Genomic DNA, 144,179 nt, shown 5'->3' with positions numbered 1-144,179 from the left:
TCATTGAGTTCAGCTCTGCGTTTGATTATTTCCAGTCATCTACTCCTCTTAGGTATGTCTGCTTCTTTTTTTTCGAGGGCTTTTAGGTGTGCTGTTAAGTTGCTTGTATGAGATGTCTCAAACTTCTTTCTGGAGGCACTTAGTGCTATGAACTTACCTCTCAGGACTGCTTTCATTGTGTCCCATAAGTTTGAGTAAGTTGTACCTTCATTTTCATTGAATTTTAGGAAGTCTCTAAATTGTTTTTTCATTTCTTCCCTAACCAAGCTGTCATTGAGTAGAGTTCTTTAGTTTCCATGTTTACGTTTATTTTTTTTTTATTCTGTTGTTGTTAAGGTCTAGTTTTAGGCAATGGTGTTCTGATAGGATACAAGGGATTATTTCGATCTTCTTGTATCTGTTGAGGCTCGCGTTATGATCAATTATATGGTCAATTTTTAGAAGGTTCTATGATGTGCTAAAAAGAAGGTATATTCTTTTGTGTTTCAGTGAAAAGTTCTATAGCCATCTATTAGGTCCATTTGATCTAGGACCTCTGTAAGTGCCATTATTTTCCTATTTAGCTTCTGTCTAGATGATCAATCCCTTGGTGAGAGTGTAGTGTTGAATTCTCCCACTATTAAGGTGTTGGTATCAATGTGTGATTTTAGTCTTAATAATGTTTCACTTACAAATGTAGGTGCTCGTGTATTTGGGGCATAGATGATCAGGACTGTGATGTCCTCCTGGGGGATTTTTAAAATTTATTTATTTACATCCAAGTACAGAAATAATATTATTAGATGCATGAGTTTCCCTGATAATAAGGCACTCAATCCATAATCTATTCAGAAACGATAGTATTGATCTTTTAGTCTTATTGTACATTTTGTGTGCACATTCACTAAATTACATTCTGTAAGAACTGTTCAATATCCAGATATCTTTACTATTTTAAAATACTTCTATTTTTAAATAAAAAATATTGCATAATATACAGCAGATGCTTCAAAGTAAGAACTCAGTTTTCCACTAATTATTTTACTCATTTTTGAATTGGTGCTATAGCACAACATCTAAAATGTAGAGTAGAGGTATCCCCTGATCCTGTCCTCTAATAAAAACATCCTAGTGAAAGGAATCCAACAATTAATACTACATGTCAAGAAGAAGTTCCACAGAAGTAGAAAAAAAAATCTAGATCTATGTATGGAGTAGTCCTATTCGTATTTTTTTTTTTAAATCAGTCCAGAACAGTCAATGGTGAGATGTTTTTCAGTAAAATTATTGAACTTTAAAAGTTAAAAACAAAAAAAATCCCTCTGGGTTTCTAGGCAGAATCAAAATGTTGTTTACAGAGAAAAATATCAGGCTGGCATCTGAGTTCTTGTCAGCAGCATCAAAGCAAGAAGCCAGTTCAATGCTTTCCAAAAGAAAAGAAAAAGTGCAGGCATGAGGGAAGGTTTTCTATCCAATAAACTATTCCTCAAATATTAGGACTACTCAGGAGTCTTTATGGAGGGATGTAATAAAGGATCATCACCTTAACTGCAGATTTTAGGACATTGCCAATGGAGCAAATGGACTACCACTGTCATAACCCCCATCCTCTCTTCCTAGGTTATAGTGAGGCTTAGTCCTTACCTACAGTCTAGTCACAATTATAACTGGGTGATGTCTACATATCAAAAGATATAACTGTTGAATGTTTAAAACCACTGGGCAATTCAAAAATCAACGAAAGTGCTAAATGCCAAGATTTCCTGATCACAAAATTGTCCCTTTCTCCTTATGTTTCTGTCTAGATTGAGTTGGATGATCCTCCAGTTCCCTTGTAACACTAAAATGTGATAGCTGTCTGAAAACTAAAACAGGAAAAAAATATTGAATTACTGTTTTGTAAGATTTTGAAGTTACCAAAAAATCAATTCAGGCCATCTCCTTTAATGCACTTTGACATCTGTCATTCAGCATGAAGTTAGTTTCCATGCGAAATAGGATGAATAATTTACGCTGTTTACTTTGAATGAGATTACTCATAGGAGGCTGGAGAAATGAATCAATACTCATTTAGCTTCTATAAAATAAATTGGAGGTAATTGTTAAAGTAATGCACATTAATTTAGGCTGCCAGATTAATTTCCCAACACTCCTTACACTACAAGGGTCTCAATTAAGGAACAACCAAGATTGCCTTTTCTTATTATAGATACTGCTGAGTTACGGATTCTGAACAGTCATTTAACTCTTTTTATGTGTGTGAGTTAAAGAACGGGTGGGGAAGGCCATATATTTGTTATACCTTGCATTTGTAAAAGGACTTTACAGTTTGCAAAGTGATTCCTTTATCTATTCTAAACTATCGTCTGTTCTGCAAAAGGTGTTTGAGGCCTCTTGTTTCAATATTGTATGGGGAATTAAAAAATGTCCAGATCCAAGCTTCATGTTTTAAGAGGCTCACTGATGATGTTTCTCTATGTGTCTGTGTGTCTATGTGTATGTAATTATTGTGATTTTTCTTTGTTTCTTGTAATTCTGGTCTGTTTGTTTTTATTCACCTGTTTGTTTTCAAAAGCAAGGGAAATTTGAAACTGGGTGGGTGTGAAAATGAGGATATAGGAGAAGGTGGTGAATAGGAAACAGTGATCAGGATATATCATATGAAAAATTGTTTTCAGCAGCAACAAATGAAGAAAGAGGATCAGTGATGGAGTGACTTAAATAAAGAAATATAAGTGACAAAATCTGTCAAAATTTCTTTAGATTTTGCTCCATTGTAAACACATTGTAAAACATGGCTCCATGGTGCACACCTCTGATCCCAGCACTCAAGGAGGCAGAGGCAGGCAGATCTCTGTAAGTTCAAGGCCTGCCTGGTCTACACAGCAAGTCCAGGACAGCCAAGGATACACAGAGAAACCCTGTCTCAAAAAACAAACAAACAAACAAAAAGAACTAATAAACTTCTTACAGATAATAAATTAGGAAAACAATCTTAATTATTGGTTAATTTGGAGTTATTTCACAAATATTGTGATCTTTTAATTAATTTAAGTGAGTGGGGACAGGGTGGGGGTAACAAGGTCTTGTTAGAAATTTGTCTCAAATGCCACACAAAAATATAGTGTTTTGAGAGTAACAAGAAACAGAATTATAAGAGCATCAAAATTTAATGTGACAATTTTCCCTGTTCTGAGGAATTCAAACTGTTGTATTTATGTTGAAGTTAACAACAGATACTAATATAAGGCTCATTCTTCACTGATAATACATTAATAGATTAAAAATGTTGGTGATCATCTTGGTACCTTTATTATTCTATTACAGATAATGAAGCCGGGCAGAGATTCTTAGTTGCCCTGTCTAGTTAAGGGACAGGAGAACACTTAGACGTTTTTTTTTTTTTCTTTTTTTTTTAATTTATTTATTTATTATTATTATTTTTGTATTTTATTTTTTTCTTATCAGTTACATTTTATTAACTCTGTACCCCAGCTGTGTCCTGATCCCTCATTCCCTCCCAGTCCCTCCCTCCCTCCCTCTTCTCCACCGCGCCCCTTGCCAAGTCCACTGATAGGGGGGACCTCCTCCCCATTCATCTGATCCTGTTTTATCAGGTATCTTCAGGACTGGCTGCAAAGCTCTCCTCTGTGGCCTAACAGGACTGCTCCTTTAAACACCAGCCCCACAACAGTAAGGCCTTCACTGGACTCATTCCTCCTGTATCAACGATAGGAAAGTTTTTCTTACATTACAATATGATTCTTTTTCCAGGTGCCCCATAAAAATCTATCAGTGAATCGTGATTTCTGTTTTGATATGGCAAAGACAAAGGTCATACAAGGGATTTGAGAAGAGTTCTGCAAATGGTATGGAGGAAGGCTTTGAGCCAGTATTCTAGCCTTTATCCATTTATTCACGTTATTCATTCATACCAAGAAGCTGGTCCCCTCTGTAGCCCATTCCACCTGAAGTTCCAGTTATTTTAGATAAAAAAAAAAAAAAAAAAAAAAAAAAAAAAAAAAAAAACTCATGCTTCACATTCACACATATGCAAAGGACAGTCAAGTGTTTTTCTAAGCAATTTGAATTGCTGAGAATTAAAGGCTTGCTCTAATGAGCAAGGTAAATCTTTGGCATTGGGTGGACTCTCGCTTCACTTTTATACTTTTGGTCTAAATAGTTAGCAATTGTGATTATTTAACAGATTGTAAGTGTTGCTGCTGGAAGGGATTTCATGTCACAGATAACTGCACGCATTTTTTAATTTCACTTAATTTGCTAATTGCCTCATGGTTTGCTGGAGAGCCACTTTGCCCACCCCGGAGATGGATGCAGATAAGCTGGAGCTGAAGTGCTCTAGACGGGAGGAGGGCGTTCATTTCCTAGGAAATGCATGCATTCTTTTGTAAACAAGTTAATGGAGAGTTGCCAGTGTTTTCATCTTACCAAATCACCTTAGCACCATGGATATGAAAACAGCATGAACTTTCCCACAGAGCCACCCTCACTGCACGCTAGAGGATTCAACAATGAAAGGAGATAAGGATGTCTCCATTTAGTTTAATCTTCAAATTAATTTTAGCCAAAAAAAAAAAAATAAGATCTATTTTTAAATAATCACAATTGCTAACTGTTTAGACCAAAAGTATAAAAGTGAAGCTCTTGATCATGGATATTTGATTTGTGTGTGTGTGTGTGTGTGTGTGTGTGTGTGTGTGTGTGTGCATGTGTGCATGAGAGAGAGAGTGTGTCTGTGTGGTACATGTCTGTGTGCAGGAATACATGCATGTGTGTGCATATTCATGTATGTGGAGGTCAAAGTTCAGCCTCAGGTATCATCCTTCAGCAGCCTCGGTTTTAGAGAGACCCTCTCTCTCATTGGCCTGCGGCTCACTGAGTAGGCTAGTTCAGCCAGTGAGCTGGAAAGACCCACCTGTCTCCATCTCACTATTTCTGGGAGTAAAAGTGCATACAGCCATGCCTATCATTTCAAAGTGGGCTCTGGGGATTTAACTCATGTCTTTGTCCTTATAAAGCAAGCACTTTACCAGGTGAACTTACTCACCAGCCCCAAAACTTATGTGTTTGTTTGTTTATATTTTATTTTGGGGATTTTTTTTTCTGGCGTGCATAGACCAAGTTTTGTTTGGTTTGCCGCCTCCCCGTCTTGTCCCTAGAGATGCATGTTTCATTTGCCAGCTCTGTATTTATTCACTGGACAGGCCTGTAGCTGCCACCCACGGTAAAGGTTATACCCACCCTTGTCTGCTTTGTGTCACCATGTGTCTTTATTCATGTTCAGATGATTCTATAAGCACCTGCCATTAGTATGGTCTCATGTTGAAAGACACTGATGAATTTCTTAGTGATTCTGAAGTCCCCATCAACAGCATGTTTCTCACGGTAATGTTAGTGCTGTGTTCCCTGTAACTTCCCAAAGGACACAGTCAGTGGCTGGCCAGACCTTATATAATATCCTGTGTCCTCTTCAACATCTACCTTGATAAGCCACTATTTTCATAGAAACTTTTCCAAAGGACACATTCAATCACTACTCAGGCATTATACAGTACAGTATAATGCATTTTCTCACTAAGTCCTCTCACTAAGCCACTATACTCATAGGAGCCCTTCAATTTTTAACTTAGTAAGAATAATCATATTTTCAGGGTTCAAGCACCCAATGACTATTTAGCATTGAGCTCCAAGTCTCACACATGCTGGGGGAGAGATCTACCCTGCGGTACATTGTAAGTCCACTTCTATATCTCGCTTATTAACACAATGCACTTCATATTCAAACAGATTTCTTCAAATGCCAAATTTTCTTCTTCAAAAGACAAGAAGTTTCCACTGTGTGCATGTGTTGTATCTCTTGTCCATTCATCCACTAATAAACATTTAATTTGCCTCGATGATGTCTCTTGCATATTATCAAGAATGCTGTAATCAACCTAAGATGGTAGTGCTCTCTTTCAGAACCCAATTTCAGTTCCATCGAATACATAACCCAAGGATCATAGAGTAATTCTTTTACTTTATTGTTTTTATGAACTTCAAACTGGTTTCCTTGGTGACTATCATATCTTTGGCTCTTTCCATGCACAAACATTCTTTTTTTTTTTTTTTTTTTAATATCATGAATGCTTTATTTCACTGCTATTTGACATCACATTTTTTTGACTCTTTTTTTTTTAATTACACATTATTCATTTTGTATCCCCCCATAAGCCCCTCCCTCCTCCCCTACCGATCCCACCCTCCCTCCCCTTTCTGCATGCATGCCACTCCCCAAGTCCACTGATAGGGGAGGTTCTCCTCTTCTTTCTGATCTTAGTCTATCAGTTCTCATCAAAAGTGGCTGCCTTGTCCTCTACTGTGGCCTGGTAAGGCTGCTCCCCCCTTAGGGGGAAGTGATCAACGAGCAGGCCAATCAGATTATGTCAGAGGCAGTCCCTCTTCCCATTACTATGTAACCCACTTGGACACTGAACTGCCATGGGCTACACCTGTGCAGGGGTTCCAGGTCATCTCCACGAATAGTCCTTGGTTGGAGTATGAGTCTCTGGGAAGTTCCCTGTGTTCAAATTATCTTGTTCTGTTGCTCTGCTTGTGGAGTTCCCGTTCCCTCCAGCTCTTACTATTTCCCACTTCTTACATAAAATTCCATTCACTCTGCCCATCAGTTGGCCATCAGGCTCAGCATCTGCTTTGACAGTCTATACTGCAGAAGCTTTCAGAGGCCCTCTGTGGCAGGTTTCAAGGTTGTTTCCTGTTTTCTTCTGGCTTTCAGAGGCCATCTGTAGCGGGTTCCGAGGTTGTTTCCTATTTTCGTTTTCTTCTGATGTCCATCCTCTTTGCCTTTCAGGATGGGGATTGAACATTTTAGTTAGGGTCCTCTCTTTTGCTTAGTTTGTTTAGATGTACAGCTTTTAGTGGGTTTATTCTATATTGTATGTTTATATGAGTGAGTATATACCATGAGTGTCTTTTTGCTTCTGGGTCAACTCACTCAGGATGATCCTTTCCAGGTCCCACCATTTACCTGCAAATTTCATGATTTCCTTATTTTTCATTGCTGAGTAATACTCCATTGTATAGATGTACCACAGTTTCTGCATCCATTCTCCAGTTGAGGGGCATCTGGGTTGTTTCCAGCTTCTGGCTATTACAAATAAAGCTGCTACAAACATGGTTGAACAAATGTCCTTTTTGTGTACTTGCGCCTCTTTTGGGTATATGCCTAGGAGTGGTATGGCTAGATCTTGAGGAAGCACTATTCCTAGTTGTCTGAGAAAGCGCCAGATTGATTTCCAAAGTGGTTGTACCAGTTTACATTCCCACCAGCAGTGGAGAAGGGTTCCCCTTTCTCCACAACCTCTCCAGCATGTGTTGTCCCTTGAGATTTTCATCTTGGCCATTCTGATGGGGGTAAGGTGAAATCTCAGGGTTGTTTTGATTTGCATTTCCCTAATGGCTAATGAGGTTGAGCATTTCTGTAAGTGCTTCTCTGCCATTCGATATTCCTCTGCAGAGAATTCTCTCTTTAGCTCTGTTCCCCATTTTTTAAGTGGATTACTTGGTTTGTTGCTTTTCAGCTTGTTTAGTTCTTTATATATATTGGATATGAGTCCTCTGTCAGATAGAGGGTTGGTGATGATTCTTTCCCAATCTGTAGGCAGTCGCTTTGTTTTGATGACGGTGTCCTTTGCTTTACAGAAGCTTTTCAATTTCATGAGGTCCCATTTATTGATTGTTGCTCTTAGAGCCTGTGCTGTTGGTGTTCTGTTCAGGAAGTTTTCTCCTGTACCAATGAGTTCTAGGGTATTCCCCACTTTTTTTTCTAGCCGATTTAATGTGTCTGGTTTTATGTTGAGGTCTTTGATCCACTTGGACTTCAGTTTTGTGCAGGGTGATAAGTATGGATCTATTTTCATTTTTCTACATGTAGACATCCAGTTGGACCAGCACCATTTGTTAAAGATGCTATCTTTTTTCCATTGTATGGTTTTGGCATCTTTGTCAAAAATCAGGTGTCCATAAGTGTGTGGGTTTATTTCTGGGTCTTCTGTTCGATTCCATTGATCCACCATTCTGTTTCTATGCCAGTACCATGCAGTTTTTATAACTGTTGCTCTATAGTACAGCTTGAGATCAGGGATGGAGATACCTCCAGAAGATCTTTTATTGTAGAGGATTGTTTTAGCAATTCTCGGTTTCTTGTTATTCCATATGAAGTTGAGAATTTTTCTTTCCAGGTCTGTAAAGAATTGTGTTGGCAATTTGATGGGAATTGCATTAAATCTGTAGATTGCTTTTGGTAAGATGGCCATTTTTACTATGTTAATCCTGCCAAGCCAGGAGCATGGGAGATCTTTCCATCTTCTCATATCTTCCTCTAATTCTTTCTTCAGAGACTTGAAATTTTTTTCATACAAGTCTTTGACTTGCTTGGTTAGGGTTACACCAAGGTACTTTATGTCATTTGTGGCTATTGTGAAGGGTGTTGTTTCTCTAATTTCTTTCTCAGCCCTTTTGTCTTTTGTATACAGGAGTGCTACTGATTTTTTTGAGTTAATTTTGTATCCGGCCACTTTGCTGAAGGTGTTTATCAGCTGTAGGAGTTCCCTGGTAGAGTTTTTGGGGTCACTCATATATACTATCATATCATCTGCAAATAGTGATAATTTGACTTCTTCCTTTCCCATCTGTATCCCCTTGATCTCCTTCGACTGTCTTATTGCTCTAGCAAGGACTTCCAGCACTATGTTGAAGAGATATGGAGACAGTGGGCAGCCTTGTCTTATCCCTGATTTCAGTGGGATTGCTTTAAGTTTCTCTCCGTTCAGTTTGATGTTGGCTATAGGCTTGCTGTATATCGCCTTTACTATGTTTAGATATGTGCCTTGTATCCCTGATCTCTCCAGTACTTTAAACATGAATGGATGTTGGATTTTGTCAAATGCTTTTTCAGCATCTAGGGAGATTATCATGTGGTTTTTTTCTTTCAGTTTGTTAATATGGTGGATCACATTGATGGATTTCCGTATATTGAACCACCCCTGCATACCTGGGATGAAGCCTACTTGGTCATAGTGGATAATATCTTTGATGTGTTCTTGGATCCGGTTTGCAAGTATTTTGTTAAGTATTTTTGCATCAATGTTCATAAGGGAGATTGGCCTGAAATTCTCTTTCTTTGTTGAGTCTTTGTGAGGTTTAGGTACCAAGGTGATTGTGGCTTCATAGAATGAGTTTGGTAATGTTCCTTCTGTTTCTATTTTGTGGAATAGTTTGAAGAGAATTGGAGTTATCTCTTCTTTGAAGGTCTGGTAGAATTCTGCACTGAAGCCATCTGGTCCTGGGCTTTTTTTGGATGGGAGACTTTTGATGACTGCTTCTATTTCTTTGGGGGATATAGGACTATTTAGTTGATTTACCTGGTCCTGATTCAGCTTTGGTGAGTCAAATTGATCAAGAAAATTGTCCATTTCATTTAGATTTTCAAATTTTGTGGCATATAGACTTTTGAAGTAAGTCCTAATTGTTGTTTGGATTTCCTCAGTGTCTGTAGTTATGTCCCCCCTTTCATTTCTGATTTTGTTGATTTGGGTGGTGTCTCTCTGCCTTTTAGTTAGCTTGGCTAAGGGTTTGTCGATCTTGTTGATTTTCTCAAAGAACCAGCTCTTGGTTTCATTGATTCTTTGAATTGTTTTATTTGTTTCTAATTGATTGATTTCAGCCCTGAGTTTGATTATTTCCAGCCGTCTACTCCTTTTTGGTGTGTCTGCTTATTCTTTTTCTAGGGTTTTTAAGTGGGCCATTAAGTTGCTTGAATGAGCTGTCTCGAATTTCTTCTTGAAGGCCCTTAGTGCTATGAACTTTCCTCTTAGCATTGCTTTCATTGTGTCCCACAAGTTAGGGTATGTTGTGTCTTCATTTTCATTGAGTTCTAGAAAGGCTTTAATTTCTTTCTTTATTTCTTCCCTGACCCAGCTGTCATTTAGTAACAAGTTGTTCAGTTTCCATGAGTGTGTAGGCTTTTTGCTATTTCTGTTGTTGTTGAAGTCCAGCTTTATTCCATGGTGATCAGACAGGATACAAGGGATTATTTCAGTCTTCTTGTATCTGTTGAGGCTTGCTTTGTGAACAACTATATGGTCTATTTTGGAGAAGGTTCCATGAGGTGCTGAGAAGAAGGTAAATTCTTTTGTGTTTGGGTGTAAAGTTCTGTAGATGTCTGTGAGGTCCATTTGATTCATGACCTCTGTGAGAGATATTGTTTCTTTGTTTAATTTCTGTTTAGTTGACCTGTCCTTTGTTGAGAGTGGGGTGTTGAAGTCTCCCACTATTAATGTGTTTGGATCTATATGTGGTTTAAATTTTATCAATGTTTCTTTTACAAATGTGGGTGCTCTTGTATTTGGGGCATAGATGTTGAGGATTGTGATGTCTTCCTGGTGGAATTTTCCCTTGATGAGTATGAAGTGTCCTTCCTCATCTCTTTTTATTAATTTTGGTTGAAAGTCTATTTTATCAGATATTAGAATGGCTACTCCTGCTTGTTTCTTGGGTCCATTTGCTTGGAAAGTCATCTTCCAACCTTTTACCCTCAGGTAATGTCTATCTTTGTGTCTTAGGTGTGTTTCTTGTATGCAACAGATTGCTGGGTTTTGTTTACGTATCCATTCTGTTAATCTGTGTCTTTTTACTGGAGAGTTGAGTCCATTGATGTTGAGAGAGATTAATGACCAGTGGCTGTTAGATTCTTTGATTTTGATGTTGGCTGTGTTCATAAGTTTGTGTGCTTGGTTGCTTTTTGTTTTGCTGTAGTAAGATTAATTATTTCCTGTGTTTTCTTGACAGAAGCTAATTTTCTTGGGTTGTATTTTCCCTTCCAGTGTCTTCTGTAATGCTGGATTTGTGTGTAGGTATTGTTGAAATTTGTTTTTGTCATTGAATATCTTGTTTTCTCCGTCTATGAGGACTGAGAGTTTTGCAGGGTATAGTAGCCTGGGTTGACATCTGTGTTCTCTTAGGGTCTGCATGATATCTGTCCAGGCCCTTCTGGCTTTCATAGTTTCTGTTGAAAAGTCAGGTGTGATTCTAATGGGTTTGCCGTTATATGTTACTTGGCCTTTTTCCCTTGCAGCTTTTAGTATTTTTTCTTTGTTCTGTATACTTACTGTTTTGATTATTATGTGGCGGGAGGATTTTCTTTTCTGGTCAAATTTGTTGGGTGTTCTGTAGGCCTCATGTATCCTTATTGGCTTCTCCTTTAACTTGGGGAAATTTTCTTCAATGATTTTGTCGAAAATATTTTCTGGGCCTTGGAGAAGGGAGTCTTCTTTTTCCTCTATTCCTATTATTCTTAGGTTTTGTCTTTTCATATTGTCTTGGATTTCTTGGACGGTCTGTGTCAGGAATTTTTTGGATTTAACATTTTCTTTGACAGATACATCGATTTCTTCCATTGTATCTTCTACACCTGAGATTCTTTCTTCCATTTCTTGTATTCTGTTGGTTATGCTTACCTCTGTAGTTCCTGTTTTCTTCCCTAAATTTTTCCTCTCCATTATTTCCTCCATTTGTGTTTTCTTTAATTTTTCTAGTTCTATCTTCAGGTCTTGAGTTGTTTTGGTTACTTCCTTCACCTGTCTGCTTGTATTTTCCTCTTTTTCTTTTAGTTCCTTCAACTCTGTCTCTTTGATTTCTTTCAGTGATTTAATTATTTCTTCTCTGAAGGCCACAAGCTGTTTGGCTGCATCTTCCTGTATTTCTTCACGGATGGCCCTAATTTGCTTGTCTTTATCTTCCTCCATTTCTTTACGGATAGCCATGATCTGTTTGGTTTTATCTTCCTCTAATTCTTTACGTATTTTATCTGTTTCCTCTATTATTCTCTTCATCAACATAGATGTAAGGTCATCTTCTTGATTTTCTATTATGCTGCATTTTTCAGGGCTGTTCGCCCCTGGATGGCTGGGTTCTGGAGATGCCATATTGCTCTGTCTTTTGTTGGTTGAGCCTTTACGCTGACCTCTACCCATTGGGCTGATTTAGGTTTTGGCTGTTAGTTTCTGTGCTTCCTGGTGTCCTGAGGTAGGGAGTATCCCCTTGGCCGGAAGATGATTTTTCCTGAAGGAGTCCTTCTCTGCTTTTTGGTTATGGTCACTGTATGGCCAGTGTTTCTCCGGAGTTGCCACTGCTCACCTCAGGTTTATAGCCCTGAGTAGTAGCTGTGGTCTATGTTAGGCAGGGGGGATCTCCCCTTACCCATAAAATTTCTCAAGACAGCTGCCCCACTGCTGGGTTTCTTGTTATAAATTTAGTGTGCTGCTGCTCACTAAATTTCCATGTACAGTCCTCTTGAAGAGACTGCTGATTCCCTAGCTGTGGGGTTTTCTCCCAACAGGGAAACTCAGTCTGTTATCCTGGGGCGCACAGTTCTGTCTGAGAAAGTGGGAGGTGCACTCAGCAAGTCTCTGGGCCAAAGGCTGATTGCTCTGCTCTGGACCTGGAGGATGTGCACCTAGGTTGAGTTGGCGCCTGGGGGCGCTGCTCTGGTTTGGAGGCTGGGTGCCTCACTCTGGACCAGAAGCTGTGTGTCTCTGTCTGGGATGGCGGCTGTAGGCACCACTCTGGTCCAGACGCTGTGGGTACAGCCCCCCTGAAGGATCAGGGATTCCCACAGTTTTGGCAGTCCAGCCAGGGACAACTGGCCGATCCCTGGCACAGTATCTGAGGGTTGCTGTAATGGCTCTTAGGCTCCTGCAGGTCCGAGGATGCAGCTGTGTGTCCCAGTGCCCCAGGGGAACGCAACAATGGCGGCAGAGCACAGAACTTCTGCCTGCACTAGAGTCTGCGTGAGTCCAGGAAGTGTTTTGGTGCTGGGTGTCCTAAGCGTTAGAGCTGCTGACCCCCTCCGCTGGGGGTTTCCTCCTGCCAGAGACACGCAGTCTGGTGCCCTGGTGCCCTGGTGCCCACAGTTCTATCTGAGGCGGCGAATCACGCGCGCAGGCAGGGCTCTGTGCAGGCAGGCGCCTTTGTCCTGGCAATGGGTCCGCGCTGGCTCCTGGGGCACCCGCGGAACCCGAGTCTTTTCCAGGGGATGTCTGGGTAACCTGAGGTTGGTCCCAATCGTTTCCTGCTCCGTGGGGTTATCTCTCGACTGGGAAATCCAGTCTGTGGTGTTGTGGGCCCACAGTTCAGTCTGGGACCGTGACCAGATCGCGCTGGCGGGTAGCTCTGGGCTGGCGACCAAGCGCCTGGCGGAACGGGGATCTCTTCCGCGGTTTAGCCGGGTGAGTTAAAGCTGATCGAATCCCCCACCGTGGGGTATCCTCTCACCTGAGAAACACAACCACTTGTGTTTTATGGCCGCGAGTTCCGATCGCTGGTCACTGTGCCAATCCTGCTGTGCTGCTCCTCAGAATGAGAGTCCTCCCGGCGCCGCCATCTTGCCCCGCCTCCGCACAAACATTCTTATCTCCAAAACCAGTACAGCAATACTGTTATTGTCATTATTATTAACAAAAATTTTAGCAGGGGTCGGGGAGCATGATAATTTACTGTGGCTCTAGTTTTCCTTCCCTTGATTATTTGTAGCAGTACACTTCTTTTAACATCATTACTGCCCTGTCCTATGTTTGCATATTTGGTTTCTTGAGTAACATCTATTTATTGATTTTGTCTATTTCTCTTATTTTTCTGTTATTAAAACAGATTTTTCAGACATTGTATTCTGGTTAGAGTTTCTGCTCCCACAGCTCCCACGTGAACCTCCCTATTCCCCCTCCAATCTAAATCTGTCTCCTTTGCTTTTAATTCTTGCTACTAACTGCTAGAAATATTTTATCTTGAGTATTTGGTGATGCAAACTTTATTAGATCTATGATTTGTATATATTTTATTCTACAAGTCTTGTTTAATATGTTATTTCCTTTGTGCTCTACATTTTTTTTAGATTGATGAAAAACCATTTATTTTGTTTTATTGTTCCTCTTCTTTTGGTGTCAAATCCAAGAAATAATTGCAAAAGTCAAAATCACAAAGAATTATTCTTTATTTTTTTCCTGGGTAATTTTATAGATTTAATATTCATGCCTAACTAATTCATTTGACTGAATTTTTATCCAGTCAGTAAAATATAAATCCCATTTTATATTACTTGTGCCAGTTATATTGTCCCCAAATCATATAGTTAAAAACGAATCTTTCACTCCTCTATATATCCTATATATATAACAGAAGCCAATAGCAAACATACTTGTCTTTTCCAGCATGTTATATATTTTATCCTTATGAATTTATATCAATAAATTTTCTATGTTTCAATTTGTATTCTTTTTTCCTTTGATTCAACATTTTCAATGCCTAGTTTTTCCTACTAACAACTCCTGTAGTCTGTGTTTTCAGGTTCCTACGATTCTCTTTTCCTCATATGTTCATATGAAGGCCTCATATGTTCAAGATGCAACTGTGTTGTCTGATGCTCAGGAGAGAAGATGGAAGAAGACCCTGAGAGTGAAAGTTATGATTCTCTGTAAGATAAAGTTTCTCAATTGCTGTTTAGCAAAGACATCATGTGAGTTCTTTAATTACAAGAATTGAGTCACTTCTATATTAGGAAAGAGTCCGGAAAAGCTGGATGTTTCAAAAGTTTTTTAATGGACTGATTGGATGTCCCCATTTAATTGTCTCAGTTCTTTCTCTTGAGCCCCTAAACTCACCATAAACAACTTGTCAACATATCCTTTACCCTTGAAAATAATTATTCAAACACTCTAGTATTTAACAATAGGAAACCATTCAAAGTAACTTTCCTAGTTTGCATTCAATTTATGATTAATTACCATAAAATTTTAACTATCCTTCTCAGTGCACTGAAGGCCTAAAGTATCTAATTCAGTTTTGTTTTGTTTTGTTTTGTTTTCAGTTGCTATTCTTTTCCCACCTTTTCACTGCCTGGAGTACATCACTTGTCTATTTATTTCCATGTCAGCTGACCGCCCATGACAGCCTTAACAACTGGAGTTTGGGGTTACCCATTTTTTTATGTGAATGAAAGGCTCACTATCCCCAGCTAGCTCTTGATGGATTCAGTCCTCAAATCATCAGAATACCAGACAGACAACCCCAGGCTGGAGAGTTACACCTAGATGCGTCACTGTTGATAGTTTCAGTGTAAAAACAAAACAAAATAACAAACAAAAATCAATTTGAATTAAAAATATAGAAAACTCAGAGGTATGTGATCTATGCCCTTGAGTCAAGTATTTGCTGTGTTGAAACTTTCCATGTGCCCTCACAAGGAACTATTTTATATGTGGCCAGAAACTCTGATTCCTATAATGAGAATTTTGTTGTAGCCATGTCTTTGGCTAATTTATTGGATTCTTTTTCCTACTTCTCTACGCAACCCTATACCTTCCAACTACCCAACAGTAGGCAGGAGAGAAAGAAGGACAGAAGAGAAAAGAGATGTTGATTTTATTAGACTACTTTCTGCTGATTTGTGGTGTTGAGTTTCTTGGTGTGAGTTTGATCTTCCTTGTCAGAATATCTCCAACCATCAACCAGCAATCCAGCAAACAACAAACAGAAACAGTAGCAAACAAACAAACAAACACAACAACAAACAATCAGCAACAGCAGTAGCAGTAGCCATTGCCAGTTCCCTCTGGGCACTAGCATTTAAATACCTTCTGAAGAGTCCCCAGAATCTCAAATGTAAACTAGCCTCAGCTGGCTGAGTCAAACCTCTCCCAGAGCACCACACAAATCATCATTAGCTGCTGTGGACAATCTAAAGCAGCCCCATATCCCACCCCTGGGATTTAAACAAAAACATTTTCTCATATCATTTCTTGTGTTTTTAAGGAAACCAAAAATTCTCACTACATTTTTTTCTCCAGAATTCATTAAAAGCTTAAGGTAAAGTGGGAGTTTGCAGTGGGATTCTTCAACATAAATGAAAATAGTTACGTGTTTAAAGAATAGTTATTAAAGAGGTCTGTGGGATTATGAAATCAGAAGCTTGAGATTTCATTGAAGCTTAAATCGAGAAAGTATTTGGGATGTTTTCATGTAAAGTACTTCTGTTTCTAAACTCTCTATAATGTGTGTTTGTGGGGGTCACAGGAATATCTGTGTGTCCTACCATGGTCTTTCAGTCAGTATTCTATTGCTATGGAGAGACACTAAGACCCCAGAAAACTGTTATAAAATAAGCCATTTTATTGGGGCTTGCATAGAGTTTCAAATATTTGGTCCATCATCATCATGGCAGGAGGTATGGCATCACACAGCAAGACTCTGTGCTGAAGAAGCAGCTGAGAATTCTACATCAGAGTACACAAGCATCAGGAAGAGAGAGACACTAAGCCTAGTTTGGGCTTTTGAACCTCAAAGCCCTGCTCCAGTGATATACTTTCTCCAACAAGACCACACCTCTTAATCCCTCTCAAGAAGCACCTTTTTTTGATGACCAAGCACTCAAATATATGAGCCCACTGGGGCCATTGCTTTCCAAGCCAGTACACATTGTTGGGAGATGGCTAGTAATAAGTCAAGTTTAAAAATTAGGAAAGTGAGAAGCATTTTGCCTGGCATTGGGGCACAAGCCTTTAGCACTCAGGAGACAGATATCTGTAAGTTTCAAGCTAACCTAGGTGCACAATGAGAACCTATCCAAAAACACAAACAAACAAAATAGTCATAGTGCTCTGATTTGATTTACAATTGCTCAGAAAGAAAGGCAAAATATCCAGAAATGAAACCACCAACTCAACTAAGAACCAGAGAGAGAGATAAAGCAGATTTGAGAATAAGAAACTGAATCTGTATTCAATTAGATATACTAGTCAATTTCATCAACTGACATCAAAGACAATATAGGATTAAATGTAGGGTTCTCAGATTATTCATTCTCTAGGGTAGAAATTATATTATCAGTTATTTTTTAATGAAATGAACTTAATTCATTAAATTTGAGCTAAGATGATTACCTAAAAACATTCAGTAGGAAACTAGTTTTCCATACTTGGACTTGTCATGTTGCTGGTTTTCTTACTTAGATATTCATTTATCTAATATTTTTGAATGCTTAAAGATTAACCCAAACCACCAAGGTATTCATTTTATCTCACTTCCCCCCACTCACACTGATTGTATTTCAAAAATTTCCAGTATAAGGAACACAGAACAGCTAAGAAAACATTTCTTTCCTGAAGGAACTCACAATCTAGTAGTGTAAGTAGATAATTTAAGTATGTATAATACAATACACAGAATAACTTAAGGACAGAGTCAGACATGAAATAGATACATTAACAGTCTACCATGTCACAAGTACTAATTAGAATCCAGGTTCTCAGAGGATCATGGGAGTTTGTTTTTAATGTGTGTTGCTTTTTCTAAAAACGGAGGAACAACTCATCCTACTATCAACAGTGGGTGAAGGTATACATTACATGGTCTCATGAACCTGAGAGAGGTAGGAAATCCTAGGTGCTCAAAGTGGGCTAATAAATGTTGACTGTCTCAAACAATAATCAGTCTCCTACGAAAAGGATTTGTCAGTCTCCTGAGAAGAGGATTTGTAGATTTGAGGATTAGGATAGCACAGTGGGAGTAAAGAAACAGAGAAGAGTATGTGCAAGAAGATTATCAATAACAGAGTCACCCAGTTCCTAGATTATGACATTTGCTATACTTGAACACCATGTGCCATAAGGCCAATCAAGGTAAGGAAGACAGCAAAATGACAAATTGCTGATGAACTGAAAGAAATGAAGCAATCACTGAACATAACCTTTGATGAAGATGGTGGTTATAGTAAGATGATGGAGTTAAACACTAGATTGGCAAGACCCTGTGGTTTAAAGGGGAGTTATTAAGGCTTCATATTTCAAAGAAAAGCCTGAAATGTGAAAAACAAGAAAGCTACAATAACCAGTAGACTATGAGGAGGAAATCTGGGGCTATCATTTTACAACTGAAAGTAGACAGAATGGGAAATGTTTGAAATAAAAGAGGAACTCACTAGTGGTTCTCAGAAGAAGGCTGGCCACCCTCCAGGAGGTCATGTCTCAGAACTGCCTCAGAATTGCATTAGTAGACATTTCTCCTGGGGTATAGAGAAAATTAAATGTTAAGGATGCAGTTTACCTTTAAAAGGCCTAGTTCCCTTTTTATCATGCCAGAAAGACCTAAGGTCTCTCAATATGCATCAGGAAGAGATCATTTACCTCTCAATACAAGACTGCTTCAGTGGTGTAACTTGCAAGTTTTTTTTTTTTTTTTTTTTTTTTTTTACTCCATGATGTTAATTAGTCCTTTAAAATAATATTCTGCCTTCATAATGAAAAGAATTGCAGATAACAGAAAAATCACTTTTCTGAGCCTCAAAATCTTTATTGACCCAGTTTTATACCCTAAATTAGTTGTTGTGAAGCTAAGGCATCTAATACCTTTTACCCTCAATCCAAGAAGATACCTGGAAACTAATCTGAGTTAGAAAGGAATATACTATGCTAGAGGGCTTTAAAAGATAAGTACTAGAGCTGGATGGATTAAATGGGAGAAACTCAGAGAGGGTTTAGATGATCAAACAGGTAAAGAAAAGAAAATATTGTTGGCATCAAGATACCTTCCAAGATGGACCTATGCTTGTGTTGTTATAGTTGGTGGTTGTTTTTTTGTTTTGTTTTGTTTTGTTTTGTTTGTTTGCTTGATTGCTTTTTTTCTAGGAAGTAAGATGCTGAGAGTCTCTGTCATGCAGAATCCAAGAAAATGACTACTTTCTGAAAAACTTAGATTTGGTTACACCGCCCACTTAGAAATGACAGCTTGAGGCAAGGATGCATGCACATCTTGGTCAGAGCTGCTTAGAGAAGAGCAAAGCAGGACAGATAAAAAGAAAAAAGCAAGGATGTGGCTCAAGTGAAACCCAATGTTTTGTTTAATCCAAAGGAAAAGGTATTGGGGAAAGAATATGCATCAGCCAACTGCCCCCTTCCTAACTCAAGACAGCCAGTTTTTTATAGCCATACAATATCATTGACAATGAGCATTCTGTGAGACTCTCTGAGTCAAATGTTGGAGATAGTGGCCATTTTTGAGACTTTGGCAGGCCAGAATTAAGTAAATATACCTTGTCAGAAGGTCTAGACAGAAGCTAGCAATATCATCCTGCGCTAACTGATAAAGGAGCAGAACAAAGATGATAGAGTTGTACTGGGTTTTCAAAATCAGGAAGTAGCTAGTACACCTAGAAAGTGGTCCTATTAGATCAACAAGGAAGACTACCTCACAGCACATACTGACCACAGCAGCTAGACCACAAGAGCAGCAATTTCACCCGTGGAAAAATGTTCCAGGGAATTCCATAAAAATTGAAGGAAATGAGGAAGAATGTCATCACCAAATTGCAACAAAACAGGCAACAGCTTCCTGTAACTTAGATGTAATAGAAAGTCAACTGAGTGTCCCCATGCAAGGATTAATTCTACCTGAGAACACAATTCAGATATCCAGACTGTGGGTATCTAGTGACTTCTAGAACATGAGAACAGACAGATGGTTAGAGTGCCATGTCTTCAACATGGCAGTTACCCCAAACAGTCCAAATCCAGAGCTCTGTAGCTAGGTTGCATTCCTAGATGTTACAATGTATGAAGGAGTTGATTTGCTTTACAACTTAAAATAAATAAAGTATAATTAGTTTTATTAATAATGCCCAATTGGTTTCTTGGGAGATACAGATATATCTTACAACAACATATCTTTATATTCTAAAATATATTCATGGTAACAGGAACTCATAATATTCAGTCATCTTTAGAGAAAAGACACTTAACCGTGACATCTGATCTTGAAGAGTGACATAGAAAAGATACCTTTGCCAACAGTATAAATGTATGGGGAATGGTAAATCAAGATACTGGGGAAAATATAATGATGAAAATATGTAGGTTTTACGGAGAAACATAAGTTATATTTTTGTTTTGTTACTCATTTAAAGTGATTTCTTTATTTTAAATCTACTACCGTATATTGTCTTATATCAGTTACATTGAAACTTTCCACAAAACACAAAGTATACATGCATAGTACTGGATATATTACAATATGTAATCTTGTGGGATTTCTGTTCAAGGAAGTCATCAGAATGCAGATAGTGGGTAAGCTGAAGCCACTCAGCCATCCCCTTTCAAAGTTACCTGTGTGAATTCTGATAAAAGTCTCCAGCCCAATCTCATGTTGTATTATTTCATTGATTAATTTGCAAGAGACTTCATTTTTTAATTTATTTTTTTATGGGTAGAATATGTTAGTTTATGGCTTGATAATATGCCATTCTCAAGTCCCTCACTATCCTAGGATTCATGAATCTCGGCTGAATTTAGCACGGTTTGAGTCTCCACGAGTATTTATAAGTAGATTCCCCAGCTAAGGGGGATTAAGTGTTCTAGAAGCAGGAACTTCTGATCCTTCAGAAGGCACTGCTTGTCCCCATGAGGAGCCTTCAAAGATCAAATGGTGTTTTCATGCAAGAACTTGTTGAAGTGCTTGGAGCAACTGTGAAAGCATCTGGTGGCTGAGAGGCCCTTTCTGGGAAATCTTAAATGTTAAGTTGCTAAAAATGTGCGATTAGAGAAGAAGTGAAATGAATTCATGTGCTGGGGTGGCCTGAAGGACAGCAAGATGAATGGAGAGTGCAGAACAATTTGCTGTTGGTTTGTTTAATTTATTTATCTATTTTCACTTTATAAATTCTACTTTTTTATCTGGAGAGCATCATTCTTCTTTCCACCCTAATGTTGCTTGATGAGGGTTAGAGAAAGAATATAAAGAAGAAACTGAAAAGTACAAGACTAGAACAGGGGACAGAGTGTTATCTCTTAGATTAGCTAGAAAAGAAATTGTTCCCTGTCTGTCTTGAAGGATATACACAATGGAGCAGATTAGAATTTGTTTTGAGGTCTATCATATCACAGGAAAGATAAATAACCAAGGTCACACAAAACAAAATTGCTTAAGTCATTATATAATCTATAATAAAATGCTTAACATTTTGCCACAGGGTTATACCAGCTCAAAGTGGATGATCTGTTGTCTTCCAGTTACAGAAACAAGTTTAGTGTGGTGATTTTCTTTATCACTAAGAGATGGACACACAAGAGCTTTCTAAAGGAAACCTTGCTTTTAAACCCCATAGCTTCATCCATTTTTATTGAAGCTGTTTTTCCCTCTGCCTAGACTCCAAGGGTCCTTCAGGTTCATTGGCTATACATACTTAATGGACATAACCCTTATGCAATATGTACTATACTGTTTTATGGAGAACACAAAAGAGAGAAAGCATACTCTGACACCCAGGAGCTAGGAACTCAGTGGATGATCTGTTCCCTCTTCTTCTATCTTTTTAGCCTATAATCATTGAAGATTAAACACAAACACTCCTGTCCTGTGAGTTCTCTAAGCAGAATTACTTTCTGGAATTGAGTAATACCAGTGAGTTGTCAGAAGAGACTGGACTATCTAGAAAATAGTTCTAAAATTAAAAGTCATCCAAGAATGAGCCCCACAGAGCCAACAATGCATGACACATTCACTGGAGAAGGAAGGACCACTTAGTAATTAGATGTATGAAAGAAAGAAGCATACATTCAAAAACTGAGGATGCCCTTGTTAAATTATTGTGCAAAATATGCTGTTTAGGGAAATCGATCCTGATAACAGTGGTTTTCAAACTTTAGATCAATGTGCCCAGTTGGAAAAGAAAGATCAAAGCAAGATAAATGGGTAATTTCAAAGTGTCAAACAAGTACATTGTTAATGTGAAAGGAAGCAACCAGCACTTGTTTAAGTAGTACATTTCATTTAATACAAGCCATGAGCATATTATTTTAACAAATTTAATTGAAAGTATCACTCATGAGATTTTTAAATTTTCATTTTGTATGAGGTCTGGAAATCTAATGTGTGTTTCATATAATTCTACATTTCAGCATAGACTATCCCATATTTCAAGTGCTTAGCAGTTATATATAACTGGTGGCTAGTGTTTGGGCAGCCCAGCTTTGAACTACACCAGAAGTGTTTGCCCTCATATAAAAGAACAAATGATGATAGTTGTTAAGAAAGAAAGAAAGAAAGAAAGAAAGAAAGAAAGAAAGAAAGAAAGAAAGAAAGAAAGAAACATTAGACACATGTTGAAAGGTCAGGGTAAGGTGGGAAGTCAAGAGAAAACTCCCTAGAAATACATTCAAAGTAAGGTGACTCACCTGCACTTGATTGAATTTGTGGAGCCTGAACTTAAGAGGACAATACTTGCCCCTATTTAATCCTCTTTCTTTCCTCTTGCATATAAACTCATTTATTTAGTTTTTACTTCCTTTGGCCGTGTTTGAAATGTTCCCCCAGTCTTCTGGTCCCTTGGAAGTAGGCTTTCATGGCTAGAGTCTGCTATCAGAGGAAAACTGCAAAAATAAGTTGTCCGAGATTCTTGAACTCAGCTACAACTACCAACAAAAGTTAACCACAGTCAGCTATTTGTAGGAAGTAATCCCAGTTTTTAGATGACTGAAAGTAAGGTCTACATGGGTGACTAACACGCCTACGTGCATGACAGACACTTAAGGATTCCAAGGCCTGAAACCACAGCTTTGGTCATATGCCACATACCCTGTGAGAATGGAAGGGGACTGCTGTCAACACCCTAGAGAATATAGACCACAAAAGACTGTGAGAGCCATACAACATGGCGATGTGGGCACTCTTGATGTCATCTTTCTATGGAATTTACCTGCTATGCCCCAGTAATGAATGGACTCAGAGAGGTAGTTATACATGTCAGTGAATCTAAATATGTTGCATTCTGGAGATTGTAACTGATACCCACCCCACCTCACTTTAGGCTGATTGTGTGTGTGTGTGTGTGTGTGTGTGTGTGTGTGTGTGTGTGTGAGAGAGAGAGAGAGAGAGAGAGGGAGAGAGAGAGAGAGAGAGAGAGAGAGAGAGAGATCTGAATGTCTCCAAAACCTATTCAGAGTAACCCTCCTAGGATCCTTGCTGATATTTGGTCTACTCCATCACCTTTCTCACACCCTAGCTTCTTTGGTCCCCATCCGGTATTTTCCTTCTGCTCCTTTGCCATGTTTTCTTCTCCATGTTCTTAAGATGTTCTTACTTAGCGTATTACCATATTGCCAACCTAAGCCAGTGATTATATGACATCCAGGATGCTAAAATTTAAATCTGAAGCGTCCATTTCTTTTTACAACACACCCTTGAAATTGCTTAATTGCTGCCTCAAATCCTGCTTGAGGCCAGTAACTTTTATTTTCCTAAAATAAATTCCTCACTCACCCAGACCTCTGGTCAGCATTCTGCTGCATGCTGTCCACTTCATCTCAAGACTGAACGCTGTCCACTATAACATCTAAACTCATGTTGGTGTTTAGTCACAAACTGAAAATCACTTTTGCCTTGGGAGAGGAATTATTTTTGAAGCCAGGCAACCTGCATTAAGCATTCTGGATCATTCCAGTTTCTCTGGCTTTCATTTGCTCTTTTTTAAGTGGTTTCTCTTTTTCTTTCTTTCCTCCCCCCACTCCCACCCTCCAGGGGATTAACATGAACTTTAATGAGTACCCACAGTTTGTTATCTGAAGCTTGTGGCCTCAGGATTTTGCTTCCTGCTCCATGGGGTCAGATGACGTTGCATGACCAGCTTCCTGGTGCTCTGGAGGCATATTCTGGTATTGTCTCTTCTGTGGGAAGTCCCTGTAGCAGCTTCAAGGCCTTGATTCTATCAAGTGTTTAACCACTTTCAGCTTTGCATTCACTGAGGGGCTGTTCTTGTGGCTCTGAGGGCTGTGTGTCTTCTGTAATCTGAGCATGTTGATCATGTATTTCTCCCAGTATGAATTCCTTTTTGTACTTCTTATTCTCGTAACAGTGTGCAGTTTATGAGAGTTCTAGGTGTCCCCTCCATATTTTTCATGATCTTCAGGTCTAGGCAGAAACACTTTATCTGGGATTCTTGGGCTGGTAAATTTGTGACTAACCCAGTGTGTACTAATGAGAGATCTCACAATTTTTTCGACAAGCCTGTAGTCTGCCTAAAGGCCTATGAAGTACTGAGCACAAAACCCCAGCGATAAGTGTGATGGTTCTTCACTAAAACTGTCTGCTTGTTCACAATACTTGTTGCATGGAATGTGTGGGTCTTTCATCCAACAACCAATTCTCCAGCATTCTGGCCCACCGATCCAGTGTCCTGTAACTTAACCAAATTCTGTCACCAGCCTCATAATGTTTGTGTAGACTTCAGGTATAGTCTTGATCGCCTTGTAACTCAGTTGCCTGTAGCTAGACCCAGGGTTATTTATATATCTATCTGATGGCTACAATGCAAGGATTCACATGACCCCACTTCCTGATTAATAATTTGCTGTAATAGCTCACGAAACTCAGAGAGGTATTTTACTTACATTCATTGGGTTGTTATAAATCAGTCAAACAAATAAATAAACAGTTTTATAGAGTGAGAGAAATTGCTCCTATGCAATTAAAGAGTGATGTTTCTCAGTACAAACCTTGTGGCTTCCTGAGTCCATCTTAGGGCTTGTCTTAGAGGTCTCTTTCTAATGCTTTTACAGAGGCATGGTCATTAAATCATTGACTATAAGTTGTTCATCTTCAGACCTCTCTACTTCCTGGGGGTTGTGGTGCGGGGCTGAAGGCTGTAACTGTCTAACCCATCCTTGGTCATTCCAGTGTTCATCCCACAATCTGAGGATACTTTGGGGACCCTCAGCTGACAGTCTAGCACCCAGAATCTAGCAGATACTTGTCACTCTAGAGAGTCAAAGAATCCTAGAAACTTCTGCATCAAGAACCAAGGACCAAAACCAAATACTATAACAACAGAATAATCTGAGGACCCAGTTCACCCCAAAAAACACAAGGACTTTAGAAGATTTGTGTTAGAACCTGGGGACAAAAGACAAACATGCTTATTATATCACATCCAATTTGGATGGAGATAGGGAATAGTCAGCTGCAAGACTGTAAATTCTAACCTTTCATAGATATTAAATCTCTGCTCAAAACAAGCAAATATTTTTCTGAAACCAGATGGGCTTTGTTGAATTTGTTCAGGGTGCTGTGCTTGTAAGCACAGGAAATGCAATCAGAAATTGAGTTTCTGGAAAAGCATTGCTCACTAGTACATTGAGTAGGCGTTGGAACATTCATTCTGGGTAAACTTCTTTACAATAAAACTTGTCAGAAAATAGCTTCTGCAGATACAATACCCCAACTTGCATTTAATTAGTAATTCTTGAGCCTTCAAAGAGAACACTTGTATGGATCAACAGTCATGAATATTAACCAGAAAGGACCACAATCTTACAAGTAATTGCTGCTCTGTGAGAGCTTTACTTGGTTAAGCAAATCTTTTGTATTCATCAGCTAAGTCTCAACTGGTTCTTAATTGTTTTAAAAATGAACTAGCTTCCTAATTAGATCCCATGCAGATCAGAGCTTGTTGTGAACCTCCTCTGCAGAACTAAACTATACAAATATTAAACCATAGTGCAGGACTTCAGGGGAATTTTAAACTTACACTGTAGTGTAGAATAAAGCCTGGAAGCTTTGATCGAATTACTGGTAAATTTTTACAAAAGGAAAAATGAAAAGAAGAAAAGAAAGAAGGAAGGAAGGAAGGAAGGAAGGAAGGAAGGAAGGAAGGAAGGAAGGAAGGAAGATGGGAGGAAAGAAGTTGGGGAGGGAGGAAAGGGAAGAGATAGAAGGATAAAAGGATAGAAGGGAAGGAAGGATGAGAGAATGGGGGAGGGAAGGATAGAGGAAAGGAGGAAGGGAGAGAGGGAGGAAAGGAAGAAAGGAGAAAAGATTTAATTCAGGGTCTGGAGAACCTTCCTCTCAGGTAAAACCGCACCAGCAGTCCAGCTGTAACACTCCATATTCAGGAATCTAAAAACGAAAGGAAATTGTAAAGAAAATGTTACTTTTCAAATTATTTCTGCATTCCTACATTAAAGAATCTGTTACATTAACTGTTGAGAAAGCATGTCAGCTTACAGTACTGAGGTGGTTTATTCTAAAATGTAAATTTGAATGACAGGAAAATAGATTTAGCTTATCCCATGTTTGTGTTTTCAAATGTGGAAGTAATTTCATGGAGTTTTATACTAAAAAAGAATGATACAAATCAAGACATTTTGAAAAGTACATTGGAAACATTATGTAGGTAGATATTAACAAGATGGGGAAACATCAGCTATGGGCATCATGTGCTATCTGATTGCATTCTTAGCCCTTTGATTGACAGAGAATATGGTTTTGTTAAGTTAATATATTCCAAGTGGTTTTGTCTGCTCATATGGATGTTAAGTCTGACACAGGATTGGAAAAAGAATGGCTCTTTAGGGGGCAAAAGATACTCCAGGGGAAACTGTAACTGGACTCCTGCACCTGCAACATTCCAAACACTCTCTACAGTCATTGAAGTTTTTATTAGTGAGATCTGAAGATGCAGATTCTTTTCAGGAATTCTTTTATATGTTGATTAGTTTATTTCTTGTGTAGTCTTTTTGACACCCACCCTTCATTATAGGGTGCAAGTACATGCTTTCTCTTGGGGAGAATTTGAGTGATTTTCTGACCACAGACTTATCTGCTCTCTAAAATAGTTAAGGAACCCCTGATTTCTCAGTCCCACCCCTTTACCCTCTACATCCTCCTTTCATCGCACTGTGTCTCCAAAGACTCAGCTGAGACTGAAACCTCTCAACATCCCTCAAGTGGCTACTGTTCTCCAAAACCACTTGCCATTTACATATTTACACTCATGTTGCAGATAGCAAGAGCCTTTTCCTTGCTCTTCCTGCTATGCTGTGCACGCTATCTTCCTGCAGGCTTGACAATTCTCCAGGTGAAAGCACCACTCACAGTGAATAAATCCTAGCCTCTCTAAAAATCAAACAACAACAGCAACAAAATTAACTGCAAATTTTGTTCATAAAGCATATCATTGTTAATAGGGTGCAGGCTATGCCATGGCATCTTTTTCATATTCTGGGCTGTTGACATGGCTCAATGGGTAAACACACTTGTCTCCAAAACTGAAGGTGTCCAAAATCTACAATGTGCAATTTGTCCTCTGGCCTTCCTTCCAGGAATCATGGCATGTACATGCCAATACACACACACACACACACACACACACACACACACACACACACACACAGAAAGAGACTGAGATACAGGGAAAGATAGACAGAGACACAGAGAAAGATAGAAACGAAGAAATAGACAATGACAAAGAGATATAAATGTAAAAATATTTTTTAAATTTTATATTCTATTTGGTAATAACCATAGACTGCTAAATTATTTTTAACAAAAAAACCCACAACATATAGTTTTCCTTATTTTCTTGACAAAATAATGTGTTTCATTATCACTATTTTGTGCATGTGTATCACTTAGATTTTGCTCATACTTCCTTCCAACTGTGACTCTCCCACTAGTCCCCAAAAAGTGCTTCTTTTGATTTCATGTCTCATATACATTTTGCATAAGAGAAAAAGTGTATTATTTCCACTTCAGTGGGAGAATCTTTTAGCTTTATCTTTTAATCTGTGTCTTTTAACAACTTCTGCATGAAAGTGCATATCATTAACCTTCACCTTTACCCCTCTTGACTAGTATTCATGGTACTGGAAGGTGCTCTGCACACTAACACAGATATGAACCTGCTACCAGCAACAGTGACCTTCCCTGCATGTTATGCCGGTGCACTAGTGGCACAGTGTTGTAGGAGCATCCAATCACTCTGAATGGATGAAAGACCCACTTCAGGAAATGGATCCCAAGCCTAATACGGCTGGGTATCTAACACCTGAGACTGGGTGAGCCGTGGAGCTGGGGCAAAACCAAATACTACTATTCTGCTAAAGGAGCAGGACAATCAAGTAACCCCTAATAACCTTCTGCTCTACCCGTAGATCAGTGTCTAGCCCAGCTAAGCTTTCTCCTGCAGATGGGGACTAATACAGAACCATAAATGGACAACGTACAGAGGGTGAGAGTTTGTAATAATCAGTCCCGGAAAATGGGATGTCTTCATCAAACTTCTCCCATCGAGCCTCATGGAACTATACAAAACATGAGGCAGAAAGACCATCAGAGCCAAAGAGGATGGATAACATTAAGGAAACAGGACCTCCAAGATGCAACAGGACTGATACACATAAGAACTCACAGAGACTGTGGCCTGTAGAGGTTCAAGTCAGCTGAGATCCCAGTGACGGGGGGAAAGTGGACCTAGGCTCCCATCCTCAACCAAGAAGCCATCTCCAATTGGCATCCACTTGCAAAGGAAAGATTAGTTTCTCCAGTGCAGTCTCACTGGGGATAATAACCCATTTAACTGTAGGCTCCTACCTTTATGCCTAACAATAAAATGGTATTTTTGTAAACATTTTGTCTCACATTGATTTTTTGGGGGCACTTATTTTTTTTTCCATTGGACTTACTAATATTTTGCTTGCACTCAATTTTATATTTTATAGGGTTCAGTGTGTGTGTGTGTATGTGTGCGTATAGTGTGTTTCTCATGCTTTATTTTTGTTCTTTTGGTTTAGTTTTTTCTTTTTGTTTTCCAAAAAAAAAAAAAAAAAAAGAGAGAGAGAAAGTGTGAAGTTAAGTGGGTGGGAAAGTGAAGACTGGAAGGAGATGGATAAGGGGAAACCATGACCAGAATATATTTTTGAATATTCCAGGTTTTTTTTTCTTTTTTCAGGCTAATCTCCCAGTTCATTCCTACTCTATATCCAAGAACATGTTAACAGCTTACAATGTGCTAATCGCCATCTGAAAATCTGCTTCCTCGATACACAGTCTATGACAGATGTTGACTAAATCACAGCACCCCCAGCTTCTCCTCTAGCACATGCTCTCCTGGAAGTCCTAAACAGTGCAAACAATGAGAAAAAGGATGAACAACAGAAGTCCATGAAGAGAAAAATAAAATTGTTATTACTTCTCTGGCTCTACAAGGAAAAATTTAAATAATCTACAGATTATCAATAGCAATTAAATAATTAGCAAGAAGTCTGCAATTTTTAATGCTTTAGATAAAAAAATTATAAATTTTAATTTTAAGAACTGTATCATTTTTCATATCATCAAAAATAAAACACCTAACAATAAATCTAATCAATGGTGTTCAGGTTCAAGAAATCATACAGAACACAAAGTACTTTTGGGAATAATTAAATTAATCCCTGGTAAACAAAAGTAAAGCCGTACTGCGGGACCGGAGAGACTGTTTTACAAAGATGCCAGCTCTCCTTCAGTTGAGTCGCTGATTTGCTGTAATTCCAATCATGCTGAAACTACTAACACAAGATCCCCAGAGGTTAGTTTCCTCATTCCTCATAGTGTTTCTCAAGTTATATTTTCTCACGTGATGGGAGCAATGAACAAATGAAATGCAATTGAGCAAGCTTCTTCTCACGACCAGAGCTAGGTATGTCAAACACACCAACAGCACAGTAAGATAGCCTGTTATAAATGGCTTCTGCCATCAAGGTTGTTGGAGAAATGCGGAAAGTGAATAAAGTTTCCTAAACAACAATTCATCGAAGTCAGGAGCCTGACATGCTTTTCTCTCTGTGCTTTGCTCTACTACTAAGAGCCTTCAAAATAATTTTAGAATGAATCCTTTCGAATTATTATAACCAAAGTAAATTATCTTTCCTGTGCCCGATAATCTCACATTTCAGTTTTTACTGAGTTTGCTTGGACATGGTTATTCTACATTTTTTTGAATCTGCAATAGCAGATTCAAAAATAGCAATGTAGGGCCCATTACTGAATGTGCTATGATCTTGAATAGTTATCTCAAGTTTTGATTTACTGCTTCCCTTGAAGCATGAAGTCCATTGAAATGAATTTTCATATTTATTTAGAAAAATTAAAGCTGTGCTAATAATTAAACTATGCCAGCACTTACTTAGTATATACTAGGTGTCAGACACTGCCGTGGTTTGAATAAGAATGGCCCTGAAAGGTTTCAACCCTTGGTCCCCAGTTTTCATGGTGTTTTTTTAGAGCAACATAAAAGTAACTAAAAAAAATTCAGTACTACTATGTAAGAACTACCCTCTAACGTTATATGACTAAAGCACAACAATAACAGTACCTCAAACAGAAGTATCATGACACCCTTTTATTCTTTGTGTTGGGGTGATGGGATGAGGGGTACATACACAAAGTGCATCCCAAAAGCTGTCAGAACAGGATCCTGTTCATCTTTGCTATAACTCATCTCCTTAGTGCTTTGAGACAGGGTCTTCCACTGAACAGGAAACTCACTGTGTTGCTGGACTAACAGCTACCTCTCAGGATTGCCTGTCTCCTGTCACTCAGTGCTGGGGTTATAAGCACATACAGCCATGAGCAGCTTTTTACTTTTATGATCAAACTCAGGTCCTCATGCATGCAGAGCGCTTGCCTGTGTGTTTTCAACCATCTCCATTTTCATCATTCTTAATGAAAAAGCTTAAAGTACTTGGTTTGTGAATCAAGAAATCACATGGATTTGTTATTTTAAAATTTACTATAGTTCTTACTGAAGCTAAACCCATTTCATAAGCTAGGTACTGTACTTTGAATATAGTGACAGACTATAAATATTGGAGCTGACTCTGGATCAGATTTTGGAAAGGCTCATATTTATTTGTAGCCAAAATGTTCCAGGAAGTTTAAATGCACACACACATTTTTAACCATTATGTTACTTAATCTACATAACGCACATGTTTTGATTGTCTCCACAAAAACCTATCCACTCATAAATATTTTATGACATCCTCATTGCTACCATAGAATTTACTTTTCACACATATTAGATTTCAACTGAAGAAATAGCATTGTAATATTTGTGGTTTATATTTATCAAACCATTATGATGCTTTATCTACCTTTCAGAAATTAACCTAAATATTTGAGATGATAGATGTAACAGAACAATAGATGCAAAAGAACAATTAAAAATCTGTGTTAGCACAAAACACAACATTTTCTTTCTTTCATCTCTGCGTATATACTTGGTATTCCTGAATCTTGCAGGTGAAAAAAACAACAAAAAACCACATTTTCTCCTAGAGATGATTTTGCTGCTTAACGTTTTCATGAAGCACATCTTGGTCACTAAAAACTGCATTCAAATTGCTGCAAGCAATCTGTTAGGACCCCAGGAGGAACGAAATATGTCCCACAGTTGATTATGCAGCCCTGTCTGTCACTGAGGGAATAATGAATTCTGAATAGATGCACACTTGCTCCTGCTTTAACATATTATATGGTTTTAAGCAACCACACAAAACACAAAAGCGAAGACTGGTGTGTGTGGGCAAGTGGATGTAATCCTCTTGACACCGCACCCATGTCTGGTGGCTCACAACCAAGTGCAACTCCAGCTCCAAGGGACCTCTCTCGCCTCCCAGAAACCTCCATACAAACACACATACCCACTCCCACACATGTACACATGACTGAAAATAATCGAAATAAACATTTTAAAAGAGAAATCTCTGATACAGACGCCACACGTATGAAACCTTAACTCCTAATCCATTTGAAGGTGGTCCCTCTCCTATACACAAACAGGATCAGGTCAAAAATGACAGGAATCTCTTTCCTTGACAGTAGGACAAATGATAATTAAGCACGGAACCATGAAGATTTGTTCCTAGTTTTAAATTTATCTGTTTTATGTGCATTGTTGGATTTTCAAGACTGAAATGTCATTTTTCACTTTCCTCTTTTCAATTTCCTCTCTTCATTCTTTATTTCTGTAAACTACTTTATTCCTCTGCCCTTGAATTGGGACTGTTTACAGAACACGTTTTGACAAAAACAAACAAACAAAAAACAAAACAAAACAAAAAAAACAGACAACCAAAACAAACAAACAAAAAGAGGATGTGGTTTTGAGAACTTCTAATCAAGATCTTAGCAGTGCTGGAAACTTTGTTTCTAGACTCTTGAAACATTTCTTAGATCCAAAGTTCTATGCTTAAGAAAGCACATGGTTCCATGTCAGCACCAAGGTCAGAAAACATCCTAAGAACCTCACTCAGTCTGTGGCCAGCAGCAACTCTGCCTGAAAGACCCCATATCACCCTGAGTTGAACAGAGTTAAACATAGCTAATGCCATGCCATTTTGCGGTGTACCACAGTTCTGGGAAAAATAGTAAAGGCCGGATGGGAACTAAAAATTACTCTGAGAAAATCCAGCTAAGTCACCCCCCTCAAGATATCTGCGGTCAAGGCTGCCCCAACTGAGCCAAAAACAACTTTGTCCTGACCACCCTCATGGGATATCTGACAGGTGGTCCAGCTGAGATAGGAGTCCTGGGAAAAGCAACATATGGCGGCACTAGTCAAGGTCGTCATAATTGTTATGACCACCCAGTTCCTGGAATTCTGGTGTCCCTGCCAACCTGATTCATGTTATGGTTTCATGTGAAAGAGCCAATCAGCTCCCTGTAACTATGCTTCTCGCTTCTGTATCAGTGCTTCTGCTCTAACCCTATAAAAACCCAGCTTTCTACCTGGTAAGGCACGTAAAGTCATCTGAGTGGCTTTCCGCCCGGGTACCCGTGTATCCAATAAAGCCTCTTGCTGTTTGCATCCGAACGCCTGGACTCGCTGATCTTTGGGAGGGGGTCTCTCAGACGAAAGATACCCTCAGGGGGGTCTTTCATGCCCATATTACAAGATCTTGCAGATTTGCTAGTCATTCCAGCACCTCACTGATGCTATAAAAAAACTGAATTACAGAATTATAATGCATGGTAAATGGTTACTTTTTTAATAACTTTTATTTTTTATATTAATCACAGGTTATTTACTTTGTATCCCAGCCATAGCCCCCTCCCTCTTTCCCTCTCAATACCACCCTCCCTCCCTCAGCTCCTCCCTGCCCCTTTCCAAGTCCACTGATAGCGGAGGTCCTCCTGCCCTTCCATCTGACTCTAGCTTATCAGGTATCTTCAGGAATGGCTGCAAAGTCCTCCTCTGTGGCCTAGCAAGGCTGCTCCTCCTTCTGGTGGGGAGGGGGGAGGTCAAAGAGCCAGCCATTGAGTTCATGTCAGAAATAGTCCCTGTTCCCCTTACTAGGGTACCCGCTTGGATACTGAGCTACCATGGGCTACATATGAGCAGGGGTTCTAAGTTATATCCATACATGGTCCTTGGTTGGAGTATCAGTCTCAAAAGACCCCTGTGCCCTGATATAGTTAGTCCTTGTGGAGCTCCTGTCCTCTCCAGGCCATACTAACCCCCTTCTTTCATATGATTCCCTGCACTCTGCCCAAGGTTTGGTTATGAGTCTCAGCATCTGCTTTGATACATTGCTAGGTAGAGTCTTTCAGAGACCCTCTGCAGTAGGCTTCTGTTCTGTTTCTTGTTTTCTCCTACTTCCAATGTCCTTTGATCTGCTATATTTTATGTGAATTTCATAAAATCTTAAAAATAAAATTTTATAAATTTCAGAATTTTAAAACAGATTTTCACAGAATCCCCCAAATAGTAAAGAATTAGTTTTTAGCTACTACAGTTTTATTAAGCATGAGGAAATAAAACAGGTATTATATCATTAGTTTAGTTTTTTATTTTTTATGTACATAGATGTTTTGCCTGCACGGATGCCTCTGTGAGGGTGTCAAATTCCTTGGAAGTGGATTTATAGTTTGTTGGCACTAGGAACTGATCCCTTGTCTTTTGAAAGAGTAGCCAGTGCTCTTAAAAGCCCAACATATTGCAATTTTTTTTCACTTTTATTTGTTCCAGACAGGGTTTTTCTGTGTATTCCTGGTTGTTTTAGAACTCTGTAGACCAGGCTCTAGAACTTCCAGAGATCTGCCTGCTTCTGTCTCCTGAGTGCTGGAATTGGACCTCCATAAGGAGAGCAACAGAACCAAAATATCTGGGCACAGGGGTCTTTTCTGAGACTGATATTCCAACCAAGGTCCATTCATGGATGTAACCTAGAACCCCTGCTCAGATGTAGCCCATGAAGGGAGGGGTCTACAGCTGGGATACAAAGCAAATAAAATCTAATTAATTTAAAAAAGAAAACTAAAAATTTAATTAAAAAAAAAGCTTTTGCCACCACTGCCCAGCACTGTATAATTTTGTTTGGGTTTTTTTGTTTGTTTGTTTGGTTGGTTTGAGTCTACAGTGTAGTAATGGCATAGCCCAAAATCAAAGAATAGAAAATATAAAATTGAAAACATTTAAGTGTTATTAAAATAATTGAAAATATTTTTCAATCATACCAGCAAGTGAAAGAGATTATATTGCTTACATCTGAGAGGTTATTTGGTTATCTTTTATAGGAGGCTATTGTACAACATTCTGCTATGAGATGAAACCATATCAATTCTTCTATACTTGCCTTTATAGGCTTTTTAGATTGTCTTTATTATAAACCACAATAACATTATCTGAATAAGTTAGGCTTCCTGTCTCATTGAAAAATTAATAAGAATAAAATTATTAATATATCTAAGCTTTTTGGATATAGATTTTTAAATTGCTCTTCATGGAAGTTTTAACCATTTATATTGTTACCTGCAAAGTGAGGACATCCTATTTTCTCACTTGACATATTTCTATGACAAAAAATTAATATATAAAATGATTACCCATGATTTTAATCTAAAATGAGAGTAAGCTTCATCATTTTTTTTTTTGCCTCCTTGTTCAACTTGACATCCAGGAAATATAACTTGCCTGAGTGTATTCAGATATGAATGGATTGTCTGAAATATATGCCACTCAAATTGCTTCTCAAGGGGTGCACAAATCCCAAGGCTGCATTGTGTGCACAGTCTATCCGAAAGCATTCAGAGAGTGTAGGGCTCTGAACTCCCCTTGCCACATGCTTAGAAATGTCTGCTTCCAGCTGTAACTTACCTTTGTCCTTTGATCTGCAGAATTCCTGAACTGATTTTGGCATTAGGTGTACCTTTATGTACTGGGCCTATCAGAACACTGGCATGGGAATTTTTGAAAAAAAAATTAAAAGAGTATAATATGTACAGTGAGTTCCTAATGTGTATTTCATCATGAAGCTCTGATACATCCTTTGTGGGCAGGGAGAGCCCTAAACAAATAAGGAGAAAGCAAGCATTTAAGTAATTACTTATGCAAAGCATTTACACGTTTTCATTTCCCCTGGGATTCTCTGCTGGTCACCTTAGCAACAATGGAGAGAAGCCTTGAGCATGTTCGTTTGTTTGTTTGATTGATTTTTTTTTTTTTAAAGTAAGATTTCTTTTCAGTTTTTGAAGCTTCTTTTTGAATCTGGGAATCCCCAGTTTCACTATGCTCGTGGGTTTCTGCCATTCAGGTGACAGTTGCAACCTTTCTCTGACACAGAAAGAACAAAGCAGAAACTGAAAATCAACTTTGCAAAGATGTCAGAATGTGACGGTGGAGGAGTAGGCCATGAGAGGAAATTCTAGAGTGACCATGAAATTCCCACATAATCTATGTCAGGTCTTCACAAGCTGCCGTCTTCAAGGTAAGAGAAACACTCGAAAACCATTTAGGACAAACAAATGTAACTGCTTTTTAAGCAGTATGAAACGAACTACTGGTAAGCACAGAGTAAGCTGGTTGGTCCCCTTAACATGTGCAGGATCCTCCTGCCTCTGCCTCCTTCAGCAAATCCTACTGGTGTGGAAAAAACAAACAAACAAACAAACAAACAAACAAAAAACATGTACAGGATCAGGAGACAAACTCAGGATAGACCAGAAGCTTCTAACAATGTCCTGGTGAATCAGCTGTGTTAATATCTTTCCATGAAAGGCTCCCATGGATCTCTTAGGAAATCCCTGTGCACTGTAGAGGTGCAGAAGCTAAAGTGCTCTTAACAAGAGACCACAGTAGGGGGCATGTGACCTGAATCAACCCCAACACCCCATGAAGGCTCAGGGAACATTGATGGTCCCGATGTATGACTGAAGAATCTGTTTTCAATCAAAAAAAAAAAAAAAAAAGCACTAGAATACTAGGTTTGGGACTTCAGCCAGGACATAAGAGAAATGGAAATGCCCAGAGAACTGAGTGTGCCACACTGCCTAAAGCCATACTTGAAACATGTGTAACATGGAACCCATGCAGGTGGGCTGCAACCCAAAGGGCTGACCCTGTCCTATATAAGGCTGTGACTTCTCTAGGACTGTTCATATAACAGGACAGATCGCAAAATTCCCTTTTAATGACTGTAAACCAAAAGCCAGAAGTGTCTAATTTGTTTTAGCTAACACTGAGACAAGGTGCCTAACAAAAACAAAGCAGGAAATACATGCCTGAAATCATGTTCGTGTCCTCCAAATATGTCTCCCCAACGAGATCTCATCGTATTGCTAAGCTAAGGTTTCAGAAAATGTTCTCTCAACCTAGTCATCAGAGTTCCTACAGACAACTTACAAATCTGATCTTTAATGATTTCTACCACATACGGGCAAGGAATTAGAAGTCAATGTTCACATCAGTGAGTTCAGACTTTGAAATCATTACATACTAAATATAAAGTATGTTAGGATTATAAAGCAGAAAAATTTCATGATAGCTTAGGGAAAAGACTGTCAAAATATATAAAGCACACTTTTTTAAAAAGGAAGAATCTTTAGACATAAATACATAAAATAAGGCTCTACCCAGCAGGGTATCAAAACAGGTGCTGAGACTCACAGCCCAACTTTGGGCAGAGTACAGGGGATCTTATGGAAGAAGGGGAATAGAAGGACCTGGAAAGGGGAGGAGCTCTTCAAGGAAACTAACAGAGCCAAAAAAATTTGGGCCCAGGGGACCCTGCAGAGACTGATGAATCAACCAAGGACCATTCATGGAGAGAACAGCTCAGATGTAATCCATGGACAGCTCAGTCTCCATGTGGGTTCCCTAGTAAGGGGAGCAGGGACAATCCCTGGAATGAACTCCGTTGCTGGCTCTTTGATCACCTCCCCTGGCAGGGTGGCCTTACTAAGCCACAGAGAAAGATGATCCCTACAGTCTTGATGAAACCTGATAAGCTAGGGTCAGATAATTGGGGAGGAGGGCCTCCCCTATCAGTGGACTAGGAGAGGGGAATAGGAAGAGTAGAGGGAGGGAGGGTGGAACCAGGAGGAGATGAGGGAGGGAGCTACAGCCAGGATACAAAGTGAATAAATTATAATAAATAAAAATAATAATAAAAGCCAGAGAAATACACATTAAATGAAATAAAATACTTGGGACGTGGAAAGAGTGGATAGTCTTGATTTGTTCTTGATTTTAGTGAAATTGCTCCGAGTTTTTCTCCATTTAATTTGATGTTTGCTATAGGCTTCCTATAAATTGCCTTCACTCTGTTTAGATATATCCTTGGTATCCCCCAAACACTCCAAGACTCCAAGACTTTTATCATAAAGGGGTGTTGAATTTTGTTAAAGGCTTTTTTACAAATCGAATAAGATGATTATGTGATTCATTTCCTTCATTTTGCTTATATGATGGATTACACTGACAGATTTTCATATGTTGATCCATCTCTGCATCTCTGAGATGAAGTCTACCTGATCATGACATGTGATCTTTTTTATATATCCTTGTATTCGGGTAATGGGTATTTTATTGAGTATTTTTGCACCAATATTCATGGAAGAAATTGGTTTGTAATTCTCATTCCTTCCTGGATCTTTGTGTGGTTTGGGAGGCTGTCCGCTCAGTCCACATCTGTTCAATACTATACTTGAAGTTCTGGCAGAGCAATAAGACAACTAAAAAGAACAAGGGGATACAAATAGAAAGGAAGAACTCAAAATATCACTATTTGCAGATGATAGGATGGTACACATAACTGATCCTAAAAATTCTACCAGGGGAACTCCTATAGCTGATAAACACCTTCAGCAAAGTGACTGAATACAAGAATAACTAAAAACAAAACAAAACAAAACAAAAAAACAGTGGCCCTTCTACATGAAAATCACAAACTAACTGAGAAAGAAACTGTAGAAACACCCTTCACAATAGCCATAAATAAGAAAAAATATCTTGCGGTAACTATAACCAAGCAAGTGAAAGGCCTGGATGACAAGAACTTCAAGTCTCTGAAGAAATTGGAAGATGGAAAGATATCCTAGGCTTTGGATTGGTAGGATTAGGATAATATAAATGGCCATCCTGCCAAAAGCAATCTACAGAGTCAATACAGTCCCCATCAAAATTCCAAAACAATTCTTTTTTTTTTTTCCAACAAAAATCTTTATAGGCATAAAATAGCAGTATCCAAAATCCTCCTCAAGCCTTTGAGGATATACACATGGATACATACCAAAAGATGCATGCACATCAGTGAAAATTAAATGTTTGAAAAAAGAAAGAAAAAGGCTTTACCTCCTTTTGCTCTTTCTTAAACTCTTTGAGAAACGGTGGCGTAACAAATGCTGACACAAGCCTAGAAAGAGGAAGTCCTGGCCAGAGCTGTCCTTGACCAGAGATGATTCAACAGAGCATTAGGAGGGGAATCCCAGGGAGGCCCAGAGTGGGCTTCCCAGACTGCAGTGAAAGAAAAGGGCATCCATTGTGACGAGGAACATAGCCTGTGGCTGGAAAAGAAACTAAAAAACCACCAGACACAGCTGCTGTCCTAAGATGGATGACTTTCCGAAAGCTACTAAGGGGTGTGACTGTGGGCAGAAAACACAAAAGAATAAAGCAGAAACAAGAAAGGTTGTGTTGAAAAGTCATCGTGGTTTCACTCGTCTGTCAGGTGAGAACTGGATCCCTACAAACTATAATGATAAAAGAGAGAACCAGGCTGCCCAGAAGTCATCCAGTCATCCCTTCAAGTCGCTCACTTCAAGACTCGATTCTTTTTTTTTTTTTAGTTCTCTTTTTTTTTTGTTTTTTATTTCAATTTAATTTTTCTTCAAATTTTTTTTAATATTACAGTTTGTTAACTTAGTATCCCTACTGTATCCCGCTCCCTCATTCCCTCCCAATCCTACCCTCCCTCCCTCATCTCCTCCCTGCCCCTTTCCAAGTCTACTGCTAAGGGAGGCCCTCCTCCCCTTTCCTCTGATACTGGTTTATCAGGTATCTTCAGGACTGGCTGCAAACTGCAAACTCCTCCTTTGGTCTAGCAGGGCTGCTCCTCCCTCGGGGGGGGGGGGGGAGAAAAGGAGGAGGGTGAGGTCAAAGAGCCTGCCATTGAGTTCATGTCAGAAACAGTCCCTGTTCCCCTTATTAGGGTACCCACTTGGATACTGAGCTACCATGGGCTACATCCGAGCAGAGGTTCTGGGTTATATCCATACATCTGAAAGACTCTACCTAGCAGTGTATCAAAGCAGATATTAAGACCCATAACCAAACCTTCTGCTGAGTGCAGGGAATCATAAAATAAAAGGGGGGGGGGCGGGGTTTAATATGACCTGGAGAGGACAGGAGCTCCACAAGGACCAAATATATCTGGGCACAGGGGTCTTCTATGGGACTGTTTCCCCAAACACACAGACTCATTTAATTCTCATGATTATCTCAAAGCAGTAAAACAATTTATTCATCGTGACAGAGTGGTCACAACTGGCACAGATGTATTTGTTAGCAAAACTGCATCATTCCCACTCTGCTGAGCTGCCTCTTAGGCATGTATGAGCTAATGTCCACTCACTGGTTAGATGAAAACTAGATTTCCAATACCAGCAAATATACTGAGCACTCGGGAGAGCTACCTATCTTTCAAAATATATTTAAATTATTTTTTATATTAATCACAGGTTATTTACTTTGTATCCCAGCCATAGCCCCCTCCCTCCTTCCCTCTCAATCCTACCCCCCCACCCTCATCTCCCTGCCCCTTTCCAAGTCCACTAATAGGGGAGGACCTCCTCCCCTTCCATCTGACCCTAGCTTATCAAGTCTCTTCAGGCCTGGCTGCAATGTCCTCTTCTGTGGCCTAGAAATGCTGCTCCTCCCTTGCGGGGCAGTACCTTTCACTCCAAACACTTGACAGAGGTGAAAATGCACCAGGGTGGCTGATGGTGGAGGTTAAAGTGGGTGTGCCGCTATTTTTCTTAGGCAACTTTAGAGTCAGAGGAATGTCTTCTGAAGTAATAAAGTGAGTTATATATTTAGCTATAAAATTTTCCATTGCCAAACTTAAAAATTTAATGAAGTTAGTTTTTACAATATATTTTAATTAACACAATGAAAATACGAACTTTTTCATATGGAAACATTACCAAAGTATTGAAGAAGATACTTTGCATTCTTTTTAATGATGTCTGGTAACTAACAAATGCTTTTCAGTTGTGGCTCGTTTCCTTCCTACGAGCTGGTGAGATGGCTCATTGTTTAAAAGCATCCTTCACTCTTGCAGAAAACCTGTTTGGTTCTTGATACTAACATGGTGGGTTCACAACAATCTGTGACTCCACTTCCAAAGGATCTGACACTCTGTTCTGACCTCTAGATAGCATGCATGTGACACACATCCATACATGCAGACAAAACTCTCACATTTAAAATAAGTAAGTATAGGAAGTATGATTAAATAAATTCCAAGGGGTTTGTAGGCTATAGATACTCAAATGGATCGGAGAGTTGCAAGATTAGCAAAGTGCCCCATCAAGGTTGTGTGAGTAACAAATAAGGCTGGAGAAGAGGAGATGCTCCAGTGAAGGCGCCTACAAGTCAGAAAACGAGCTCCAGTGGTTCAACGTTTGTGAGGCATAACCACTTCTTCTTTGTCATAGGCCCCAAATTTGAGGCAGACATATCTGTATTTATGTTTCCCTAAGAAAAGTCACAACACACAGCAATTGGTGAGTTCAACCTTAGTGTTTTAAGGATGACAAAATTTAGAGAATTATAGAAAGAATTTTTCCAGTTTTTAAATCATTGTACATCTGTTTACTTCATTTTGAAGGTAAAAGCCTCCCAGTTTCAATCCTTGCCAGGAACTTCTTCACATGTTTTTCATTAGAGGACAGATGGATCATAGAATCATAATGGGTCTGTACTGAGGTACTCAGTATAGTATTTTTCTGCCAGATTTTTTAAATTTAGAGCAACAGTCAAAGAACTGCATTCCTAGCTGTCTTTTCTTTCCATAGGTATTTTCACCCAAATGTCTCTGTAGCTCTCACACTGTATACCCCATACAAAGAGAGATGTTGGCAAGTCTGTAGACTCAAGATACAGACTTTTATTGGGCTATGACCAAGGAAGATAAGAATAATTCTGCTTGTTTGCACAAAGACCATCAATATTTCATTTATGAGTTTGGTGCTAACTGTTGTTACTCTGCTCTGTTTTTTAAGAGAGCATACTTGGTGAGTCATATTTTCTTTTTAAAGATCACAACTTTTTGTTCGTTCATTTATTCACATCTTTTCAGTTCTTTGGTTAGAATGCACAATTTTGTGTTTGTTAGGCAGAGTCTATGACTGCAATGAACACACCCCAAGAACTTTGGATTTCTTTAATCTGAACTCACCATTTGAGTAGCTACACAGTACCTTTGTGCACATGTACACACACAAACACACATATACACACACTCACACAGCACTCTTTCTTCACCCCAAAGAAGTTTTAAATTGTATATAGTTTGATTTTATTCATCAGTATTTCAAGAAAGTAGCAAATGAAAGCTCTAATATTTCATCACAAATTAAAACATACTTAAAGTTATTAAATAACTTCAGTGAGCTTACATGAAATGTGTTTATGCTGTACATCAGTTAAATTCCAAATAAAGAAACAGAAGTATCTAATAAAAGGAAACATGGAATATATTTGTGATTAAAATGTTTTATATGCTTAAATTGACAGATTTCTGTGTTTTTATACCTTATAAATTTCACCAAGACTTTAGAATTCACATGTCTCGGTCTCTATCACTAGTTTTTTGTTTTAAATTGTTGAAAACTCTAATTTAACTCCATCTCTGAAAGTTTTCATCAGAATAATGTACCTCCATTCATTCATAGCTTGGAAAAAATCACTATCACATATTCCAGCCCATTAACACATTTCTGAGACAGGAGAAATTTTTATAGTTGGTTTTTCACTTTAATAAAATGTATGCCTCAAATAAATGAGCTATCTCATTGAGTAAAAGTGTTTTCTGATCCAAAGTACTAAAATTCACACTGACTTATTAATAATTGTGATCTACAAAGGCTTGCTTAATATAATAGTATCATTAGCAAATGCTGTTGGGAAAGCTGGAGACATGAATGTAGGAGAAAAAAAAACATAGTCATTCTCTCTTATGCTGCACACAAGTCAGTGAGACAAAGATCTCAGCATAGACTTTCCTCTGAAACTTTCAGAAGAAAGAGTAAGGAACACATTACAGGCTATAAAGCCAGGTAGAGACTTGTTGGCTGGACTTCAGCTGTCAGAAAACAGGATCAACAACCACAGGTGGACCCCATGAAATCTGAAAGCTTCTGCCCCACAGACAAAACTGATGAAAGAGCACTGTGTAAAAAGCTTCCTTAGAGGTAGAAACATTCCATCTTGCAAGAAGCACCTTAAACAGAAAGGTAAAGGACTCGAAATAGTTCAGGAATGTTCTGAAACTCACCAGATTCAGTAGGTCCTGCCTTGCTGCAGTGAGCAATAAAAGCTTAGAGTCCCCCTCAACTGGAAGAAAGCTGAGATCCAAAAGAAAAGCCAACCGGACCAGAAGCCTAAAAGAAGCTGAAACCAGTCCAGTTGGTCAGACCAACTGAGGTGCCCAGAAAGGACACTCTCCAACCTGTTGAGGTGCCGTAGGCTGAGCAGTGTGCTCCAGGTGCCAGCTGTGGGAGGCGTCACCCATGCTGGATGGGCACTAGTGGCACCACTACTTTTTAATCATTTTTGCTCCTAAAAGTAACACCTCACCCATATTCCTGTAAGTAATACCAATAAAACTCATTGGATCACCAAATTGGACTTTGGAGTATGTCTTTCATGGGTTCCCTATGTGTTGTGCTTCCCCAGGAAACATTTTGTCACACAACAATTTTTTTTTCCAGCTACACATCTAACAGAGAATTGGTGTTTAGTGTCTCGAATATATAAAGAACTCAAAATACTAAACATCAAGAAAACGAACAGTTCAACTAAAAAGCTGGTGGTGGAACTGGACAGAGTTCTCAGAAGTGCCAAGGGAAATGATACTATATTTTATAGCTATTTCCTTCCTGAGAGAAGAAAGGAGAAAGGGGGGAAAAATGAAGGCTCATAATATTTGAAGCAGTCAGAAAATTACAAGATTCTCAAGGTCCCTTCTCAACTTTAAAGAATCAATAATCAAAACCTGAGGTGTAAGGCCTGGCTGGTGGAGCCCACTGCAAATTCTGCAGAGAGCCCCAGGGATGCAGCTTTGGTGAGCTGTGTAGTGCTGGGTGTTCTTTTCAGTTGGCTGATGAATCTGAGTTATGATGCTTCCAAAATTAAACCCTTCATCCATCTCCTGTTGATCATATCAATGGACCAGTTCACCAAGGAAGATTTGTTTGAATCTCTTGTTTGGCCTCTCATCAGTACCTTATCTGAGATGAGCATACATTTGTTCCCTTCTTCCCCTGGAAGTCACACAACTGTTATGTACTCTTTAGTTCATACAGTTATCCAGTGGCTAAAGGATCCCACTGCACAAAACATCCTCTCTGCCTTGATTCACTGTTCTTCTATCTGGAACCTTTTCCAAAGATAATGAACTACTATTCAGGTTTCTATTATTTACATCATTTTATCACTACATTTTTTAAAGACCCATTGTATTTGCTTTTATTCTAGGTCTCTGGGCTACTCAGTCTCTGGTTCTTGGTCACCTAAGCAGACTTGGGTTCCATTTCATGGAACCAGAATGGTAGCCAGATTTCTGCTCCTGGAACCCAATAGCTGAGCAAACAACTTCAGATGATGGCTTAACTGTGGCTCTGCTTATGGTGTCAGAGACTGCAGTCTATAAGTAGCTTCTTCCCGGCCATGAGCCTGAGGTGAGGCAGGACAATATGGCAGAACAGAATTGCTCGACTCATGGTATCCAGGAAGCAGAGAAAGGCAGAGATAGACACAGACCCTGCTCAAGATTTAGTCCGAAGGACATGGCACAGTGAACAGCATCTTCACACTAGACCCTTCCATTAATGCTGTTCAATTATTACTCCATGAGCAGACCAATGAATGGATCAGCTCAGAGTCCTCGTGACCCCATTGCTTTTTACTCAGATGTATTTGCAGGGTTCTTGGTGTGATACGCTTCACATACAAGCCATTCTACAATGCTGGGTAAATAAAATTTCTCACGTACCAACCGAAAACATTTTGTACATGAACCTGAAGAAAGTAGGCTTGTTTTTTTTTGTTGTCGTTGTTTTTTAGATAATCACAACTTAGTATTTCAGGTTAAAACAAATACATTTTGTTGTCAGTTGATTTAGGCTGAAACCTTTGGAAAAATATTCTGCATACACACACTACAAATAGCACCAGAAACCTAGAGAAACTGAGGGAAAAGAAGAGTATTTGAGTAAAACATTTTTTACACTAGCCAATTGAAACAGTTGTTTTCAACTTTTTGGAGCTAGATAGAACACAATACACTTATTAAATCACCTCTTTATTGCCTGTGTGGCTTAAATACAAGTGAGTTTCTACAAGGAAATTCTTTTGTCTGCTTGCAGTCCAGTGTTCTTATGCACGCCCAGAAAAAAAAAAAAAAAAAAGAAGATTGACATGAGTGGAATCCTGTACAACAATCACACAAAGATCAACAACCTTACCACATTTCATATGCAGCCTTGCTTTTACACAGTATTCGGTCTAGAATCTCTGCAAGGCCAACAACCAGTGATTTGCTAAAATTCCCTCATGTATAAATGCCAAAGGCTCCGCGTGAGCAGTGGGCACAGTGGGCTTTGTTCAAAAGCTTAGCTTCCAGGCCTTTTGCCTTTAGCTACTGTTTAATACCAGCTGTTCTTTCTGTTCCTCATACTTCTCTACCTCCTCCAGGTCTGTTTTAAAGTCTACCCCACAGAACCCTATCCAATCCTTCGGAGTTGCCTTGGCAACTCGCAAAGATAGGATGGCTCACAGCTTCCCAGTCTAATTCCATCACATCCTTTAATTAATTAGTTAAGCGAAGCCTTTGATGAGCAGTTAGATATTCCTTAGAACTACAATTCTGAATTGGATTGCCCACGTTTGCTTAGAGAGCCCCACCCTTCCTAGTTGTATTTGCAGACAGTCTTCCACCAAGGTCCTTCGTTCCAAAAGCAGAATGAAGGGTCACATTGTTATCACAATCCGTTTTCATGCTTTTCTCCATTCTCCGTCAGCACTGCCTTGAAGATTTACTTTGGTAAAGTGTCTACTGGCTGCCCTGGCCGTTTGGTACCTTCTGAAGCTTGGCAGCATTCATTGGTTGGCAGCAATGATTGGTGTTGGCACATTTCCTTTTCAGGTCCTCTATGAGAATCAAAATGTTTATGTCTTGAAGCAAAATACTACACTGCAACAGATCCTTCCAAAGCACAGATCCAGGCCAGGCTTGTTTGTGAGTCCACAGGAGAAACTCACCTCTAACCTACTTTTTCCCCCCAGGGTGTGCTACTATAGTACAGAGTGCTAGCAAGGTCAAAGTGAATCCTTCCTCTAACCTGATTCAGGACCAGGCCAGATGAAATTACCTGATTCCTCATATTTGAGAAAATAGATATTACTTTGAAAGATTGGTGCCAAATTTTTGTCAGAAGAATTTGTCAGTTTATTGAGTTCTGGCTATAGAATATACGTACTCTCATAAGATGCAGGGAAGATAAGAATTTTTTTAACTTGCATAAAATTGTCAGTTAATTAAACATTTAGCACTATTGACTTGACTGAATGCAAAAAAACTTGACTGGCTAAACTCTCATCTAGAAGGAAATTGAATTAAACTTATATTCAGTATTATCTCCTGAATCAAGCCAAGGTTTTTCATTCGACATTGACAGTAAATACTAAGGTAAGAAAACAAATATGGAACTAATAGGAATAAATCACACCAACAATTTGCTGAGTGACAAGAGTCTTTGAGTATGAATTCAACTTGAATAGCATTATGGTAATAAATCCAAGATGGCCACTGCCTGACCAAGAGGCTCTGTGAATATACATATCATAAAATAAATTCCACTACCAACCTAATCAATGGGTATATAGGAAAATTGAAGTCACAGTTCATGATAATAGTTCCTAATGCTGGGAACAATTTATATACAAATAAACTAGTCACTCTCTTATAGCTCTCTGCCTTCTAAATCTATGTATATATTCAGAACACAGCTAAGTAAAGGTGATCAAAATGAATTCTCCTGCCTGTATCTAGTGTAGAGAAGATGGCCAAGCCTTGCCTCTTTGGCAGCGACAGTGTCCACTGTGGCAAATCTTACAGTTCTACTCCTTGCCATTTTTTTTTTTTCTGTTTGCTTGTTTGTTAGAGGTAGGTAACGATGCATGCCTGGCATGGCATAAGTGTATAGATCAGAGGACAGTTTTCAGGAGTTGGTTCTTTTCTTCCACTTTGTGGGTCCTGGGGATTGAACTCAGTGGGTCCTCAGGATTGTCAACAAATGCCTTTACCCTCTGAGCCATCTCACAAGGCCTGCATCTTGTCATTTTTAAATTGAGCCCTTCATACTTCAGTTATAAAAATTTTTTGATATATTTTTATGTACTACAATTTATTCAACTTGTATCCTGGCTGTGGCCCCCTCCCTCATCTCCTCCCAATCCCACCCTCCCTCCTTCTTTTCCCCCTATGCCCCTCCTGCAGTCCACTGATAGGGGAGGTCCTCCTCCTGTTCTAGCTGACCCTAGTCTATCAGGTCTCATCAAGACTGGTTGTATTATCTTCCTCTGTGGACTGGCAAGGCTGCACCCCACAGGGGGCAGTAATCAGAGAGCCAGCCATGGAGTTCATGCCAGAGAGTCCCTGCTCCCTTTACTAGGGACCCCACTTGGAGACTGAGTCTATGAGCTGCATCTGAGCCAGGGTTTTAGGTCCCCTCCATGCATTGCTTATGGTTGGAGTATCATTCTCTTTAGGGCCCTCAGGGCTCAGTTTTTTGTTTGTTTGTTTGTTTTGTTTTTGGGGGTTTTGTTTGTTTTGGGGTTTTTTTTTTTGCTTGTTTTTATTTTTTGTTTTTTTGGCTCTGTTGGTCTCCTTTTGGAGCTCCTAACCCCTCCAGGTGTTTCTATCTTCCCCTTCCTTCATAAAATTTCATGCATTCTGCCCAAAGTTTGTCTATGTGTCTCAGCCTCTGCTTTGATACCTTGACCAGCAAAGTCTTTCCAAGGTCATCTGTTGTAGGCTCCTGTCCTGTTCCCTGCTTCCAAAAGACACACATGACATACTCACTCATACGTAGTTATTATACTTTAGGATACTATAGGATAAATATACTAAAATCTACACTCCTAAAGAAGCTACCCAACAAGGATGACCCTAGGGAAGATGGTCAGTACTTACAAAAATTTAAAGACAACTAAACAACGATAGATTTAGTGAGAAGATGTCATCATGCAGAGTTTATTAGCTTATTTTTAAAGCCATAAGCTCATGCAATGAAAGAGTTTGTAGGCAAAAATGGTAATGCCAGCATTCAAGAGGCTGAGGCAGGGAGATCATTGCCTAGGTAGCTAAACCCCATCTTCCACAAAAGCAAAACCAAAACAAATCCATATTCCTGTGAACAATTGTGTTTGGTTTTAATGACTCCTGAGGATCAAACCCAGGGCTTCATGCATGCCAGGTAAAGGCTATACCACTGAACTACAACCCCATTCCCGTGTTATTTTACTGTGTCCTGAAGTGAAAGGTGGTCATATATCCAAAACTGATAAAACAAAAAATAAGTAAACACTAAACTGAAAAAAACATTACAAAAGGATGTGAGGTTCATCTGTCAGCTCAAAACCCACACTTCAGTCTACTGACTTAATAGTTCCAAGCATCACAAAGAAGTGATATTGGAATTTACAAAACAGTCAACTGTCCCTGTAGGACACTAGAGATTATTTCAACAACTGTAGCAGCCATTGTGTCATGAAGCTGCTTCACATTAAGGAAATTTGCTTGTATTTTTAGATACTTATAATTATTCCCCATCCTCCTATTATGTAACAGCCATTACAAGAATAGATTTTTCTGTGGCAATAAAACAATGTTTACTAAGTTTCTTTATCAGTCTGCCATACAGAATTATTTTTAAAGTCCAGTCTCTTGTTAGCTTGTATTTATTCGTAACACCAATTTACTTCCAAATCGGTATTTATCTGTGCCTAACTCGTCACCACTTCATAATTTGATCTTGTTAAGTTTTCTGAGAAGGTAGAGACTAGCAGGCTCTTCCCCCTCGTAAAACATAGCAACATAGCTAGTGTTATTTTTAAGGGCAAGCAAGGGTCCCTCCTCGCTAGTTCAGTTTTCTGCTTGGAGAAAAATAGTTGTTTCCTTTTCTCTTATTTTATAAGTAAAGTCGTTAGTATTTACTGAAAACACTCTCTAATTTAGTCCAGAACAGCTTGGTGAGAAATTATTCAAAAGACTTTGCAATTTTTTTCTGCTGTTAAGAGATATGAATCTGTATCTCAGTATGAACTATTTTTGTCTTTCTCACTTATATTCTCAATATCCTTGTGAAAGGACGCTTCTAACCCAAATAAATTTATTTGCCACAGATTACTCCTGTGAAAGAATTTATGGTATTAGGTATTGAATGACTAGTGTTTTCTTGTATCAAACTTTATAAAAACAACCTTAAGGAGGCTCTAAGTCTGTTAATGAGAGAATCTTTCCTTTCTCATTTGGAATAAGCCTGAGTTTTGTCATCTTTGCATCATTGACCTAGTTACTCAGGCCTAGAGCCAAGGTCCCTGCTTGTTCTTTATGTCTCTGACTCTGCATCAAAGCCCTTAGGAAGACCTTTCAGCTGTGCCTCCAAAGATACTGAATGTGGTCACTTCTCACCTTTGGTTTTATGCCAACACCCTCCCAGGAACGCACACTTCCATATGCTTTCCTCCATGGAGGTCTTTGCTACATACCCCAAATGAGCCTCCAAAACCTAATTCAGACCTTGTCATCTTCTCAGCTTTAGACAGACCAGTGGATTCTTTCAAGCCTAGAAAATACTCCAGGTTTTTGACCATGGTATTTATGATCAGATCCTAGCAGCCTGTCTCAACCGGTTTCACTGAGTCCTCAGCTCAATGCATTTGGCCGCAATGGACACCATAGTCTTCCTCTCCCTCCTCAGAATCGGAAGTCTCAGGGCTCCATGGTTCTGCTTGTCTTCCTGCAGCAAACTGTGATCACCATTCCATTCAGGACACAAATCCCACTCCTGTGAGCAGTAGGCAGATGTTTTAGCCCCTTGCCTCTTACTGTGTCAAACTTTTCACATAGCACTTATTATTATGGGTAATAAAGAGTTTTTTTTGTTGTTGTTGTTTTTCTTTTTGTTTTTCTCACTCAAATAGAAATTCTCTGCACCAATGTGCCTTACTCGTTTCATTTTATCTTCTGGCTTCATACAGATGTGCTACAGAGTAAGCATTCTATGAGCAGCTACTGACTGAATAAATATATGAGAAGCACTGATTGTTCCAAGATGGACTCCACTTTAAGAAGCAAGCTCATTAATCTTTTCTGTTCACTGGTGTCTTCCTTATTTACATAATCTTTCTTGCAGAAAAAAATAAAGTCTTTCCAATTCCCACAGTAATATAGTTTGGCGTGGGTAACAGAAGCAAAATGCTGGCCAGGTTTAGAGTCCCCTGTGTAATCCATGTGTTACAAAATAATATGAAATTATGATTTAACCTGAAAGCAAGTCACATAATTTCATGTATAATAAGTTAAATTTCTTTGCTTAAATAAGTCCACCTCTTTTTTTTTTAATTTTACAACTGGATGATTTATTTCATGTAATTGAACTGAATTGTGAAATAAAAATGGATTATCTTATTGTTTCAATCCATATGCCTTTGGTCCATATGAGCTTTCAATTGGAAACAATTGAAACATAGGATGGATGTCATAAATGTATGCACACACTGTTGACACTTGTTAGAATTTTCCTGCCAAATAATCTAGTGTAACTGAAAGGAAATTGATGGGTTGAAGATCTTAAGAAATCTTTTATCCTGATAGATTTTCTTCAGAATGAGTTCTTTTAGTTTCTAAAAGACTACTGTGATATGCAAAGGCGTTAAGATGTAGCCCACACACTACAGCTTTTACTCTTCTATAATGGTACCTTGAAGCAAAAAACTTTACCATACTTACTACATTCATGGGGTTTCTCTGCAGCATAACTTTTTCTCACGATTTTCCATGAAACACAGCCCCATGAAAAGGATTTACCACATTGCTTATTCATAGTGTTTCACTGCAGTATGTGTTCTTTTATGTATATAGAAGAGTACATACTATAGAGAAACCTTATGAATGTAACCAAAGTGATAAAGCCTTTCGACCTAATAGTAATCTCCTATGACATAAAGAAGACCCACTAGAAAGAAGACTTATGAATGTAATCGATGTGTTAAAACTTGCTCTTCACAATCTTCAAATTCATGAAAGAATTCATATTGGGCAGAAAGACTATGAGTGTATTTAACATGGTGAAGTTATTCCACATTTGTATAGTCTTCATCATCATGAAAGAATTCCTACTCATTAGAAATGTTATAAATGTGTTAAAATGTGAGGCCTTTGCACATATCTATATTCTTCATCATCATAAAAGTTCCATCATGGAGAGGAATTCTGAGAATATAAGCAGTATGTTACGGCTTTTGTGTTCTTCAGTCCACTGAATCCAATACAACTCAAACAATAATTCAATACCAATGACAAAAATTTTTTGTCATCCAGGCACTATTGGTTGATTATAGCCAAATAATGTTCTTGGGAGCTGAACTGTGATACCTACCCACCTAATGAGCCAGAAAGTTACAGAAGTTCTGAACTTGATAAGTCCACCTCTTAATAATACCCAGTTGTAAGTAAAAAACAATCTGAAAACATCTTCCTTTTATTTTGCAATTTATTTTTTGATAGTTTAAAATTCAGTAATTGTGTCATCTGTCCTAACATAGCTACTCCATGCCGATCCAGACACTGATGAATGTCATTCACAACTAATTCAGATAGTATTTTCCTTGTTATAGATGCAGTATCTGTCTATAACTCCTAGAGAAAGTCGCAGACAGACCATGATAGGCCGTATACACCTAAAATTTTAGGAAATACTACTCAAAAATTCTAAGCAGACTGAGGCTTACTTTTCCTTTACTTGAATTGATCAATTTGTCATGTGAACGTAAAGCAATTTAATAAAGTTTTCAACACAATTAAGAGAATTGGGGTAACTTGCTTACTAGCATAAACATGGTTACTTTAACCCCAATCTCTGCTTCACTAAGAGTTTGATTGTACTAATAACAGTGTCAATAAATGAAGAAACAGTAGTTTTCTTTGTGAGATATCTTAGTTGAATGCTTTGGATACTATCAGCAAGCAGACATACTACATTTAGGAGTGGCTCTAGCATTTTCTTCTATCTTAGTCATATTTCTCACCCCAGTACATTAAGGACCATGTATATCCCAGTGACTTGAATATTTTATTTGCACCAGAGCTTTCTGCATTAAAACATAACATAATTTCCCCAAGTGATCTACTGTTGGAATATTAAAATGTACACTGATGATGACAATCATTATAAAATTCTTTAGTCAATAAACTTAAGAAAAACTAAGAAAAGTTTAGCTGTTCTGTCATATTTGCCAGAAAATTGATTATGCTAAAATAAATTATAAAACTCCAAAGCAAATTAACTACCAGCTTCCTAAATGACCTGAAAACTAAGCCATCATCTTAATTTTTTTTTTTTTTTTTTGGACAAGGTTTTTGGGAATCAATACTACCTTTGTAGTTTTTTTTTTTCTTTCCACAGTCAAAGAATACGAGGTGGTAACTTTCAGAACCCAGCAATTTGTAATTTGTAAACTGTTACTCCTCAGAGAAGTATGAAGAAAATTTTCCAGCTCTCTCTGCCCCAGGACATGTCATTCCCTCATGCAGCAAACATGCCATCCTTCAGCAGTTTCAACATTATCTTAGATCAATAGTCACAGTGTCCCAGAGTTGTTCCTCAGGGGCTTACTGGTAGTGATCACTGTTCATTTATAACAAAGAACAAGAGTAGTGTGCTGGAGATTTGTTGTACCACAGTTGTAACTACAAAGATCTAAGCCTTTTAAGTGAAAGGTGAGCATAAAATAAGCTATTTTGAGATAGCCACATATGCTTTATAACATTTTGTTGTACATTTATAATATTGTATTATTTCATTTTGTTAGTTATGTCTAAAACATTTCAATTAATATTATTTATTTATTTATTTATTCTGCTCTCATATATTATATTCCAACCACAGTTTCACCTCTCTTCTCACAGCTACCTACCACTTTCCCTCTGCCCCCAATCCACTAGTCAGTCCTCCATTTCCCTTCAGAAAAGATCAGGCCTCCTACTGATAGCAAGAAAATATGACATAACAATTTTCAACAAGATTAGGGCATACACCCTCATATCAGGGCAACTCAGTAGGAGGAAAGAGGTCCCCAAATCAGGCAAGAGAGCCAGAGACACCTCAATCCCACTATTGGAAATCCCACAAGAACACCAAGCTGCACAACAATAATATATATGCAGAGGTCAGACCCATACAGGCTGTCTGATTATCTGTTCAATCTCTGAAAACTTCTATGAGCCCAGTTTAGCTGATTCTGTGGACTGTGTTTTTATGGTGTTCTCAAATCCTCTGGATCCTATAATCCTTCCTCCTTTTCTTCCACAGGATTCCCCAAACCCTGCCTAATGTTGGGCTGTGGATTTCTGAATCTGCTCCCATCAGTTGTTGGATGGAGCCTCTCAGATGATGATTATGCCAGGCTCTGGTCTATGTGTATAGCAGAATATCAGTTGGAACCATTTCGTTTACGACTTTCTTCTTCTTCTTCTTCTTCTTCTTCTTCTTCTTCTTCTTCTTCTTCTTCTTCTTCTTCTTCTTCTTCTTCTTTGCTAGTCCTGTTTGGTTCTATCTTAGGTCTCTGAGCTATCCAGCCTCTAGTTTCTGGTCATCCAGGCAGTGTCAGACATGGGCTTCTTCTCATGGCATGAGCCTGAAGTTGGACCAGTCATTGGTTGGCTACTCTCACAAGTTCTGTGCCACCTTTACTCCAGAACAACTTCAGGGCTGGATAAATTGTAGATCCAAGGTTTTGTGTATGGGTTGGTGTTTGAGTCCCTCTACTGGAAGCCTTGCTTGGTCACAGAAAGTGACCAGGCTCCATATCACCCATAATTAAAAGTCTTCCCTAGGATCACCGTCATAGATTACAGGAAGTTTCCATTGCTCCGAGTTTCTACATCAACCCTGAAATGCCCCCCAGTTCCAGTTGTCTCTCCCAATACTCTCTCCCTCTGTTTTTCTGACTTAATCCCTCTCCTTCCAATCCCCACCCACCCTCAAGCCACTCACAAAATAGGTTCTATTTTCCCTTCCCAGAAAGATTCATGTGTCCCTCTTGGAACCTTTCTTGGTACTCAGCCTCTCTGGGTCTATGGACTGTAGCATGATTATCCTTTAGTTTACAACTAATATCACTTATAAGTGAGTATATAGCATGTTTGTCTTTCTGGGTCTGGGCTATCTCATTCAGTATGATTTTTTTTATAGTTCCATCTATTTGCCTGAAAATATCATAATGTTATTTTTTTAACAGCTATAATAATTTATTATGTAAATGTACCACATTTTCTTTTATTTTGTTTTCAGAATTTACTCACTTTACATCTCGATTATAGCCCCCTCTCTCATCTCCTCCCCTTCCCACCCTCGCTCCCACGTCCCCCAATATTCCTCCACTCGTCCTCAGATAGGGGGAGCCTCCTCACCTACCATCTGACCACAGCCTATCACATCTCTTTAGGACTGCAGGCATCCACTTCTTCTGTGGCCTGGCAAGGAACCCCACCACTACCAGGGGGAACTGACTGTGTATCCATTCTTTTGTGGGTGAACATCTTTGCTGTATCCAGTTTCACATATTATGAATAAAGCTGCTATGAACACAGTTGAGCAAGGATCCTTGTGGTAAGATGAAGCAAACATGGGGTATATGCCCAGGAGTGGCATAGCTGGATCTCGAGGTAGATTGAGCCCTAATTTTCTGAGAAACAGCCATAATGATATCCACAGTGGCTGTGAAAGTTTGAAATCCCACCAGCAATGGAGGAGTGTTCTCCTTTCTCCACATCCTTGCCATCATAAGCTGTCACTTATGTTTTTGATCTGAGCCATTCTGACAGGTATAAGACAGAATCTCAGAGTAGTTTTGATTTACATTTCTATGATGGCTAAATATACTGAACATTTCCTTAGGTGTTTCTGGGTCTTTTGAGATTCTTCTGCTAAGAATTATTTGTTTAAATCTGTGCCCAATTTTTAATTGTATTATTTGGTTTGTTTATGTTTACTTTTTTCAGTTCTTTATATATTTTGGCTATTAGCCCTCTGTCAGATGTGGAGATGATGAAGATCATTGGTGTGTATGTATATAAATATGTACATAATATGTAAATCCAGCTAACAGTTTTAAGATCCTTCAATTTGAAGCTTTTTGGTACTTAAATCTTGTACTTCTCTGATGACAAGACTCACAACCTTTCCAATAGATTTTGTGAACAATGATTTTTTTAAAAACAACTGTAGGCAATTGAAACTCTTTTATCTTCTGCCTGACGAATGACATTCCACTGCTTAATATTTTCTAGTCTCTGTTTTATGTGTCCTTTACTGTACAGCTCAAGTCTAGAGGCCCACGATTGCCTTAGTGACAAATTCAAGATGTTTTACTACTTACTCCACTGGAATTTGTTGGGGGTACTTGGTGCTATTTATCACTTAATAAGTTTTAAAATTTTAAGTCCTGTTTGCCCTCCTGAGTGAGGTTTCAGCATTTTCCCTAGGGGTCTCCTTGCTGTTTAGCTTCTTTAGGACTACAGATTTTAGTATGTTTATCCTACATTACATGGCTAATATCCACTTATAAGTAAGTTTATGCCATATGTGTCTTTCTGCTTCTGGTTACCTCACTCAGGATGATCTTTTCTAGTTACCACCATTTGCCTGAAAATTTCATGACTTCCTTGTTTTTAATTGCTGAGTAGTACTCCGTTGTGTAAATGTACCTCAATTTCTTTATCCACTCCTCAATTGAGGGACATCTAGGTTGTTTCAAGATTCTGGCTATTACAAATAAAGTTACTATGAACATAGTTGAGCAAATGTCCTTATTGAATGGTGAGGCATCTTTTGGATATATGCCCAGGAGTGGTATAGCTGGATCTTGAGGTAGAACTATTCCTAATTTTCTGACAAAGCACCGTATTGATTTCCAAAGTGGTTGTACAAGCTTTGCAGTCTCATCAGCAATGGAGGAGAGTCAGAAGTAAGAGAAAACAAGGAGTAGGACAGTAGCCTTCCATAGGGGACTTATGAAAGATTCCACCCACTAAGGTATCAAAGGAGACACTGAGATTCATAGCCAAACTTTGGGTTTAGTGCTAGAAACATTATGGAAGAAGAGGGAGATATAAAGACCTGGAGGGGACAGGAACTCTACAAGGAGACCAAAAGTGCCAAAACCCCCCGGTCAAGGGGTCCTGCAGAGATAGATACTCTAACCAAGGAGCATGCATGGAGAGGAGCTAGACCCCTGCTCAGAGGAAGGCCATTGGTGGCTCAGATTCCAAGTGGGTTCCCTAGTAAGAGGGGCAGGGACTATCTCTGACATGAACTCAGTGGCCGACTCTCTAATCACTTCCCCCTGGGGGGGACAGCCTTGCCAGGCCACAAAGGAAGATGATGCATCCAGCCTTGATGAGACTTAATAGCCTAGGGTCTGATAGAAGGGAAGAAGGTCCTCCTCTATCAAGGGACTAGGGAAAGGGCATAGGGGAAGAAGAAGGAGGATGGGTGGGACTAGGAGGAGACAAGGGAGGGAAGAAGGGGGCTACAGCAGGGACACAAAGTGAATAAGTTGTAATAAATAAATTAATTACTTAAAAAAGAAAAAAAAGTAAGTCCTTGGTTTTTGTACCTCTTCATCTTTCTTCAGTAAGTTCTTATACAGTTCTTCCCTTTATTCATTCCCTATATGATATCCTTGGATTCTTTGTTAGTGTTTATTTCTTTCCTAGTCTCTCTCCATTTTACCTTATCTACATTTACTACTTCAAATGTTGTTAGAGACTGATAGATAAATGAATAAATAAGTGGATAAAGTTACAATCATGCAGAAGTCTGTTAACTCACCCTGAGAATATGTCCCCTATTTCTTCTACCGTAAGGGGCCTATCTATTTTCAAAAGAACTGCCTACCTTTCAAAGGATGGATCAGTCAATGTTTTGGATTTTTCTTCAAAGCAAATCAAAGCATATTTGAAAATGATTGAGTAGAAAGTTAATATTTTAACTTTCATGGAGCTTTAACAGAAAAAAAAGCAACGATTTAGAGGAACCATGGCATTTCTCTGCCTTGAAGTTTTCAAATAATTATGTCTTTACTTAGTTCATTAATGTAAAAGAGGAAGTTCAGAATAGAACATTTAAATATTGATGTTTTAATAAGAAAAGGTCAGAAAAATCCCATTATCCACAGCAACATGAAGACCTTTACATTTTTAATTGACCAAATGTCATTACTCATTTTTTTATATATGTTATTATATTATATTCTAACACAAAGTTAAAGAACACATATTGGTTTTCAGGTAAAATCAAAGCAGTTAAGACTGTCACATATGTAACTGATGTTGAATGACAAAAGAAGACACCCTCTTCTGCCAGATGATAACAATCCACAACCCTACAAACTCTGAGATTAGGAGGTTACAAGCAAAACTTGAAATACTATTTCCCAATTAAAACTTTCAACATAGACCAGAGAGATGGTTTATCAGATGAAGGCATTTTCTCTATGCCTGACAATCTGAATTTGATCTCGAGGAGCTGACAAGGCTAAATGGAGGGAACCATCTTCCACAAGTTGCTCTCTGCCTTCCACACATTGACAAATGCCAAAGAAAGAGCTTTACAGAAAGCTCTCCTCATGAGCACTTTTACCAAAAGATATGCTCATCTGTTTATAAACTATTTTAGTTAGCTAAGAACCAATTTCTTCCTAGATGTTATTGAATGACTATACTGTCTCCTGTTCTACAAAAACCAGTAGCAAATATAGTTTATTTTATTTTCATAATAAAATTTACAAAACTTTTGATTAACTTCTGTCAAAATAACACTTAACTACAATGTCCTTTGCTTTACAGAAGCTTTTCAGTTTTATGAGGTCCCATTTATTGTTGCTCTTAGAGCCTGTGCTGTTGGTGTTCTGTTCAGGAAGTTGTCTCCTGTGCCACTTTTTCCTCTAACAGGTTTAGTGTGTCTGGTTTTATATTGAGGTCTTTGATCCACTTGGACTTTAATTTTGTGCAGGGTGATAAGAATGGATCTATTTGCAATTTTGTACATGGAGACATCCAGTTAGACCAGCACCATTTGTTGAAGATGCTATCTTTTTTTCTATTGTATGTTTTCGATATCTTTGTCAAAAATCAGGTGTTCATAAGTATGTGGGTTTATCTCTGGGTCTTCTATCTGATTCCATTGATCCACCATTCTGTTTCTATGCCAGTATCGTGCAGTTTTTATTACTGTTGCTCTATAGTATAGCTTGAGATCAGGGATAGAGATACCTCCAGAAGAACTTTTATTGTAAAGGTACAGGGGTCTTTTCTGAGACTGATATTCCAGCCAAGGACCATTCATGGAGATGGCCTGAAACCCCTGCACAGATGTAGTTCAGTGTCCAAGTGGGTTCCATAGTAATGAGAACAGGGACTGTCTCTGACAGGAACTGATTGGCCTGCTCTTTGATCACCTCCCCCTGAAGGGGTAGCAATCTTACAAGGCCACAGAGGAAGACAATGCATCTACTCCTGATGAAACCTGATAAACTAGGATCAGAGGGAAGGAGAAGAGGATCTCCCTTATCAGCAGACTGGGAGAGGTGCACAGGTGAGAGTAGGAGGGGAGGAGGGAGAGAGCTACAGTAGGAGAGTAGGAGAGGGGAGGAGGGGGAGATACAAAGTGAATAAACTGTAATTAATAAAAATAAAATAATTTTAAAATAACACTTTTAATAGTAACAATACCAAATAAATGCCTAACGTACCTAATTACATCATAATTTGTTTGATCCATATCAAAGCTATAGTGTGAATACTGTTACCATCTTTTAAAGGACTGTTTTTACATTTGTTTATTATTGTGTGTGATAGACAGTGTAAGTGCGTTAGTGAGCGTGAGTGGAATGAATGTGCTGGTCAGAGAAAAGCTTGGGAGTTAATTCTCTCCTTCCCTCGGGAGGGCTCTGGGGATTTATTTGTTTGCTTATTTTTGTGGCTCAAAGGGCATGATAGTTTATTTCAAAAGCTAAAATAACAAAAAAACGACAACAGAAAAATAAAGCAGTACCACAGTGATCATGGTGAACAGAATACACATAATGGCTTTTCTCTTGGGCAGGAACAGTACAATATTTAAAAAAAAATAATTTATTCAACTTTTTTTTAATTTTATGGGCATTAGTGTGAAGGTGTCAGAGTCCTTGGAATTGGCAGTACAGACAGTTATGCGCTGCCATATGGGTGCTGGGAATATGAACCTGGGTCCTCTGGAAGAGCAGACCATGCTCTTACCCACTGAGCCACTTCTCTAGCCCCACACTCCAGTATTTTTACCTACTGAAATGTTTCAATAAGACCAAGAACATTAGAGAATAAGGATCTTGGATGAAAATGGACTAGTAAGTCTGGTGCTTTAATCCACAGGATTCATTTAAAGTCCCATGAATTAATGGCATTATGTTATGTGGTTAGGAAGAACAAAAGTTCTCTTAGAAGGAGGCATGAAGTTTTACTTCCTTATATTTTAATCTTTAGTTTTTATAATTTAAGCTGTGTCTACCCTGGCTAAAGTACACTCACACAAGAAACCCCAGGTAATTTCCATGCTACTATTGCACAAGTTTAGTAATTTTACTTAAAAAAATTTAAAAAATCAAACCACCATCACAGCAGAGGCAAATAAATATGACTTTCAAATCATTTGAAAAGCAGACAGCTTGTTTGTTTAATACCAATTCAAACTTAAATTAAGAGCTACAATTATAACCTCTAAACTTCTGCAATAAAATTAATTTTAGCTTAATTTATTTTAATTAATATTTAATTTTTAAATGCATATGAGCTTTCTTTATCTAACTGTACTTTACAATCAACAAGCTGAAGCTGCTTTTTCAGAGAACATGGCTTTTGGCGACAGTCCCATGTGCCTGTGAGGACAATGCCACATGATGACAAGTCAGCCTCTAAGTTCTAAAGTACAAGGATTTGACCAGAGGTCAATTATCATATTCTATTCCTAGAAATTCAACCCAGATGTGGTTACTTCATAGAGAGTAAATACACTGTTGAGTAATTGTCCCACTAGCCTTTCCAATTCTGATCTTTCTGCTATCTGACCCTTTTGAGTCACTGTGGCTCTAGGGAATGAACTCAGATCATCAGCTTTGGTGGCACGCACCTTTCCCCAATGAACCACCTCAATAGCCCAACATCTTTTTACAAAGAAAAAGAAGAAAAAAAGAAAGAAAGAAAGAAAGAAAGAAAGAAAGAAAGAAAGAAAAGACATGAAAAGAAAACAAGTTACTTGAGAGCTAAGCAATTTACTCATTGTCATGACTGGCTCCTAGACTCTTTTTTTTTTCTTCTATATATATATATATATATATATATATATATATATATATATATATATATATAATCACTTTACAGACTGATCCCAGCCCCCTCCTTCCCCTCTCCTTTTAGTCCCACCCTTACATCTCTCTCCCACACTCCTCCTCTCCTTTTCAGAAGGGGAGGCCCCTTCTGAGGGGGAAGACAATGCAGCCAGTCGTGATGAGACCTCACAGGCTAGGGTCCTAAGAAACTGGAGGCGGACTTCCCTTATCAGTGGACTGGGGGAGGGTCATGGGAGGAGAAGAGGGAGAGAAGGTAGACTTGGGAGGGGACGAGGGAGGGGGCTACAGCTGGGATACAAAGTGTATAAATTGTAAGAAATTAAAAAAAAATTAAATAAAAAAATGGAATTCAGAGCTAAACAGAATTCTCAACAGAAGAATCGTTAATGGCTGAGAAGCCCTTAAAGAAATGCTCAGTGTCCTTAGTCATTAGGAAAATGCAAATCAAAATGACTCTGAGATTCCATCTTAAGCCCATCAGAATGACTAAGATAAAAAACCCAAGTGACAGCACATGCTGGCCAGTATATGAAGCAAAGGGACACTCCTCCATTGCTGGTAGAAGTGCAAACTTGTATATCCACTATGGAAATTAATCTGGTGCTTTCTCAGAAAATTGGGACTAGATCTACCTCAAGACCTGGCTATATCACTTCTGCGCATATACTCAAAAGATGCTTTACCATATCACAAAGACAATTTCTCTAGTATGTTCACAGAAGCTTTATTAAAATAGCCAGAAGCTGTAAACAACCCAGATGTCCCTCAACCGAAGAATGGCTAAAGAAAATTTGGTACGTTTACACAATGGATTTTATTCTTAAATACGGCTCTACTTTCATATGATCAAAGCTATAAAAAGGTAAGGATTTTTTTCTAATCAGACACTATAATTTATTCAAGTGATAATTAGCTATCCCATTTCCCCTTTCTTCTATAGGGTTCTAGTGAACCAGGTGCTGCCACCTCTAACCTCTGGAAAAAAATTAAATAGATCTGAACAACATAAGATGAAAGCTCTCTCGGTGAAAATGTCAGGAGCTATTAGCCATAGCAAGAACATCTAGGCCAATAACCACAAAGCAAAATTATTTTTAAACAAAACCTGACATTGTAATACTCATGTGTAATCCTAGCACTTGGGAGGCTGAGGCAGGAAATTCAAGAGTTCAAGGTCATAGAGGTCAGCCTGGTTACATGAAATGCTATCACAAAGAAAAAAAAATAGTCTAGCCAATAGCTAATCATATAACATTTATCTGCATCCTTACTGAAAGAAAACAGCCATCTCAGACTTCTTCCTGTGGTCAACAGGGATATTCTGCCCTGGACAGTCTCCTCCTCCATAAAGACCTTGATCCCCAGCAATGTGACGCTAGCAACACACTCCAGCCTTTAACTTCTTAACCTGTAGTAAGTAATGACAAAGAGCAACTTCCCCCAAAGTCCCTTGCTTAGCAAAATAGCCCACAAGTTCGCCTCCAGACAAACAAAGCCACTCAAACCGTCATTTTAGAATAAAAACTCATACCCTCATTATTTCACATTCAAGATATATACATTCAAAGGTGATATTGTTTATTTCTGGGTTTTCATTGAGATGAATGATTTGAACTAAGATTATAGCATATAACATCCTTCCAAATAAACATAGCTAAATAGCAAATGCCTGTGAAATACTTCAATATGGTTCCTCTGTGTGTATGCTGACATTTTGTTGGAAATGAATTGTTGATACTGTGCCTTCCTGCTTTTATCCTTGTACACTTAGAGCTTAAATAGTCATAAACCATTTACCTTACCACAGATACTCAAGGTTCCTAGTGACCGTGTAGAACTGTCCCCACTAGCATATCTTTGTTTGGCAGCAGCAAAGGCAAAGGTTACCCACTTCCTTTGTACTTTTGTTCTACAGCTTTCCCCAGCTTACCTCACTCTCAGTTATAACCTCTGAGCCCAGGATTATGAAACTGTTCCATTATCTAAAGTTATCATGGAATGGGGGAAGGGGTGGAGAAGATACAAAATGAATGGATGAAGAACTAAGAATTACTATCCAAAGAATAAATAAATAGGGCTAGTAAAAAGTGAAGCACAAATGTTAACTACTGGCTTTTCTTTTAGAAACAGATCAAATGTAATTCAGAGTTTTGAGAAACTTGTAAGAATGTGTCATCAATGACTGCAATTATTCTCTGAATAAGCACCTAAGGTTAAAAGACTTCTAGATTTAATAAAATTAGACTTTTCTCACTTCCTTCTCAAAAAAATCACCCCAATCCCACAGAGGACAAGAAATGAAATTCAAGTTCCACGTTGGATAAATCTAGAAAATAAGTAAAATTCCCAGTCACGATAAGCAGAAAAGCACCAGAATAATGAAGGTCAAACAGGTGTCTCACCCCCTAAAATGAGAAATGGTTCCCACATTCTCCGAAAATGACAGGGGATACATTTCTCTTTTCCTGGTTACTTTTTAAGTGTTTTCAAAACACACAACCACTGTGTCATAAAATAAGAAAAAAGGGACCTGGAGACATTGTGGGGATATCACCATTGTGTGGGTTGGGAGGTTAGCTGGAGTGTGCCCAGAATGGGTAGCGGTAGAGACTTCTCTACCATCTCAGTAGAAAGAGGGGGAGGTGTGGCTGAATCAGCCCCACAAGCTGCTTGCAGGAGGGTGCCATCAGTAAGGCAATGACAGCCTGGACCGTCTGTCCTACTGACTCTCTACAAAGATACCCCCAATTCTTAAACACTGTTGAAAAAGTACCTTCACAGGCTGCCAGGGCAATGTGACCCAAACATGCCGTCCTGAGCCAGAGGCCCTGCAAGTATAAAGGAATTATAAAGTGTGAATGTGCAAGTACTCAGGTGGTCTGTTTCCCTCACTTCATAGTGTTGAAAGACAAATTTCAACCAAGAGATGCTTGCAAACACCAGGACACATTGGCAAGCAATAGCTAACAGTTATTTTTATTAGTAAGAACTTAGACACACACACACACACACACAAAAAAAAAAAAACAACTTGGTGATGATAGTTAATGAAGGTTATTTTGTAGTTGTCTTGTTTGCATTTTGATTTGTTTTTTAAGCAGTAGTTGAAAGTGAAAAGAAAAACATTGAAAGTGTGCTCATTCTCTCAAGTGCAAATAACATTTAAAAATACTATCATGTACCATTACTATCAGTTCAAATGAAATGTCAATTGAATGTCACTAAAAGTCATTAAGATAAAAACAGCATTTACATCTTCTTTATTTGAGTGGCCAAGAAAGATCCAAGTGGTATTTGTGTTCAATTTATATTCAGAGTGTCCTGACAGTCAATGGTCCTCCATAACGTCCAGAGTCTGCCAGAGTCTTCACTACACTGCACACTCACCACGTTTCCTATTTAAGTTGTGTAACTCCCAGAAGCTCTGCAGTCATAGTTTATGTGATTATCTAGATTATATATTTAAAGTATACTCACTCCAAAAATGTCACCCAGAGGAAATAGTTTGGAACTGTTTATTATATTTCTTTACAATTTTTTAAAAATATATTTTTGTACACTACCACTAAAACTACACCACACCCTATAACATACTCAGGCATAAGGCATTTATCTGTCTGTACTGGGTGTATTGAACCTGACAAATGATGCAGTTTCTGGGTCCACCCAGGGGCTATAGTCATCCTTCTTTCACAAAACGGAGTCAAAAGCTGTTTGTAAGAGGAAGTCTCCTGGGGCACAGACTAAAAAATGCTGTTCTGTACAATTCAGAGTAATTTACAGTAGGCTGTAGCCTCATATGAACAGATAATCTTAACATCCATTGATATGGCTTTGACTCCTAAGTAAATACTTTTCATCTTTTGAAATTGCTCTCCAATTAATCATTAACATTTTCTTCCAGTTTCTTAGTTTAATGTTATCAAACTGGCCAGGAGAGGTGATAGTGTACACCTTTAATCCCAGCCTTTGTGAGGTAGAGGCAAGCAGATCACTGTGAGCTTGAGGCCAGTGTGGCCTATGCAGCAAGTTGTAGGCCAGCAAGAGTTACATAGAGACCCTGCCTCAAAACAAAAACAGAAACAAAAACACTATAGACTTTTTCTTTTAGATTTGTTTATGTGTCTGAATGCTTTTCCTGAAGGTATGGATGTGTACCACATGCGTATCTGGTGCCAACAAAAGTCAGAAGAGGTCACTAGATACACCGGAAGTGCAGTTGTGGAAAATTCTAAGATGCCATAGGGATGCTGGGAACTGAACCGGGTCCTCTGCAAGAGTAGCAATTGCTCTTATCTCCTAAATCCTCTCTCCTGCCCTCACAGGGTTTGCTTGTTTGTTTTGTTGTATCTAATTTTTTTAATTCATTTTTTATTTATTCATTTGACATCCTGGTTGTAGCCCCCTCCTTTCTCTCCTCCCATTCCCACCCTCCCATCGTTTCCCCTATCCCCCTCTCCTGCTCCTCAGAGAAGGAAGCTCCCCCACTCCCAGCATCTCAGTTCGCATCAGGCAGGACTGAGCGCAACCTCTTCTCCTGTGTCTTGGAGAGGTAGCCCTGCCAGAGGAAAGTGATCAAAAGCAGGCAACAGAGTCCATGTCAGGTCTGCCCCTATTTCCCTCACTAAGGAACCTATATGAGGACTGAGCTGCCCATTGATTATATCTGTGTAGGGGGCCAAGGTCCAGTCCATGCATGGTCTTTGGTTGGTACTTCAGTCTCCACAGCCCACCCCCCCTCCCCCGCAGGACCCTGGTTAGTTGGCTCTGTTGGTTTTCGTATGGAAATCCTGTCACCTCCAGGTCCTTCTATCCTCCCCTCACTCTTCTGCAAATCTCCCTGTGCACCACTCAGTGTTTGGTTGTGGGTCTCTGAATCTGTTTCCATCAGCTGCTGGGTGGACCCACTCAGAGGACAGCTATGCTAGGCTCCCATCTGCACGCACGGCAGAATACCATTAATCGTGTCAGGGGTTGGCTCTCTCCCATGGGGTAAATTTCAGGTAGGACCAGTTATCGGTTGGACACTCACTCCCTCAATCTATACTCTTTTTGACATTGCCCATCTTGTAGGCAGGGTAAATTTGGGGTTGAAGTTTTTGTGGGTGGGTTAGTGTTTCCTTCAATCCAACTTGGAGTCATGCCTAGTTAGGGGGGTGGGCTCTTCAGTCTCCATGACCCCTGTTATGAGGAGTCTCAGCTAGAGTCACCCTCATATCCTCCCAGGAGCCTACCCTGTTAGAGGTAGGTTTCCAGCTTTTCACAAAGTCCCTGCCCAAAGCTTCTTTTCTCTCTGCAAGCCCTCTGTCTTCCCACCCCTGCTCTTCCCAGGTCTGATACTGGCCTTCATTTCTCTCTGTGCGCCCTCTCTTACCCTGCTCCTTCTCTTCAACCACTTCCATTGGCTATTCTGTTTCCTCTTCTGAGCAGGAATTAAGCATTCTCCCTTAGGTCCTCCTTGTTACTTATCTTCTTTGGGTCTGTGAGTTGTAGCATGGTTATACAGGCCTTATTTTTAATCTCAAATGAATATAGTTATATCATTCCAAGTATTTTGTTTATGTTAATGACACTTGAAATCTAATCTAGATGAAACACTGAAATTATCAAAATCGGTTCAAAAAAATTAGTCAGGCTTCAACAAAATTTCATGTACCCAACCTCAAACAAAACAAAAGCCTGGCAAGGGCCAGTGAAAGCCATATTTCAAGGTTAATCTACTATCAATTTTGCTTAGCTTGTTTTTTCAGTAAAATAAATAGTACATTCCATGATAACACAAATATATTCTAGAAAAACAGGAAATTGGTTGAGTATAATGAGTAGCCTTTCTCATTTGCATGAGAGGAGAGAGAGGCCCTGACTGCTTTGTGAAACATCTGAGAGGCCTTAAATCTCCACTCCTCAGTAAGCTGGAGAATCTTGGTGATAGAAACTTTCCAACTTAAGAGATTTTCCTAGGGATACATATTCCAGTTACCTATTCTTTTGATGTTATATTGGTGACTCAGATAAAAGTTTAAGTTATATGTCTGAACATGCCAAAAACTAAGTAGTATAAAAGGAAAACTCCTTTCTTCTAGTATTAGCATCCAAGGCAGTCATCGCAGAAATCAACAGATGAAGTTGAACACCCACCTTTGTTGTTATATAACAAACCAGCAAAATCCCAGGTTTATAGTAATGGCTGGTTCTGGGGGACTTGGGCTGATTACATTTTTTTTAATTTAATTTTAGTTTAGTTTAGTTTTTTTTTCAATTTTATTTTATTAATTATACTTTATTCACTTTGTATCCCCCATAAGCCCCTCCCTCCTCCCCTCCCAATCCCACCCTCGCTCCCCTTTATTCATGAATGCCCCTCCCCCAGTCCACTGATAGGGGAGGTCCACCTCTCCTTCCTTCTGATCTTAGTCTATCAGATCACATCAGGAGTGTCTGCATTGTCATCTTCTGTGGCCTGGTAAGGCTGCTCCCCACTTAGGGGAGAGGTGGTCAAAGAGCAGGCCAATCAGTTTATGTCAGAGGCAATTCCTCTTCCCATTACTATATAACCCACTTGGACACTAAACTGCCATGGTCTACATCTATGCAGGGGTTCTAGGGTATCTCCATGTCTGGTACTTGGTTGGAGTATGAGTCTCTGGGAAGACCCTTGTGTTCAAATTTTCTGGTTCTGTTGCTCTCCTTGTGGGGTTCCTGTCCTCTTCAGATCTTGCTATTCCCCACTTTTTATATAAGATTCCATGCACTCTGCCCAACAGTTGGCCATAACTCTCAGCGTCTGCTTTGATAGTCTGCAGGAGAGAGCCTTTCAGAGGCCCTCTGTGGCAGGTTCCTAGGTTGTTTCCTATTTTCTTCTTCTTCTGATGTCCATCCTTTTTACCTTTCGGGATGGGGATGGAACATTTTAGTAAGGGTCCTCTCTCTTGATTAGTTTCTTTAGATGTACAGATTTTAGTAGGTTTATCCTATGTTATATGTCTATATGAGTGAGTATATACTGTGTGTGTGTCTTTCTGCTTCTGGGATAGCTCCGTCAGGATGATCCTTTCCAGGTCCCACCATTTACCTGCAAATTTCATGCTTTCCTTATTTTTCATTGCAGAGTAATACTCCATTGTGTAGATGTACCACAATTTCTGCATCCATTCTTCAGTTGAGGGGCATCTGGGCTGTTTCTTTATTTGTGATAGCCAGCTTCTGGCTATCACAAATAAAGCTGCTACAAACATGTTTTTTTTTTTTTATTTTTTTATTTTAATGTGGCATTCCTTCAATAAGGAGAGGAAAAAAATGACAGCTGTCTTGACAGTTCTTCCATATTCATTCTCATGATGCTTTTCTGGGACATGAGGGAACTCTGGTTAGTTTAGCAGCAAAATACTTCCTTTTTATTAAAAATAGATCCCTTTCTCATATAATATATCCCGATTATAGTTCCTTCTCCCTCTACTCTACCACGTTTCTTCCCACCACGCCTTCTTCCAGATCCACTTCTCTTCTGTCTCCTGTTATAAAAGAACAGGCCTTAAGAGATGACAACCCAACATAACAAAGTAAATGTAATGAGATGAAGCAGAAAATTTCATATCAAAATTAGAAACAACAACCCAACAAATGGAAAAGAATCCCAAGAGCATGCAAAAGAGTCAGAGGCACAGTCATTCTCAGTCAAGAGTCCAATAAAAACACTAAGCCAAAAACTAAAAATATTTTAGTACCTGGTGCAGACCTGTGTAGGCTACCGCTTGCTGCTTCAGTCTCTATGAGTTCATATGCGCCTTGCTTTATAGAGGGCCTTGTTCTTCTGATGTCCTCTATCCTCCCTGTCTCTTACAATTTCCTCACCTCCTCTTCAACAGGATTCCCTGATCTCTGAGTGGAGGGATTTGATGGAGACCTCCAATTTAGACTCTTTCTCTCTCCACATTATGTCAGGCTGTGGGACTCAGCATCTCTCCCCATCTGCTGCATGAGGAAGGCTCTCGGATGATGACTAGATGATGCATTGATGCATTGATTTATGAAATCATTTTATTGATTATTTTGGACCAGTCGTGGTTGCTTTTTCCCTAGGTCTATGGACTATCTGTTCTCTGGTTCTTGGTTGCCTAAGCAGTGCTGGATATGGGTTCCTTCTTGTGAAGTCAAATTAGACTTTGGTTGGCTATTGCCACAAGTTCTGTGCCACCATTGTCCTAGTATAATTTGCAGGCAGGACAGATTATAAGTCAAAGGTTTTGTGTCCGGGTTGGTGTTCATGTTTCTTTTCCTGGTAGCCTCTGGAGTACCTTATTGTACCAACGAGACTAAAATATAGGGATGAAGGCTCCATGTAGACACCAGCTGGACTTCTCCATGTTCAACAAGTTTTGTGGATGCTGTCCTCAGCAATGGGGCCCCACTGTCAGTTTGCAGTGACAACCTGATAGTCTTAACAACAATCTGGGTTGTTTGTGGATTTTGTGCGAATCCCTTGACCAGCAATTCAATTGAATGCAACCCAGTCCTCAGACTGGAAACCTTGCCTGGGTACAAGAGATGGCCAGTTGAGACCATATCTCCATTACTAGGAGTCCTCATTAGAACCAACTTTATAGATTCCAGAAACTTTCCCCTGCAGTCAGTGTCCATACCACCACAAAGTACCCCCAATCCCTGCCATTTCCTCTGTAATCTCTTCCTCTATCCCATCTCGACCTGAACCCTCTCAGTCCCACGCCATCTGCTCCCACAAAATCCATTCTAATTCCTGTTCCCAGACAAATCCATGCATTTCCCCCAGACCTTTTCTCTTTACCCAACCTCTGGATCTACTCATTCTAGCTTGGTTATTTATTTAACAATTAATATCCACTTACAAGTGAATACATGCCAGATTTGTCTTTTGGGGTCTGGGTTACCTCACTCAAGATGATTTTTTTTTCTAGTTCCATCCATTTTTCTGAAAATTTCATATCATTTTTTTAAAGTGCTGAGTAATACTCCATTGTGTCAATGTACCACATTTTCTTTCGCCATTTTTCTGTTGAAAGACATCTAGGTTATTTCCAATTTCTGGGTATTATGAACAACAACAACAACAACAACAACAAAAAAAAAAAACAATGAATATGATTGAGCAAGTGTCCTTGTAGTAGGATGGACCATCCTTTGGGTATATGCCAAATAGTAGTATCTAGGTATCGAGGTTGATCATTTCCCAGTTTTCTTAGAAACCACATTGACTCCCAAAGTGGCTGTACAAGCTTGCACTCCCACCAGCAATGGAGGAGATTTCTGCTTGCTTCACATCCTCACTAGCATGAGCTATCACTTATGTTACTTAGCCAATCTGACAGGTTTAAGAGGGAATCTCCCAGACCCAGAAAGACAAATATGATATGTATTTTGTTCACCTATTATCAAGAAGCTTCCTTCTGCAACATATGGGATCAAAGAAGAGGCCTATAGCCAGACATCATGCAGAGGGAGAGAGATTTTGGAACATTTAGGCCTAAATGGGATGATGTCTCTATCAAATTTCTCCCCTTGGGGTTCCAGGAACCCTACAGAGGAGAAGCTGGAAAGGCTGGAAAGAGTGTAAGAGCCAAGCAGATAGAAGGACACACACAAGAAAAGACCCTCTAAATCAATGAGCAAAGCTCATATAAACTTACTGAGACTGAAGCAGCAAACACAGGACCTGCAAGGATCTACATCACATCTTTTTCGTATATATTATAGCTTCTTGCTTAGTGTTTTTATTAGATTCCTAAGTGTCCAAATGAGTGGGTTTCTGATTCTTTTGCCTTTTCTTGGGATATTAGCCTTCTGTTTTGTTTGTTTGTTTTGTCCAATTCCAATATGTTAGTTTTATTTTACTATATTATATCTTATTATTATTACTTAAAAATCTTTCTGGGCCTTTGAGATGGATTCTTTACCTTATTCTATTCCTACTATTCTTTGATTAGATCTTTTTATAGTGTCCCAGATTTCCTGGATGTTTTGTGTCAGGAATTTTTTAGATTTAACATTTTCTTTTATTTATATGTCCATTTCTTCTATAATATCTTCAATGCCTGAAATTTTCTCTTTCATCTCTCATATTCTGTTGGTGAAGCTTATCTCTGTAGCTCTTGTTCAAATTTCTATATTTGTCATTTTTAGAATTCCCTCAGTTGGTGTTTTTGTTTCTTTTTTCTTATATTTTATTATTATTTATAATTTCTTCACTGTGTATCCTAGTCCCACCCTCCTTCCTCCTTCCTTCCCTATCTCCCTAGTCCACTGATAGGGGAGGGCCTTCTTCCCTACTATCTGATCCTAGCCTGTCAGGTCTCATCGGGACTGTTTGGATCGTCTTCCTCTGTGGGTTGGCTAGGCCCTAACACCAGGAAGAGTCTTAACAGTTACTGTTTCTTGGCAGAACCACTTTCAGCTCTTGAACTATTTTACTCATTATTTAAGGGATATATTTCCTCTTTAAGGACATCTATTATGTTCATATAGTTGGGTTTTTGGGTCTTTTTCTTGTGCTTCAGCTGTGTTGGGATATTCAGGGCCTGCTACAGTAGGATAGCTGGACTCTAACGGAGACACATTGTCTTGGGTTTTTATTGTGTTCTTATGTTAGTGTCTACACATCTGGGTTTGGGATGATTATGGTCTAGGTGCTGATTTCTGGGCTTACCTTTGTTGGGTGGGTGTTTTGTTCCTTGGTTTCTGTTCTCTCCCTGGATTTTTGAAGAGTGCAATGGCTGTGTGTTGCCTGTTTTACTGGCCTGGTCATATGGAGTGTTCACAGGGAATGCCTGCTGACATTAGATGCCAGGATACAGGGAAGGTTGAGAGGGGATGGTGTGTGGGATCAACAACAGATATGGACATGGGAGCAAGGACTGCAGTCTAGCTGGTTTTCAGGCATGTTAATGCAGAGTAGTTGGTTGGGAGGATAGGTCAATGGCAGAGTCTATGATTAGTATGCATGAAGCAATGCAGTCTATTCCCTGCATTAAAGAACAAAAAATAAAAGAAGAGGCAAGGGAAGTAACAGTAATATTCAATAACTTGTCAATGACCTTGAATAATTATTCTTTCATGATTGACACTTAATGATGATTTTAGTAGTTATCAGGTTATAACCAGAATTTTAGAAAACCCTAAAAAAGCATAACATTTATAATTATAATTGTATACAAAGATATAAATAGGTTTCGAATTGACAACCAAGAAAAAAAAACAGAATACGGTTTAAAGTTCTTTTATAGTGCAATGCTTGTAACATAATAAACAGGCAATTTGCACAAGACAACTCCATTCATTAGTAAGATCCAGGGCTTTCAAGCACATCAATGAATAATACAAGCATCCTTACTCTTTATCTTTGGAATCTTTCTGCATCTTGACTAAAGTGTTGTTCACATAAATTTACATGTGATTAAAATGGAGTCAAACTACATTTTTTACAGATAGTAGATGAAAACTCATGTAACATGGGTAAGGAATATAGATGCTGCCCTTGTCAGTTTTACTGTGATATTGCAGGACAGTTTTTCCACATGCTATAGCGGTGGAAAACAGCAAGTTGCTGATTTGAAGGCATTTTTTTTTTCTGTATTAACACTGCATCTGAATTACCTTTGCTTGGGTAAACAACCACCTGAAAATGGAAGGGTTTTTTTTTTTGTTTTTGTTTTTGTTTTTAATTCCTTACCTTTGGGTGTTTATCTTCTAATGCCTGAAAGGTAATAAACATGGTAGGTACGTTATATCATTGGTTACAAATTGAATATTATGTAAAAAAAACAAAACAGTCCTAGGCATGAGAAACAGGAATAGCCTACGTTTATTTTCAGCATACATTATACCTAGGTGTGAATTTGTTGAAGAATAAATTTGCCTAATAACAAAAAAGAAAGTAATATTTGAGGTTGCTGACTGCCTGAGGGAAGCGGCCTTTGAAAAGCCTGTAAGGCAAAAATGAGGATGTTTGAGGGAGAATGGGGAGCACCTGGCTGCGGTGGAGGAAGCAGAGGATACTGTGCCTGAATGAAGGTTTGAACTGCAGACCTCCGGAGGAGGCTGGGAGAACAACCCTAATGACAAGCAAGACAAAACGTAGCAGTTTGCTTCTGCGTGCATCCTCTAACAGCACACCAGTGCTTAAGGTAGCAACCCCCAGTTCTACGAACACAATATATTTCCAAAAAAAGAACTGCTCAAAAGCAGATTATAAGATGCATAATTTGCATGAATTGCAGGATGCGCTCTTCATAACAGGAAAATCACAGTGGCCTCATTTGTAAAGTCTAAGTCTTTATGAAATACTTCAGCACTTAATAAAAACCTGCCATATCTGATTCAGAAAGCTACACCTGCCCAGCCTGTCAGAAGGGGGCTTGATGCCTCTCTCTCCTTTCTTTCATGATTGAAGCATCCTGGGTCAGGACCATTGGCAAGGTATCTCTGGCTCCCTCTACTGACTGTGAAACCTAGTTCCTCAGCTCTGAGTAATTAGGGATGGAACGAGCTTTTTTCCACTCTGTGTTAGCAAAACAAATTGACATTCAAAGTACCCACGTTTAAAGCATGTAAAGAAATAAAAGCCTGCATTGCCTATGTAGAAATCGAATGTTCTCAATAATTGAATAATCATTGATCCTGAGCCACTTCTGAACTGCATAGGCTATTGTTCCTTTATCTGTCATTTCATTTGACTTTATTTCTGACTGTTTACATGCATAATAATGCATCTAATACCTTTAAAATGTGTGTGTGTGTGCTAAAATAGAAGATGAAGTTAGGAAATGAATCTCCTTAGTTTAAAAGCAGAATTCCTTTTTTTAAAAAATACATGTTTGACCCTGAAGTTCTGCCATCTGGCAGAAAAGTTTAGTGCAATTAAACATGACTCAGACTGAAGACTATGCACTGTGCCACAGAAGAAGCATACAAGCTCCCTCTTGAGAGTAGCATCAGAGATTCACATGAAAACATCGACACTGCTCCCACTTTCTTCTTGGCAGCACACTGACAATTAATTTATTTACTCTATATTCATATATGAAAAGAAAACAGCCCCAGACCCTTTATTTCTATGATCTTCCACATGTACCATCACACACAGGCTCCTGTTTGCCTTTCCACAAACAGTCTTGCCAGCAAGGGATGCCTCCTATGAGAAAATCCCTCCTTCTAAGGCCTCCAGCAGAACAGAAGGCCAACTAGTGAAAGAAAACAGGGACCTGACCTTTGCTCCAGACCTGCCACAAATCAGTCTGTATCTGCATTAAAATAATAAGTTAAGAAGCCAAATGCCTATTTATAAGCCTTTTAGGGGGTTTACATATTAAAATATTGAATATGTATCATTTATTTAGCTACCAGCCTATTTTGTATTTTTTAAAAATCACTTTAGTGGTTTTGATTTTGTTTTGAGACAGGCTTTGCCATGGAGCCCAGTCTGGCCTTAAACTTGAGGCAATCCTCTTGTTCCAGACCCACTAGAGCTGAAAAAGACCTGTGCCACCATGCTCAGCTTGTAAATTATTTATTAATTTAAAATATTATGGAAATATATCACTGTAAGAGTGATATAGGTTTTTAATGTAGAATACCAACATTTTTTACATTCTTTAAACACACATTTTGTCCATATTTCCAGTTACTCTTCAAATACATTTGGTTACAGTGACTCTAACACCATTATTCATACACTTGTTATTAACAAGGCCCGTTCAGCTCCTTATATTCAGGATAAAATTAGGACATGAAGTTTCTCAATTTTTTAATTATCAACAGCAGAAGAACAACTTTGTTGCTGCTTTTCTCAATTTTATTTCTAATCAGTTCAGGAAACATTTTATTATGTCTTTGTCTAATTAAATATGTGATGATTAAGTGACCTCTACTTTGTTATGTCACTAACAATGCTATTTTTTCTCTACTGTATGTTAATGCCCTTCTTCCTTTTTAGTGACATCATAAGTTAGCCCTTTCCAGGAAAAGGCCCTCAACCCTTCTGACCAGCTCAAACAAAACGATTCCACTGTACAACCCCACTGCTGGTCACATTTTAAACAGACTCATAGTTACGTGACACCCTCTTAGTCCTGAAAGGGAAGCTTTTCATGATGCAATTTCTTTTCCTTTTTTTGATTTTTATTTTTTATATTAATCACAGTTTATTTACCTTGTATCCCAGCTGTAGCTCCTTCCCTCATTCCCTCCCAACCCCACCCCCCTCCCACATCTCCTCCCTGCCCCTCTCTAAGTCCACTGATAAAGGAGGACATCCTCCCCTTCCATCTGACCCTACTTTATCAGGTCTCATCAGAGCTGGCTGTAATGTCCTCCTCTGTGGCCTAGCAAGACTGCTCCTCCCTTGGGGAGGAGTGAAGAAGGCAAAGAGCCAGCCACTGAGTTCATGTCAGAAATAGTCCCTTTTCCCCTTATTAGGGAAACCCCCTTAGATGCTAAGCTGCCATGGGCTACTTCTAAGCAGGGGTTCTAGGTTATATCCATGCATGGTCCTTGGTTGGAGTATCAGTCTCAGAAAAGACCCCTGTGCCCAGATATATTTGGTCCTTGTGGAGCTCCTATCCTCTCCATGTCTTACTAACTCCCCCTTCATTCATATGATTCCTTGCACTCTGCCAAAGGTTTGGTTGTCTCAGTATCTGCTTTGTTACAATGCTAGGTAGAGTCTTTCAGAGGTCCTCTATGGTAGGCTCCTGTCCTGTTTCTTGTTTTCTTCACTTCCAATGTCCGTCCATTTGTCTTTATTTGTCTTTCTAAGTGAGGGTTGATCATCTTACCCTGGGACCTCCTTTTTTTTTTCAACTTATAAAAAGATATATTTAACTTAGGGCTCACAGTTTCAGGTGGGTAAAGTCCATGACCATTGTGGCAAATAGTATTGTGGCTGGTCAGATAGATAAGGTGCTAAAGAACTATCTGAGAGCTTACATCTTGACTCCTAAGCAGGAATAGTATGGGCTTTTGAAATGTGCAAGCTCCCTTCCAACAGGGCCACTCATCTTAATTTTTACTATATTCCACCAACTGTTGACCTGGGGATCATGTATTTAAAGCCTAAGAGACTTTTGAGAAAATTCCAGTAGCATTCTAATGAAAGATTTTTCTTATTTGAAGATTTGAAATTGGTTATATATTCATAAGTTAAATAATAAGTATTGATGCAAATCCATATTAGTGAAATTCTATGTATTATAACATATTTTTATTGTTTATTATTAGTAGTTACATTTTATTAACTCTGTATCCCAGCTGTATTCCACTCCCTCATTCCCTCCCAATCCCACCTTCCCTCCCTCATCTCCTCCTTGCCCCTTTCCAAGTCCATGGGTTGGGGAGGACCTCCTCTCCTTTTGTCTGGCCCTGTTTTATCAGGTATCTTCAGGACTGGCTGCAAAGTCCTCCTCTGTGGCCTAGCAGGACTACTCCTCCCTTGGGGGGTGGGGAGGTCAAAGAGCCTGACTTTGAGTTCCTGTCAGAGATAGTCCCTGTTCCCCTTACTATGGGAAACCAACAAATGAGATGTGCATTGGACATATGACAGGAGTCTACCACAGAAGGCATCTGAAAGACTCTACCAAGCAGCATTTCAAAACAGATACTAAGACTCATAACCAAACCTTCAGCAGAAGGGGAGTTACTATGATGTGGAAAGGATAGGAGCCCTACAAGGACCAAATATATCTGGGCACAGGGTTTTTTTCTGAAACTGTTTCTCCAACCAAGGACCATGTATGGATATAACCTAGAACCTTTGCTCGGACGAAGCGTGTGGGACCTCCTTCTTGTTTAGCTTCTTTAGGTGTACAGATAGTAGGTAAAAGCTGTGCATCACTTTCCACAATTGTGTAACCACTGATTCTTCTCTTTTTAGGAGCCCCTTCTCACTCTCTCCTTATACCTTTGCATATGGTCCCTGAATAGGAAATCTATCCAAACTTGTCCAGTCACTTCTTGTATCTCAAAGTTTAATATCAAGTTTCTCCTTATTGTCACTTTCTTTGGGGAATCCAGAATTGACAATGCAGAGGCTCACATATTTGTCTCCTTGTCTTCGTTTATATTTTAAAATTATTTCACAGACAAATGAAAAATGAGGTAGGTCTGTAGGTGTGGTTTTAGTACAGACACTGTTCCACGTGGCAGAGCCACACTGGGAGGAACTGCTGTTAGCCTGGTATCTTCTAATTCCTCAACACACCATTCTGCACATAGAGCGCTCAGACTGAGAGATGATGCGGCATGCAACTGCCAGCCCTGTCACTTTTACAGCTCTAGAAAATAGAGCTTTTACCACTGACTTTTACAACTCAGTACATATTATTACCTAAAGCTACATTCTTCACACAACCTCTAACACAAACCATACATTCGTCTCTGCACGCACCACTGCACAAATCAGCAAACTTAACAGCACAGTGGGTTCTTCACTTTTCCTACATCCTAGGTTTCAGGTTTTTAGAATGCATTAAAAGCAACAAAACCCTAGACAAAATAATGCAGATGAGGTGCTGCAAGATTCCATACCCCTAAATAACACTAGTCAAAGTTGGAAAAGAGGCAACAATGATGCCTAGAGATGATCTCTGTCTTTGCACAAAATACCTCCAATGAAACATGATTAATGACAAGTTCCAGTAAGTCCACTTATTGTATATTATATTTAATGCAAGTGCCATAAGACAAAGGTGCAATTGGAAAAGAGAAGGATGTGAAAGCTGATTACCAAAAATCTAAGCAGTCTAATTAAACTCCCACTGCTGCTGGGTTACACGCACTCTGTGGGTAACGGAGAACAAGCAAGACCAGAATTCTGCACTACTTTTTTTATCTCTTGCTCCAGAAAGTGTGTCCTATCTCTAGGCAGCCTTTTCCCAAAAAGAAATTATAACAATGAACTTATTTTAGCCAAAGCGGATGCCTTTCACCTTACTTTGTGCAAGAGATTCACATCCTGATGACCCCTTGTGAGCACACAATCCATAGAATATATGTAGAATCTAATCCATAGACTATATTCACATATGTGATTATAGAAATATATATTGCACATATATGAATATCCACATGCTCTGGAGAGGAAGAGAGAGGAGAAAGAGAGATTGATAGCTGCAACTTAAAGACTCATTCTATAATTCTATTGAAAGTTCAAGTATCTAAGAACCAGAAAGGTTATAGTGCAAGTTCCAGTTTGAGTGCCAGACTGAATGCAAAAGATGATCATTCCTTACCTCAAGGACAAGGAGAGAGAAAACTCTCTTCATTTGGGTCGACCTACACTCACAGACTGGGTGAGGTCAACACACAATCCCCAGGAGAATCTCCTTTTCTTCTTTTCATTAACTTTTCAAACATGGTTCTTGACATACTTTTTCCTGTTGAACACTTTGAGGTGCATACATAGTACATGCATATAAAAAGATTAACTTGACATATAAGATGGCATATACTGACTATCAATCAGTTACATGTATTAAACTGTAATTTTTGTGCACACATTCCTCAGACTTACCAATCTGAAGACATCTAAGGACAGCTAAGAACAGAACAAATATGTAATGAAACCATTACCTTTAGTCCTGTGTCATTCTGAGAACCAGGCCATTTCAAAGCTACAGACTTTTAATGCTGTGTGACTCTCAGTATTCTTCACCATGGCTTGCTAGACCAAGGATCCTGAACCGAGACTTCAAACACAGTATTACAGTCTCTTAAGCTCAGGGCTCTGCACAACTATTTGTAGTGTTCTCATGAAGTTCAAGGCTCTGATCACATTTTCACATACCTGTGATGTTAGAAACTAGTTTCCTTAGTTGCTTTTACAATGAGATCTGCAAATACAAAGGCTTTCATTTGGGCATTCTTAATGATATGGGTTTTTATTGGTAGAATGTACAGGTCTTACTGAGGTTTTTTTTTTTTGTTTTTGTTTTTTGTTTCTATTAACAATCAGGTTGAATTAAAAATCTACCTAAGGGTTGTTTTATAAATGTTTTCTCTGAGAATGAAACATTCAGTCTTTCAGGGAACCTCCTTAAACAGGAAGGTAAACAACTCAAAATAACTTCAGAAAGTCCCTGAAACGGCCTAAATTCACGAGACCCCCTCACTGCCAGAATAAGCAATGAAAGCTGAGAGTCCCTCTCAGACTAACTGAACTAAGGGGGCAAGGAAGACTCAAACAAGCCAAATTACAAAGACTGTTGAGGTCACACCAGCTGCCTGGAAGAAGCAGGAACCAACTGAGCCACCTGGAAGAGGTTTGCACCAACTAAGTCACTTAAAAAGGACATTCTCCGACTTATGAAGCTGCCTAGAGGCTGTGTAGTGTATTCCAGGCTCCCAGATTTCATGAGATCTTACCCATGCCAGGGTGGTCTTTGATAATTCAGGTGTCTTTGAGGCTATTCCGATCCTGTAAGAAACTCCTCACCTCATTAAAACTCACTGGTTCACAAAAGTAAACTTTCTTGATGTCTGTATTTTGGTCTATCTTGGGATCACATTCTGAAGTGAGTGATGTGTGTGCCGCATGTTTGCAGGAAAAATTTCGTCACACAAAAGGAGGCTGGGAAAATGGCTCAGAGTTAAGGGTTGCTTTTCTGGAGGGCCTGCATTAATTTCTCAGCTGCCACATAATAGCTGTACCAGAACTTCTGATACCTTTTCTGGACCCTGTAAGTACCAAACACAAAAGTAACACACAGACAAAACAACCATCCACATAGAGTAAATTTTTAATTTTAATTAATTAATTTATTTATTTTTTAGTGTAGTTCTGGCTGCCTTGGAACTCACTCTGTAGACTGGGCTGCCCTTGAACACAGAGATCCTCTTGCCTCTGCCTCCTGAGTGCTGGGATTAAAGGCATGTACCATTACCGCCTGGACTATAATTTTTCAATTCAGTTGCTTATTAAAAAAAAAAAAAATCCACAAAAAATGTGGTTAATAACTGTTATCACTGTAGCTTTCAATATTATAGTCACACAAATCTCAAAATTTGAGAAAAGGAATTATTTATTTTACAGCCGCCTGTGAGCCCCCTGAGACAGCTCTGCCCCACAAACTTCAAGTCCTCCAGTTCCAGGTGGGATGGGAAAGGCCTGTGCTGTAATATGCTAGGTTGTAGAAGAGCCTGCGGGATAAACTAGCCAGGCAGTGGCTGGGGAGATGAATGGCTCAGCGTCACCGCTGCTCTTCTCTCAGAGCAATCTACTTCAGTTGCCTAACACAGGTCAGGCAGCTTACAACTTTCGGCAATGCCAACTCCAGGGGAAATTTTGTTTCCCCCCGCTGTTTCTCTGTCGTTACCTGCACACATGTGACATATACTCCCAGTGATACATAAGTAAACATCAAAAGCAAAATTAAAAAAAGCAAGTCACGGCTAAGCTGAAAGTCAATGGGATGTGAAAGTGCGTCCCCTTTAGGGGGAGAAACTGCAGCCAAAGAAATGGAGGCAGAAAGGACAGAATACTATGCTCAGTAAATCAACCTGCCGCATTTTCTAACTCCATCAGTCAACAAAATGTTTCACAGGAAATAGAAGCAGGTACAATTTAGAGGCTGATGTACGTATTCCACACATCACCTCCTTTCGACTCTGCAGCCATTCTATAGGCAAATTATTACGACAAGTGGCAAACCACAGTTTACAGAGGCTAAGGGACTTGCCTCAGGACACACAGCTAGCAAGTGATTGGGTAAGATGTAATCTCCATCTGCACACCTGTTAGGAAAGAAGCACTGTGAATAATACCAGAGATAAAGGTTGTTTGTTTTTCAAAAGATAAGAGATTTAATTGAAGCCAAGGGCATGCGGTGTGGTGAGCTGCAGTGATTTCTGGCTACATTTCAAAATAAAAAGGAGAAAGGGAGACATTTCACCGTGTGTCTTTTTGTGGATGAGCTCTCTGTGTCCCTCTGTACAACGGCTGCATTCTCTGAACCAGAAGTCCATGGCTTACCCCTTACCTACTTGTGAACAGAAAGTAAACACCTATCTTCAGAGACAGGTGAGCACTCGTCATAGAGCTGCAAGGAGTGAGTGATAGCCCTAGATCATCCTGACTCAGGGACCAGCTGCACCATCACGGCAACCACGTGTGACTTCTGATCAGACCTCACTGCCATCACCCAGGGATGGGAGCAGGTAGCAATGCTCTTCTCCACAAAAGAGACAAACAGCACACTAAATTAAATCATATGTTAGCATATTAATTTCAAATGCATTTCAAAGGTTCAGTTTTCCTTCTCCAATGTTGAAAAGTACATTTTCTTTAAAAACTGTGTTCCTTATATTTATTTGATTCAGAGCAGTAAAGTCTTTGGGGATCTTTCTAGTTTCTGAGTGTTTTAATACTCAATTCTGGATTTGTATCATCAATCAAATCTTCTTGCATTTACACATAGCACTGAAACACAGCAAAAGGGGAGGAAGAAAATCATACGGTGGAAAAGGAATCTCAGGCAAGAGAGCCATTTCCTCTAGAGAGGATATTTGTTTGGGTACTGTCCCCTTCTCCCAAAGAAGCTGCTGGCCCAACATGGCAAAGCCGTGCACACACACATGTGTGAGAGACACGTGGCCTCCACAGAGTGAAAAGGCAGGAGTGTGCTCATGGTCATCTTTAACTCGAACTGCATTATGGATGTCTTTGCATGAAAGCTGCATGCAAAACCAGTATCATCAAGTAACACGGACCAGCAGTGAGAGGCTGAATTCCTATTTTAGAAACTGACTCAAACCGTTACAGAACTCATCTCCTGTCTCTAAGACACGGGCCCTTAAAAGAAGGTAAATATAATCATAACCAACTCCCGGGACTCTTGTAAAATATGAAATAACTAGGGGCTGGAGAGATGGCTCAGTTGGCAATGAGCTTGTCATGCAAGGATGGGGACTGGAGTTTAACATTTATGTAAAAAGAAGGGCGGCAGGGTAGGAGATGGCTATAATCTCAGTGAGAAGCAAATCCCTGAATCTAGCTGGACAGTATGCTTAGCCAATCGGTAAGCTAAAGATTCCCTGAGAGACCCTGTCAAAACAAATTAGGGGGTGAGCACTGAGGAAGAGAGAAGATACAACCTCTGGCCTTCACATTCGTGCATGCACGCATGTACCAACACCCAGACATTTGTTCAGCTGCAAACCTATACATGCGTACACACACACACGTATGTCCATACATGCATACATATAATAATATAACACATACACAATATAAGATCATTTTTACAATAGAATACAACAGCTACTTAAAAACACTTTACGTACAGAGAAGAAAACCTTGTGAGTAAATGAATAATCATTAGTAATGTAAATTATCTTCCCATCAGGTATATTGAGCTTTGAGAGCTAATTTTTACCATCAATAAGTGATATGAATATACTAAACAATTTAGCAGAATCTTGAAGTCTTTCTCAATCAACGAATGGAAAATTTGTGAATAATGACATGAATTACTAATTTTAAATATCCTTTTAAGGAAAACATGTCAAATCAGTGTCCAACATTCTAAATGAAAAATTAAATTTTTTAGCTAATTCTAGCTACTGAGTATAACTAAAAGATGTTTTTAAAAGATAGTGTCACATTTTTTTGTAGCCACGTGTTTTTTTAGCCTTTCGTTGTTCAAGAATCTCATATATACACGTAATGTGTTTTGGTGAAATATATCATCCATCTCTTCCCCTCCAACTTCTTCCCTACTTCCCTGCTACTTTCACCTTCTAATTTCATTTACTCTTTTTTAAAATCCACCAAGGCCACTTAAAACTGCCACTTTGTGCATGGGAGTTGGGCCATGGAATGGAGCCTGAGCAGTTTCCTGTGGTCCGCATCCCTGAAGAAAACTCCCGAGAAGCCAACCAATTAGCAATATCTCAACTAGTTGAGGGACTTGATGATCCCCCTCCTCTACTCATTCTAGAATCTTGGAGGGCTCAATCTTCTACAGATCTTGTGAATGCAGTCACCTGTGTGATGACTTCATGAGTGCCACAGCCCTGTCAGAGCCAGCAATACTGTTTCATTGAAGGGGTCCACTATTCCTGGTTCTTAGAATCTTCCTGTCCCATCTTCAACCTCTGTATAAGATGTCGTTCAATATAAATCTGAGCACTCCTAACTCTCTTATTCTCTGCATGCTGGCCAGTTGTGTGTCTCTGGATTAATCACCAAGCAATGCAAAAAGAAAATAAATAGAAAAACAAACAAAAAAGTCTCTAATGAGAGTTGAGAGATGGACTCATCTGTGGATATAAAGATAAGATAGGGGCAATTTAATATCATGTCTCTTTAGCTAAAATAGTATTTAGTAGTAACAGTACTAAGAGCAGCACAGCATTTCTCCTCTAAGGCCTCTCCCTCATCTAACAATGGTGTTTAGGCAAGTTAATAGTGCCAGGTATGAATTCTATTTCGTGGAACAGACCTTAAAGCCAATTAGAAAGTGGCTGTTTTCTCCCAGAGCACACATGCCAAGATTGAGCCCCTGAGCATATCTTGCTGGACCATTCATTTTTATAGCCTTCTGTGTCCACAACTAGGTACACCATTCATGATTTTCTCCCCACTGCAACCTACTTAGATCACCAGCTGCATTCATGGAAGCGTCCAGCACTTTGAAAGCTAGCTAGTAGGAATGAAGTTTCCAATTCAGTACCACAATTTTTTTTCCATGTCCTCTGACTTGAGTATGTGGCATCTTCATAGGAACCCATTCTAAAAGAAGTAAATCATTCCTGGCACTGGGCTTTTTATTTTAAAACCTGCACAGAGAATTTAATTTTCCCTCACTACCTCCCTTTCTCTCTGCTTCTCTGTTGTAGGATAACTCTCTTTAAACTTCTTTTGTAGGTGTATATGTATATATTTTGGTTTTGGTCTTTTTCCCAAAGGTCTTTAATGTTAGTTATACATCTCAGACTCCTCTTCTACTCTTCACTCCTATTCCCCAACCCATTTAACACTTTCTGTTCCATTTTTCTCTTTTTCTACTTTTACCATTGCTATTCTATCCTCAGTTCCTTAAAATCCACCTCCATCACTTCTTACTAATTAACTAATCTCTATGAGTATTTCTATTTAAAAACACATATCTAAATATTCAAAGCTAGCATCCACATACGAGAGAGAGAAAGAGGGAGAACAAGTAATATTTATCTTCCTGATTACCTCACTCAGAATGCCTATTTCCAGCTTCATTCATTTTTCTGTAAATTTAATTTTACTTTACATCTGAAGAGTACCACATTATGTATTTGTGCCACATTTTTATTAACCATTCATCAGTTGGTGGGCATCCAGCTGTTTCCACTTGTTGGTATTATGAATAAAGAGCAGGGTGAACATGGATAAACGAGCATCTCTACAGAAAGATACAGAATTCGTTGGCAATGTACTCACAAGCAGCTTAACTGCACAATATACTGAATCTGTTTCATACTTAGTTCCATAGTGGCTGCATCAATTTGTTCTCCCATCAAGTGTGAATACATGTCTCAGTTTCCTTATATCATCCACAGCAGCATTTAGTGGTCAATTGTTTTCTTGATCTTAATCGATTTGACTGAGGTAAGACAAAAATCGCTAAATTTTTTAAATTTGCATCTCTTTAATGCATAATAATGTTGAACATGTTTTTAAAATTTTTTTCAGCCATTCGCATTTTTTCTTTTGGGGACTCTCTGTTTAGTTCCATTCCTCAATTTTTAATCAACTTGTTTGTTTCCCTTTTGGCTGAGTCTTCTGGCTCTCTCTCTTTCTCTCTCTCTCTGTATATGTGTGTATGTGTGTGTATTACTTTGTGTATGCAACTGAATTAGGTAAAAATTTATATGTACTTTCCCTGGTCACGTCATAGAAACTTTTGCATAGGTTGAACTGTCAATAAAATCTCAATTAAATTATAGGAAGTTTAAAAAGATCTTAGGGAAGTGGGAAAGAAAAAACAAGAAGCAGAAATGATTAAACAGAAAGCCTTAAGGACCCTGGATATTCTAGCCTGAAGTCCACTATAATTTCTTCTTTCCTGGATTATAGCTTTCCTCTCTAGTTGGTTTATTCTCACACCAGATCTTAGTTTCCCAATATATGTAAGTTCATTGAACACATTCTTTTGGCTGTTTAAAAGATGGTTCATACCTGCACTGTGGACTAGCTCTCTCCCTGAAGAGTACCATATCATGTGTACCACGATACACACTGTACATGTAGCAACAGAAGAAAGACGATTCCAGGTCAGTCTGGAGAACTGCCACCTATTTTCTGACATGAGGGACATTTCTCTCCTACTTAATGTTATCCCCTCAGTCTGTGAGTTACCATGGAATACAGGAAGGAGGAAGACTAGTGACTGCATGTCTAATGATATGTTTCTAATTCTAAAACCAGTCTATCTGGCAAATGTGTGGAGTGCCTCTATTCATACCACACTCTGGGCTAGATACAAGAGACACAGTGAACACAAGACAGTGTCATCCTTTGACCAGAGTTCATTCTTTTGCAAGAAAGCTGCCCAAATGTACATAGACCACAGAAAGTGAAGTGCCATGAATATGGAAGTTAGCCAGACTTTGAGTCCTTCTGTGGGTGTGGCTATAAAGTTGTTTGGACCTGGTCTCCCCTCAGGCTCACATTCCTTAAACTTCAAGTTGTGCCCTGTCTGGTAAAGTAAATTTTTCAAATTACTGATCAGTTGGTGAGTAAAACGAATTAATGAAGTAACTGAACATTTAACAATTTGGGTAATGTTTATATTTCTATATGTCATATTCAGAGAATATTAGATTCTATCCAAACAATGCCCCTGATGTAATTCAGAAAAACTTTGTTGACTTCTTTCAGCCTAGCCTTGTCTCTCTAGGTTTGTTCTCTATATCTATAATCCTATGATGCCCACATCTGATCTCTCAATGGGCTTAGTGTTGGTACATGTGAGTGAAAATGCTTAGAATTAAGGAAGCCTGATGAGGTTCATAGATAAGCAGCCAGGAAAGAGTTGACTCTTTCAGGAGAAGGAGATGTTTTACAGAAGAAGGTCTTGAGCAAGACAAAGAAGAGACATTTATGTTATGCTGGTTAGTGAATGTTAGTACAGACCCTCAAAGGTTCACAGATGTGTGTGAATGAATGGAGTTAAGTGTTAGGTGATGACCTGTCTCACTCCTTCAGTTACTCACAGTCCCCTCTCTCCTCAGTGTGGTAGGTTGAAAATAGCATATCCAACAGGAAATGATATTTTAAATCCCTTGGTGTTTGTGTGTTAAATGTTACAAAAGGGCTGATGGGTAGGTTTTGTTCTTGTGTGTGTGTTTGTGTTTGTGTGTGTGTGTTTGTTTTTTTTCCTCTAGACTGATTACTGAGTTCCCTGAAGTAAAGAATGTTGCATCTCTGAAGCACATACCATTTAAACAAGTGTCAGTTCAAGTATTTTATGCATATCTAACTAGAAATCAGATTCCCTAGATGGACCAGAAATCAGAAGATGAGTCGTATTTTATGACTAATACATGACTGCACCCATGGTAGGTGTCATTAAATGTCGACTAAGCAGTTATTAACGTAAGACTATCTAGAGAGAGAGAGGGGAGACGGAGATGAGGCAGTGCTGCCATGGCTGAGGGCCCCTCAGACTATTGGAGTGCAGGACATCTGAGGCCCTCAGACTACGTAGCTCTCAACCTTTACATCACTCAGAAGGTGATTTTAAGATGGTAAGTTCAGCTCAGCCAGCTTTTAAATCCTAATGCTTCTCTAAGAACCTGTGGGAATGCGCAAAAGATGATAAAAATTGTGTCCTTTTAGTCCATGCAAACTCAATTACTGTCACTGAAAGTTGTGATGTATGTTGCTCTAGAGACCTGAGGACCACAGAGTGATTTCTTTTTTCCAAAATCAGGAGCTTTGTTGACTTCAACTTAACTTTCAGAGATTTTGCTGGTAAGAGTGTTCAAAGAATAAGATGCCCTTTGATTTTTATATACCTTAGGGTTAATAGTTTATATAGTAAAGTATTATTTTATCTAATCAGTGAGCACATGTATGATATTACATTGAAGAAATATTAATGACACAAACTGGTCCAACTACCTTGAACATGGTCCTGTCTTGAGTAAAGTCCCAAGGAAAGTAGGGTGCAGTTAATATCCCATGTGCTCAGGTCAAGTTGGCTATGATGCAAAGGAATATCCCCCAGAAGGCAAGTTGAAACTTAATCTTCTTCCAGTGGAATGAAGAAGTGTGTCCATTGGAAAGTGATCAACCCATACATCTTGAGTAGGATTTTAGGGTTGGGGACTGAAGAGAGCCCTTCATTCCCTGATGCTTTCTGCCATTTCAACACAGTATGAAAGCCTTTTTTTTTTTTTTTGGAGCTGATTAAATTTTAAATAAATAAATTACCCATTCTAGGTTTTTGCAATATTGCTATCAAAAGGGTCAACAATGAACTTATTTAATAAGAGTGCCATAAGCCAAAGAGGCAGAGGTAATTGTTTCCATGATATTTGGTAGCAAGGAGGAAATAAAGGAATGACAGGATTGTTGAAAGCCTGGTGGGATTTTTGTTTTTGTTTGTTTTTATAAGGAGAGGTTGGTAATTGTAGGGAATAAGAAAAGAGTCACTCAAGGAAGAGAGGGCAACAGTAGGAAAAGATCTGGTTTACATGGAAAGGTAAAGTGTGTGTGTGTGTGTGTGTGTGTGTGTGTGTGTGTGTGTGTGTGACAGAGAGAGTGTGTGGTATGATCAGGTCACAACAGGAAGGAACTGCTTTAGGAAAGGATCCAGTTTACATGGACAAATCAGAAAAGGGATAAAAGTGTACGGTGAACAGGTTACAGTAGGAGAGAGGGTAAACAAAGCCCAGAGTTGGACATCTCTTTTATGATCAGAGTTATTTTGCATGGATAAAACATTTAGATAATTTTCATCCCTTGATATACTGCCATTAAGTCCTAGACAACCATCTTTCACTGGTCCACTTTCATAATTATTAAAATAAATATGAAATTACAGTGGAAATTTCAGTAGTAAAAACGAACAGTTCTACTTAGAACAGTGTATAATAAAAAGAGTAACATAAAATATGCAAACATGAAAAATTAAACATAGTGAGATATTATGAAATAAAAAGGGGTCATTAAAAATAGAATTATTCAGAATATTTAAGTAATGTTCCAAAAAAGAAAATGTAATATAAATTACAGTACACTAATACAAAAGGCATACATAAATACCTACATTTATAAGTTATTATGCTATAACAGATAAGATGCCTAAAATTAGCATGGCACCTTTCTCTAGACAAGGTGGCCTGGTGCATAAAAATGCACAGGAAAGTTTATTATAGTAAAGCAAAAATAAATTTAGAGTAGTTCTCTGCAAACCAACAGTGTCAACAGCAACAAGAATAAAACCATTCTTGGGAAAAATCTTGGACTCTTTCTCATGCAGTCTTCTCCATTTTTTGTGTGTGTGCTGGGGATGATTAGGGTTACATGGCATAATAGGAATAAGTCTGACTGACATGCCTCTGCTTAAGTGAGAGTGGGAGGGAGTTGGGCTATACTGTGTTCCAGCTACTTGCCAGCTGGCTCTACACCTGAAAGCATAATCAGTCACTGTGTTCATCTTGCCATCACTTGGAGGATTTTTGAGTGGCTCCCTATGACAGCAGTGACAGGATTTCAATGGCTAGCGGACAGCCAGAGAAATTGCGAGCCTCTACTATTTGGTGAAGGTTTCTACCTAATTTAGATCCACTCAACTGGGGCAAACTTTTTAGGAGTTACTGTGATCGAATCCTGCTCGTTTCAAATGTTATTAAAGCCACTAAACAAGTCAATTGTCAGAGCCTATCTCCCATTTTCCGCATACAATTACTGCCAGAACCCGCATCTCTTTTCCATGGGTCTCTAAAGCCTGGAGAGCCATGTGAAGTTACACAACAAAGATGCTCCTCCTAACAGAATTTTTCCCAGTCTCCAGGAGGCTTCTGCATCTGGCTTCAAACAAGACAGTTTCTCCTGCCAGTCACACTCCTATTTAGAGGAAGCTCCCAGGTATTACCCAGACCCTCCGTGTCTTAGTTAGGGTTTCCATTGTTGTGAAGAGATGCCATAACTACTGCAGCTCTTATAATGAAAGCACGTAATTAGAACCGTTTCATGGTTCAGAGGTTTAGCACATTGTCATCATGGCTGGAAGCATGGCAGCACCCAGGCAGATGCGCAGCTAAAGAGGTAACTGAGAGTTCTAATTTCAAAGTGGCAGGCAGCAGGAATAGAGTTATGACTGGCTTGTACATTTGAGACCTCAGAGCCCATCTCCAATGGCATATTTGCTCCAACAAAGCCAAACCTATCCTAACAAGGCCACACCTCCTAATAGTGTCATTTCCTATGGGCCTATTGAGGTCATTTTCATTGAAAGCATCACATTCTACTCCCTGGCTCCCACAGACCTGTAGCCATATCATAACGCAGAAATGCACTCAGTTCAACCTCAAAGCTCCCCATAGTCTATCACAGTATCAATACTGTTTAAAAGTCCAAAGGTGAACGTCTTTTCTGAGACTCATGCAATCTTTTAATTGTAATCCTCAGTGAAATGAAAATGAAAAGACAGGTCATATGTACTTTCAACATATAATGGCACAGGATGAACATCACCGTTTTAAACAGCTGAGAAGGGAGCACAGATGAGGAAATAATGGACCAAAGCAAGACTGAAACCAGCTGAGCAAACTCCAAACTCTGCATCTCCATGTCTGATATCAAAATGCTCTTCATATCTCCAAATCCTCTCAGCATTCCTTTCCCTTGGGCTGTCTCCATTCCCTGGTAGCAGCTTTCCTCGGCAGGTAACCCATGGATCTGATATCTCCAACATCTTGTGGTCACCAAGACAACCCAGGCTTCACCTCGACAGCTTCATGCAACCGCTTCTCTAGGCTTCCATTTAGGGACACCCCTGACACACGCCTATCCTCAGTGGCTTTCCATAGTCACAAAGAGAGATTACATAACTCCTTTCTTTTATCCTTGACTCTAAACTCAGAACAGCATGGCAGAAGCTGCCAAGTTCCGCTGCTTGCTGTGACTGGAACATTCACAAGTTGGAAGCTTAGCTGGATGGGGTCTCACACTGAGGTCACTACTCCCTTTATTCCATCTAACATCTGGCTTTTCTTTAGTCTTTTTTATCTCCTTGAACACAGGATTTCACTCCATTAAACTACCTGATGCCTCTTTTCTCCTCAAACTGTACCTTTTGTATTTTTCCTTGCTCAGCTCCATTTCATTATAAATGTTCAGTCCATGAACATCATGGTGGGAAGCATGGCAGCACTCAGGCAGATTTGGTGCCTGCAGAGGGAGCTGAGAGTCCTATATTCAAATCGGTGGCAGCAGGAAGAGAGTGAGACACTGGGCCTGGCTTGAGCATCTAAGAACTCAAAGCCTACCCCCCAGTTACACACTTCATTCAACAAAGCCACATCTACTCAGACAAAGCCATACCCTTGAATAGTGCCACTGCCTATGGGCCTATTGAGACCATTTTTATTCAAACTACACTCAGTGGCAGTGACCAGGAGGAGATAAGCCCACAACCCCCAGAGGTGCCACAGTTCCCCTGTCTCCTATTCAGTCTATAAGGCCTGCTTATGTAAGACAGAGAAAAGCTGGCAAAAAATACTTATTTTCTCGATTCAAAGGGTTTGGGAACAAAAACAGGCATTAAATGGCAGTACAAGCAGGGACTTTTCCAGGCGCTCTAGAGAATAAAGATGCCTTATATGGCTGTATACTAGCTGTTATGTTTGCTCACAGCCTTTAGGCTATGAACCTGCCTCCTGGTTGGTTCTTCACCAGGCCTTGGAGGAAAACTTCTCTTCAGCTCTTTCTTTCACAGGACTCAGACTGTCCTCAGGCTCCGTGGGGAGAAGGTGTAGACTGTCCTTGTCATTGACGACTCACCGCACTCTAGCTATACACAAAAACACATCCATTTGGCAAAACTTCCCTGCCCCAGAACTCCCCTGGCTACAGTGCCCAAAATAAACCCCAAATAAAGCATTTCAAAGAAGCAAGCCCATTCTTACATAATTATTGTTAAGTACCTACAGGAGAGAAGTCCTTTGCCAAGGCCATTTCAATAGTTTGTTCATTGTGAATCTCCATAAATAAAGTTTGAATAGTCTCTTTATCATTAAATATTGATAACTTCATCAGCTTAGTATCCAGAAATATAAATAACAATGCAGCGTTAGAGAAATCGTGTTTATAAAGCATCATTTATCTTTTGAAAAAGGAAATTATATTAATAATAACAATAATAATATTGCTATTTCCAAAGATAAGTTAAAGTGAGAAATAACATTTCTACTACAAAAAAAAAAAAAAAAAAAAAAAAACCACATCTGAAACTTAGTAACCGTTATTCCAAATTTACATATCAGCACATTCATTTGCATTCACTGGCTGGGAGAATTCATAATGAACTTATGATCGCAGCCTAACAACTTAACAATTAAGTGTGTATGTTCCATAAGAAACTCCCACATCTTTGAATGAAGGTTTTAATAATGAACTGTAAACGGTTATCAGAAACATACAGTTTTAGAGAGGAAGCATTACATAGTCATATGCACAGCTTAGAAAGAAAACAGACCAACTTAGATCAGATTTCACCTTCTACTACAATGAAACTAAGAACAAGATATACAGTTACATATTCGTTAGCCAACTGCCAAGTGTGAGCTTGTCACATTAATCTAGATTGCTTCGGGAATGCTGTCATAGCAAACATAAAGCATAGGCCTTTGCATATTCTGCTTGAGCTCAGAGGTTCCTGCTGGGTTGTTAATGTGGAAGTGTTCCCAACCAAATAGGAAATGCTGCAGTTCTGAAGACAGGACTGCCTCAAGCTGTAGATAAAGAAAGTCTGTGGTACCATTGCTGATAATGGAGGAGTAACAGTCCCTGACTCACAGATGTGCAGAGGTGTTTGTGGAGAAGGCAGCAAGAGAAGGCACAAGTGATAGTGTGAAGTCTATGAGCAATGCCATACCGCAGCGTGAGTGGCATCAGGACAGCACACCACAAACCTGAAATTGCCAGGATGCACTTCCCTAAGGTTACCAGAGGAGTCAGATTCAACCAGTGTGAGATCCAGACCCACACCTCTCTTCCCAGCTTCCCCCACTTTTCCTACGCCTGGAATTCCAACATTATGCACTCAGCCTTTCTGTTCATGGCCTTCTAGCAGTTCTCATAAGCGTGAAAGCCAAACATGTAAACGACAAATACAATTCTCCCAAATATTTATTTCTAGTCCCCTTACATTGCTTCATGAGAAAAAAAAATACTTTTTTTTTGAGAATATTTGAGAAAATTATACATTTTTATTACTTTTTAGTAATGATAATAATAAAGGATATACTAAATAAAATCACTGAAAATCCCATTGCACATAAAGCTTTTTATAATTTGTAATGGTGAGTTCAATATTTGCAAAGTTATTTTGACTAGGAAATAATGAGGAATGCTTTTAGCATCCAGAATACTGCAACATGAACTCACGATGACTCATCAATGTCTGGAATCATGAACAATGTGTTCAGCATACAGGGAGCCAGAAATAGTTACTGGGTGACTGGAGCCTTTGTCATGGCAAGTACTTACTAAAAAACTAGTGACTAAGCAGTATCAGCAGGACAGTATAGCCAGTTAGAGAAGGACATATCTAGTCTATACATTTCAGGAAGTATAGTATCTATTACTAGAGGACTCAGAAAAGAAACATGGGGGGGTTTATGAGCAAGGAAACATTTGGTCAGAGGATAAATTATGCAGTGGGTGTATGTGTCGTTCACTTCATGAAAGTCAATGGGATTGAGCTGAGCTTTGGAGTGTGAGTCGCATTTTGGGGGCACAGAAGAAAGGGATATTTAAGCAAAAAAAACGCTGAGCAAAGGGGAGCAGCTGCTGAAGCAAATGCCACACTTGCACTGAGGGAAACATCTGGAGCCACCGGAAACCTGGTGCCATTGTAAGGCACTAAACCAGGGGCCTAGACTCCTCAGTGGAAAATGCCTTGGGCAAGAACTATCTTCCAAAAGCACAGCTGGAAGACACTGACAAGAGTCTGATGCCATGAAACAAATCTGCCTCTGACTACCCATTGACAAAAAAATAACTAAATAAAAAATTACATTTTGAGGGCCAGTAATTGAATTAGGCAGAAATTACCTTGTTGTCCAGTATTATAGTCCCCTGTTGGTCCCTGATAAAAATGCAAATTTATGCTAGCTTTGGACCCAGTGGTGGCTATGAAAATATACTGCTCAGATGTCCTGCTAATAGAAGCATGGGTAAATGATGCCCAAGATCCTATTCCTTGGGCTTGCCATCATATTCAAACTCAGGTATACTTTCCATGCATGCTCATTGTTGACAGATAAATCTACAAAGCATACTTATGCAGACCCATTTCCATGACCTGGGTCTTTTCTGATGCATAGAGAACACTGGCACACAGTTACCCATTTACCTGACTAAACATTTCTTGGAAGTTTGTTACACTCAAACTCTTCCTGCACAATCTGCCCTCTTTTTCTAAGTCTTCTTCACAGACATACCAACACTGTGACCTTAAGACCCATCCCTGCCCTTTTAGCACCCTGTCCTTTATGTTCTATGGACATTTTCCTTTGATTGCTTTCCAGCACAACTCATCCTGGCTTGGCATTTGTTTCTCTTAGGGAACTCCAACTAGCATAGCCAACCTTGGCAAAAACCCATTCTAAGGTTCTGTTCTGTTGTATTTTGTGAGAAGTTTGTCTCTCAGAACCATCCTGGGGCTCAGCTATGAATCAAAGAAGGAAAGAAACTCCTTTCTAATGCCAATATGGTCTAAGCATTAAAGGGGAGAGCCGAAGTTACCCTTCCTCTTAAATATAGTTCAACATGAAAAGAATCATTATTAGATAAATGAAGAGGAAAAGGAATTAAGTGCCAGAGATTTACCACTCGAGTGAAGAGATTAGGAACACACAAGCAGGGTGGGAGAGGATGAAATGGCACCAGGACCACACAGCTTAGAAGAGGTCACCACTGTTGCCTGTTCAAAAATTGCTCACAAACACCCTTTTGACTTGCCTACCTCTATTATAGATTCTGTGAAAGTTTTTCTTTTTCTTCTAAATGAACATGTAGCCTCTTCTTTGATGAAAAGAGGTAATGTGGTTCTGGGGAAAAAATTCTGCCAGTAATATATAGGTAGAGTATTATAGTTTGAGTCTTAAGTTCCTCCTAAAAAGGCTCATATATTAAAGGCTTGATTGTCAGCTGGTGCTGTTATGGAAACGTGATTTCATCCTGAGAGTGTGAATTTCATATATCCATTAGTCTGTTGGAAGGTTATTAGCTATTTAAAAGATGTATCTTGTTCAGTGGGAGAGGGGGGGAGTTTCATTCCCTCCTCCCTCCTTTGCTATCTTCCATCTTTCTTCTTTCCTTCCCACCTTCCTCCTATATTCCTTAAATCATCCATTTTGCTCCACTGCATGTCCCACCTTGCTGTGATTTTCTACCTCACTCTACAAAGCCCAGAAACACAGAGTTAAATGACCAGAGATTGATGATCCAACTTAAATCCTCCATCCATTGAGCTCTTTTTCCAGGTATTTTGTTACAGAAATGAAAAGTAATTAATAAAGGCCCTAAGAGGGCATCCTTTCCCAATAAGAAAACACCCATTTTAAGAAGTATTCTTCATCCCTATGACATATTGCTACGAATATAAGTTTGAAAGGCAGAAGTAGGAAAGCCATATTCTTACTAAGATTTCAGAAATTTCCATGATGATATTATAGGAATATTACTAAAGGTGCTCTTAAAAGCACTAGATTTGGATTCATTAAACCAAAGCTTTAGTTGAGATCTTCTGATAAATGACCTTGAATTTGTGTCTTTCAAATGGCATTTGATGATGTTTGTAGACTGTCATCGCTGTAACAGCTGTATGCAAGGAGAGCTACTGAAGTCAAGCGGACAGAAACAGGGATGCTGCTAAGTACCCTATATGACATTCAAGATAGAGCTACACAGCACAGAATTATTCAGTTCAACACACCAATAGGATGCAGCTTTCTCTGTTTCTATAATTTTAATAGGGAGCTAAAAAGAAAGACATGATCCCTTTCAAAAACAGTCTGAATATTCTTGATGAAGGTACTTGAGTTAGATTCTGAACATTTGATAACAATTTAAACTATTTTTTCAAAAGACAACTATAAAGAAAAGGTTTCTTTCATTTATTTTTAGAGAAGGCATTCCCCAAAATTTTAGGCATAAAAAGAAAGCAGATTTAAGTGATATAACAAAGTAATGATAGTTGTATTGAATGTATCACATGAGCTTCTTCTCCTTTATTTGCAAAGGCTATTCAGTGTGGTGACAGTGTTATACTTTGGGAAAATTTTTAAAAATTAATAGAATGAGAGATAAAAATAATGTGTATTTCTCTGACATTCTTAAAATGTCTTAACCATGTAAAAACATTGCTAGGATATTGCTATAAAACATACTGTGTGATTGAAGTCTGTTTATTTTGATCTATCATGTCAGAAGCAATCATTTTTCATTCTTTAAGTCCCCTAAATCTCAAGTTCTTGGAGCTCAGCTCATGACATCTTTCTCTTTGGGGCTCCTCTGGAAGCATAGGAACTACCTGCAGCATTAAAATGATTATGTAAAACCTTTCACTAAAATCTCTGTATTTGTTTTAGAGTTCTGTGGCTGTTACATCAAAAGGTAACTTAAAATAACCTAAATGTAATACTTGGCCACTCATCACTGGCTGACACTCAAGACAGTGAGCCAACCGCACTCCCATCAGAGATGCAAGGAAAATCTACCTCGCCCCTCCTAGCCTCTAGCACTCATTGGCATTCTTTGGTCTTTACTCTCTCCCTTGCCCCTGCTTTTATGGGTGTTCTTCTTCGTATATTTCTTAAGCTTCCTTGGCCTCCCTATTACAAAATCATATCTGATAGTATTAGAAGACAACACATATCCCAGGATGTGTTCCCTCAGATGGCTGATTTTTGACAGTCTGGCCAATAAGTTATGACCAGTTCTTGAGACAGAGTTACTCTGTAGCCTAGGCTGACCTGGACTCACTTTGTAGACCATACTGGCCTGCCTTCCTTGATGCTGGCCATGACCAATTCTTAATCATTGCCTTATTCAAATGGCTTTCAGAGGCAGTGAGACATCTATCATCTGTAGAAACTAAGACAGTTTAGCCTTTGGCTAAATGATTGGGCTTACCAAATGTGCTTGTAGGTGTTTAAAACAAAAACACCTGGATTAAAAGGGAAAACCTAGCCAGGCATGGCAGCACACGCCTTTAATCCCAGCACTCAAGAAGCAAAGGCAGGAAGTTCTCTGAGTCTGGAGACAGTTTGGTCTGCATAGTGAGTTCTAATCCATCTAGGGCTATGTGGTGAGACCCTGTTTCATGGCAGGGGAGGAGAGTAGAGACACCTGCCCTTAGTGAGGGTGGGATGTCATTAAGTCAGCTAGAAATACTGTAGTAACAACAAGAAGGTAGAAGAGTTAATTCATGGTCTCACTCTTGCAAGAGGCCCTTCTGGCGTGAACAATAGAATTGTAGGTTCTCATGCCTTACAAATCCTGAACTTCTCTGGGCTTTGTTTTCCTTCATGCTCATTATTTTGAATTGGAACTAAGCTACACTATTGGCTTCTCTGGGCATCTAGCAAACAGACTGCTATAAGACTGCAAGGTTTCCATCATCCATGAGCCAATTTCCCATACAAATCCACTCTTATTTGTGTGTGTGTGTGTGTGTGTGTGTGTGTGTGCGCATGTATAAAATCAATGCCGTCTGGAGAACACTGACAAAACCTCTTTCATCTTTCATCTTCAAATTTTGCCATTTAAATGTGTGCAAATACTGTTTTCCAAATAAGAAAAAATTTCAAATATTAGCTGATGCACAAGCCTTGGAGGGATGCTCCTTACTGGCTTGCTCATCACAACTTACTAAACCTAATTTCTTATGGAGCCAAGGACTATCGGTCCAGAGAAGATATCACCCACAATGGGATGATCCTCCCCCCATCAATCACTAATTTTAAAAATGCCCTACAGCTGGATCTCAGGGAAGCATTTTCTCATTTAAGGTTCCTGTTCTTCACATAACTCTAGCTTGTGTCAACTTAATACAAAACCAGCCAGCACAACTGACACCTTATCAACTTCACATACAACACTGTTTAAGCATGACCTTTTCTTTCTTGTTCTTCCCCAGTATTACATATTAATATCAATAATAAGATATAGACGTTGCCTCTCTCAACTGTGGGCTTCTGTAAAATCAAGGTTAGGTTAAATACTTTCTTATTTCAAGAAGGAAGAGCCAGGGCATAACCACAATCAATAAAGATTCAAAAATATAAATAACTGTACCTCCTGTGTTTGGGATTTACTCACAATCTTCTGGGATCCTTGAAATGGCTTGACTCACTTTTCTGTCTCTGCCCTCTGAAAAACATGGTTACATTCTAGGCTCGAGCTGGCTCCACTCCACTGCTGCTGCTATTTTGGTGGACATTTCATAGTACTGGCATCTCCAAAATTTTGGGGTCTTCGGCTGCACCTGGGCTGTACTTTCGCCAATAGCCTCTCCTAGGCTCTCTTCAGAGTGCCAAGTCTCAACTTCTCTACATGACCACTTCAATAATGGGCCTTCAAGTACCACTGAGGCTGGACTTTCCCCAGAGGTCTCAACTGGACTCTCACAAAGGCAGGCCTCAGTGCTCTTCTTGAGTTCTTTCTACTTTCAAAGATAGCACCACCTGGATGACTCTTACACTGCCAAGTTTGGCTGCTAGTGCAAGGTGCAACCTTGGCCACCCCCAGAACACAGCTTCTGTGTGATCTCAGAAAACATTTCTCAGAAGATTTCACCTCAATGATGCTGATCTCTCTCTCTTTCTGTCTTTTTAAATCTTTTTATTGATTTGTTGTGAGTTTCAGGTCATACTCCTGAGTCCCATTCATCTCCCCATTGACTCAAATACACATTTTACCTTTGCAAGCCCCCCAAAAAACACACAACAACAAAGCATAGAAAGCATCTAATCTTGGAAGTTGTAGTATGTCACAGTGTGTCCCACAGTAATTATATCCCTCTGTCCACACATCTTCACTTGCAAATGTTCATTTCAGTCAGTCATTTGGTTCAAGATCTCTGGCTTCTGCCTCACTATCAATATTGGACCCTCTTCTTAACTCCTGCTGGTTATACTGTTGTTGCCTTGTATCATGGAGATCTGAAACTTTGAATCAGCAGGACTGGCCTTTTCATAATCTCAACCATTCACAGATAATATAAACTTTGGGGTACACCTATTCAGAGCCCTAAATCTGGGTCAGCTCTCCTACACTGATGCCTTCAGGGCCAAATCACCCATACCCCAGCCACCAGGGCCAGCTCCACTGTGCTGCCTGCAGAGGCACAGGGCCTGCTCTCCTGAATGCTTCCATGAGGCCAGGTCTCCAGAGTGTTTCATCCAATAGGGAGCAGGGCCAATTCTGCACAGCCCCTGAACATCCATGTTTTCCCCAGTGGCTATCCCACCCAGGGACATATTCATGTTCTCTAGTGTTAATATGAGCCATGGACAACAAGACTGACCACTGGCACTGCGTCACGGTCACGCTAAACCCAGACATGGCCCTCAGTGGCAGCTTATGCTGGGGCCTTGTCATGACCCCAGGTAGCAGAACTGGACACCCACAACAAGCTACTCCTCTCCACCCTCAAGTCTCCAGTTCCTTCTCTCCTACTAATACCCAAACTGCTCCACTTCTCTTTCTCTCCTGTCTGAACATAACATATTCTCATGTTGTGAGGTCTACCACTGGAGGGGTCTACCACCACGTGGCTGGCAGGGCCCCTGGGTGACATCCTCTACTCCTGCTGCCTAGCATAAAAGTAAGTGGGTGTCTCTGGCCTGCCTGCCTGTCCTATTCACTGTAGGGCAGGTCTACGGGTAGCATGATGCTACCTTGATTTGATTTGATTTAATTTTTATGAGTCCTAGGCATAAAACAGCTTTGGCCACCAAGCCAGGCATCAAGCTAGGACTGCCATCTGCTCAGCCCCTGGTTGATATAAGCAATACCACGAACAAGGTTTCTCTGTGCACATTGAGGGGGAAGGGGTTGCTGGTCTCTTCTTAATCATGGCTAAGTTCTTAGATCCGGACAGCCAGCATCAAGAATTGAAGAAAATCAAAGGTTTCATTTTTGTAATTATAGTGTCTTGTTAATCACAGCCTGCTCTTCAGCTTCAGCTGAAGAACAGTATTTTAATTCAAAATGTCAAATGGCCACAATAGAACCTCTAAACTCCCCTCGGTTACATCACATGCCAGGCCTCCATCTTCTGCATTGCCCGCAGCATTCTTATATTCCAAGTTTCTAGAGAAGAGCTTGCCAAGTTTTGAATACTCAATGGATTTTGTTTGCACTAAGTTTCAACGTCCTTCCACAATCTTCCCCAAAACAATATGGTCATGTCTGTCACTGAAATAAACCTTGCTTCCGGTACCAGCATATCTTAGTTAGGGTTGCTCTTGCTGTGATGAAACACCATGACAAAAAAGAAAGTTGAGGAGGGAAGAGGTTATTTGGATTACACTTACATATCTTTGTTCATCATCTAAGCAAATCAGGACAGGTACTCAATGAAGGCAAGAAGCTGAAGGCAAGTTGTAATGCAGAGGCAATGGCTGGGTGATGCTTATTGGTTTACTCATTATGGTCTGCTCCTCCTACTTTCTTATAGAACCAGGGACCACCATCCCAGGATGGCACAACCTACAATTAGCTGGGCCCTCCCCGTCAAACACTGATTAAGAAAATGCCCTACAACCAGATCTTATTTTCTCAATTGAATCTCCCCCTTTTCAGACAACTCTAGCGTGTGTCAAGTTGACACAAAACCCAGCCAGCACAAGAGATTCTGTATTTCTGTGATTTAAGTCACTTCTAGGTCTAAACATGGACCTCTACAGGGCTTGGTATATATATAATTTAAGTCTAAGATATTCCTTCAGACGCAGGTAAACAGGCAAAGGTGCTCAGTTGTTTCTAAAGCCCATGTTAAGAAGCTACCCACTGAACAAGTCACCACCTAACTTTATTACACTTAAGTCTATGACTGCTGTGATAGTAAGGCTTTAGCAGAAGATAACTTCATTATGAGATTCATATGTCCTTTCATTAAGGAAAACACAAATTGGTTAAAATATACACTCTTAAAATTTGTACTTAATATTTTCTCCCCATAGAATAAATTAATATGAATCAGCAGTTTTAAGAATCCTTTAGAACTGTGAAATGGTGGTGGGTTCTCTCCTAACTGTAGTTCTTCTCTCTCTCTCTCTTTCTCTCTCCTCTCAAGGCTCTCCCTGCCATTTCAGTCTCTGAATTCCATTGATCCATCCCTCTCCCTCACATGCTTAAATGTTCCTTTCAACTGGTCCTTCTCATCCTTCTTTTCTGTTCCTAAAAAGAAAGAAATCTCTGATCCCTCCTTGCTTTTGCATGTTACTGACCTGTGTTCCTTCCCAATGTATCTCTAGACTTCACTTATTGCTTCCATTCTTAATGTCTCCTATTTAACATTTAAGCCCTTTCTACTCTGCCTTATTAGGTAGTAGTAAGAGATGACACTATGTTTCTCTTTGGTTCAGAGTATTTTTATTGTGATAAATTTTACAATTTATAGTTTGACAATAATAGTGGTATTAACTACTATCACAGAATTAGCATCACCACCACCCATTACCATGCTATTTTCTTTTGTCCAGTTGAAACTGTGTACCTATAAAAACAATACCTGTTCTTCCTATCTTCTGGTTCAGAAACCACTATTGTATTCTACACATTTGACAATTCTAAATATTGCATATATATATATATATATATATATATATATATATATATATATATATATATATGGTGTGTTTTTGCATTCCTTATTTTTTCAGCATAATGTGTTCAAGGTGTATTCAGGCTTTAACATGTGACTTTTTTTTCCCTTTTTAAGACTAAACAAAAATCTATTATTTGTTTTTATTATATTTTTCCCATTATTCATTTGTTAAGGAACTGCTGTATCAGTTACGCTTGTAGCTACACTACTTTTTATTTCCCATCAGCTATATCCCAATGTTCCAAAGTCTCAGCTCCCTGTCAGCCATTGTTATTTTAGAGGCTTTTCTGTTTTAACTAATAACCGTCATTATGAGTGTAACATAGTAACTCTCTGTGGATTTGAATTAGAGATATTGAGCATCTTTTCACATTTATGGACTGTATATACATGCATGTACTTGTACACACATACACACACAAGGCCTTTGAAGAAATAACTATTTAAACCCTGTTGGTATTAATGGTTATTTCTTTTATTTATTTATCTCTCTAACTCTATCTATGTATGTATGTATCTATCTATCTATTGACTTTACATTCCAATCATATCCCCCTATCTCCTCCCCTTTCCATCTCCTCTCCTTCCCTCTTTCCGATATCCACCCTCCCTTCTCCCCCAGAAAAGGGGAGCCCCCCACCTACCCATCCTAGCACATCAAGTCATATCTGGACTGAACAAATCTTTTACCACAGTGGCCTGGAGATAATCATGTTGTTGCTAGTGGTGGTGGTGGTGGTGGTGGTGGTGGTGGTGGTGGTTAAGCCATAGTGTTAATGGTACTTATGCTATAGCATCGCCAAGAAGCTAAGGGGTTGAAGGAGGAACTGCTTCATAAAGTTTCTGAAACTCATACTCTAGTCCTGATTTTCTTTTTAGCATTATATCTATATTTTCAATCTATATTTCCTTTCCAATTTTCATCTTGCCTTTCAGAATTTTACTTTGTTCCCCTCTCTTTATTTTCACTTTTGATCCCTGCGCTGAGCCTTTATAAATGGCATATCTTTAGCTGCTACCAACCAATATGGAGAAAGTACAAAGTCACTTTTGAATCCTCATCTTCCATTCCCTTGAAGATATCTCCGGTTCTGTAATCCAAGAGCCATGTGTAATCCATTAGTGTAAAAGACTGGCTCGAGGCTGACAAACTGGACAAAATATCTTTTACCTTGTGGCCAAAATCCCATACAGATGCAATCCTATCTACTAGGCAGTGGGTCAAAGAACCTTAGCCCAAATGACACAGAATATGGACATTCTGCATTTTTCCAAGTATTGACCCAGTGCTTGGACACTTGTCTTGTTTTCCACCTTTTCAGCAAGCAGCTTTTGACTAGCTTTATTACATATTTAAACTCAGGTTTGGGGAGAGGAAGGTAGCTAAGTGGTAGAGTGCTGTCCCAACACACATTTGTTCAAACTGTAGCACCACTAAGTGGATTACTAACTAAAACTGTAGTCAAACCCCAGAACAGGGGCTAGAGTTCTGAAGTATCTCACACATGGCTTGAAATTTTAAATCCCAACTCTTTCTCTAATCTTGTTCATCACAGCACCTGAATATTCTAGGAAACTCAGATCAACTTCTGTGTCTAGTTTAACACCTATCTATGTTGAGTTTTGTGTTCAGGCGTATTTGAATATATATATATATAATGTATTATTTGCATTTATTTTCATATTTAATCTCAAGAACTTAAGGAAAACAGAAAACCCAGGGTTAAATATCAATGCATCTTTGTACATTTAATCAGCATTTAGAGTACCAGCACTTAAATATAAACCTCACATTTCTGAGTTCACAATTTTAAAAGTCCCTACAAACTTGGAATCTATTGGTCACACAAAACTTCTTTCAGATTGTATCAGTCCCTATGTCTTCAATTGCTTACCACTGCTGTAGATAAATGACCCATGTTTTGTTAGATGAAGGTTTCCTTGGATCCAAAGATTTGATGGATGTTTTTTAAATGACAAATGTTAGAACAAATGTTTTCCCTTCTCAAAAGCTTAAAATGGCTTAAAAAAATGTAGAACAAATGGTTCATAAAGAATTATGCACGTTTTTTTAATGCATGTTTATGCTGAGTGTTTATAATGAAGACAAATGCATTATCATACGATAAAGAGGCTAAGAAAGTTCATGCGGTGTCAGGGGAAGCTGTTCTGGAAGACTAGAGAAAATGCACTTGTCTTTTGAATAATCACTTTGGATCAGCCTCCATTTTCATCTATATTTCTGTTTCAAGATGTTGTTGATCTTTTGTTGATTTTTTTTTTTTTTTGCTTAAATCTTTGAGACAGCACGTGTGGCTATAAGCTGCAGGACGTGGGGTGAGAACTCAGTAGTGAAAACATGGGCTCTAGGGTCAGTTTTCTCCCATCCACGATAAGTCCCACACTACCATCAGTAACTATGACCTTGAATGAGTTGCTAAACCTTTCTACCTCTTTTTTTTTCTCATTGTATAATGAATCTATTAATGGTGGCTTCTTTCAGAAGGTCATTGTGAAGACTGGGTTATTAGTAGAAATGAAGTACTCAGAATAATACCTTCTCACAAAACTGCCTAGCTAATATTCCCCTACAATATGCATACAGGAACAAGAAACTTACACCGCAGATCCCTAAATGGATCCTTATGCTTGATAGACAAAAATAAAAACAGGACAATTTTTATTCTCTTCAAAATTTTTATTCTATTAATTGCCATGGGATGTCTCTCTGTCCTTTCCTGCAAACAGTGAATGAAAATTATTAGTTTTCCCCTGGGACAGTCTTTTTAATCTAATAAGTATTTTGTGGTGACTCTGGGGTGTTTGTAATCAGCCGGACTCAGATTTGGAGCAAGGAAATACCACTGTAAAATAAGCAGTTAGTTACTTAAAAGAAAATAGGCGCCATGAAGGGCAGAGCATCCTGCCCAGCAGAATTTCTTGTAGCAGCTGAAGTGAAGTCCTATTGGTCTGTCTCTGATGACTGAAATACAACTGCTAACAAGTGAAAGATCTGAGGTGAAGATGTCTCCTTGTATGTTCATTCTCCATTGTTAAAGCTTACTATATGAGGGAAATCATACAGAAGCTAAGAAAATAAATTAAATACATTATGTCTTGTCCTTCTAGGTCCTTTCTTCCTAATGGGAAAGTTAGTTCTTCATGGAAGAGTCGTATTCTACAGAATCTTTAATTCAAAATATAGAGAATTGACCTTATTCTGTTATCTCTATCCACTGATTAATCTTTACAAAAACTGGGCCTGGAATAAGGCAACATTCTAATGGATCATTACCTTTCTGAATTACAGTATCACTTGTGAAAATGAAAACACAAAGCATCCTTTGATGGGCAAATTCATGCTGTGTGCATAGAGCTGTCAATTAGATACCAAGTAGTTATGATCTATGTGCACCGCTAGAGGCAAGACAGGAAGCACATTAACTAGTCTGTATTTCAGGCACAGGGAATCTGTGCACTTCATAATAGTTCTTCTATAGTCACTTTAAAACCAGGACTGTAAATGAGCCTGTCCCTGTGATATGATTCATATTGTAGCCACAATATGAAATAAATAAGGGCCAGGAAGAGGAATTTAATTAAAGAGTTTAAAACCAAAAAGACACTGGTAAAAAGGCAAATACCAAAAGAAACACAAAGGTTTTCCTCAGGTCTGTGGTCGGCGGTGCTGTGATATACCATCGACACTAAGCACTCTAAGCAGACCGTGTGGTAACGCTGGGAAAGGCTGATTCAACGGGCCCATGTCGGACTTCAGAAAGCTGTATTGAATATCCAGTGGCAAGATTCCCGCTCTGATAAACTGCTTTTATCTAAATACCTGCCTTTCTTCTAATTGCCACTGACACCACCAGCCCTGACGACAGCGGCTGTGCATCTGATTGGAGATAAACTCCTGGGCCTGTTTTCCAGCTTCATTGAAGAAAACCTTTGAATTTGTGACTGGACAGAAGATATTCATCGTAAAGTCTTCATTCAGTTGCCAGGAATACAGAAAGTAGGTCGTGGCGGCTCTTGCCAAAATTAGGCCTCCCCGCTGTTATTTGCTTGTTTTAAATAGCAGAATTTTTTTTCTTGAGACTTTTATATATGAGTTTTATATCTATACAATTTCTTTCCTCCCTATCCTCCCACCAACTCCTCCCATGTTTGCCCTACCCTGTTTTCTATCAAACTAGTGGCCTTTTCTTCAGTTATTAATGTTTTACACATGCACACGCACACACTAAATACAAGCCTTCCAGGGCTGCTCCCTTGGGGAAACATTCCCTCTCAGAAGTCATTAGCTGCCTACAGCTCTTTATGGAGGGCGGTTTCAGAAATTTCCCCCATTCACGTCGGCACGTCAACTGGAATTGTCATTGCTCACATCTTATTTAAGTGATCATGTTGCTGAGATTTCATGAGAGTGGCTCCTCTGCCATATGTAGAAGGGATGATCTTGCAGCAGATGCCAGGGTTCTTTGGCTCTTACAGGCTGTCTGCTCCATCTTCTGAGATGTTCCCTGAGCCTTAGGCGTAGATTGTGTGGTAGATGTATAGGTTGAGACTGGGCACCATGGTCAGCTGTTGTCTGTGTTTTGACCAGTTGTGGGTTTCTACAATGGTCTCCATTTCCTGCAAGAAGTTTCCTTGATAAGGGGTATAAGGTTAAGCATTTAGACTGCAGTTTAAAATCACAAACGTTTAATAAAGTGGCAGTAGTAGGTTCTCCTCTAGGTTCTAATACCTCAATAGTCACAGCTAAGTTCATAGGTTTACCACATCAGGCAGGCATGGATTTCCCCTATTTAGTAGACTTTACTTCCAAATAAATACCTGTTCATTACCCCTCCAAGATATGCTTGCTCCTATTACACCTTTAGGGATATCTTGACATGCCCGTTATCATTGTGTTCTATAGGTATCACGGCTGGGTATGACTACTGAGTTCTTTTTTCCCTTTGGCAGCTTGCATCTCACCTTTAGATATTATCAGAGTCCTCAGGGAAAAGGCGTCAGGTCAGATCTCATTCCATTCCTCCAAGTCCTGGGTCTGAATTATGTGGTGTCTTCAACAATAGGGACTTGCCTTCAAACTCGGGGAGGTAGCCAAGGGCAATGCCAATAGTCTATGTTGGTTTTGGAGTTTCTTGAGCACCCTTGGATAGCTGAAAGCTTGTTTCTCATGCCTAGTACTGGGGATTTGTCAGACAGTCTATGGCTCATTGGAGAAACACTATCACCTCAAATGTCATAACTTCATTTAAACTATATATGGATACACACACATACATACTTACAAATGCAGACACACACAAACATACACACACATACACACATTATATAATTTATGATAAATGTTAAAAATGATTCCCTACAGCTTTTTTGTTTTTTTTAAGATTTATTTTTTATTTATTATGTATACAGTGTTCTGTCTGCATATATGCCTGCACACCAGAAGAAGGTACCAGAACTCATTATAAATGGTTATGAGCCACATGTGGTTGCTAGGAATTGAACTCAGGACCTTTGGAAAAGCAGCCAGTGCCTGTGAGCCATCTTTCCAGCCCCTCCCTATGGTTTTTCCAAATATCGTTAGTATTGTTTATACCTCCTCCCTTTTTCTCCCTCTGTACTATTTACCCTCCCCCATTCCCAGTTAAATCCTCTCCTCTCCTTTCCTATTTCTCCCTCACAGCACTTGCAATCTGTTTAGACCACTCCCTTCTCTCACTGTCTCTTTCTATTTTTCTGGTTTCTATAGTTATTCTATGTTACAAACTGAATTCTAAAGATCTGGAGCTAGGAAGGAAAACTAGGAGAGCTTATGTAGTGTTGGTCTTTGTGGTAGTTTGAAGAGAAACAGGCCCCACAGATTCATGTGTTTGAATGTTTGACCCACAGGGAGTGGCACTATTAGGAGGTGTGGCCTTTTGGAGGAAGTGTTTCACTGTCGAGGTGGGCTTTCAGGTCTATATACTCAAGCTACCCCCAGTGAGGGACAGTCCCCTGCTACTTGTGTATCCAGATGCAAAGCTCTCAGCTCCTTCTCTAGCACCAAGTCGGCCTGCATGCTGCCATGCTTCTTGCCATAATGGAAGACAATGGACTAGACCTCTAAAACTGTAAGCCAGGCCCAATTAAATATTTTCTTTCATAAGAATTGTTGTGTTCATGGTGTCTCTTCTCAGCAATAGAAATCCTAAGACAGTCTTTTATGGTATAGGTTACCTCATCTAGTATGCTATTTTCCAGTTTTTCTGGTTTGTTTTTTGTTTTGAGTTTTTTTTTCAAGACAAGATTTCTTGTGTAGCCATGGCTGTCTTCAGACTACCTGCTTCTGCCTCCCTGGTGCTGGGTTTAAATGCATGTGTCACCACCATCTGGCCTTACCACCATTTGTTTTGTTGATCTTAGCCATTCTCATCGGGATAAGGTGAAATCTCAAAGTTAATTTAATTTTCATTTTCCTAATTGCTAAGGATGATGAACACTTTAGAGATATTTCTGAACTATTTTTATTTCTTCTGTTGGGAATTCACTGTTCAAAATCATAACCAACTTTTAATTGTGTCATTTTTAAGTAGCTGCTTTTTAAATTCTTCAAGTGGTCTATACTTTAAGCATCTACCAAAGATTCTTTCTCATTCTGGAAACCCTGAATTTTAGCTGAATTTTGTTTCAGTAACCAGAAGGATCCTCCCATGTCTTCTGTGGGAATTTACTTTAGTTACCTGGTAGGTTTTCTAAAGGAAAAACTATTCAAGTGTTCCAGATTATGCCACCTCCTGAGAACCCGTCACAGTTCCAGTTCTCTTAGGCTCTTTGTTCCTCTAAAATAGCATGTTGGCACAGATGCTTTGCCACCATGATCTGCAGTAAGTTTCCATTAGAGAAATCAAGTTGAAGGAGACTCAAAAGCAGAATCTAACAGAATAGTATTCTATTTTTAATTATTTATTCTTTAGAAACTTCATATGGATGTAGAGTACGTTCTGATTACATAAGCACCATCCCCATTCTCCTCCTCTTGATGTCCTTATCTCCACTTCTTCGCCTCTCATTCTTGCTTCTCTTTCTCTCTCTTATAACCCAATGAGTTCAATTACTATTTTCTACATGGGCATGAGTGCAGGCTCATCTACTGGAGCATCATAGACAATCTACCATGGGCCACACCTCTGAAGGTGCACAGATTGTCACTCATTAAGCCATTCTTAATCCAAAGATGCCCTACAAAATTTTAATGTGCCTCCTGTAACAAGAATTGTTAGTTTTAAATATACTAGCTAAACAGCTAAAAGCATTTAAAGAAATGTTTGTTTGTTTTCCATGTCGCAAAGTCCTAGTTTTCAGAATGTTCAGAATAGCTTACTCTCAGGTAAGCCATTTTGTTGAGGAGAAAATTAGCTCTAGCATTTTTGTCTTCCACATGCTCTCTTTCCTGCTGATATTCTTGTGGGTTGCTTTCTGCCCCCAACCTCTTCCTCCGTGTCTACACTCTCATAAGATGTCAGACCAACGTGCTCCTAACTAAAGCTGTGCTGATACCCAAAGGCACCTCAAGGCCAGGCTGATGCATGGTATTAGTGCCAACACCCACAAGGCAGAGGCAGGTGGATATCTCTCAGTTCTAAGCCAGCCTCGTCTCCATACCTACAGGGTTCCAGGCCAGCCATGGCTACAAAATGAGATCCTGTTAAAAGAAAATTTAAAAAGACCTTCAAGAAATACTATTTTATATTTTCTTGAAACTTTCTTTCTACCATCAAATCAATATCTTATCTCAATAAATATGTACGCGTATTGGCAATTAATAAGCAAATTCTTGCCTAGTTAACAAATACCAAAAGATCAACATTTAAAGCCTTTATTTGTCCTCTGCTTGTATTTAGTAATATTCATAGGCAGCAGCAGGCAGTGCTGAAGTCTGGCTTATACAGAAATCTCTGACAGGGACTCAGTGTATAACACACAGCAGTGACTGGAGGACTGAGCCACTTGAGCTAGCAATATATGCTTTGAAATAAAAATCCCTTTCACGACATAACTATGATGCTGACTCTGCTATAAGCAGAAGAAGCAGGAATTTTTGAAGTTGAGGAACGGTAAGTCCATGATTACCTAAATTCAGAATAAAGAGGTGAATAAAAATATCTGAACAGATAGTTGTTCTAGTTGTTCTATAGAGAGCTACATGGCATAGTAAAAGTATGTTCTGTTACAATGTTTTTTTTTTCAAATCTGACCTCTCAGAAATACTGGCAAAGGCTTCTCGGTAAACATAACTTTAAATGTCATTAGAAGAAAGCTATGTAGGGATATCTGCAGAACCCTCAGAGGACAGGGTTTAGAACATTCCATAAATAAAGTGGCCCATACAAACACGGGAAGGTAGACAAGGTTCCTGTTTCGTAAGGAATGAATGATCTGCCCACACCATTTAGATTATGGGTGTGGTGAAAAAACGGAACTGATAAGGAACCAAGTATAGGTTGGATTAAAAAGGGCTATGCAGAGTCTACTTAAAAAGTTATACTTTATCCTTTCTTCAAAGGAAAGGCATGAAAAGGTTAGAACAGGGTTAATAGTTTCATATCTCTACTTTCAAAAGCCCACCCATACAAGTGAGTGGGCAAGAAAATGCGGTAGCACTCTGCCTCTGCCTCTCTGTCTCTATGTCTCTCTCTCTCCCCCCCCTCACACACACACACACACACACACACACACACACACACAAGCTAGAGTTTCACTATGCGGGCAAAAAGAATGAAATTGTGTTGCTTGCAGCAACAACAAAGAAGGATCAAGCAGAGGCTCACAATGTTAACTGAAATAAACCAACCCTACTCTACCTAGCAGTGTTTCAAAGCAGACACTAAGACTCATAACCAAACCCTCGGCAGAGTGCAGGGAATCATATGAAAGAAGGGAAGTTAGTATGATATGGAAAGGATAGGAGCTCTACAAGGACCAAACATATCTGGGCACAGGGTCTTTTCTGAGACTGACACTCAACCAAGGACCATCTATGGATATAACCTAGAACTTCTGCTCGGATGTGGCCCGTGGTAGCTCAGTAACCAAGTAGTTTTCCAAAGTAAGGGGAACACGGACTATTTCTAACAGGATCTCAAGGGCAGGCTGTTTGACCCCCCCACCCCCCCGGGGAGGAGTAGTCTGTTAGGCCACAGAGGAGGACTTTGCAGCCAGCCCTGAAGATACCTGATAAAACAGGGTCAGGTGAAAGGGGAGGAGGTCCTCCCCTATCAGTGGACTTGGAAAGGGGCAGGGAGGAGACCAGGGAGGGAGTGTGGGGTTGGGGAGGGAATGAGGGAGCGGGATACAGCTGGGACACAGAGTTAACAAAATGTAACTAAAAAGAAAAAAATAATAAAAAAAGAAAAAAAAAAAAGAATGAATAGTGGATGTTTTCTTCTATATGTGGAAGCTGCGTTTGGGGAGGGAACATGAAACTAAAAGGAGAAGTACCAAGAATATGGAAGCAGAAGGAGCTAAGAAAGAGTGAGGGAGTATCCAGGCACACTGTGTGTATGCATAGACGCTTCATGATGAAACTCCTTTGCATGGTTAGTACACACTAAAACATGATTAGCTTAGCCGTGACACTTCTTAGTAAGCCCCACCTGCTTTCCTAAAGAACAGACTAGAAAACTAGACCCCAAAAATGGGAAATTCTGGGGGATGTTGGTAGACATGAAATTACTTCTTCAGGTGGGACCAGGAGAAGATGAGGGATGGGGCTACAGCCAGAATACAAAGTGAATAAACTGTAATAAATAATAATGATAAAGAAAAAAATTAAAAAAGAAAGCAAAATAATGCTTACACTACCACCTAGCATAGAATAACTAGCAATGAATTTACAGCAGAATAAAGAAAAAGTGAAATAGGATTCTATACAGAAAACAATTGTTTTCAGACCTTGGAAAGTGGTTACCCAAACATTGCTTCCTATGAGGATAAAAACAGCCAAAATCCTACAATGAACCCAGCTGTCTTGCTGGAGGCATATTCAGAATTTTGATTATTAAAGAAAAACAATAGCAGAATAGGGCAATCTTTGGTGCTCAGGCAGGTCACAGGGGATGAAATGTCAGAAGTGCCACACAAGATTGGAGGGAGCCCACCAAACAGTGAGTCAAAAAAATCCAAAATAAAAATAAAAACTTTGAATGGAAATAAATCATACAAAATCTGGGAAATGCGTTATATAGAGGTGAGTTGCTATAGGTCAGTCTTGATTCTCTTCAAACTCTCCTGGGTAGGAATGTGGTTCCCAGCATGGTACCTTAAGAAAATATTAGAAATAGTAAAATAAGGAAATAGTGATTGGTGTATCTTGAAATATAGTTTTAGTCAGACAGTTTAACACTCTGTCTTATTCTTATTACTATGTGTAGCCAGAGATATACATATGTTTTGTGTGTGATTACACATAGATTTTCAGACTTTTCTCTAGATAGATGAAGAAATTTATTGATGTTATTTTTAATTGTATGTATCTGCATACCACTTAATATGATTTAATCAATAATTCTGTGAATAAAGAACTTCTTTATAAAAAAAAAGAAATTACTTCTTCACAGGGTAGTTCTACATGGGATGATGAGATTTAGAGAAAACTTCACCCATAAATGAGAAGGACTGAAGACAGAAAGATATGCCAAAAACTGAATTAAATGTAAGTTGAATTAAGGGAAGAGTCACGTACTATGACCCATATATAGTTATTGTACAACATGACAGATAAACGCTTCAACAATTTTAAGTACTTGGAAAAGAAATCCAAAGGAAAATACTGTGATAGATTAAAATATAAACATTAAAACTTCAGTGCCAGCACAGTTGTCACTATAACAGTTTATCTGCCTGTGTGGCACAGTAGAAGAGTTGAAGTGCTTGTGATAGTTTGTGTCTTGAAAAAAACTAAGACATTACTACTTTGACCTTATAAAAATGTTTGCAGATGATGTCTGAAGAATGCCATGCGTCTAGAAATAGAAAACTCACCTTCTTGCTTATCGCTACTCTTAGGTCAGGGCAGGCGTATTTGAACTAGAAGTGATGTAAATCTTTGAATACTGCACAGTACAGATAAACCAAAGACTTGAAGTTTTGCTGTACTCTTGTTTGGGATCAGTGATATTTGACCTCATAGAAAACCTGGATCTCCTGCCCTAGTTATCCAGGATCTAGAATCTGGAGGATAAATGTTATAATCAAACTCTTTTTTTTTTTTTTTTGCTCATGTACATGTGTCATGTACATGCATGTGTGTATGCATATTTACAGGTGTGTACACACATGTAGGGGTGGTTGATTATGCACATATTTGTACACATGTGAGGAGGCCAGGGTTTGACTTCAGGTGTCTTGGTAGATAACTTTCCACCTTATATACTGAAAAAACAGTGTTCACTTGAACCTAGAACTCAGCAAATTGGCAACTGTCTTCATTTTGTAAAGATGCTCTGTCTTCACTTTCTGACTTCTAGAATTGTAGGTGGGATTCCAATCCTTCTTTGGCATTCACATGGGTATTTGGGGTCCAAACTCCAATCTTGATGCTTATGTGGCAAGGGCTTTACCCACACCCACTAAACCATCTCCTTAGCCAAGCCCCTAATCCTGTTATTTTTAAAATGAGTTTTGAAATAGTTTAGCAGGCTAACTTGGAATTTTAGGGAAATGCCTGCAGCATTGTAGAAACATTTTCCAGTGGTTGGCCCAGATATAAGGAGGTCTAGGAAAGGGAGTGTGCACATGCCTTTATGAGCAAGTATGTCTACCTCTACTGTTACCATCTCCCACTGATATCAGACTGAAGCTTCTTCCATGATGGAATCAATATCAGTGAGTCCCTATGGGTCACCATTACCTTCACAGCCAATTTGAGGCTACTGAGGAATCCAGATTTGTGAACTAAGAAATTGCTGGCTTCTCTTCTCTACAGGTGACCATTATTAGACTAGCCAGCCCCTGCAAACAGACACTCATACTCTCTCTCTCTCTCTCTCTCTCTCTCTCACACACACACACACACAGACACACAGAGAGAGAGAGAGAGAGAGGGAGAGAGAGAGAGTCTGGGTTCTTTTTCACTATAGAACACTGCCTAGTGACTTAAGATATGTTGGGATTTTTCACTTACATAGTTGAGCCTAAGTTGATGTGGCTTAAGGGCATCAAGGTTTGCAAACAAGTCAGCTTGGAAGCAGGCCAGCAAAGCTTCCTGATTACTACACACTGATACCTCAGATGATTGATGGAAAACTAGTAGGTAGTATTTGACACTAGACAGTAGTTTTGTGAGTCACAGTTTGTCACTGGCTTCAAATTATGTCAAGAAGAAGACATTGGGTGAATATTCAAGACGGTGCAGATGAATTCATAGCACTTAAAATGTATGTGTTGGTATAAGTCCTATGAACCTACTCTGGAAAAATTTTAGTAATTTTTCAGCCTTACAGCGTTGCATTAAAATGTCACAGAAGATTATCCTTCACCTACTGCAGAAATAGTTTTCCAGTGCTAATGAGACACCAGCCTTGTAAGGATGTAAGGATAGATGAGGCATGGTGCTCTTCTTCAAGTAACTTACTCTTACAAGAAAAGAAACTATGGGGTCAACAAAAATAGTGAGGAAAAGAAACAAGGAAGAATTCATAGATAAAAGTAAACAATTTTCTGTTCAGTTATAAATACGAGGGGTGGTTGTTTCTAGATAAATGTGTTAATATGCATAAACATCTGGAGCAGAAAGACTCGCAAACACAAAATTATTGAAGGCCCTGCCAGTTGCCATTTTTAATACCAGACACAGTAGAGAAAAATGAAATTATTTATTTTGGTCTTTGGCCCTGGAGTTACAAAGGCAATCTCTACTCACAGAAACTGGTGGGTACCAATGGGCAGATTCTTGACTGAATTAAAATACGTCTCCAGAAGCTAAACCCATACAACACACACGCACGCGCACACACACACATACACACACACTGTATGTGTGTATGTTTTTCTAAAATGATACATAAGTATCACTACTATGTGATAGATCTGTAGTTTGAATGTGTTTGCAAAATGTGACTTTAAAACTAGTCTTAGGAAATTTCAGTGCATAATAAAAAAGTATTTTGTAGCTACACTGAGTGACAAAACAGAATGAAACATATTTATTAATATGTTTCACGTATTTATTAATCCTGCTGTACTGAGCAATGGTAGTTCCCAAACCCAGTCTGTTCTTTGAACTGGTTGTTTTGTATGAAGTTGGCAAGCCCAACAGGCCTCTGTGAGACCCTTGCACTTCTGTACTACTTTAAAATAACCCCAAAAATGTGTTACTTTACACAAAGTACAAGTAATCCTAATAGAGTAACAAAAAAATATTAGCAGCAGGAATAGAAACAAGTTCTAATGTAATGACAGATAGCTTAATTAAGAGTATCACCTCCCAACTTTTAGGACTTCATGTACCTCAATCTAAGCACTCCTGATCACCAGGCAGGCAGACAACAAATCAGAGGTGAAGGCCTCTGCCAGGGTACAGGTATGCCAGACATGCTCCCAACTCTAACTCGCTGCTGTTTCCCTCAAATGAGACAGTTCCACCTGCTGCCAAGAAGCTCTTCACATTTGAGAGCTACTGGGAGAGGGGAAAAAAAAATCAGTTTTTCTCAATGGAGTGACTCTGAGTACATCAACCAGAGTCAGGGCAGGCCTCATGCTCAGAAGTGGCTGGTCAGCACAGAATGTCTTTCTTTCTTTCTTTCTTTCTTTCTTTCTTTCTTTCTTTCTTTCTTTCTTTCTTTCTTTCTTTCTTTCTTCCTTTCTTTTTCTTTCTTTCTTTCTTTTTCTTTCTTTCTTTCTTTCTTTCTTTCTTTCTTTCTTTCTTTCTTTTCTTTGTTTCTTTCCTTCTTTCAACTTTTTTGTTTTTCTTTGTTTTTTAAATTTTACTTTACATTCTAATACATTCTAATCATAGGCCCCTCCCTCCTCGGCTTTGGGTCCCAATATCTCTCCCTCTTCCCTCTATTCCCCTCTCCTTGTCCTCGGAAAAGAGGACCCTCACCACCACCAGAAGCCCACCCCAGCACATCAAGTCACATTAGGACTGGGTGCATTCTCTTCCTCTGTGGCCTGGCCAGGCAGCGCCGCCAGGGGAAGTGATTGAAAAGCTGCAACAGAGACCCTGTCAGAGACAGCCCCCTTCCTTTCCTTTACTAGGGGACCCACATGAAGACCTTCAGCTATGTATGTGTAGGGAGCCCAAGTCCAGTCCATGTATGGCTCTTGGTTGGTGTTTCAGTCTTCAAATGCCTCCCTGGGCCCAAGTTAGTTGGCTCTATTGGTCTTGTGGAGCTCCTGCCCCCTCTGGGTCCTTCTATCCTTTACCCCACAGAGCTTCCTGCGCTCTGGACCAACGTCCAGCTGTGAGTCTCAGCATCTGTTTTGATCCACTGCTTGGTGGAGCCTCTCAGCGATCAGCTATCTACAAGCATAGCAGAATATTATTAATAGTGTCACGGGTTGGCGCTCTCCCATGGGGTGGGTCTCAGGTTGGGCCAGGGATTGGTTGGACATTCCCTCAATCTCTGCTCTTTCTTCATCCCTGTAAATCTATAGGCAGGGTACATTTTGGGTTAAAGTCTTTGTGGCTGTTCCCCTCTCTCCACTAGGTGTCTTGTCTGTTTAGAGGGTGGCCTCTTCAGTCTTCATGACCACCACTACTAGGAGTCCCAGCTAGAGTCACCCTCATATCCTCCCAGGAACCTACCCTGTCATAGGTCTCCAGCTTGTCTCAGGTTTGCCCACACCCTTGGTTTCTCTTCTCTCTGCAACTCTTCTGTCTTCTGCTCTTTCTCCTATCCTGTTCCTTCTCACAACCACTCTCGCTGTCTACTCTATTTCCTCTTCTGAGTGAGATTCAAGCATCCTCTTTTGGGCCCTCCTTGCTACTTAGCTTCTTTGGGCCTGTGAACTGTATTATGGTTATCCTGTACTATATAGCTAATATCTACTTATAAGTGAATACATACCATGTGTCTATTTCGGGGTCTAGGTTATCTCACTTGGGATGACATCTTCTAGTTCCACTAATTTGCCTGCAAATTTCATGATTTCTTTGTTTTCAATAGCTGAGTAGTATTCCAATGTATAAATGTGCAATATTTTCTTTATCCACTTTTGGTTGAGGGGCAACTAGGTTGTTTCCAATTTCTGGGTATGACTAATAAACAGAGCTTCTATGAACTTAGTTGAGCAAGTGTCCTTCCTGTACGGTGAAGTATATTTTGGGTATATACCCAGGAGTACTATAACTGGGTTTTGAGGTAGAACTATTCCCAGTTTTCTGAGAAAACCCCAAATTGATTTCTAAAGTGGTTGTACAAGTTTGCAGCTTCTCCAGGAATGAAGGAGTGTTCCCCTTTCTACACATCCTCACCAGGATGTGAAGTCACTCGAGTTTTGATATTAGCCATTTTTAGGGGTATAAGATAGAATCTCAGAGTCATTTTGATTTGCATTTCTCTGATGACTAATGATGTTGAGCATTTCTTTAAGCGCTTCTTGGCCATTCGATAGTTCTCTGTTCAGAATTCTGTTTAGCTCTGTATCCCATTTTATTACTGGAGTATTTGGTTTGTTGGTGTCTAATTTCTTGAGTTTTTTATATATATTTTAGATATTAGCCCTTTGTCTGATGGAGGGTTGGTGAAGACCTTTGCCCAGTCTGTAGGCTGTCATTTTATTCTATTGACAGTGTCTTTGCCTTTACAGAAGCTTTCCACTTGCTTGGGGTCCTATTTTTTAATCATTGATCTTAGTGCCTGGGTTGTTGCTGTTCTGTTCAGGAAGTTGTCTCCCATGCCAAAGAGTTCAAGGCTATTCCCACTTTCTCTTCTAATAGAGTTAGTGTTTCTGGTTTCATGTGGAGGTCTTTGATCCACATGGACTTGAGTTTTGTGCAAGGTGATAAATATAGATCTACTCGCAATTTTCTCATGGCATCCAGTTAGACCAGCACCATTTGTGGAAGATGATATCTTTATTCCATTGTATGGTTTTGGCTTCTTTGTCAAAACTCAAGTGTCCATAGGTTTGTGGGTTTATTTCTGGTTCTTCAATTGAATTTCACTGACCCACAAGCCTGTTTCTATGCCAGTGCCATGCAGTTTTTATTATTGTTGCTCTGTAGTACAGCTTGAGATCAAGGAAGGTGATTCCTCCAGTTCTTTTTTCGTGCACGATTGTTTTAGCTATTCTAGGTGTTTTGATTTTCCATGTGAAATTTAGAATTGTTTTTCAAGGTCTGTAAAGAATTGTGCTGATATTTTGATGGAAAATTCATTGAATCTGTATATTGTTTTTGGTAAAACGGGCATTTTTACTACATTAATCCTACTAATCCCTGAGAATGAGTCATCTTTCCATCTTCAATATTTTTATCTTCTTCATTTTTTTCAGAGACTTGAAGTTCTTATCATAGAGGTCTTTCACTTGCTTGGTTAGAGTTACACCAAAATATTTTATATTATTTTTATCTATTGTGAAGAGTGTTGTTACTCTAATTTCTTTTACAGCCTGTTTTTCATTTGTATACAAAAGGGTTACTGATGATTTTTTAGTTAATTTTGTATCCAGCCACTTTGTTGAGAGAGTTTATCAGCTCTAGGAGTTCTCTGGTAGAATTTTGGAGGTCATTTATGTATTCTATCATATCATCTATGAACTGTGACTTTCTCCTTTCTAATTTGTATCCTCTTGTTCTCCTTTAGTTGTCTTGTTACTCTAGCTCAAACTTTGAGTACTATGTTGAAGAGATATGGGAAGAATGGGCAGCCTTGTCTTGTCCCTGACTTTAATGGAACTGCTTTGAATTTTGTTTCTTTTTTTTTTTAAAGAGAGAGAGAGAGATAAAAAACATGAAGTTGGATGGGTAGGGAGAAAGGGTGATCTGGGAGGAGTTCTCAGAAGGGGAAGAATATCATCAAGATTTATTATTAAAAATAATTTTTAAGAAAAATAAGTGTTTTCCATAACAGATAATGATGGGCATAATTTTGCAGAATTAGTGAACTATAGCTAGGTAAGATAGGTGAGAGCCAGACTTATTTTAGGCTGAGAAACAGTGAATATCAATGAATATATATAGATATAGATATATATGAAAACATATAGAAATGTTATATACATGTTGGATGAAAGAGAGGTCATTTATCTGACATCAGGTTTGGCTTCTTTAAAACAGAAGCTGTGACAAAGAGTCAAGTGATGAGGCAATCCTGGGCCATGTGCTACGGAGAAGGTAAATGAGTAACACAGGCAGAAAACAGAAGACATTTTAACACTCTCCCTATAACCACTGTGAGGAACGGTCACTGCACTGGGGAGTGCCGACAGGTGATACAGAATACAGCTCTCAGTTTTGTCTGTTCGAGAGGAACTGGACAGTGTGTCTATTCATCAACTTTTTAATAGTTATCTTAACTGTTTAAATAAAATATGATACATATTACAAAAATTAGTAGAATAACAATATAAGGGAATCAGTGTGAAGGGAATATGTTTAAAAGTTTAAGATACAAAGTCTGTAAAATATAAAAGCACAAATATTGCATGCAAAAACTTGGTTGCTTTGTGAGCTGAAGACAACTTGGAAAGAAAGAACTCAAGCTACTGGATGTTAAATCTCCTAAATCAATAAAGCCCTAGATAGGAGTTGGAGAGGCAGACAGCACTGACACCATCCAGGGGACAGAGAAGGTCGGTTCTGATAAAAAGGAGTAAGTAGTGAGGTTTTTATTATCAATAAACGGCTTGAGGTTTATTCTGAATATTAGAATGTTTTTCTGAAAGAGTTGGGGGAAAAAAACAGTTTGGGCTTTGTAAAGCCTATTCCTGTCTCTTTGGAAGCTGAATTACAAGGTTGAGGTTAGGTGCAGGCGGCTTTGATTTAGGAGCTGTGCTTCTCACAAAAATCATGCTGCTTTCCACAATAGCTTTGCATTTGTTGTGGGGAAAAGCAGGGCCCTCATCAGAGAGCTTCTTTTTACAGCAGATGGTTACATACACAGAGATGCCCATTGGTCAGAGTGCAGAGACTGAAAAACGGAAATGTTCATCCCTCAACAGAATGTCTGTATCACATCCCTTATTCTCTAAAATCGGGAATCACCACCACAGAGGGGGGCTGGAAAGGTTGTAAAGGCCAGAGGATTTGGATAACTGGGAAGAGCTATTTCCATACATAGTAGAGATATTTCATACATGAACTCACAAGGGTGTGGCTGTATGCACAAGGCCTGTATAAGATCGAGCCAGCCAAAGTTCCAGCATGAATCGAAGAGGGGCCCTAAATTCCCACACATAGCTGAGGAGCTATCAACTGTTGGTGGCTGCTGAGATGGAGAACACTCATAAATAAAACTTGTACAGTCCATTTAATGTTACTAGCATGTTTGTGATTTCAGGGCTGACCAATTGGTAATTGTCACTTTGCTGCTACCTGGAATCACCTGAGAAGAGAGCCTCAGTTGAGAAATTACCTTGATCAGCCTGCTGGTGGGCATGTCTGTGGAGGACTGTCTTGATTATTTGGCTCATGAAGGGAGACCTAGTCCACTGTGGGAAACACCAGTCCCTCAGTGAGGGGGAGTCCTGATAAGAAGAGAGAAAAGAGAAACCAAGCAAGGGGCTATGCCTTGTTCTCTGTCCTTGACTGTAGATATGATTGTTTAAGTTCCTGCCTTGACTTCCTGGAAATAATGGACTGTGACCTGCAATAGTGAGACAAATCATTCCTCCATGATGTTGCTTTTTAGTCACAGTATTTGTAAAAGCAACAGAAAAGAAACTAAGAGACCCATCTGGATACAAGCTGACCTGTGACTGTCCTCGGCATCCCCCTGTTCATTCCCTTCATTGGCCAAGTTATGAGGGCACTAGCAGAAAAAGAAATTTAGCTCATACTTTCTCGATGTAGTTTGAAATTTGAATAAAGTTGCGGAGGAAATAAATATGGTCAGAACTCCTTTACAACATTTGAGATTATTCTATTTGTCTTTTATAATGCTGGATTTTTGGATTTGTTTTTGTTTTTTTTTTTTACTTTATTCTCTACATAGTATAACTGTTCATTTCTGTTTAATATAGAATTAGCTTCTGTTGCTTATTACCAAAGAAGTGTAATGGTATCTATCTCTAAGATTCTGAAAACTACAAGAATAAAAGTAAGAACAAATGTGAAAGTATGCCAAGTGACAGGCACATTAAAGCCTGCCTATATATGTGAGTCTAAGGTTGACGTTTGTAAGTTTTACTGAGTATGAACATCTTATACTTATTTACTGAGTATTAAAAATCATGTTCTGATTTGGTCTGGCTTATTTGCCCAGAAATCCACACAGTTTAAAAGCTTCTCAGATGATTTTTAGTCCAAGTTTTTTGAAACATTCCTTTCAATCCTGCTGTATACAAAAATGGCAATTAATCAAATCTGTAAGCACAGCAAAATCTGCCTACTCCCTGCTATTCTGCTGAGCACTGCCAAACTTTCAGCACAATCACTGTTTGATGAAGAGTTGTAGCTTTGCCAGTGACCATGCTGATCTAGTAAGTAAATGTGTAAGACATATTTACACATAACAAATAGCAAAGATGAGTGTCACTGTTTTATTTTGTTGAGTAATAGCCAGTGGAATTACAAAAGGGAATACTGAGTCATAGAAAACAAAAACTACCAATGCTATTGCACAATCCAGTTTTATAACTTACATAAAAAGGGTTTTGTGAAGACACAGGTATAATTTTATGTCTTCTGTGTCTTTACATACACTTATGTTCATTCTAAATAGCACTGTCCGCATGAGGTTATCTCTAGCACAAGAATTAAAAATTCCTGATGCTATTGAATCCCTTAAAATTAAGGTGGAGCCACATGTGGCTGCTCCCACCCTTAACCACAGCACTCAAGAGAAAGTCATGTAGATCTCTGGGTGCCAGGTCTACCTAGTGAGTTCCAGGACAGCCCTGTCTCAAAACAAAACAAAAAATAAAACAAACAAACAAAAAAGAGATAGGAATTATTGGCATTCTATGTTATCAGTTAAATTTTGTAATTAAGATTTCCTCCAGAAAAAAAAAAAAAAAAAGAAAAAAAGAAAAACTAGGTATACAATGTAATTTCTACAGACATTTAAATTTTAGTTTACTTTTTCAAAAGTAAGAAGAAGAAAAAAGAAAGTATGCCAGGTAGAACTACCCAAGCATCCTCAACACTATGAAAGATTACGCTCACTTTTGAGTTAATATAGATAATGCTTTTTCCCGATACCGCTTTACTTAAAAAAAAAAAAGCAAAACATTACAAAACAAATTAAAATTTATGAGTTGAGCATAATATAGGAAGTAGTGACCTCTGGCTATGCCTGTAGGTAGTGCCCGGCTTTGAGGAAACTGCTATTTTGCTTAACTACTTTTATAATGTTATTCAATAGAGCCCATGCAAAACTTCCTTACTAAATAAAAACAATATCAGTTTAAATTTTTTTTTTAGGTTTTATTCAGCTTAAGTCAAGGATTTCTTTATTAAATACAAAGAAGAGTCTGTTTACTAGACTCTGTGAGGGAACCAAGAAAGCGTGAAATGTAGTTCATTTCCCAGCCTTCACATGGTGCCTCACAACCATCTGTAATGCCAGTTCCAGGGAACCCAGAGCTTCTTCTGGCCTCTGTGGGCCCCAAGCATGCATGTGTGTATATACACACACAGAGGCAAAACACTCATACACATATTTTTTTAAGTATGAAATGCAGACTTTTTAACAGGAATGTAAAAACAAGAGCATTAAGGACTGATTTGAAATTTGGAAGGGACAGGTATAAACCGGGAGCACGCACACAGGGGTCTCTGCAACCCTGGGGTGCCATCACTAGGATCCCACTGGGGAAGATTTAAAATGGGACACTCGGTGTGGGACAGAAAACAGAGTTGATCATACTGGGATGCAGCTCACCTCAGAGTGTTTAACTAGCATATGCAAGGCCCTGGGTTCAAATCCCAATAAAACAAGGAAAAGAGCTTATTGCAAGTAAAGAGGCAAGAGTGAACAACGGCCAAAGGGACTGCAATGCCATCTACACTCTAGGCAGGCTTTCATCTATTTCCTCGATCTCTGGAACAAACAGCCTTCCCTGTGGCCTTTTTTCTTGTGCTGGTGATTGTGAGGCCTTTGCTGTCTTTCTGGAGGGACCAGTGGGATGCCTCTGCGCACTGATCTTACAAGGTTTAGAGTTCCTAGAACCAGACAGCTGTCTACGAATGACTTCCCCTTCTTCTAAGCAGTAATTAAGTCACTTAATCCAGTCCTTAGTGTCACAGGCTGTACACCATGAGGCAGGGCCCCAGTACCAGTGTCCTTATAGCATTGTCTAACTAGATACTCATCAATTCCAGTAAAGCAAGCATAAGATTCTGTCCTCCTGCTACATTCTTGCACATGACACCCTCGGGGTTCACACGAGGAAGAGACACACGGGAAAAGCCAACTGGAAACACTGACTAGCATGAATGAATTAGTCTTGGACTTGAAGTTGTAACTTCCCTTAACACACAGGTTCACAGGGCAGGAAGGGTTAAAAGAAAAGGTAGGAAATAAACACAGCACTGTTCATTAGAAACCTTTTCAAGACTGTTTTGTGCTACATTGCTGAAACATGTGACAGTCACAAGATACTGTATGTTGTAACATTTTTCAGCCGTCCCCTGTCCCCTTTCTGAAGCAGAAATAGGTCTTGGTGAGAGGCGAATTAACACTCCTCAACTCGTTTGCAGTGTTTGGCCTTCGCCTAGCCTGTGACCTAAGTTCATCTCATAACCCATATGTTTGATGATTTGTGATAGTAGAGGCATTTTTAAATTGTTTCCTTTATTAGCACTAGGAAAGTAGACAAATTTCATTCAAGTTGGGGCAACTTAGCAATTATTATTTTGTTTGGGTTTCATTTTATCATTCACTGTTGCTGTTTATTTATGTCTACTGATAAATAAAAGGTGAATACACAGAATATTCTTAGTCCTGAAACAGAACTAAGAAGCCATCTTTACTAAAATATGTGATTTCTGCACTTGGGCCTCTTCTACCCTTTTTCACTTTCAAAAATGAATGTGTTTAACAGAAATGAAGAAGTCTGGAGCTTGTAGAGGACTTCTGAAGTAACGACAGGAAAGACTTGAACTCTCCACCTATCAAAACAGTGGAGTTACCAACAAAAACTTCATTCTGCCAGACTTGGAACAGGGTGGGATTCCCCATCCCCTAAACCAATGGGGATCTTTCAGATCCAGATATCTTTCCCAAATCTTCAATAAAGCTGTCTGAAGACAATGATGGTCCCAAGTTTGCACCCCTCAAACAAAGGACTAATTAGGCTGACAGTTAAATTAGCATGTAACAAACTTGCTATAGTTTGTTATATGAAGTTTGTTATATGGCCAAGACAGCGAGGAAGAAATTAACACTTTCCTCCAGAGCCAAACTGTAAATAAATGCATATCCTTTATTCAGTTTCTATTTCATAGTTTGATTAAATTTAGTTGAAACCCAGGGGAACTCTGCAGCCATTTAATGACTCTAATTGTCCAGTAACAGTACAGTGAGATATTTCAATGTATGAAATTTTAAATTGGAGTGAACATAACTCCCCAAGCACCGTTTCTTTGTGGTAAAAGCATTCAAATGTCCTTTCTTTTTGTTATCTCATTCAAAATACACAGTTCACTGGCCCAAGGTTCCAAAATGCTGCTGCTGAGGCCAGGCTGTGTGCCATGGCTGGACTCCCTGCACAGAGACCTTGAGTGAGCATTTTGTGAACCTGTGGAGGTAAAACAGTAGAACACCCAAAAGATTCAAAAACTATGGTTCATTCAGCAAAAAAAGCTGAAAATCCTTCATAGATCCCACCAAAGACAGAGGCACCTCAGGCAACAAATAGCCAGGGCTCCTGGAGTGTCGCTGCTGCCACCAAGAACCCCGGGTTTCAACATGGAACTTCAAGAGTTTGGTGTTTTCTCTGCTATATTTCCATTTCATTTTGACCTGATATTTTTCTTGCTCTACCCCCAGTTTTCTCTTGTGGATGAGAGTGTATATTCTGTATCACTGCATATTGGAAGTCTGTAAATTACTTTTGAATTTTGTAGAGGCTAACAGTGTTCTGACTTCTGAAGTTGAACTAAATGTGTTCTGCCATGAGCCCAAGGGAACCAAGGGAGGAATATCATATTTTAAGATGATTGTTTAGATGGCAAATTGACAGGAGATGGATTTATGATCATTAATCTCAATTGTCAACTTGACTGGAATAAGAAACATGGAGGGTATCAGCAGGTCGCACTTCTGTGTGTGCCTGTGCCTGTGAAACGCAGATGGCCTCATCCTACAGGCTGAGTGACAGGACTGAGCAAAAATGTGTATAGGGAAGTCTAAGAAAAAGAAACACTTGAATTCCTTCTTCTTACCGCCTAGGTGGGGCTGCGAACCACATCTTCCCTGAAGTAAAGGACTATATTCCTCTGAGCTGTGAGACAATAAATTCTTCTTCCCTTAAGCTGATGTCTGTTCAGCATTTGGCCATATGAGAGGATTTAGTGGCAGAGAGTATTGAAAATACAATATCTTAACTTCACTCCTGGGTGGTTTATACCACACCAGTGAGTTTCAAATAAGGTTTTCAGATTGGCAAGATCAGCCATAAATAAGAGCTCATAAGAAACTCTGCTTTTCAGATTTTCCAGTGCTGCCTTGAATCCATTGCCTGAGGTCTGCTTTGAGAGAGGACGGAAGCTAGGCTTAAACAAGTTTTCAGGCATTTCTAATGTACAGTAGAGTCTCAAATCCGCTGGGCCCAGATGGCACACTGTCACCAATGTAGAAGAGGCCAGTCTAGAGCATGGCCATACTTGTGCAGTGAGAAATCCAAGTTCTGGGCTGTAACTTGTAGGAGCAGCCTCAGAGAACACACTGCCTGGGGGAAGGAGACAGTGTTAAAGTCATTTGAAACAGAACCTCAGCATCTAGATGGGAGCTACAGCTCTAAATCACTGGTTCTCAACTAGTGGGGGGTGGGGAGAGGCCTGGGGGCAAATGACCCTTCCACAGGGATTTCATATCAAATATCTTTCATATCAGATATTTCTATTATGATTTATAATAGTGGGAAAAACACAGTTATGAAGTAACAATGAAATAATTTTATGGTTGGGGGACACCACAACACGAGGAATTGTATTAAAGGTTCCAGCATTAGGAAGGTTGAGAACAGCTGCTCTAAACACTTCCGGTATGCTGTGAGGGCTTGGTGCCTTCCTACTTCCTTCAGTTAAGCTTTCAACTGCACATATGTGGGCACGAAAGAACTAACTTTATACTAAACCAGTAGAAGGAAAAAAAGTCTTACTTTTCAAAATGACTCTAATGCCTTTAAGCTCAAATAATTATTTTGAAAGTGACAAACATCTCTACATTACTTTATGTGACATGCATAAGATTAAAGAGTAGAAAGAGACAGATACTTAGGATGAGTAGAGATGTGTCTACTGGTTTTACGTCACTGTGTAGTTCCTTTGCTCTGAAAAAGACTAGTGTATTTTCCATATGACTCACCAGCAAACATCTCTTCCTCAGATGTCGGTCCTGTGCTGTGTAGATCTAGACATCAAATAACCATGGCTTACACTTTAATCCAAGAATGTCTACCACAAAGACAAAACAAGGAGAAAACTCTTTTCTCATGATCAGAAAGATTGCATTAAGCTTAGCAGCATTAATCAAATTAAAATCCTTTTTAGTAATAAACCCAGGACATCCATGGATCATACAAACTACAACAAACACTGTTGGTATTAGTTAAACTAGGTTCATGCAAAGATTTATAAACTGTTCCTAAAACAGGCAATTAATTAAATATTATTCATTGCCATTTTTTTCTTTTTCTTTTTCCTCTGTCTGGATAATGCCTTTTGAGCTCTTTATCAAATAGTTAAGCAATAAATATCAATCGCCATAGAGAAACAGAACTATCTGGACCCTCAAACTGTACTCTTCAAGTTCTTATAGGAGCCAGGCACTAAAACTGTTAATATTCTTCTTTTCTTTCTTTCTTTTTTTGTTTTGTTTTGTCAGTTTACTTTCTGTCTATTCCCATGTCCTCCAAGAAGTAAGGCCAGCATAACAGTAGGTGTGAAAGTACAGTCAGAGTCAAGATTTGCTTTGGAGTTACTGTGAAAGAAAATGGAAATGTTTTCTCATTGTAAACAGTTCCTTATTATTGAATAATGTTAACTTTGGTCTTTGTGTCTTTTCTTTACAAAACATTTTATTTTTGTTCCCAAATGGAAAATAACTACTCCTTGTTCACTAAGTCTCCGGCATTATACAATAATGATGCTCAGATCCATACGGAGATCACCTGGCAAGAAAATGTAAAGCTTTGGTCATGGACCAGAGTAAGGAGCCTGTGTTTGCTGAAGACATGCAGTTTTAAGTGCACTAAAAACTCCACAGCCCTAAATGTCTCAACATGCATTGAAGTGGTCCATGCTGGTTTGAAAAAGTGTTTCCTATTACATTCTACCCTACAGTATAAACATAAGAAACAAATGAGAAAAGGAGCTGTTGGCTTAATAAAATAATTACCATTTGGAGAATAGTCTCAGCCTCAAGGATAAAAAGAAAGCCTAATTGTGTGAACAAAATAAAAATGTTGAAAGAATATATAATTGTCTTCAATGTACTTTTAATGCACTGTCAATGCTCCTCTCTTTTTCTCTCTCTGTTTCTCTCTCTCTCTCTCTCTCTAATGAGCATACATTCTGACAGTCCGGGATTTCAAAGGTAGCCACTTAATGACAAGCAATTTAAATTCATATCACAATTGCAGCTTGAATTCATTGTAACTTCTCTGCAAAGCCTATAAAGTCTCATACCATTATAATCAATGCTAAAGAAAAGAAAGTACATTTTAGTAATTTTTCTTCCATTGCAACCTTAAAGGATGATGTTTTTGTCCCTAATTAAAAATCACTTTCAAGTGCATTCTAAAAGTCAGGCATAATGGCACATACGGTGCATCCCAGAATTCAGGAGGATGAGGCAGGAGAATCTAAGTTCAAGGGCAGCCTGTTATACACAGCAAAAGCTTATAAGAAAAATTAAAGTCAACAGGCAAAAAAAAAAATCACTGTATGGTGAAACAGCAGATTCTCTTCAAAGACAGAGGATTTGCTTCAATGCAATGCTATATTACTCTTCTGCCTATCTTGTCCATCCCTAGAAATATTTCTGAAAACACTGTGAAAAGCCTATGACCCCTTTTGTATTATTTTAAGGGAAAAAAACATGAAAATGAGGAGAGTGCATATTTGTAACAAATCTTCTGTGTATCAAACAGAGTTAGTAGGTTTTCACACACAACCTTCTTAATGCTATGATCACAAGTACTTGGTATTGTAGGCATTTTACATGGGAATAAAAACCCAGAGATGTAACTTGGCCTTAGATGTAAAAGAAAACAATTATATTTGAACCTAGGTTTGTACAAATCTAAAGTATATTCTCTTTATTCATAAGACACTAACCCTGGTATATGTATTAACAAATTTGCCATAATTCCTACCCTTAATAAGTAAGATTTCTAATTCCTACCATTTGCTTGCAAATTTCATGATTTCCTTGTTTTTAATAGCTCAGTAGTATTCCATTGTATAAATGTACCACAATTTCCGTATCCATTCTTCAGCTGAGGGACATCTGGGTTGTTTCCAGATTCTGGCTATTATAAATAAAGCTACCATGGACATGGTCCTTGTTGTATAGTTGAACATCATTTGGATAAAAGTCTAGGAGTGGGATAGCTGGGTCTTGAGGTAGTACTATTCCTAATTTTCTGAGAAAGTGCCAGATTGATTTCCAAAGTGGTTGTATAAATTTACATTCCCACCAGCAATGAAGGAAGGTTCCCCTTTCTCCATATCTTTTCTAGTTCCTGGAAAGGACAGGAGGTCCAAAATAAGAACAACAGAGCCAAAAACAAAATAAAATAAACAAAAAACAAACAAACAAACAAAAACTGAGCTCTGGGGATCATGAGAATGATACCCCAACCAAGGACAATGCATAGAGAGGACCTAAAACCCTGCCTCAGTTGTGGCTCACAGACTCAGTCACCAAGTGGGATCCCTAGTAATGGGAACAGGGACTGTCTCTGACATGAACTCAGTGGCTAGCTCTCTGATCACCTTCCCCTGGGGGCGGGGGGGCTGCAGGCTTGCCAGGCCATGGAGGAAGACAATGCAGCCAGGCCTGATGAGACCTGATAGGCTAGAGTCAAATACCCCTATCAGTGGACTAGGGGAGAGGCATAGGGGAGAAGAGGGAGGGAGGGGCCACAGCTGGGAAACAAATTGAATAAATTGTAATACATGATAATAAAAAAATAAGTAAGATTTCAAAGAATTCTCATCTGAATCACCCCATTTCAAGGCAGAGGACAGAAATGGGCCTGTCTGGGTTTCTCTGAGAATTAGCAATACTGTATATAAAATATACTATCTAGTGCATGGCCTGGGTTCAGTAACTATTGCTATTATTATTGATCCTCTCAACAAGTTTAGAAGTTGTATAGTATAGTTGTCATTGTTCCGTTCTGACAGAATTTCTCTATAAAGATTAATCTCTTTCACATTATACTCTGGAAGAGAAAATTGCTTTACAGTAGTATTTACAAGAAAAGTACAGCAATCTCAAACACATACTCCCCCTCAAACACATACTTCCACTTAGGCTTGCTTAAGACAGAGTGAGTGGAGAGTGTTAAAAATTAAAAAAAAAAAAAAAAAAAAGGTAGGGGTGATAAGGCTTAAGGTTTATTCCCCAGCACCGACCAAGAACCAAGGTACATTCATGGATATAAGCTAGAACCCCTGCTCAGATGTAGCCCATGGCAGCTCAGTATCCAAGTGAATATCCTAGTAAGGGGAACAGGGACTGTCTCTGACATGAACTCGGTGGCTGGCTCTTTGACCACCATCCCCCTGAGGGAGGAGCAGCCAATCCTGACGAGACCTGATAAGCTAGGGTCAGATGGAATGGGAGGAGGACATCCCCTATTAGTGGACTTGGAAAGGGGCATGGGAGGAGATGAGGGAAGGAGGGTGGAATTGGGAGGAATGAGGGAGGGGGTTACAAGCTTGGATACAAAGTGACTAAAATGTAATTGATGTAAAAAAATAAAAATTTAATTAAAAAGAAAGAAAGAAAAGCAAAAGAAGATGTGGATTTGGCCTTCTGTCTGCAACAGTGCCTTTCTACTACACTACAACAAAGGAACATGCAAGGTTTTTCTTTCTCTTGTGCTTTGCTACCAGTTTCTCAGACTAGGAAAGCAAAGGCCTGCTTTGGATTTGCTGCTAATGAGAACAGGAGCACACATTGAAGAGCAGGGATCCCACTTGTTTGCAGCCGGAAAAGCAATTATCACTATGTACAGGTTTAGCCTCCACAGCCACATTCCTGCTCTCCTGATAGCAGGCTACTGTGGAGTGCAAGAAACCAGCTCTGTATCGGTGACTCATGGGGACAGGAAATCTCAAGCAGGCCCGCCCTTCCTTCCTCTCTCACAAAAAAGCTGAATTGTAGAACCACAGGCCACAAGTAGCCTTGAGTCTGGGGCAAGGAGCTGGAACCAGAGACTTTTGCAAGAATCCTGAGATGTTCTCTTTATTGTGGAGAACATGTTTTTCTATTGAGATCTCTTCCCCCACACAGTGGTATATTATGGACTTGGCTGTAATCTTACACATGAAAACAATGGATTGAGACCAGGCAGTGGGGGAGCTGAGTGCAGATGTGCCATTAGAGCCTAGGCAGCATAAGAAGACCAAGGAAGAAAAGAGGGAAGGAAGGAAGGAAGGAAGGAAGGAAGGAAGGAAGGAAGGAAGGAAGGAAGGAAGGAAGGAAGGAAGGAAGGAAGGTTATTCCACATCTAGAAATGGAAAAAGCATTTGTCTTTACAAAAGATGTTTAATGTGCTGTAAAACTCCCTCATTAATGTTATATTAGTTTTCTCTTCCTGTGAGTAGCAGACGATGATGGGAGTGGTGATGATAGTAATGACAGTAATGACAGTAATGCTGAGAGGGAAGCCTAAGAGCTGTTTGTTAGTGCGACACTGCTCTCTGAACTTGACACCTCCCAAAGTCATTTGAGTCTTGAAAAAACTCACTGACACGTATGTAATTGTTTCCATTTTACAGAAAAGGAGTCTGTCAAAGTGAATACCTCTTCAATGTCCACCCCATCATTGTTTTTAACATGCAGAAATCACAAATAATACCCAAGAACCATATATTATATATGCATATATATGCATCATATGTGTAGCTATTGCTTGTAGTGATTTGTTGTGTCAAATGAATAATGTCACAAATGATCATCTACGTGCTTCTCACATCTCCAGGTCCTCTGAAATATCTTGAAGTCATTCATAAAACTTTACAAGATTGCTAACGTCAAAGTTAAAACTTCAATCATACCAGATCAAATACATCAGCATCTTTTGTCTAGTTCATTACACCCTATTCCTCAAGGCAGCAAGGGATGTGTGTGTGTGTGTGTGTGTGTGTGTGTGTATGTGTGTGTGTATGTGTTATGAAGAAAGAAACATGTTCCTGCTCTTCTTCAATGCTAATTTGTACTCTGAGTTTCAGTATAACAACATACTTTAGTATACTTGTTTTCTCATGTCTAAAAGTTCATTTTCTCCCCTAATCTACCTAACGTGTACCTGCTAATCTTCCAAAACTTTTCTGTTTATCTTTTCATGTACTGTGGAGCTATATGCTGTTGACAATGTGCTTTAGGGCAGGTCTAGGAGTGAGGAAGAACAACATCAGTTACAATGGTGTTGGAAGGGAAGGAAAGAGTGAAGGAGGAAGAAAGGGAGGAAGGAAGGAAGGGAGGAAGGAAGGAAGGAAGGAAGGAAGGAAGAAAACAAAGGAGGAGTGATAGATAGCTAGGAGAAATACACACATCATCATCATCAATCATCATCATCATCACCTTTGACATTATGCCTGTTCACATGATAACCAGTGAGTAGGCAGTTATTTCATCAAGTGTGAGGGATTCAAATGTCCAAGCTAAGCTCTGAAAGATTAGAAGGCCCTAACAATCTAGAATAGGAGAATGATATCAGCAATTATTTGTTCGTTGGTGCTACGCCAAGAGAACAAGTCAGGGACCCTCCAAAAAAAAGTCTGAATGCCTGAAGTACAGTCAGAATTCAAACTAATAAGAAGTTTACACTGAAGCCCAGGTTTAATATAGTCTATTTCATCTTTTCTTTCTGGCGGCAGATGAAGGGTCATTAAAAGACAGGTTTTTCTGTATACCCCTGGATGTCCTGAAACTCACTCTGTAGACCAGGCTGGACTTGAACTCAGAAATCTGCCTGTCTCTGAGAGTGCTGGGATTAAAGGCATAATCCACCATGCCTGGATTAGTCTAATGTATTTTATAATTTCCTCTGTCTAAGAGGAAATAATAATAATTATTATTAAGTTAAATATTAAACAAAATTAAATTGTTATATTAAATATAATTAAATTATTATTTAGTGAATGCTGTATTTTAGGACATCAAGTAAAGAAGCTGGAAGAGAATTATATATATATATATATATATATATATATATATATATATATATACAATAATAAAATTTGGTTTAACTTTGCATGTTAATATGTATATATATATACATGCAAATATGTGTATATATATATATATATATATATATATAAAGTTAAACCAATTTTTTCTTCTCTTTGAGCACACGAAATTTAGTGAAGACTCAATATTAATACTAATACAGTCTTTAATAGCCATTTATGCTTGTCCTCTTCTATGTGGGTGATAAGACCCTAGAGAACAGGTATGTTCTCCTCCATTCCCTCCGACTTGTATGGTTATTCTTCCACTCTTCCCTACAAGTTCTCAGAGCTCAGAGGGAAGGAACCCAATGGAGACCTCCAATTTAGACTCTCTCTTCACATAATGTCTGGCTGTGGGTCTCTATACCCACTCCTATCTGTTCCCCAGGAGAATATGGCCACTGAATCAACTAAACAGGGCTCATATGGGCTCTCAAATACTGAAGTGGCAAGCATGGGGCCTCCATAGGACTGCACCAGGTACTCTGCATGTATGTTATGGCTGTTAGCTTGGCGTTTTTAACAGGACTCCTAACAGCAGAAACAAGTGTGTCTCTGACTCTTTTCCTTCTATTGGGTTGCCTGAGCCAGCCTAGATATGAGGGCTTTTGCCTTGTCTTATTGTACTCTGTTATTTGTGTTTGGTTGTTTTCTCGTGGAGGCCCTCTCTTTTCTGAAGAGAAACGGAAGGGGAGTGGATCTGGAGAAGAGGAGAGGCCGGTGTAGCTGGGAAGAATTGGAGGGAAGGGAAACTGTGGTTGGGATGTACTGTATGACAGAAGAATCATTATCAATAAAGAGAGAGAGAGAGAATATGGATGAACCATTAGCATACAATAAACTCTGCCTGCATGAATACACTGACACAATGGATGAGCAAAATGAGGACCTTGATCACAGAAAGCATAAAGCATATAAACACAACAATCTCAGTTCAAATATAGACTGTAAGATGTACCACATATCTGCTAATTTACAGGGGCTAGAAACCATTGTAGTGAAAGCAAAGGAGAAGTGCTCAGCCTCTCCTTTTCATTTGTTATTGAATTGGATGGCGTTTTCAAGCCTGACACACTGGGAGCTTGGCAAGAACTTCACAGGATGAACTCCACAGCTGATGTTTCAAAGCATGAATGTGTGCAGACTCAGTTTTTATCAATATGAAACACAAATGAATCTACTGAGAAAATCTTTTGCACCAGTAAACAAAAACACATCAGAACTACTGTCAAATTACAGCCAGATTTTGCCGTTGGATGAAGCACAGCTTGACACAAGCTAGAGTTGTCTGGGAAAAGGAACCTCCACTGAAAAAGTGCAAGTCTGTGTAGGTATTCCCTTGATTAATGATTGATGTGGGAGAGCCCAGCCTCTGCAGGCAGTGCCATCTTGGCCAGGTAGTCCTGGGAGGTGTAAGAATGGAAGCAGACTGTGAGTTCAGAAAGCAAGGCAGTCAGCATCATCCCCCTGTAGTCACTACCTTTTTTTCCTGCCTCTAGTTCCTGCCTTAACTTCGTTCATGATGAACTGAAAGCTGTAAGATGAAATAAGCCCTTTCCTCCTTCACATTGCTTCTGGTCACGGTGATTTTGTCAGAGCAACACAAAGCAAGCTAGGATGTTTTTATTCAATCATTTTGCTACTCCTTCATTTCTTTTTAAAAAATTTTTTTTTAAGTTTTTTTATATGTATTGGTATTTTGCCTTGCCTGCATAACATTTATTGTGTGAATGTGTGTGTGTGTGTGTGTGTGTGTGTGTGTGTGTGTGTCTACCACAGTCATGTCTGGTTCCCTCAGCATTCGAAGAGCATGTTGCATCCCAGGGAAATAGGCTTACAGATGATTGTGAGCCACCATATGGGTGGTAGGAATTGAACCCATGTACTCTGCAAAAGTAGCAAGTGTTCTTATCCTAAATGTTTCTTCTTGGAACTACAATACAGGCTGCCATGAGGAAGTGTGAACTGTGCTTCAGCAGTTTCTCCATAATTCTGCACATTGTGGGTCCCACCTCGTCCGCACAACAATAGAAACTTTGAACTACACAAAAGATAGCTCAAGTCCTTCCTCCACGGGGCTCACTGCACCTTCTCTATCTTCCTCAGCTGTCCATGTGCACTGTTGAGGTTTTTTCCTCATCAAAGCACCATAGACATAATGCTCTAAAATTATAGCCATTTACCACTTCTCACCATTCTCCAGATGATTTAAATCATGTCAGCTTATGTGGGACCATCTGAGGCTCCATCTTAGCTATGCTTCCCGTTTCCAATGGCCTCTCGCAGAGGTTCACATAGAAAGGTTCCCAGCAGTGACAGAAGGCAAACTGTGTCAAGCACTGTTCGAAACTCCTTCTGTATTTTCTGATGTCCTTTTGACTAAATCAAGTCATTTTCCCAGTCTAAGATAAAAAGACAGATAAAATGAAATTTTGGAACGGGAGGGATAGAAGAAAAATACAAATTTCAGAGACATGCTTACAAGGATATAAGTAATTTGCAGCCATTTTTGTAATGCTGAAGAGACACATGAGGTCAGTTTGCCTTTCAGGTGATAACGACTCCTAATATGATGATTTGCTTTTTCATATAGATAAAGATCACACTTAGGCCATCAAGGTATAATTTGACTATGGGAGAGACAGTGTCTATGACTTTACCAAATACTTACCACATAACTATTAGATAAAGGTTGAAATAACTGAAAAAAGAGCAAGAGAGAGACAATAGAGAGAGGGAGAATGCACAAACACCAGCTCTGTCCTAACTACTTCCTTAAAGAGTGGAGTTGGCTCGTGACGCATCTACTACAGGATCATTATAGGAGCTTAACAAAGTGACATGAACAAAATACCTAGACATTCAGGAAGTAGCAGTTACATCCAAGCCTAACTATGCATACTATATTCTAACTCTCTCACCTTTCCCTCCTTGGGCCTAGTACTGTTTCCTCAGATCAAGTCTAGATCACCCCAGTGAGAGATATGAGCATTGTGGGGGGATGGCAATGTCACTGTCATTTTGGATTCTATCAGCTAGAGCTTGCCTGGCTTCATCGGGTGAAATGAACCTTAGCTGTTTTCTGCTGTTTAAAAGTAAACCTCTGGCTACGTCTCGTCTGCCCCTGTGGAGCCACATAAACCCCAGTGTAAACAACTGCTTATGTCTGGATCCGGCCAGCTGATTTTGTGATTTTCACATTCAGAAATCACAGCCTGGTTTCACTGAACCACTGCAGACAGAACAGAGCCTCACCCTCTTGGCCTCTGCACCTCACATTCCACAGAAATAAATGCCTCTCAAAATATGAAGGAAAATGAGCTACGAATAAATCCCTGGATCAGAGAATTAAAGCTTTCCACATACTTCTCCAAGATAAGTGGAGGGTGGGACTGTGGAGTGCCAGGATTCACATGACAGCAGGGCCAATCATGAGCTGCACAAACATCTCTGCTGCCTCATTATAAAATGCAGGCAATTACAGTATTTTTCTCATACCATTTCTGCAGAGATTAGCCAGGTTACAACCCTGGAAGCTTGTAGGACTCCATGTGGACTGTTCAATAAAAGTTGGAGTTTTGCTTTTGTAAATTGAAGCCAAAAAATAAAAATAAAAATATCTGCAGGCAAGAAAGTATAGTCAGCTCTCATCATCTACACATCTAAATCTGCAAAATCTCAAAATGAACTCAAATTGCTCGTAGCCAACGTACATCCTCTAGCATGATTTAAACCAGGTTATTTATATGTAGATTCTACAGAAAGAGTTGCCATGCCACATCCTTTGTGGCATAACGTCAGCAAAAACACCTACATTTTCAATATACGTATAAACTTTTTTCTAAATATCTTAATCCACAGACAACTGTGCATGAATACAACTTCAAGGCTTAGAACGAACAAGAACAGGACAAAACAAAGCAGAATCCAAGGTGCTGATTGCAGGGCCACAGAGGAAGCCACCACCCAAGCCTACCTTCAGTACCCTCTCTGCCCCTGTCCACATGTGGAAGGCCTGTGTACCTTTTGTTCAAATCAAACCATAGTTAAAGTGTTTTCCCACGAAGGACTAAGGCCTCTGTATGTGACTGGGACATGTCTATCATCAAATGACAGTGAAAAGGATTCTTTTTTCTTTCTTTTTTGGTTCTTTGAGACAGTGTTTCTCTGTGTAGCCTTGGCTGCCCTAGACTCGCTTTGAGGATCAGGCTGGCCTCAAACTCTCAGACATCCACCTGCCTCTGCCTCCCTGAGTGCTGGGATTATAGGTGTGTGCCACCATACCTCGCAAGAACTTTCTTAAAAAAAGAAACAAATTGCCTGTACCAAAATGAGAACTGAATTGTGTCACTCTGCTCCCAGAAAAAATTGATTGAAAGAAGATAATGGAAAATGCTTTAAAGTTCTGAGTACAAATTTTTTTAAAGCTGGAACTGCATACCAATCTAAATTACTTTTCAAGTTCAAAAGATATTTTCAGACATGTAAGTGGTTAGAGCTTTTTACTTTCCCTGTACACTTTATAAAGAAAAAAATAAAATTAAATAAAATGACTATTTGGGCTGTCTTAAAGAAAAAATGAAAAGGTAATCCAAGACAAAGAAGATCACGACAGCCAAAAGAAAGCGAACTTGACCTAGAAATCTGTGAAAAATAATTATGGGGTAAGAGCTGTCTAACAGGGTTAGAAAGTCCACAGTGCAGATGGTGACAGGACTGATGAACTCAGGCTTCGAGTGAGTGCAATACTCATGCAGGAAAGGCAGGTCTGAAGAAACTAGGTGACCTGTCACATGATGAGAGCAACTGTAATTCTGTTCACTATAAAAATTAAGTTAATCAGAATTTTCAAAAGCTTCCTTTTAAACCTGAAGGGACGCTTACAAAAAGTACACAGGAAGCTACAGCACTATGTGATATTTAATAATTTAAGAAAGAAAAAAAAATTGACCTTTGACATCTGAAATATTCTTCTGCAAGTACTCTGGATCTATTAACACAGGGTTATGACTCCTATTATGTAAGGTCTAATCATGGTATATCTTTCTTTAATTAGTAATGTTCACATTATTATAACAATGTGAAGGGATTCTGTTTACTTAAAAATAGTTTAGTCAACCTGTTAGCAAACTATATCTATTCAGTCACTGAGAATATGGACCAATTGATTAAAAATATAATGATGAACTAGCTGTATGGAAAATGCAGAAAGAGAGAGATGGGAGAAAGCTTAGGGCACAATGTTTCTCCTTTTAAATAACTGTGGATTCTTATTTCTGAAGCTGATAGGCCAAGAGAGCAATACTATTTGTGAAGGATATAAGGTATGCATCTCAGTGCTCTGGTTTAATGCCCTGAGAAAATAAGGTTGAAGGTACATGTCTGTTCTATTCATGTCTACTTGGCTAGAAAATATCAGGCAGTAAAGGCATGAGAGGAAATAAAAGCAGCATCTAAACCACCATTAGAACAGAGTGGTTTTATTAACAGAACCTGAGCTTTAATAGAAGTGTAGCACTGGAGTAGGAGTCCTAACTGCAAGGGAAATCTACATCCTTGCTATTTCTACCAGCTTTCCCTCCATAGACCTCAAAGGACATCACCCATGTAGATGGTCTTTAAATCCAAAGAGATTTGGAAGACTACTAAGTTCTCCTAACCTCCCAGGTGCTGAAACTGAGGCCATGTGTAATTTAAAAGGGGGGGGGGTGAATAATATAAAGAGATAAAACGACAAAGAAGAGATAGATCATCTAGGAAGAAAAGGTGTGTGTGTGTGTATGTGTGTGTGTGTATCTGTTACATTGATAAATGCTATTAAAAAAGGACTGAAAGGTAAACATTGCTAACTTCTGACAGAAGAGTTAGGATTCTGCATCTAAGCAGGGAAAGGACTGTGGGATAGATACACAGGAGCAATCCCACCTTCTTTGTGCTTCTTTTTTTATGGATGTGAAGCGGTCAGTGTTCGGTTGTAGAAGATTCCATAGGATTGTTTTCTCTCCTAAGGAAATTTCAGCTAGACTTTAATTTTTTTACGGCTGTCTTTCTGTCCTTTGGTTTCTATTTTGTTTTTCAGAGTAGTGAAGCAGTATTAGTTTTTCATCACTACAATGAAATATTTAAGGCAGTTACATAAAGAAAAGAGGTCACCCAACCTTTGTTTGAGGGTGTATACATACAGCCTAGGATCTACAAGGGCCCCATGGGAGTTCACAGGAGGGTGAGTCCAGGAAGGTATGGAGAGGCAGGAAGCAGAGATGGGCCAATTTGTCCTTTTTAAAAGCAACCCCTTGTGAGAAATCCTTTCTAAGTACCTTTTGAGAACAGAAGTCACCCTCTACAGGATCAAACTAGAGGTTCCATAACTTCTCAAAACCACCGCCCTGGGGACTGAACCTCCTATTAATGGGATTTTAGTAAGATATACTACAGAAAAAACAACAGAAAGGACTATAATAAGTATTCAGTGAAACAACTTAATATGTCCTTTTTTAAATAAGAATATGCTTGAAGTATTATAATTTCAGAGCTATGGAATACCTAATTACCATTTATCCAGATATACTGTTTTAGCTCTCTCTCATATATACATATATATATATATATATATATATAATAAATTAAAAACATGCTTTTTTAGTTGCATGAGAGTAGCTTCCATGCATCATGCTTTTTACCCTCTAATATTTTAATTTATATTTTCTATGACAAGATTTATTCCTTTTAAAGAATCACGGGTTAACTTTTAAATTTAGGACATTTAACATTGTCATGGTACTCTAGAGTCTATGACAGTTTTTTCCAATTATTACCAAATATCTTTTACAGACTTCTTCTCTAGTTTAGAGAATGTCTAGTAGCACTGATTCTGTGTAGTTATTTTATCTCCTGGGTCTCATTTAATTCAGAGCAGTTGTTCAGTCTCCCTTTGCATTCATGCCTTTGCCATTTCTGTTAGGAAGAAGCCAGTTATCCATAGCCTATATTTATTTAACTGGGTTTCTCTGCTGTTTCCTTGTAGTTAGATGAGGATGATTCAGTTTTGTTTGGAGAACAGTGTATATGATGTGGCTTTCCAGTGGTACCAGAATGAGAGACACTTAATCACCCTTTCGTGATTGTATTATGTAGGAATCTGTCCTGTGTCGGTACTGCATGCCTCCTTATCGTTCATATTAATAAGTGATTTGTAGAGAGATAACCTGGGGTTCTGCACACATCTTGTTTATCACTAAAATTCTCTCTGCTGGATTATTTGTTGATCTTTCTATCTATGTTCAATTTTACTGTGATGATTGCAAAATGGTAAGTTTGTAACTCTGTTTTTTTTTTATTTGCTGTATCTTTCCACTATATCTAGCCATAATTTTTCTATGAAGAACAAGTTTACCTTCTTTCTTCTTTGGTTATAAATAAGTGTGCCTATGTGAATTCTTCCGAGTTTTTGAAAATTATAATCCATTTTTCTCTCTCAGACTCCTGATGAAATTGTCCAGATTTGGCTAGTGGGAATGCACTTAAGCTTGCCTCTTTGTCCTTTTGACACCCCCTAGTCACTGTTTGTATACTTTCTTACTTACTGACAAACAAACAAACAAAAATTTAACATGACTTCCTTGTTCCAGTTGAGGACTCTTTGCTTTTCCCCAGAAAGCTTCAGTTCCTGTAAAAGCTGGCCAGTTTCTGTAACTGACATCATGAAAATTGTATGTGACCTTCTGAAACACAACTTCTGGTTTCATTGCAAAGCCATAATCTACAGCAAGAAAATTGTGACTGAACTGAAGTCTGAAATCATGCTAGGACGGGGATACGCTATCTAATTTATTGGGTTATTGAGAATGTGAAACATGATCCCATAGCACCAAAGTATACTGAATTCTAAATAAATATTTAAATTATTACACAAAATTGGTCTGCAAGACAAATCAATTTAAAATGTCAACTGATCATTATATCTGTCTGCTTCATGTGCTGCAATGGAGATAATGACACCCTGTGCCTTGGAGAACTTAAGGAGACTCAGGGTGACTCAGCTTGAAAATAGCCTAGAACATAAGTGCAAAATATTATTTTAAATAATATGACAGGCTATGACAGGCTAAAAGGAGGGCTCAGCTGCTAAGATTATGTACTTCTTGCAGAGAACCTGGGTTGGGTTCCCAGCATCCAAGTCAGGTGGCTCACAATCACCTATAACTCCAACTCCAGCAGATCTGGGGCCTTGGACCTCAACAGGTACCGGTACTCATATTAAAATACTATCCAACACATATTCACAGAAATAAATATAGATATTAAATAAGATAAAATGATATTAAAATAAAATAGACATTAAATATGTAAACAACAAAATGTCAGATTTCTAAAACTGTATTGGGAAAATTAAAGAGATTCAAATTTTTTTACTCATGGCAGCTTAGATTAAAATGTATGTGAAGGGAGAAAGGCTGAGAAAGTCGTCTTCTGAGAAAGACACAGCTTTGCAACCAAGAAAGCACAGCAGCTGAGAATCCTCATGCAGTCTGCGTAAGGATGTGTCTTCAACAGCAGGTCTGAATGGAAGAGACGGGTTCTGGAGGGCCACTGCTCATTTCTGAACCATTTACTATTGATGGATTCAGGAAACCCACAAGGTTCCTGTGGATGGTTCCAATGCAATGACACTGATGACCCAAGTTACACTAAATTGGTCACAAAATAAAACCCAAAGTCATGATTCTGGGAAAGAAAGAATAGGTCAAAGTTGGCAGGAATGGGAAGGAGATAAGAGAAGGAGAGAAGAAAAAATAGTCAGAATATATTATATACATGTAATTGTCAAATTTCACATACATGAAATTGTCAAATCATAAAATAATCAATAAAAATATATGTTATTAACATTAATAGAATGCACATGAACTCCACAACTTATTAGCATCTGGCCAATATCCAACCTAAATAACATTTCCTTTTGAAAGTTGACTGCTTTTTTGAAAGTCCATCTGGGGAAGCTGGGGAAGCAAGGAACACAGATGAAAGAGTGGTTTATTGCAGAGGCAGGTTGAGGTTCAAGGCTTCTTTGTCCAATAACAGGCCAGCCAAAACCATCAAAGCCTATGGCAGTCTTTCATTATGAAATCACCCTTTAGCAAGACATTTTCTGCATCCAGGAGCAAAATCAATATATAAGACTGGACAACCCTTCAATTGCTTTACAAGTTTTTTTTTTCTCTTTTTTTATTTCTTTTTTCTTTTTTATTTTTTTTATTAATTACACTTTATTCACTTTGTATCTCCCATAAGCCCCTCCCTCCTCCCCTCCCATCCCTACCCTCCCTCCCCCTTTTTCACGCCTGCCCCTCCCCTAGTCCACTGATAGGAGAGGTCCTCCTCTTCTTCCTTCTGATCTTAGTCTATCAGATCACATCAGGAGTGGCTGCATTGTCATCTTCTGTGGCCTGGTAAGGCTGCTTCCCCCTCAGGGGGAGGTGATCAAAGAGCAGGCCAATCAGATTATGTCAGAGGCAGTCCCTCTTCTCGATACTATGTAACCCACTTGGACACTAAACTGCCATGGGCTACATCTGTGCAGGGGTTCTAGGTTATCTCCATGCATGGTACTTGGTTGGAGTATGAGTCTCTGGGAAGAAACCTGTGTTCAAATTTTCTGGTTCTGTTGCTCTCCTTGTGGAGTTCCTGTCTTCTACTTACAAGTTTTAAAACTAGCACCAGAGTTTGACATAACTGAGCAAATGTTGTAATCAAATGTAAAGACCTACACTTCTTTATGGTCATAAAACCTCAGTGTGGGAAGGAAGCTATTGCATTTGCAGTTTTGGCCAAAATGAGATCCCATGGGGTTATGTGGAAACAAGACTTATACTTTGCTTCCCACATTGGTGTGCCTTCATTTGATTCCTTGGTTTATTTCAGATGCCCCAGGCTTCTCAGCTGCCATTTTTGTAATAGAAAGAAGAAAGTGGGATCAAAAAAGCCTGCAAGGCAAGACAGGAACAGGAGAGTGACTGGACTAGAGGATCCAAATCCTGCTGTTTTGTTTTTTTTTGGGTTTTTTTTTTTTCCAATGGAATAACTGAACATAAAGAGGAGGCCAGGTTAAAAGACAGAAGGGAAGCAAGGCCAAAAGACTGGCAAGGAAGGATCATGAGCAGCTGTGTCAGGCCTGCTTAGTCTTGTCTTCTAGAGGGTGGTGGCCTGCTTGGTGAAATTACAGATTAGGGTAAAATCCTTCTAATACTGAAGGAGATTGCAGCCCATTGCTATGGAAATATTGTAAAGGATGGAAATATAATTTCAACAAATGGTCTCAGCTGGGGTCGGAGCGCAAATGCAGACATCAGTAGGTGAGAAAGAGGACTCCCCACTCAGGAGGAAGGGGTAGAATTACCTGATTTACCTGCTCAGATAAGTGGTGACACTGAGCATGGAGTGGATAAGTACCTATTACAGTTGGAATGAGAATGCGGAGAATTAGCACAGAGGAACGCAGAAGCAGAAGCGTTGGCACCCTTCTCCATGGTTGGCCATTGGGAGGGAAGTTGCCACCCTGGCTCATTGCCTGCTGTGTTCCTAGGAGGTGACTCAGGAGGCCTGAGGGGAAGCCAAGAGTGACTCAGCGTGGCAAGGAGCCCCACAAAGCGTCTATCTTTCCACACTCTGGTGGACACACAGTTCTGACAGGCACAGAGGATGCCCCATGGGGTTGAACGCAGGGAAGACTTTTGAGTCATGACCTCAGTGACAGTTAGCAGCTCTATTTGCTGTTTGCACTGAACTCCTAAAGAAAGTAAACACTTGGACATTGCCCCATCACTGAGGGTATATATAAAGTGTCTCTCTGTGTCCTTGCTCCTGATTACATGTCAAGCTGGATAACATAAGATTATGAAATAAAGAACTACATCCCATCACCCACCCGGTTTCTCCTCATTATTTCCCATTCCTCACCTCCATTTTCTCCTTTATGAAAGATGAAAATGTTAAGCATTTTCATAAATCCACAAAGAGGGTTCCTTTCATCAAACAGCTTCAGACCATTATAGGATGAAGTCTGTTACAGTTTCTCTCCTTATTTTTTATAGCGACAAACCATTATCATTGATGTTCAAAATGTATGTCTACCCTGCTTCATATTCTACATCCTAAAGATTAAGCTATATTCTTTATGGATGCATTGCTATTCATTCCGTCATGTTCATATTTTGACAATCCATTTGTAACATATTCAACAGAATCAATAATAAAGCAGAAACATCCATTCTTCAAGAAAGATCCATGTGTCGATTGCTGACAGAAACAAGACAAAAGAAAACCAGCCGCAGGTTCCTCTGGGAAGCTTGTTTTCACACACAGATGGAATCAAAGTAATGCTCGCTCTGTGTGGATAAGATGAAAAGCAAGGCCAGAATCCTCACTCTGTGTTTGAATCTTTGTGTAAACAGAAATTAAATATAAATCACTTCTAAAATAGATTTCGAAAGATCAATACCCTTTGTAGTGATCAACTTTAGCTTGTGGCATTGTTCATGTTGTGCACAGTTTCCAGTGCTAGAGGACGAGGAGAGAGAGAATCTGGGCCTTTTAAATGGACGATTAAACCGTGGGATCAGAAAACATGGTGTTTCTGAGAAGGAAAGGGGAAAGTAGCTTCATTGCGTGGTTTGGATGAGTGAAAACTGCAGTAAATTTTATAAAAATAAAATGGTATTAACATCATGGAGTAATGAAAATTTATGCTATGCTTAGTGCACAAAACTACATGCCTGTTGTTTCTTTATATAGGCTAGGCTGTCAATTATATTAAAAATCATATAAAACCCCCATGCCAATTTATACTCACAAATTTAGGGCAATAATAACCAATTTAGCATCTCAATATCTACCTTTCCTTTGAACATTATGCATATAATACACACACACACATATGTATACACACACATATATATATACACACATATATATGTGTGTATAATGTATAAATTATATATGTGTATATTATATATGTGTACACATAGAGGCTTAAACCACTGAAGGTGCTTTAGAAGTGTGTAAGCTTTTAGCTAATTTATCCAAAAATATGTTATCATGTTAAAAGCAAATATTGAATTTTAGAGGTAGTTATTTCAACATTTTTTAAAACCAGCAAATGCAGCTTTTCTGTCTCATAGCTCAGTAACGTTAAAATGACATCATATTTAAAAGAATGGTCACATCTGTAGTTTTATGACTAGATTCACAATTCTTGCTTTCTTTGCCTTGGGAAGTTTCATAGAATAGACTTGCAAAGCAATGTTCTCACTTATCGGTTTCTTGGAGCAAAGTCTTCACACGTTACTGGGATAGTTGGCACAGGTTTAGTCACCTTTGGACTGAGAGGCCTGAAGTCAATATGGCCAGACTAGATGATCACGGCCCTGCCGGTCTTCACATTTGCAGGCAGGTGCATGGAAGGTTGACCCTGCTTGTGAAGAAAGTAATTTGTGCTGAAAGCTTGCAGCCAAACATGTGACTCCTTGAGCCCTCCACTTCCTCTACATGGAGAAAATTTTGACTCCAGTACAAGCGAAGAGGTGATTGAAAATGAAATCCAAGGTTCAAGACAAACTGGCTGAACTCAATAATTCATAAAAATAATAATATGCCCAGATACTGTTAGTATTTCTTGAAGAAATTTTAAATACATATTGATAAACATGTAACTAAAACTCAAAATTTTTAAATGTAAAAATGTTTATAACTCTTTTTAAAATGAACTCTCAGGAATTGTATGTGCTTTAAAACTGCCTAAAATTTCATTCTGAATTCTGAATTACCAAAATTTGTTTTGTCACACTAATACTGAAACTTGATTTTGAAAGAAAAAACTAAAGGTAACTTTCAAACATTTGTCCTAGAAGCAGCCAGTTAGATGGACACTAAATGTCAGGTTAGGTTCCATTTTTGTTTAAAAAGATATACAGAGAATTTAAAGAACAGCTTCTAAAAATAAGGCTTTAAATGAAACTGAACCTTGAACTAAATCTAGAGTAAATCATGGTAATATAAACTCATACAGATCTGTTATTACTTGGATAAATGTTCCCTCGGAAGGCCTGGAACTCACAGGTTTGGTCCCAAAACTTTGGTGCTATTGGGAGCTGATGGAACTTTTAAAGAACTGGAGCATATTGATTGATCTGCAGTCCCTGGGGGGAGTTGTGTAGTCAAAGGGATCTATCCT

The 144,179-nt window shown here is 39.1% G+C and overlaps 1 pseudogene; it reads right to left on the bottom strand.

Moving 5' to 3' along the window:
* Positions 1-23,672: 23,672 nt before the first annotated feature.
* On the bottom strand, positions 23,673-141,762 carry LOC129668690 (39S ribosomal protein L30, mitochondrial-like; annotated as a pseudogene).
* Positions 141,763-144,179: the final 2,417 nt, after the last annotated feature.

Source organism: Psammomys obesus, unplaced genomic scaffold, assembly GCF_907164565.1.
Source record: "Psammomys obesus unplaced genomic scaffold, mPsaObe1.curated_primary_1811, whole genome shotgun sequence".
NCBI classification, from domain to species: domain Eukaryota; kingdom Metazoa; phylum Chordata; class Mammalia; order Rodentia; family Muridae; genus Psammomys; species Psammomys obesus.
This window is presented reverse-complemented; position numbering and strand designations above follow the sequence as displayed.